This window comes from Stegodyphus dumicola, chromosome 9 (assembly GCF_044657685.1).
Source record: "Stegodyphus dumicola isolate Sdum_Otavi_A_Nest chromosome 9, ASM4465768v1".
Lineage (NCBI taxonomy): Eukaryota > Metazoa > Arthropoda > Arachnida > Araneae > Eresidae > Stegodyphus > Stegodyphus dumicola.
Genome location: NC_140776.1, coordinates 67,458,050 through 67,602,228, shown reverse-complemented (window position 1 = coordinate 67,602,228; position 144,179 = coordinate 67,458,050). Strand labels below are relative to the sequence as shown.

At 33.1% G+C, this 144,179-nt stretch overlaps 2 protein-coding genes across 5 annotated transcripts; both read left to right on the top strand.

The window, feature by feature from the left end:
• The first annotated feature begins 3,713 nt into the window (after positions 1 to 3,713).
• On the top strand, positions 3,714 to 17,844 carry LOC118193711 (uncharacterized). The gene is made up of 3 exons (XM_035364839.2): positions 3,714 to 3,950; positions 9,068 to 9,265; positions 17,386 to 17,844. Exons 1-3 carry the CDS (start codon positions 3,948 to 3,950, stop codon positions 17,698 to 17,700), a joined length of 516 nt encoding a protein of 171 aa, XP_035220730.1. The 5' UTR covers positions 3,714 to 3,947; the 3' UTR covers positions 17,701 to 17,844.
• Positions 17,845 to 38,843: 20,999 nt separating this feature from the next.
• On the top strand, positions 38,844 to 135,050 carry LOC118193712 (uncharacterized). 4 transcript variants are annotated; one of them, XM_085823551.1, is made up of 9 exons: positions 38,844 to 38,974; positions 40,349 to 40,527; positions 42,218 to 42,304; positions 52,018 to 52,194; positions 53,676 to 53,858; positions 58,408 to 58,566; positions 69,380 to 69,592; positions 73,929 to 74,073; positions 133,570 to 135,048. In XM_085823551.1, exons 2-9 carry the CDS (start codon positions 40,369 to 40,371, stop codon positions 133,608 to 133,610), a joined length of 1,164 nt encoding a protein of 387 aa, XP_085679677.1. In that variant the 5' UTR covers positions 38,844 to 38,974; positions 40,349 to 40,368; the 3' UTR covers positions 133,611 to 135,048. The 4 variants fall into 4 exon arrangements, with proteins under 4 accessions (XP_085679677.1, XP_085679679.1, XP_085679680.1 ...); XM_085823553.1 differs by lacking the exon at positions 133,570 to 135,048 and adding an exon at positions 74,383 to 74,630; XM_085823554.1 differs by lacking the exon at positions 73,929 to 74,073 and having other exon boundaries at positions 133,570 to 135,050.
• Positions 135,051 to 144,179: the final 9,129 nt, after the last annotated feature.

Below are 144,179 nucleotides of genomic sequence, written 5' to 3'. Positions count from 1 at the left end.
TCTAGTTCCAATCTTTTTTTATACATTAAAGAAAGTGGACATCTGAAATAAAGTCCTTCAAAAAGCGTTAACATTATATTTAGGAGTCGTCAAAAAATGCAGTAATTTTTTATACACTACGGAATATTTTTTTATTTTCACATTTTAATTTCTGAATAATAAATAAAATTTTCCTTACCAGAACTTGCATGTGTGAACACTTTATGTGCATTGATCACAGAAATGGACATAATCCGATTCAATTCCAGTGTTTCAGTTATTTTTAAAGAAAACTGAAAAAATAGCCAATTATTTTGGTTATTAAATTTCTAACACAGAATGTATCCAGCAGCTTGATCCACCTTCTCGGCATAAATGCAATAAATCCTTAAATTTATCGCAACTGTTGCATCGTACTAAAAACTGGTTAAATTTTATGCATTACCATTTAAAACTTTGTGTGAGAAATGGTATTGTCAACCTGTGAAAATGGAAAGCAGATCAATAAATATTTAAAACTAATGATTCAGATGATCAACAGCAAACAAAGTCAATAAGTGCAATAAGAAACTCCCCATAAGAATTCCTTTCTAGAATGGTGGACTCCCTCTACTGTGCTTTTCTGTTCTTCAAATTATAAAAAGGTGACGAGTCTGAAAAAGCGCAGGTGAGTTTATTCATAAACATTATTTGACTCAACTGCTGTCTACCCCATAATATGTACTTTTCCAACATTGTCGTGATATTATGTAAATGAGTTAATGAAACACACCGATTCGCATGGTAAACTGTCTTGTACGTGAAGCCCTCTCGTCTCCACCGGATGGAGAGTAATTTGTACCGTGGCTGATGTTCCAACTGAAAAGAGAAGAAAGCGGTAACCAGAAGATATTGTAACTGATAGTCGAAGTGGAATTTTGTTCATGTCTGGAGAGGCTTATTTCAACTGCCTAGTACCAGTATTGGATTAACCTACAGTATTGGATTAGATAGGATTCTTGTTATTAAATGCTTCTGACGTTAGATAGTTGTTTCTAGTTATGTGATTCGGTCTCTACTATTGGATTCATTGTCAGTTTACGGTAGCATTTTTTGTACGTTATAAAGTACGGAATTTTATTCTTTTTCGTTCCGACTTTTCTCGATTTAGATATATTCATATATGTATACGGTAAAATTCCTCAAAACAAAAAGCTGTTTTGAAAAAAAGTTATTATATGCGTAAAATTTGCGTTTAATCCTATAACATTGTCTAATGTTCCTACCATTTTTGCATCAAGCAACAAGATAGGTTAGGTTATTCAAATTACGGCAAAGCCTCGAGGGCTATCTGCCTAAGGGGAGGGATGCCTTCGTGGAGGACTTTCTAAGGGAAACTGGCTCATATATACGTTACACATGAGGAAAACCACGAAAACACCCATGCAGCCAGCCCGTTCGCGGGATTCGAACCTCGGACCGAACTACCAGTGTTCAGCGACTTTACCGCTCGGCCACTGGTGGGCCGCAACAAGAAGATAAACAGTTCCTGCAGTAAAAATAAAAATAGCAACACTTACAATTATTTATTTATGATAAATGTTGCCAAATTTAGTTCAACAACTTGACTTTGTCTAAAAATAAGTAAATGCATGCATTGAAGAAGTTGAATAAAATCTACGATTGAATTTTTACAAAATTCTAGAATTTAAATTTTTGTGCTGAAAATACCAAGTTGTTTTTAAATATCCGTACCTCGATATAACGGTTCTTATATTAATTTGAACAAATATTATGCTTCTTTTTAGATGCATTTAGCAGCTACGCAGCCAGCGTTCGTCTGGCTTTTAAATGTACCGAGAAAATGCCTGAAGGGTATACCAAACGTTAAATTTGAAAACTGCGCAGAATTTTGCTCTGCAGAACAACTTTATAAAAAAATCTGATGTGTACACGACATGACTTCCTTGTGCGGAATATTAAATTATACGCGTTTTTTCTTGCATTTCATTTAAACTTTTTAGATTGAATTAAACCTACTTCGCCGAACACCGCATAAACCACAATATAATAAATGCATTCTTTAAAATTCACTTTGTTTACCATAGCGACACTCTGGCGCTAGGTTCACTTAACAGTATTATATTTCGTTCATATTATAACTCGGAATGCACAAAATTGATATCATTTAAAGAATTATCTAATCGTTGCCACATGTACTATTCAAATACTATAATAAAGCTAGAACGATGTATAAAAAAAAATTAAGCAAACAAAACAAAAAAGAAACAGTTTTCACAGACGATTTAGCATTTCTCATTCAATTAATTCAGTTTTCACTTCGCGACAAGGCAAAAATACATAAAAACTCAAAATATCTGTATTAAAAATTACGAAGTAAATCTTAAACGCTTATTTCCTCGAAAAAATTCCAGAAAGGATTAAGCATGATTTAAATAATAAATGAAGGCATTATCTTTGTTGTTGCGAAGCTAAGTTTCTCTAGATTGGCAACAAATCCGCTATCCTGCTGTTTCAAATGTAAACAAGAGCAATGGCCGCCATCAAAAACATTATTACGCTTAGCGGCACTAAACAATTTTAAAATTGTTGATAATTCTAAAAATATCGCATGCAGATTTACTAAAGGCATAAAAACCTTAACCGGAAGATAAGGACAACATAATTCAATCATTTTTGAAGCAAAAAAAAAAAAAAAATGTACAATTTACAAACATATAAGAGTAAAGAAACTGAGATCACTGAGCCGGGTAACAGAATGGATAAATATATAAATATATTTATATACGTTTGGTGCGGCCGATTGCAACCAAAATACGAGGTGCACATCTATATGTTATAGCAGTCCTATATACAAAATTTCAACGTTCTGAGGCTACTCGTTTTTGAGTTATGCGAGATACGTACGTACGTTCGTACAGACGACACGAAACATTCTCTTCAGAATTAATTTTAAAGCAGTTTTATAATTTTTTTTCAGGAAAAAAGTGTTTTAATCTGCCCTTACGTACAGATGTAACAGAAATACATCGTTAAATTGCATTTGAAAGAGGTCAAAATGGAATATTTTCGTTGAAATATGCTGCCTGAATCTTTTCGCGATTACAATACGTCCTTTTTACTTCGTACAAGGAAGTAAAAAGGGATAAATTTTTAAAAAAGGTATTACATGTAATAAAATTACAATGAAATAAGCAATATCTCTTAATACAAATATTAATCATCCTAATAAATAAATTAACCAACTTCCTGTTTCCTTCTCTCAACAAGCGTCCAGTATCCAAGAGAAACGTTAAATTTAAAAACAGTACAGAATTATCGCCCTCATTTTTCCAATTGGCAACAGTACTGATTTTCAACAGTCAGCAGTCCAGTATACAACTGAATGAAAAACTGTTGCCAAAACCACATTTTTAAAAGAATAAAACTATTCAAAATGATGCGATAAAATTGAAGAGATAAAACTTTAAAAAATCTGATTCGAATTTTGAAAAAATCGCTTCAAGGTGCATTGGCTCTTGTATAGATGCACCTATATAACAAATTTCGTAGCCCTGGGTCAATTAGCTTAGGCGCAGCACGAACGAAAGACACAAAGACTCTTTCTTTTATTATATGTAGAGATTATTTGATCCCTAAATAATTTTTAGAAAACTAATTTTACTGTTGGCAATAATCTTGTTAATGTTTTTATAAAATGTTAAAACTGGAAGTTAAGTTTGTCTTTTCTGTATAGATAAAGCATGATAAAGTAGTGCATCAGCCCGAAAAATAAGTTTATATCGGCATCCGTCTTGTAAATTTTAACTCCTTAAAATATTTTGTTGGTGAGCCCAAAATAAAATTAAGAAAAGTGCTTGATAATTATATTCGTTTCATATTTTAAGTCTGTATTTTCAATATTCGACAGAACACGGAAGATTAGCCATTTTTGACTTGATTGTCCAAGTACAAGACATTTTAAAGAAATGGTATGATTAATTTGATTTTTAAATACGAATTCACGTAAAAGTAGTTAGACACTTTAATATTTCGAAAATAATGTTGAAAATTCTATTGCTTTAAATTAAAAATATGAAATTTTTTTAAACAGTTAATTTTTTCATTCTAAGTATTTTCTCCATACAGTATTTAGTTTCAAAACTAGTATTTTTGCTACTAAAGGGAAAATTATATTGCAAAAGGTCTTTGAAATTAGCTCACTACAAATCATCCGTTTTTTAACATTTACAGTGACTCACATTCGTTTTCAGACGCTTGTATGTTTCAAAATGTATTTATATATGTACTGAATATTGAAACGCAGATTCCGAATATCTTTTGATATATTTCTTGATTTTAAGCCTCGTTACAAAATAAATATTACCAATATATTTCTTGCAGTATTATATATAAAAAGCGTTAATGAATAACTCGCATAATTCGGAGGCTTGAATGCTTTGTTAATTTTTGGCAGATTTATTTTTTGTTGTCAATAGAAATGCTTCATAAGAATTATCGTCTGTAATTGAAAATTTTTACTTGTTTAACAAAATGTAAAATTAATTCCATATTTGAAGTCAACATGGCAAGACTCTACAAATTAAAGACATGTTCTGTAGAAATTTAATTATGCATCATTTTTGAAAATGGCAAAAATATCCGAAATATCGTTTAATGATAAAGGTAACGCTTGAATATGTTATAAAATGAGTGGCACTGAAGTCTGGACCGCATTTTAAGCTAACATCAAGGATTCGGAAATTGGTCCTACGAAAACTTAGACACGGTCCTAAAATTAGTAGTATGAAACTTGCAGTCTTTCTTGTACGAAGTAAAGGAATTTATTGTAATCACGAAAATCTTCGCGTATCATGTTTCAACGAAAATCGATTTTGACCAAACGAAAATCGATTAAATGCAATTTAATGATGTTTTCGTCGGACATCTCTACGTAATGACAGAATAAGTGACTGTTTTCCCAAATTGGATTAAAAAATTGATTTAAAATAGATTCAGAAGAGGGTTTTTTGTGACGTTTGTGCCTACGTACATATCTTGGCATAACTCAAAAACGAGTATCCGTAGAACACTGAAATTCTGTATATAGGACTGCTGTAACATGTAGTTGTGCACCTCGCTTTTTCGTTGCAATTGGCTGCACCAAAAGTGTGTATATATATATATATATATATATATATATATATACCATTTTGTTACTGGTCTCGGTGAGATCAGTTTTTTATTATGTTAGTAAATTGAGCATTTTTTTTTGGCTTTAAAAATAGTTGAATTATGTTGTTCTTATCCTCTGGTTAAGGTTTTTATGCCTTTAGTTTATCCGCATGCAATAGTTGTAGTATTATCAACAATTTTAAAGCTGTTTAATTGCGTCTAGGCCTATTTTTTGTTTACCATATTAGGCACATTTCTTACATTGAAACTTGGCAGAATAGTGAATTCATTCAGTTTCTGCACCTTCAATATTTTTTTTTTTTTTTTCGGCGTGGGACCAAAAGTAAACTTTTAGTTTTGCGCACCGAAAAATCTGCCTTCATGCCTACTGGCCCAGTTTCTTGTTTTTGCATAGAAACTCTACATTTAATTGTAAAAATTGTTCTTTAATTGTTTTAACAGTAATTGGTGTTTTTTTCTATATTTTTCAATTTTTAATGAAGATATTTTGAGTTTTTATGTATTTTTGCCTTGCCGTGAAGTGAGAAACGAATTAATTTAATGAGAAATTTAATGAAATTTGAGGAACTAAGTCTAAATGAAATACAGCAAAAATGCATATAATTTAATATTTCATACAAGGAAGTCATGTGGTGTCCGCATCAGACTTTTTTAAAGAAGGGTTGCAATAAAACTTAACCCTGAAATTGTTAAAAGTCATTAGGTTACCTGGAAACATTTGGCGATAAGACTAATTAAAATTTAATGTATTTGGAGACTTAAATCTGAAAAACCTAATCCCTATGTTAAACACGGGGGGGGGGGCAGGCGTAAGGATTTGAGGATATTTCGTCGCCTCTGGGTTGAGAAATTTAATTTTTATGGAAAAGAATTTAGATCAGTTTAATTGACGAAAATCTGAAAATAGCTGCAATAAAGAATTTGAATGTATTTTGCATCCAGTTATTCTAATGATTCTAAGCATACAGCTCTGAATATTCGCTTGTGATTACTATTTGTCTGAAGTTGTAAACGTACCTCCATATTTTTCGGACTTAAATCCTGTCGAACATATATGGATTGAATTGGAGAAAAGAATTAGATAACATATTTCTTCGGAACCTCTACTGAAAGAAGGTCTTACGGAGAAATAGAACATTCTTAGATGAAAATATTATTTGAATTTATGCCAAAGTACATGAAAATTGTACGTTTAGCTAAACGATGTCCAATGAAATAATAAATGTTCCGTTATTTTCATGTTTTTATTAAATATAAATTCCTCTTTCAAAGTTATGCAATTTCCTTTTTGGAACGTTTTGAATAAATTATTTTTAGCAAGTGTTTTGAATAACTTATCAAAACATGAAAGTTTTTAAAAAGTATATAAAAAAGTATATATTAAAAAGTATATATAAAAGGAAAATAATCATTTCGCTTAAATATTTATAAATTATATTTGCAAATAAAAGTTAAAAGCATAGTCGTCCAAAAACAAATGAGAGCCACTGTCAGTTTTTATCAGCATTTAAGATTGAAATAATTGATTGATCTAAATAAGTTTCCTTGAGTTTTCTTATAATTTCTTTCATTATCATTGCATCTTTAAGATCCCTCTCTATCATAATTCCGTAAACAATACTTAATTTGAGAACTAAAAAAAATGTTATGAAAGCTACTGAGTTGATTAAAAAAAAAGCATTTAGTAGATTTTTGGTGTACGTATTGGTCCAACCATCACAAAATTCAAAATGAAAGCATATTTGAGAAATTACTAGTTATCTGGTGAAATAAAATATGATTTAGTCATAAATAAGGAAAAAATCTTAGTATCTCAGACTTTCAGTCGAACATTACTAATCATACAGAAATCGTGTTCATGATGAAGTTATCAACATGGTAAATAATGTCTGATGACTATAACGCGTGTTAAAAAGAAATCCTTTATATTCACTATGACTTCAAGCTGACCATAAAGAAAAGTTCGAAAATAAAAAGTTTAATTCTTACATTGTGGCATACCGTTAACGAAATTTTTTTAACCTCTGTGAAAGATGTCGTCAATGTTTAATTACAAAGAATACTGCCATTGCGGATGAAAAACAATATTTGCCAATTAATTTCTAAAGTATAATAATTTTAGGTTAAGGCAAATATTTCTATAAATTTCATGAAATTTCATAGCAAAAAGAGGATATTCTTTTTCAGCCCTGTAAGAATTTTACTGAAGTATTTTCAATTATAAAAAATCCGTAATTTCGTAGAAATGAGTCAGTTCATAATAAATCACTTGTTTATAAGCTCACTTAAACAAAAACGAAATAAAACTTTTATCATTATAATGATTACACAAGACATTTTAAAATCACGAAATCAAAATTCATGGGAATCCTTAGCTATTTTTAGAGTTTAGAAGTAGATTAAAGAAATTGAAAATAGCTTCATTGTAAGAATTTCAAGCAATTTATTAAAATTTCACGTACCTCTTCATCTTCGAGAAAACAGATATATTTCTCTAATCGCTTATATAAAAAACATTTCAACTATTTTTTTAACCAATTTCAGGTTATCCGAAAGCACTTCAAATTTAAATAACTGAATAGTTGATCTAAATTTCTTTTCATTCAATTTCAAGTTAGCCATGGAATTTCGCTCCATTTCTCTTCATATTTTATATAAATATCGAAATTACTTTTTACTTCGTTACTTTTTAGGAAACATATTATACGTACTAGCCAACAATGTCAATAGGAAGTATGAAATTTTGAGTAATTCAAGAACCAAAATCAGAAGTTTTAAACACTTACACATATATAAGTATTTAAAACTTCTGATTTTGGTTGATAAATGATATATAATAAGATAAGTATGGTTCCAGATTGTTTAAAAGAAAATCAGTAATCAGGAAAATTAAGGTATTCAGAAAGTGAGAAGAAATTATGAACAGTATTCAGGAAAACTGAACTGTAAAATGAGCTACCTGAAATTTAACATTCTGCAGATGAATCAAATGAGAAAGTTTCATGAAAATCAGTAATCAGGAAAATTAAGGTATTCAGAAAGTGAGAAGAAATTATGAACAGTATTCAGGAAAACTGAACTGTAAAATGAGCTACCTGAAATTTAACATTCTGCAGATGAATCAAATGAGAAAGTTTCATGAATGAGACTCTAATGTTAGAGAAACTATTTTTTTAAAAATTTAACAGAATATCTGCCTGCCGAAGAAGATGAATTCCCTCATATAGGACAGAAACGGACTCATATTTGTGTTACCATACGAGAAAACATCCATGCAGCCAGTTCATTAGCTGGAATTCTTACCGTGCCAAACTACCTGCATCCCTGGTCTTGAACACTCGGACAATATTTGGTCCTAAGCAAAAATCTCTCCATAATTTAATTGTCCTGAAATTTCATAACATCACATCAATATCAAGATACAAGTCCTATCAAATATATTTGTACACAATTAGAGTATAAAGTCTAACAAAAAAACACTTCTTTAAACAATAGTTGAAAATTGTAATTCAAAATGAGTGCGTTAAAAAATAAATGTAAATTTTAAAAAGTTAAATACAAGCTTAACAGATTAAAGTGCGTTTTAAAAATAATAATTCCGAAACCTGTAGAACAATTTTAAAAAATAATTCTTAAATTTATATTTGATTGGGTATTAAGTACGTTATTACTTCTGACAGTGTTATTTTACATATTTATAACTATTTATTTTAAATTTATAGTTCATCGGTGGTTATATTATCAGTGGTACCTAAAATTTAAGTATTCAGACACAAAAACGATTATTTTTTTCTGATATAGCAGTTTAATATGTTTATTTTCATGAAAGGCAATAGCATGGGATTAGTTTTATTAGATACATGCATATTGCATATTGCACACATGCATATTGTAGGTTACATTACTTTTACAGCGACGTCTAAATCCAGACTCCAAATCTCAAAGCAGATGCGAGATGGTGATCATTATCCTAACTTTCATTCTCTGCTTTGTGTTCTTTTTCATTTCAATTCTCGCCAGCTCAGCGAAAATGATTTCTCAGATATGGTGGCCTATTGCAGTTTTCTGTGGCATCTCGTCCTTAGCAATTTGTTCTGTCTGTGTAACTTTTGTAAGTAGACTTTTAATCAAGTTATGTGTTTAATAATTTCATTATTAGAATTTTAACATATGATAATCATTACAATAATAATGCCACAGGTTATACAAAAAATATGAATATTTTATGTATATTTTTTGTATAGCCTATGACAACAACAATTTTTGAACGACGATTTTTGAAATATAGACATGCTATTCGAGGTATTGAGGTTCTGTTCAGTTCAGCTAATAAAATTAATTCTACAATAAAAAGAGGCCAACCAGTAGCCGATCGGATAAGACCACTAACACTGGTAGCTCAGCCTGGGTCAAAACCCCAAATAAAAAGTTGCTGCATAGCATTTTCGTGTTTCTTCATGTCTGTTAAAGTGAATAAGAACCAGTTTCCCTTAGAAAACATCTTCTCTCCCTTTAGGCAAATATCCCTAATGTACTTTGCCGTAATGTAATAAAATAAAATCCTTAATAAAATGATAAAGAAGATACAGATGCCATTCCAAAACCTCAAATCCGCCAAATAGTAAAATGCTTCTCGATTTGATACGGATTTGGTTGTAAGTAAGCTCTAGTTTTATCTTTTACATAATGTTAATAAGAGACAGAGTTTGCTCTGCTGTCTGTGTGTTTCATTAGGCAGAAACAGAAAGGCTCAAAGCTACGGAATTTGGCCTGCAGCTAAGTAGTGTTAGATCTGATTGAATTATTAAGTTTTAGTCACAACAAACAAGGGCCTTTAAACTAAGGATAAAGACACCTCCATAGAAGAATTTTTAAGAGAAATTTACCCCTATTCATGTTACTCCTGGGGGAAAAAAACACAGAAACTGCTATGCAGTCTCCCATTCTCTGAGAACTGAATCCAGGTTGAGCTGCCAATGTTGAAGAGTCTTACTGCTTGTGGTCGTAAATTAAAAGTAAAAAGCATAGCATAAGAGTAATATTAGATAGCTCCAAGAAGCCTTACCATAGTATTTTAAAGAGATTTCCACCATTTCCTACCTTTCTCATAAATTAAATAAATTATTCCTCAGACCTTAGTCTTGCCAGTAGTATGAAACAACTGACTCATGGCCATTTCAGCCAATGCTGCTGATATGGTGACTTTTCATTCGGTGAACGATTAGCCGAAAGAGAAAATTGTATACTTTTAACCGAAACTTCTCCTCCCCCACATATATAGAGAGGGTGCAAGTAAATACATACATAGGGTGCATACATAGGGTGCAAGTAAATAAATTCTTACCATTTAAGTCAAGGCCTCGCAACTTTGTCCCTTTATTCTGACGTTAACTTTTTCTTCAGACCGATGTCTTCAACTGGCTTACATTTGCCAACCATTCTCCAAAATTAACATATTATTTAATTTTACTAACTGCTACAGAACAGAATACTTACGTTTTCTTCGTCTGAACGTATTTTAAATGAAATTACTCAGCATACAATACAATTTATATAGATTTCGTCATGCTTAAAAACCAAATAAAGTTGAATTGGAAAGTCTAAAAATGTTATTCTTTGTAACACTGATTTAAAAAAAAAAACAGACACATTAACTTAAAATAAAATTTAGGGACATATAAATAACTCCCTTCCTTAATAAGTATTAATAGTAATTAGTTCTTTCAATTAGCCTGATATTTTTATCTTTGACATAATATTTGCAAAAAACAGTAAGACAACGTTAAAGCTTTAAATTTTTTCCTAGGAAGATGGTGCTTTCATTAAATTAAATTTTATATCAGAAATTATTAAAATCATTTCACTGCTATGTGTTATGACTTCTAATTATTATTTAAAAGTAAAGCGAAGCAACAAACCTAACATGTATGGCAAATGGCTGCATTCTGATTTTTTAGTTCAAATTACATGTTTGATATTTCAGCGTTAGATACAGAAAATACAATCAGCATTAATAAATAGTTAAAGCTTTCTAATAACATTGAAAACAGTTTTTAAGAAAATATTTCTCAAATTGACCTACAGCATAAGAGAGAATTTGGAAGATAGATTCAAACTCATTTTTCACGTAAAAAGATGTATAAAATGTTAATTTAAAAAAAAAAAAATATTATTTATGCAAAGCATTCCAATGAAATGACAAAATCACTTAAAAGACTGAGTATTTAATAAAAATATATTTCTAAAGTATAAGATTTACATATCTTTCTACACATTTTTGCAAGAACAATGATTCCAAAATTGTATTTCAGCTTATTAAAATTTTCATCATTTCAGAAAATGCGAAGCTCCTGAATCAGTTGACTGTATAGCCGTTGTCTTACTTTTCTCCAGATTTAACGTAAATGAATAATGATTTAAAGCCAGTTCTCCTTAAAGGTCTTCCACTAAGGCATGCTCCCTTTCGGCAGATAGTGCTTTGCCAAAAGCTATTAAACAAACTGAAAATGCGAGGCACTGGTAAGTCTCGATCATAATTTGTTGCGATATGGTCGAAGATTTTATAATTCATCAAAATTTGATAAAGCGAACTCGCTTTGAAATAAGCAGTTGTTTTAGTTATGAAACATACAATTAAAATTTAGTGAAAATATCTTCGCGCTAACAAGCTGCGGAATTTGGCCTGCAGCTAAGTAGTGTTAGATCTGATTGAGTTATTTAGTTTTAGTCACAACAAACAAGGACTTTCAAACTAAGGATAAAGACACCTCCATAGAAGAATTTTTAAGAGAAATTTACTCCTATTCATGTTACTCCTGGGGGAAAAAACACAGAAATTGCTATGCTTGTTTATATAGATCACTAACGTTATCTTTTTAATAATATTACTAGGTGTACAATAATTTCAAAATGATTAAAAAATTTTATTTTAATCATTTGAAATTTCAAAATAATTTAATAATAATGAAATTTCAAAATGATTTCGTACAGCTCGTAAAATTGTCGATAGATTTGAAAAAATGTGAAAAATTAAACGATATTTTTATGCAAAACCGAGCTAAGCTGATAGCATTTCGAACATATTTTCAGTCATAAACGATACGGTTTTTTGCAAACCGTGCTACCATTTCAAGCATATTTTCAGCAATTTCTCTTCATCTTGCGCTTTCCATCTTCCCTTGCCTTTATTCTTTCCCTAAAATTGCGTGTGGATTGAGAGCAGAGAAAAATCTGCGGTTCTACTTTTCAAAACGAACAACATTCTTTACTTGAGTTTAAAAACTATTTTTGTTATTCTAAAGATTCTAACATCGTTTTCCGGATTTTCTTTATTCTTTTTAAAATCAGTTGTCAATTATAAAATCATAAACAGATAAAAACGGAAATTCATTATAAATACTCTATTTTCCAGCCGAATAAAATATGTTAAGTGCCGAGTAGAAAAGTTTAAAATTTTTTGGAGTGTAACTCTCCGGCAGAATAGCAGCAATATGAATGATTTATTTTTGTTTATAACCAGTAACATAAGTTCAGAATCTATGAAATTTTTGTCAGTTTATTTGAAATGTTTCTGTTTAACCACAAACACTATTCTGCTTTTAATATGATACAATTTTCAAGTTGCGGGTCTGCTGAGGTGAAAGAACTATCCAAAATAGGTATCTTGAGCTACATTAAGAACATTGATAAACATAGGATAGATATGCGCTCCTTCCCTCCTTGGAAAATTACTTCTCTACTGGGCAAATTATTGGCAAAAGCAGCGCAAATCTGCTAGTGGGCTCCAGATTACAGACAAAAAATTGCAAAATTATGAATTTCTCATACTGTTCATCGAATGGACTGACAAGATACCATAGTTAAATTTTCAACAAAAATTTCAGTGTGAAATACCTTGTCTTTTAATCTCCTTTTCTTGTCCAATCCCCCTTTTTTCACCTTTAATAATACATATTGTGGTGCAATAATTTTTAAACGATTAATTCTTGAAGCAAAGGAATTATGCTTTTTTTCGTGTACATATGCGCGTTCGATTTTAGGAGTCCGCTTTTGATCTTCTTGCTCAATATTTTAGACACTAAGTTGTATACAGTTTCAATAAAAGAATTTGGAATTCAGCAAACTACTCAAAACCTTCCATAATGTAGATGGGTATGTATATACTATATTGAACAAATTCTTAGGGAAGAATGATAATAAAGATTTGCGTAATGTTGTGAATTTACATTGGTCAAACTAAGAGAGCCTTAAAATTTCGCGTTTAAGAATATGGGGCATATGTTAGGAAAAAAGAAGCACAGAAATCCTCCTTTGTCCAACGCTGTTGGTCAGAAAATTACATTTTCCATTTTTCTGCAGCCAAAGTTATTTTTAAAAAAATCTTCCATTAGTGAATTAGATTTTCTAGAAGCGTTTCACTTTCAAAATAAATATAGCTAAATAACCTAATTCCAATCCATGTTATCCACAGGCTTTAAGGAAATTACATTTTAGTTTTCTTGTTTCATCAATAGACGGGGTCAGTAGCTTGACTTCTTTCCAGGAATTCTTATCTTATCACCATATTCTATCTTGCTCATTTGCATTTGGGCAGTTAAATAAGTTCGTTCTGTATTTAAACCATCGAAACTAGTCTGCAAAATTTACATTCGGCGTGTTATTTTAACCTCAATTTTATTCATTTATTAAAGTAATTCGAACTAATTTGTATCAAAGGAAAAGGTCTACAAATCAGACGTTTCCTATCGAAAATATATCTACAACATTTAAGTTGAAAAATTCCATTAATAACCCATGTAATTGAATCTGGTCTAAAATCTTAAAAATATATGAGATAATTTAAATAACTTAAAAATACATGGGATATGATTTTACGTTAATATGTGCTGTGTTTTTCTATCTGAAAGCATAGAGTTAGATAGCCTATAGTTATATGCAATAAACGTCTATTGCATAGTTTACTGGCATCTTTAAAAGAAAAGACGTGTTATAATAGTTGGCTATCAGGATGGCCGAAAATGTTTTACTCAAATGTTTCAAAGAGATAAAATCTAATTCAAAAAGAAAAGTTTCTGAAAATACTCAATATTTTTTCAAATAATATAAATTAAAATAGTAAAACCTAGAAATCTTTTACAATATGTGACTATAAAAACCATTGAAATATTTGTGACAGACGCATTAAAATTCAACTTAGAGATGAAAATCTATATATATATGTCAGCAAAAACATTTCAATGTTTGCCGTAAAATCTAGACTATACTTACGAATACAAAATAATAAATATGCGTGCCTGGTCGTGAATGTTTCAAGAAAGCTTAACTGAATTAAATTCGAATGAAAAGTTAAGGTTATATTTTAGATCTAAATGTAAAAGCAATTAAAAAGGATGAAATAGTCATACGTTAGAGCTAAAAATAAATTTCAGTTTTAGAAGTCAAACAACACAATTCAGCGTTATATTTGCAGATTTTCACTAGTTTAGCACTAGTTTTGATACTTTTACCTAACCATCATCCTCAGCTGGCAAAGTACAAATTTGTACTTTGCCAGCTGAGGATGATGGTTAGGTAAAAGTATCAAAACTAGTGCTAAACTAGTGAAAATCTGCAAATATAACGCTGAATTGTGTTGTTTGACTTCTAAAACTGAAATTTATTTTTAGCTCTAACGTATGACTATTTCATCCTTTTTAATTGCTTTTACATTTAGATCTAAAATATAACCTTAACTTTTCATTCGAATTTAATTCAGTTAAAGTGCAAATTTGTATTTTGCCAGCCTGAGGTCCTCGTTCATTTGCACTCTATTTTTTTGTTCATGAAAGCTGATTGTTAATTGACTTCTAAACTGATACTTTTTCCGCGTGTTACTTTAACCTAAATTAAAAATAAATTGTTAAAATAAAATTGTGAAGAGACAAATTGCTGAACAATCGATAGTAATACCATTAACAAGTCGTAATACCATTAACGACTAGTAATTCACCCGTGTTTGTTGCTGAAAAATCTGATCTCCGGAATTTTTTTTTTTTTATTGCAGAGGGTGATTTATATAAGTAACTCTTTAAAGTTCTCCACAAAAATAGACGTAGCCATAATTATTTAGTACAAGAAAACGTAGTAAGCGAAAAAAGCACAGTGAATGTCCTGGAAGTATAAAAATAATGGTATAAGTGATAAAAATTGAACTAAAATAACGAATTAAGATGTACTATCTATTAGAAGTAATAAGATAATTGTGGCATGAGTAGAAGAAGCAGTGCATATGGCTGGGATGAAAGGTGAGAATTCATACTAAAGTACAAAACGCGAAAATATGCCAAATCTATTTTACGGCTAATCGGCGCTCAAAACTAAACATGAACATGATGCTAGAAAACACCGAAGCCTTTGTAAAATATAGGAGTAATAAATGCCAGCATTGAAACCCAAACGATATTAAACTGTATCTTTAAAGCTGTGGAAGAAAACATTTGTGTAAAATTAATTCAAATAATATATACCATCCAACCAACCAATCTACCTACCTTAAATATTTACCCTATTTTTTTCCCTTTCCATGATTACATATGGAATATATAACAGGTAAAATAACAATTATAAGAAAATATCTGAATATACGCAAGAAATTATAAACTTTGAAAATGTAAAGTGAAATTCGTAGCAGTCTCTAAAAAAGAAGTAAAATGCTATAATTAATAAAGGTGGACTACGTGGACTAATATAAATAAAAAATTGTACAATAAGTAAATTAAAACAGAACTATAAAATATAGTCTACACCTAAAATTAAGTAAAATAAAGATTTGAGTGTAAAATTGTAATGTTTAACTAATAAGGTAAATTCAGAGCATGCTGAAGATTACAAAGATTAAAAATGCATGGAGAAGATAAAAAATTTATAACTAATTATTAAATAAAGACCATGCGAATGAACAATGAAAGTTGGAAATAAGAACGCAAAGGGAATTATTAAATAAGGAGTAGAAGTAAATGAGAATTAACAATTGTAGAATAAGCAATTCGGAATACGATGAAAAAAATACTGACGTTCAAATTCCCAAAAATTATTTAAAATAATTAGAGAAATTCCATATTACACCTCCAGCCAATGACCAGGCTGTTTCACACTACTCTTATATTAAGTTGTTACTATTTAAATCTTTGAGGAAGCATGCAAACGAAACAGAAGAGCAAATGCACTATATATATATTTATAGAGTATTATTTTTCGTCATGAAATCTTGAATGTGTGCTACATTTTGCGATTTATGACAGCAGAATGCATACGGAACTTCTTTTAATACTTTGAATGGCTTAGCGTTAGTTTTCTCCAAAACATTGTGGACTTGTCGCGTCATCTAAATACTGACTAGTTACGAAAGATCTTAGTTGATAATTTGGGTAGATGTTCAAAAGTATACAATACAGTTAACAAATTATTCTAAAACTTAACAGCTTTATTATAATCATGTTGAATCTTCTTCCAAATACCTTTAGGATCTTTAGTAATTAGTCAACAATTAGTCGCGTTTACACTCGTGACGTGGTCTGTCAAGAATTTTTTATTCGGGTGACATAAAAACCAAAGTGTTAAACGTGTACACTATTTTTTCCCCAAGCTTGTTCTGTATGTACCCCTGCCAGCAGCCGAATGATTAAATAAAATTTTCAGACACTAGTAGTTTTTCTAGATTCTATTCCTAGTGGAAAGAATGGCTGCTTAAACTTTATACGTTCAATAAAAAAGTAGGAAACTCTGTATAATAGCAGCTTAGTAATGTGTTTTATTTTCTTGTGAACTTACTCATAATTGATATATTAGTCACAGTTAAATATGCAGGAAAACAAAAATTAGTGCTTCTGATTTAACTTAAACGTTTCTTAGAATCTCGCATATAAATTTTTTAACTTTTAAAGAGCAAATATTACTTTAAAATATTATATACCTGAAGTAAGCGCTGGAAGTAATGAATCGAAACACGACTTAATGTTGGAAGTAATAAAACAAACGCATGAAACCTAAAAGCTATTTAGACACAAATGAAAATTTGTCACAGGCAGAGAATTTACTTATCAATGATAACTAATCTTAACTCGATCTTCTGTATTTATAACCGTGTATAATTTTTCTTTCTTTAATTTTTAATTTTCTAAAAATCATGAATTATTATTCTGATGTATGTTAAAGTATTCTGCCCAAACTTTGATTTTTAATATGTCTTTATAGTCAATGATTTATCGTCAAGATGATCTCCTACATGACGACTTTACAGAGGTTTCAGTGCAAAGAATTGTATCAAAATTTTCTCGAGGCAAGGAAAGAAATGTGCAGAACAATGAAGGATTAGATTTCGGAGACAACAGTTGCACTGAAGTCTCCGGACGAACTATGACTGTCAGTGACAGAGGTGATACGGCCATGTTGGAAGATCTTCGAAACAAAATCAAGAATGAAATATTTCCATCTTCGTCTTCACAAGGGGCTGGAATATTTTATGTGAAAGGCAGCGAAATTCAATCTATAGAGCTCCAAGAGTTGTAAAGATAATATTTTGATATTCCTAGTTTGAAAGCTAAAACTCTTAAAAACGTAGTAAAGATAAAAGTGTTTTATACAGTTTCAGACTTTCGGCCACTGTTATGCAACACATGAATTCTTTTTTTGTTAAACGCCAATAAAACTAATCTTTCAAAATTTTGAGTCAATATTTGTGACTGCTTTTTCTGGATTCGAGCAGGTGAAGATTCGAAATTTTGAATCGAGTCTTTCGAGGGATTCAAAAATTTGAATGCTGCATCCCTAAAACAATTAATATGAATTTGATTAACTTATTTTCAAAAGTGATAAATTTCTTTTTTCACATGGATTAAGGATTAAAGATTCTGTAAGAAAAAAAAATTGAAGACGATGTTATTTAGAATATATATAACGCCAAAATAAATTTTGGACTCAAATGGAAAAATTAAAACGTGTTTCTTAAATAGCACAATATTAAATATTAAATTCTTCAATAAAATCCCCTCCAGGCATTTCTTCTCTCTTCCCTTCTAAAAGTTTCTCCAAACTTTAAAACGAATCGAAAGAAAAGAATCCATAAGGAAGGAAAGAATTCATTAAAATTCGCATGTAAAATGTCAATATTTCTAGTTCGATGACTCAATGCACAGAACTTGTAGATTCTTAATCAAAAAGGAGCGGCCGACCTCCAAAGAAAAATACGCCACTCAGAGAAAGCCTAGAATTCTTAATAAGCACATGTGCCCAATGGATAACATTATACTAGGCGAAAATAATTCCGGTTCAACAAGAAACATAATGAAAGAAACGCCACAGCAAATGGATGTTTCCTTTGGTTCAAGAGTATTATCACTCACTTTCCTTATTTTCATGCACATGCACCTGATACACATGATTTCTTTACTAAGTGATGGCCAAACTACGAGTCTAAATCCTTTCAGAGACTGCGAATATTTACGAAAGTGTCTCTGAATTTTTCTTTTAATAATGTTTGTATTTAATATCAAAATATCCTTCTCAATACTTAACAACTACATGAAATTTTTGACATATTTGACTTTTCAAAAAAGACATTATCAATGCACATAACTCCAAAGTACAAAAGTTGTCCTGTATGGTAATGAAGGTAATAAGTACGGTTCATAGGAAAATGTTTATTGTACATATGATTTTTTTACACTTTATAAGTCAGAATTGCATACTGTGATGTAGAATGATGAACTCGTCATAACATTTCGTACTAATGTTAGTAAGTAATTCCCGATTTCAGAGCTTCCAGCTTGATTTCAGGCCTTCGTAATCGAAAATATTAAATTACATAAATAAAAAAAGCCTGAAAGCGATTTTACTTTCTGTGTGCCAATTAAAAGATGGAATTTTTATTAACAGCCTCTCGAATCTCCGTCAAACAGTTTTGATATTCGTGTTACATCATAAAAAATTTTAAAACTTTACAATTTTGGAAATCCAAAAGAAGAGATTTATTTAATTTCATTAGATAAAAAATTAAAATAATAATTATTAAAATAAAATAAAATTGAACTTTTTTAAAAGTGCATGCATTTATGACTATTGCACTAACCCCTAATTTTTTATTTCTTCAGGATCCCTTTTTTGCTCTTTTAAATTATATATTTATAAACACAAATTAATTTTACAAAAAATATATCTTAAATATAATTTTTAGATAAATTATTAAATTAAGCTGTTACCAAAGTTTCTTAATTGAAAAAAAAAAGGCCTATATTCGAAATCGCCCTTATCATTTTGAAGGAAATATATATCTTTTGTGAATTTTTATAGCTGTGTATATCAAGAAAATAAATAAATGTTAGCAGCCCGACAGACGTCTTGTACTATGACAGACGTCATGTCCGAGACTACAGACGTCTTGTACGATGATAGACGTCATGTCCGAGACTACAGACGTCTTGTACGATGATAGACGTCATGTCCGAGACTACAGACGTCTTGTACGCATCACTGACCTGTAGACTACGCAGTCGCATCATGTTTCTTGGGTTAAGAAAATGGGTGTATTGGAAAGCCCAATTATCCACATGTAAACCGCTCAGACGGTATAGTGGTATAGTATCCACATGTAAACCGCCAGACGGTATAGGACCCACATGAGTGAGGGTCTTTGCGAAGCAGGCATGTGGCTTAGAATGTCTCTAATGCTGCTGACGATAGGGCTGCGAGAACGAATTCCAGCTATCGCAGCGAGGTTTGAGGCTGAGTCTGTGTAGATGATATTGGGCACTGTGGAATTATTCTTCAGGTGGAGAAGAGCTGCTATGATTGCTATGAGCTCCGCCTGAAAGACAGAGTTTTCAGAAGCGAGCTTTCTTTTCCACTCATACGTTAAAGCTCCTCCAGAAGGTATACAGAATCCGCTTCCCTACCCCCTGGAGTTTTACAGCCATCAGTAAAAACACCATTTGCAAATCCCGAGTTCTGTGTTCTATTAAAGTGGATAGTGTCCACAAGGTTAATTTTAGCAGGGTGGCAGGGAGCTTGCGGTATGTAATGCTCATAATCAGTATAGATATAGATTTGTCCCCAGAGACTCATGGTATGTCGTAGCCTGCTTACGTTAACCACTGCAGCCTCTCGTTCAATTAACAGGTCCAGAGGCGGCGTGCATGCGATAATTTGTAAGGCTGCCGTGGACGTGGTACGATAAGAAGCTTGCAAATGAGAAGCTGGTGTCGCTGTATAGAGTAGTGAACGTCTCATTTGGGAAGAGATGTTAGTTCCCCAAATAGCAGCAGCATACAGAATAATTCTTTCCACCACTGTCTCGTACCATATTCTAAGCAAGTGACATGGCATACTGGCATACCCCATCTTAACGAGGTTGTTGATCGCATGGAAGTAGTCGGTCTATTGAGTCTTAACTTTAAAGAAGAGATGTGTGGTTGCTAGGAAAGTCTATTATCTATTACTACTACTAGGTACTTAAGTTGTTTAACACATTTAATAGAGGACCCCAAGAGTTTAAGACAGGGGTTTCTACGTAATGGAGAGCCTCGACTAATTATGAGGGCTTGTGTTTTAGGCACCGAGAGTTTCAGTTTATGCTCTCTCACCCAGTCAGCAAATAAATTAAGGCTATCCTGAGTTCGCGTTTCAAGGTCGCTTGGGCCTGCTACAATGAGTAAAAAGTCGTCTGCGTATGCTAAAAGCCTTACTCCTTCTTTGTTTTCAAAGACTGAAAAAACTGAGTTAGCAACAATGTTCCAAAGAACGGGTCCAAGACAGGAACCTTGCGGACATCCCCTCTTAAGACAGTGGTTAGGGGAGCCTGACTGCGATACCGAAGGGCCCAGGTTCGAATCCAGTGAAGGCATGGATGTAAAATTGTCTGTCTCTTCATAGGAGGTAACAGTGGCCGCCTATTAGGTGCCTCCACAATAAAATGGCCACCACTTCTGGCCTTAGGAGTGGCCAATGCCGTTATAGGCAAGTGCCCGCCATTTGAAAAAAAATAATCCACGCGTAGACTTCGACGAAGTGAGCCATTTTACAAATTATCAACAAAGCGCCCATTGTTTCAATTTCACTTTGATACCAGAGAACATTATTCAGCGCTTACATGGTGCATTTAACGACGCACCACGGATACATCAATGGCAAGTCGTTATCTTTTCTGATGAACCCCACTTTTGCTTGTATTGTTATTACACCCTATCCGTTTGGGGAAACACAGAAGGGAATAGGAAGCTTGCATTTTTCACCGGAATACTCTTCCCAATACCTAGATTAATAATATGGGATGCCATTTGTATACATCCGTTGAACTCTATCTCGCATATCCGCTAGTACATTAGTAAGATTTCAAGATTAGTAAGGTGCCCGTAGCTGTACCTTACCTTCAGATTCTTCCTTGTCCTACCTTCCAACAAGGCAATGAGAGACTTTATGCTTCAGACGATGTCTTAGATTTCCTCAATAGATAGAGTATTTGTCTCCTACTTAAGCCAGCACATTCTCCAGATCTCTCAGAAACTGAAAATTTCTGGTTGATCGCTACAGGAAGCCTGGAACGGCAATGTCCGTCAGCTATAATGACAAAGAAATTCTCGCATAGAGCTAAATCTGCATGGATTGCAATATCCCAAAATGTCACTTTATTCTACTTCATACTTCTTTCTCAACAGCTGCTGTTGTTGCCAGAAACGCATGCTCGTCCTACAGATTTTTGCATGTTCTATTCCACAAAATTACAGGAAAATGTATTCGTTTCATCCGTCCTTTGCAATGTAGCTGTGAAATAAATATGATTTTGTTGCTTTCCTTCATGATGTGGTTTTAATTGGCAACAGTGTTTGTTAGCATCATATATAACCACCTCATGTCAGTCCATGAAGAAATTCGTTTAAAACAAACTCATTTATACAAGCAAAATTTAAAACACTCACAACTCATGCAAATTAAAAATACTATCCTTCAGAATTTTCTGGGAAATGTTCTAAGACTTTTTTTTTGCACGGGATCAAGCACGCTATAGCATAAGTGTAATCGGTTCCTAAGATAATAACTTCTGTTAGAGAAAATTGCGAAAGATAAGCGGTCCGAAAACATTTGTGATACTATATACGCAATCATTGCGATAGTTTCTAAACTACACAGGGATGTTTGCATTGTATCTCTAGATCATTAAAATTCCACATGTGGCCAGATATCTCATATTGCAGCTTGACTTTAAACGCCAGGAGTGATGGCTCTTCGCCATTACACAGTGATATCCGTTAATAATGCCTAAGAAGGCTGAAAAGTTTTGGCCAGATATTCTCCGTGCATAAATTTTCCCATGATCTGAACTGAGTGAAAACTGAGTCATAACTGAATACAATACAGCCCTATTTTGATGTTCCCACGTTTCACGATGTGATATCGTTTTACGTTGTGCTCTTTATAATGAGCAATGCGAGATTTCTCAACAAGCGCCTAATTTGGATACCGGGCTTAGGGTTTTTTTTTTTTTTTTTTTTTTTTTCGGGAGGGAGGTGTAATTGTATGAAACGAAATGTCTAGAAAGTAAGGATCGTCCATTTTGAAAGCAACAACAACCAACCACTCGGTTTGGCGATGGGCGTTCTGTGATTCTTAAATGAAATGCCATATAAAGGTATGAATTGTTTGGATTTAAATTAGCAATGTCTTGAAGCAAATCAAATTTTAATTTTTATGTGCTCTATCTGCGTCGAATGCATGCTGTTAACAATACACAAAGCTACACTTTCAACAGAATGTTTATGCTTTTCTTTATAGCATGTGAGGAAAACTATTTTCCATAAATGTTAAAATATTGCCTTAATGAATTTTAACTTCCCTGTCAATAAATCGAATCTCATTTATGCCGATGATGTTGATAATTTTAAGAATGATCTTTTTCTCTATGTTCATCATAGAAGTGCACATTCAAATCAGTTAACACAATGATTTCTATTTCGCTTTATTTGCCATCTTTGATGGTATCTCTGTCGTCAGTTAGGTAAGTAAAACCTTATCCTGGTGGTTTTAAGACATTACTTTTAACTTAATTGATTAAATAATTGATTAATTTCTAACTTAAAATTGTTTAAACAGTTTCAAAATAGTTTCCTGGTAGTATTTCTGATTACTGTTTTATTTTTAAGTTTTAACAAATTAATATTGTTTAAATGTTATTACTTCTCCAAAATTACATGCTCTTTTTTGAAAGTAAAATACAAGTTACCACTTCTCCTAGAAATAAGTTCATTTATGTTTGATATAGTTAACTTTCATTTTCTACAACTGTCATTGGGGCTGCTTACTTCGTAAAACCTGAATGGTATTTCAGCAAAGAAGCAAATTTTGACAGCCGCCAAACACTCAGCTGGATGAAGGCAGTCTTTGTAGAGAGTTCTGAAGTTTCATATGCTTGTTTTCAGCTTCTTTTTCACTGTATAACTCTTGTACATGATATAATTTTATTGCCCGTTATAACACAGTCTACACAAATAAATGGTTTTATAGCGTTCGGGAAGGAAAAATGGATGTAGAATCATGATTCAGCCTATGCGTTTCCCTTAAAAAAATGCGGAACCAGTATATAGAGCTTGGAAATTAATTCAAGTTCTTATAAATGGCGAAATTCAAGTTAATTGCCTGTTTGAAGTTTTTATACAATTCTTTCAATTGCAATTTTCTTGGTTATTTATTAATAAGCGCATTTTCTTCAATGGCAATTTTACAAAATAGAAATTCGTCTTACCTGAACTTTAGAAGTTCAGTGCTATACTATCAGGACTGGTGTTCCTCCTTACTTGCTTTGGAAACATTAACTGTCCTGATTCGGAACAGGGAGCTTACTGAAGCTATGTTCAATAAATTATGAAGTAGACAATACACACAGGAAGGGTATACGAAACCCTTTATTTTTCTCTCTTTACAATGATTTCCGGAACTTCGGAATACAAAGACCAACCACTTGTGGTCTGAACGTAAGAATATAAAAAAATATTAACTAAAATTCTAACTAAACTAACTTTGGATTAATAAAGTGCCTAACTCCAAGATTGGCCGTATATTAACAAAAAGCCGTATGTAGTACAGAGAACTGCTAACACTACGATACGTTTAAAATTATCACGAGGATTAAACCTCTGGCCTTGAAGGCAACCAGCAACCGAGTAAACTACTATGGCAAGCGGCCTGCTTCTAATAACTCCTTCCTCTCTCTTGCTTGGCAAAAAGCCACAACTTAAGTACTTGGCGTTAGCAAGACAAATTTGCATAAATAAGTTAAAAGCTTTTAATTCTGGCCTGAAGTAGAAAATAAGAAGTGATAGTAAAGATTTAAATAAAATAAACGTTAGTAAAACTTAGGATCCTTACAATACATCTTATTCTTTTAATTAAAGAAAAGAGAACAAACTATAAAAGACCTATGTGGTCAAAAACTTTGCGCATTGAGCTGCAAAATTTATAAAAGAGTTAATTCTTAGTTCGTACGCTAAAAAGTTGTTTGATACGGTGGTTCCGTGAAAATATTAACATAAGTAAAATAAAGTGCAATGAAATGTGTAAAAAAGATTAAATAAACAATATAAACACTTTTACCAATAAAATTCAATACTAATTGTAAGCAATATGCTGATCAAAGTAAGGCATATTTTAAACATTAGAATTAAAGTGCTACAATAAACTTAAAGCAAAAATACAAAAACAAAGAAGCGGTAAATGGTAGATTAGCCCATTTCGAATCTCATTAAGGCTCTTCAGGGGAAATAATTTTAATGATTTTCGAATCCAGCTAACTCCATATCGCGTTTCGCCGAAACAGACAATTGAAACTGTATACGAAACACTTTTTATAAATTAATTGAAAAAACTTTGCCATAAACTTTAGTCTCAATTCTCTGTTTCAATTTCCCTATTGGGAAATTAAAACAGAGATTGCAAATGATTTAGGATTGGAACATAGATTTATTCATTGCAAAAGAATTTTCCATGATATTCGTATGCCATCTGATCTGCTCTTTGGGCGACCATCAAAACACACACATTCTTGTAGTATCTTGCAGAGACCTATAGGAACATTTAGATGACTCACTGGTTCGCCTAAGAAAGGGCTGATCCAGACTCATTGCTGGATTAATCCTCTCTTATGCGAGGGAGATGAGATAGAGATCTTAGATGATGGAGATGAGATACGACATGAAATCCCAAGATTCGTTGAAGGATCTTTGCAGACTTTTTGGGAGAGTCCCTTCAGTATCATTAAGAAAGTGAGCGATATGGTGTTCGTATACGAAGAACTGCTTCTTTTAAACCTAAAGTAGTGCACTATGGTAGACAAGCACCTTACTATGATAATGATATTTGTTTCTAATCTAAAAAATGAGAATGGCTGCGCCGTGCAGTACGTAAGTAGGAAAGTTATGTTCTGAATTTCGGAAAATATTTGAATCCATCTTTGTGCGTTATAAAATTATGTACTGGTTTTATTCAATCATTCCATTTTGTAACACGTTACGCAGCATTTTTTGTATTTGGCTTCACGCATTGTATGTCTTAGAATTATAAATCCTATGATCCTGAATTAATGAATGTTTAAATTGTGAAAATAGCCCAAATATAAGGTAAACTAATGCAAAAAACGTTCCTGGTGCCGTTGGTGATAATTATATTCACTAGCTAGGGATATGTGGTGATTTCTTTAGCCGAAAGTGGTAATTTGCGCAGAAGGGCAATTAATTTCGTTTCGGCATTTTGCGTTGATTCACTACAAACGGCGAATCACTTTTTAAATTGCTGCCACCAAATATTAGAGCCATGCATTATATTTAAAGAAATTAAATAATGAAGAATATGCATAAATGCATGTACGTTTCTCGCACTGTGATTAAAGAACGGTAGCCAGAGCCATCAAATTTTGAATAAAATATGCCTTCCAGATTTGGGCATCTTGAAGCCCAAATTTGGAATTTGTTTTATTATCTGTTTCATATTTTGTAAAGCATTTATGAGTTTTTATTAAGAAACTCAAAGATTTTAAAGCGAGTAATGGTAACAATGTACGAAAAAGAAATTGTCTCCAACGCACGAGACTGTATATCGGAATTTCTAAAGATATGCTTTTTTAAATATTTTGTGATACTGCTGTTGAATTGAATTTTATGGTTTAAGTGCGAAGAGCATGATATTAAATAAATAAAGGTAACACAAAAAAAGTTAAAAAAAATACCCCGTGGGGGCATAATATAAAATCTGAAAGCTTTCAGATTTTTTTTTTTTTTATGTTAAAATGGATAAAATGAAAATGCTTATTAAAAATCACGGAGCTTACAGATCATCAATAACTAATATAGTAAACAAAGTAGATGGACGATATAAAAAATAATAGTGAAACTGAAAATTTACTAGATTTTTAGCATTATTGATTGAAAAAGAAAAAGAACTGAATATTATATAGATGAAGAAATTGTATCTTTGATAGATGATGAAAAGAAACTTGAAACGGAAATTGAAAGTTCTATTAATTATAAGGATAAAATAATTATATATACTGGCCTTTTATATCTTCATGTACATTCCCTTTTCTTATTATATATATTTTAAATTTAAATTTTTATTTTTTGATTTGCTTTTACAAAGATTGCATTATATTTCTTACATTTCGTAATTTTCTAATGTTTATTTCAATTACTTTGAGTTCTATTTCATAATGCCAATTTCCAATGTTTAATTTTTTACAAATAGTTTTGAATTAAAATACATAAATACGAGGGTGTCGGGGGACAATTACTCAAGTAATTTATCAACTTTACTGCATAAATCGCTTTTCACTCAAAATTGAATTAGCGAAAATGCTTAATCAGAATGAGTTCTTTGGTGCTCTGCATTGGTTCTTGATCCCTTCAATTCACGGAAATATTTGGCTTAACTTAAATTGCCAGTTTGGCATCGCCTTATTACTTGAGTAAAGGACGAAACACCTTCGTATTTATTTCTTAATTATTGTACATTGAACGGGAGTTGGCTTGTTCCCCTTGAAAAGTCAACTAATTTCCGATCAATGGCAATGATTACTTGCTCTTAATTTAATTTCTTGCTTTTAATTTAATTTATTTTTACAATTGAAATTTTGTTATTCATGATTTAATTCAAGTCCCCGTTAAACATTTTTAACAATTTACATCCAATTTACTTTAAAACAATTTTCGGAATTAAACTTACTAACTATGGATTCACTCTTTTTAGATAATTCTACTAAAATTAATCTTAGGAGATAATATAAATAATTTATTATTAACTTACTTTGCAGCTATTGCGCAAGTAGTAGAATAACTTGATTTCGCACTAAGTGAATTTAAGATCATACAATCTATAAGAATAAATATATATTTAATATCTAGTCTGGAACAACACAAGAGAAACTCGAATATCAGGTCAGCTGAGTATAAGAGTGAAAAATCATCATGTTCGTCATCCAAAATTAGAGATTTCTAAATTTCATGGTGATGTCAGTCAACAGATAAGTTTTTGGAATTCATTCAAAATTGCGATGCATGATAATATTGCCCTTGGAAAAGAAGAAAAATTTAATTACTTGAAATCCTACTTAAGTAGAACTGTCGCCATTGCAGTAGAAGGTTTTAAATATCTGAGGGAAATTACAATGCAACAATACAAATTTTAAATACTAGATTTTGAAAACGCGATGTTATCATAAATGGACATATGCAAAATACTCCTAAATCTCCCTCCCGTTTACCGATTAAGCGACGTTCTAAACTTATGAAAGTTATATGACGCTATAGAAATACAGGTTCAAATTATTTCTTCTTTAAATGTTAATCCTGAAACTTATAATAATATATTAATCCCAGTTTTATTTTTTTCGTACATTTTTGGAAATTTTTGGAAAATACATTTTTAATGCATTAGGAGCGATTTTTGCATTGAGGCGCCTTGCGGAGAATGCACGAACTCCAGCGTTGCTTGAATTTATTGCTGCAAATAATTTGGTAATAATTAATGAAAGAAATATCAAACCTACCTTAGGAAATATAGAAGCGTGAGGTTGGCCATATGTCCCTTTCACAGCAGCTTGCATTTTTCCTTTCATTAACTATTGGCAATAATTAGGCATTGAGACATTAAGCGATCATCGGGCTACAAAATTCTCCATTTCAACTCCATTTTCTCGTTACTGCCAAAAGGCGCTCATAGGAGACAGCTTGTAGTGGTTATGTGAAATTTACTAATAACTAACTAAACTGTAAGTAGATTCTGTCATGAGTACTCTACAAAACTGCAGCATTGAAACAGAGCTAGACTTAAAATACTAGCATTTTGTGCAAGAACTCTCAATGGGAGTAACACCGTTTTCCAAATCAAGAGTCGCAAGGCAGTTGGTAGTACAATTGGATGAATTCCAACTTGCAGCTTGTAGCAAATTGCAGGCCTTGCGAAAACGCGCGCAAGCAGTTGCAAATGTGGTAAATCGTACCAGATTTTTGGCACATTATCGATAACAAAGAGCTCACTATAACAAATTAGTTATCTACACCAAATATGAAGTTACAAAAATTTCTGCTACAAAACAGTGGACAGCCCTGCTTTCCAAATAGTTTGTAATAAAACTTTCAGACTGACGATATTATCAGCAGATAATCTGTCCCTTGTCAACTCCAGCAGGGATATTATAAATAAAAATATAGTAACCTTCTTTATTCCAGGTGATAGTCATATTTTTCTGAAGCACGAGAATATCTAATGTCAAGTGAATAACATCAACACCTCATTAGCCGAAAGCACTGCAGCATTTCCTACACAAGAACAGCAGACATGAATTATGACTACGCTCAGTACAAGAAAAGTGTGAAACCCTGAGGGGTTCGATACCAGGAAATTATATACCTTATTTAAAGCGTATCAAGAAATTCTGTATGCTTTCATTACTACCTGCTGGAGAATTCAACATTTCTCTACTTACACGAAAAATGGAAGAACTGGCCCTATTCCTTAAGCTAGGAAAAAATCCTGCGGATCCATCTTCCTACATAACAATTTGCTTATCGCAAGCTTTGGGCAAGATTCTATAACGGTCATTGTGCAAAGATTGACATTCTGTCTTAAAAATTTAAACCTGCTTCATAATAAGCAGTATGGGTTCAGAGCAGGAAATTTAATTGATGCATTAGATGATTTAAAACCATTTATCGCTTCCTCCAAGAATAACTGTTGTTGAAGTAATTATTAAAAGCAGCGTTCTGGAAACCAAGAGGTGCCTGGTTATATCTTCAGCAGGCAGCATCGACCAGGCCTACACGCACTTCATAGGAGCCCTGTATTGACAAACATCATCACTTAAATATCAAACTAAACCAGACTAAGGGAGCAATTAGTTAATGATACCAATTATAGAGCCACGAGATCAGTTCAAAATCAACCAGTGATCGAAACCCTAAACAACAACCCCGCAAAATTTGGTATAGTGCGTACAGTTTGACAGCTATTGTGCTTAAAACTCGATTAGAGCATATTACTACTTTGTGGCAACACCTATACTATATAGCGATTACGAACAACTTCATAATGAACCTCCGTGTAACCCCGGGATATTAAATGTAGTTTCAGCTTCGAGCTTCTTATTCGAACCCCCTTAGCTCTTTCTAAAAGTGACAAAGGATAAGCTGTGATTTTTGTGCTTTATGCTTGTATGAATGACAGACAAGTGCTCAACTGGAAAACTAAAGTCAGAGATCAGAATACGAATGAAATATCAGGTGAAATTAGACGATGTTAAACCAAGCTATAATTCCTGCCAAGAGCTTGCCAATGCGCAGCACATTATTCTTTGACTCTCTCTCTCATCTCACTGCACTTATGAATCCGACAAAAATAATCCAGCAATCAAAAATATCCAGAGACTCTTTACTATGCTTAGAAGGACTAGACTACTGTTTTGTTGGGTGACATCGCATACTGGGATCATCGGCAATGATGCAGTAGAACTTGGAAAGCAAGCTTCGGTAATGACTTCTGTGTCTTATGGCATACCATTATCATCATCCTCTATGAAGAAATATGCATATCACAGACTTCTGGGTGGTAGGGAAATAGAATTCGAGCACGACCGGGCGGAGACCTTACAGGTTTATTCCAAAAGTTTCGATGTAAAAGGAGCATAGATTCCAATATCTTGTGATCAGAGGCCACAACACGTTCCTATCTTATATGAATCGTTTCAGCATTAAAGGGAATGGCTTAAACGGATGAGGTGCACACTGAAACTCAGAGAATTCGTTCGTTTTAGCTCTCCATACACGTTATCTACTCATCTGCGTAGATCTGTTTAATCCCCACAGCTGCTAAGCATTGGGGAGCATGGATAGAGAATAGTAACTGAAATAATGGCAGCTGTTATTTATTTCGTATACTCATTGATACAGAACGGCTGCACGTAGCTTCAAACAACTTTTACATGCAGCTAGCTCTGCATGATTCTGTACTTATTATGTTTATTTTTAATATGAACTTATTGTGGATTACCTGCACATATATTCATTATTGGCATTGCACATTTACATAAATTGCGTAACATTGTTTCTTGTTGGTACTATATATAGTTTTCCCACTAATACTCACTTTTAGTGCATAGTTGATTGCAGTCTGTAGCAACTATTACTCAGTGTTATAGTTCCTTGGTTATATATCTAAGTCTATGAATATTTGCATTATTTTTTCTTTCCCATTACATTGTTCAATTTTTCGATGTTTCTGTTCCTTATGTTGTGTCTCTGATCACCGGCTTAAGGTTTAGACTGTTCTAACTTTTCTTCGCTAGTTGGGTAATTAAGCTTCTTGCTTACTTAGTATGCAGGCAAGCCGCTCTTCCTAGCATGCACCAAAGCTTCCGATTTTTTCCGTATAACATTATATACAAATATGACTTCAAAAGACAGCTACCTCAGAAACTAGTGATGTCCAAAGATTTAACTAAGTAAACCTTGTGAATTGTGTTTTAGTGTTTATACTGTGAATATTATATATAAACTGTGATATTTTTCGTATGTGGAGAAGAATTTGCCTTCGTTTTGCATTCTGCTATGCTGTTTACTTTTTTGCTATTGCTTTTGAAGTAAATTTTTAGTTTCTTAATGTTCATTTCAAGTAATTACTGAAGAAATCTCCACGAACTCTTAACTTGCAACATTATGTTTACTATCTAAATAATCTAAAAAAAGTCAAACTTCTGGAAATTTTGAAGTTGTGAAAAATGATCTCCCGTGATTTGCAAGATTTTTTTTTTAATATGGCATTGGCTACCTTTGATAGGAAAGCAATGTTCGCATCTTGATTTCATAATGTAACAAAATGTTGATCAAAATTTGTAGAATTTCCCATATCTTTTTTGAAAATACATTCGTGTGATTTTAGATAGTCTTGGGAAACACTTGCGACGCTGATATTCATCAATCTATAGCATTATATACATGCTAAATCGTGTTCAGACCTGGGGAATTCATTAGCACCCCTAAATAGCCTTTGTGTGGGGTTCCAAGACCTCTTCCACTTATGTCTCCGATTATAGAACATCTATCAAAGATAAGCAGGAGAGTATAGCCATTTTTTGATGATTCCACCCGAAACCATGAAATCGCTTCTGTGATAATGGTATTTTTCATGAACAAGGGAAGGGAAAATGGTATTTTTTGAGTCCGGCCAAATCAAAATATGTCTAAAATCGTATTTTAGGCTATATCTGCACTAGTCAGTAAACAGTACATGGTCCCATTCATCTAGAAATTCTTCTAGACAGGATGTCTACTAATTTTTCACTGCTTAAAAAGCGGTTCTAGGTTACTGATACAAGTTCCAGGTCCACTGTTTGAGGGATATTCAGATGTTGGAGGACCTCCATGTGTATTTGCTCTCCCTTCCAGTTTAGCAATAAACCGCCACTTTTGCTCTTCCCATAAATGATGTTTCTTAACATTAAGTAATGAATATTGGCCACTGATATAAACCACATTAACGTTAGACAACACTAAATAACTAACAGTTAAAAAATAATTAAACAACACTCGAATTCTAGTAAGTGTTCATTATACAGCGCGTTTTCAATCGCCTAACTTACACATTTCTTGTATTAACGTCTACGCAAAGGTCCTTTTTGCTTACAGTTGCGAATAATTGCAAGAAGGCCTGGACGAGTGCTATTCCATCCGTTTCATTATAAGTTGAATTCTGCTGAAAGTGGGAATTATTAATTCTTGATCTCTATGATAATATTTTTATAAGCCAGGATTTTATTTAACATAAATTGGTTTAAGAATATATAGTCTGATTTAACACATATGAACAATTTATTAGTGTACATGCATATGCACTAAGATTATATAAAATTAACATATACACTTCCTTTAAATTTATTAACATGAACCAAAACGCATAAACCTGTCTTTAAATAAAAATAATAGATGTCTAATTGTTCTTAATTTGGCTGATTATGGCAAAACGCTTGAGAGCCATAAGAGGAGGCATGCCTTAATGGAGCGCTTTTTAAAGGAAACTAGCTCATATACGCGTCACACATGAGAAAAACCACGAAACCGCCCATGCAGCCCACGGATTTGAACCACGGACCGAACTACCAGTTTTCAGCGACTTTACCACTCGGCCACTGGTAGGCTGTTATTAATTGGGATGATTCATTGTAACAGGGACTAGTTCTCAAATCAGAAAGTTTGTTGATATACGAATTTCGATAAAACATATGACTGGTTCTCAAATTTGCTTTACAATTTGGCGAAACGAGCTGTGTTTTGATCCCTATATTCCAGTAGATGAAGCCCTTGATTTAATTTAGAAAATTCTTCAAATAACTTTTTGGAGTAAACAGTTCTGTTTCTCTTCATCTTTGCCGTTATTTCTTTCTCTTCCTACAATTATTTCATTTTGGAAATTAATCAAATCATCCTCAGTCATATTCTTTGAAATCTCTTAAGTCTTCTACATCTTGCTTATTGGCATATAGATCAAGCTTATGTACTATTTCTAACCATTTATATATCCAGCTTGTGTACTATCTCCACCACTCCGCCAAATGATACCAAGATACTATGCTAATTGTACTCTTTCTGTATTTTCTGCGTGAGCAAAGTTTTCCGAATTCCTCGCATGTATTGTTCTGAGGTTTTCCGCGAAGTTTAAATAGTTTGGGCACATGGATCAATATAATATTTTTCCAATTTGCCGCTCTTGTTGCTTGAGAAAATGTAGCTCTCAAATAATGATTTGAATATAAGAAACAAACCCTTGCCACAGACATACAGTACAAACACAATAGTTTTACTGGGTGTAGATATGACATTGCTATTTTCTTTTAAATCACTGACATAAATAGGATGCCTTAGAGCATTGTCGAGACACATAAGAAATTTTAAGGAGTGTTTATTCGAAGACAATGGGCTTTAATTCTGCAGTAAAAAGGTTAAAAATCAACTTCTGGATAAAATTATCTTCCTTAAAATTTTAGGTTGGAGTCTCGGTGAGAGCTTGCATTATTCAGGTCTCCTACTTCAAAATAAACTAATGACTCGATAACTATTTCCCTTTTCCCTTCACATAAACTTTGGCGATCTTTACTTTGTTTACTAAGAAAGTAATATGACTAAACTCATGGCCCAACAGTCCTAGCGGGCCAAGGCCTGCAGTGGCCCGAAATCTGCTTTAATGACTGTGGGCCCCGGGTGCATGAGCAAATGCCCTGAGCAAGTGGTCAGCTTGTCGGCATTTTTTTTTTTTTTTAATTTACAGGCACATACCCGTTTCGAGAGCATTTGGGCTAACCTCCCATTGTGCTAAAAATATTTTAAAACAGCATATCTTTAGAAATTTTATTGGATGAACTTTTCTTCTAACTTTTTGTGATAATATATAGAAATTAATCAAATTATGGAATGCTTTATTTATTACAAAGATTTCTTTACACGTACTCCCATACCACACATAAGCAAGCAAACCAAAGGAAGGTGAGATTTAAAAATGTGAAGTTGATTTTATTATATGAACGGTGTTTCAAGTAATTTAATTCTCATTATATACTGTATTCCAAACCAATTATATAAATTTTAATTTTCATATAATATACAATCTGCAAGTTTGTCAAACTAGTCGATACTCATGAAGTAATTAAAAGATAATTCAGGATATCCATTTCGCAAACGAGGCAATAAAGGAAAACAAATCTCTTTGAACAGGTCGCTCTCAATAAATCTTTCGGACACATTCTTGCCGCTTTTTGCGTTTTTGTCTCTGCTTAAGTATTGTACATAATAGCAATATTTCAGCTATCAAAAAATCATCCGATTCTGACATCTTGCCGCAAACATATAGAAACACAAGGAAGTAACAAGATAACAGCTCCGTTGATACTATATTTCAACGTCACGTGATTTTTGCGCAAAATAATTCTATTGGTTAAACGCACTTTTCGCGAGTGTACTTGTTTTGGACACTTTTTGCCTGGTATGGTATCTTAAATGCGCTTTCGTCAGCTACGTTTCGAGCGTAGTCGTGTGGATGAGCCTTTATACGTCGTTTGAACACGCTATAGATTTGAATTTTGGTTTGCATTGAGCGAAGCGTTAAATGGGCCCCACCGAGCGACAAAATGTCTTTCAAAGTTATTGCCTTCCCCCTGCCCCCAAGAGGTGCGATTTGTTATTGGTTTTGGCAATTAGCATACCAGACAACAATAGAAAGCCAGGAAATGGGGAGAATTCGCGGATAAACTTTGTAAAGTTTGTAAGTTTTAAAGAGAACCCAGAAAGAAATCGAGTGTTTTATATTAACATGTTAAAGCACGTTAAAGTTAACGTTAACATGTTAACATGTTAAACTTACGCACGTTAACATGTTAAAGTTCCAAGTGGCCAGACTTAATGAAAAAAATATCAAGGGAGACGGACAGAGATAGAAAATAATTTTCCGAAAGTCGAATTTTGACAGATCAAACATACTTTGCAGTTAAATCTGAGTTGTCCAACACTCTTTTAACTATCTCTTTTATCTTTATATCAGCTCCTGAGATAGTGAGATGAGCAGAATGAGCAAAAACCAAGAAAAAAGTGTAAGTATGAAAAAAAAAATCATATAATTTCAAAGTAGCTCATATTACATAATAAAATCTAATAATTCTGCTGTATCGTTTCTGTGCCCCCCCTCCCCATGTTTAACGCGAATATGATCCAATTTTCTTTAAAGTGCTCTCCACGAAAGCATCGCTTCCCTTAGGTGACCCTCTCATTAGGTTTTCTCATATACCTCCCCTTAGGTTTTTCTCACATTCAAATAACCTAACTTAACCATTTTGCCATCGTAACATTATTTTAAAGAATGGGATGTTATATTATCAAACAATTTACACAAAGAAAACGTTCTTTAAAAATCAATTTGCAAGTTTAATAATAATGAGGTATCTCCTTTTTTCACCTAAAAAATTTAGCAGCATTTTGTAAAACTTCCTGTATACGAACTATTATTACGCTATATTGAATTAGAAATGTTACTTAATGATACGCTAGAAAATGTTAAGTTGTGGCCTGGAAACGCGAAGGCAAATAAAAGCGAGATAAAGTACACTTAAACCACGGCTAACCAACGAGTGACGTCACGGAAGGCGTCCGAGTCTTCCGCGACTTTGCTTCGGGTTTGAATATGCGCGTTTAATTAAATGTTTAGATTCTTTTGTTTTAAATAATGCATAGTAATTAAACTTTCAGAGATTTACGAATAAACGTATATAAATGTTTAGATTCTTTTGTTTTAAATAATGCATAGTAATTAAACTTTCAGAGATTTACGAATAAACGTATATAAAAGGTCGTTTATACGTTTATAGTTAAGAGTGATAGCTTCAGAGGTATTATTTTAAGAAATATCCATGAAATTTTCTAGCCAATATTTTACGATATTTTGTACAATTATTTTTATACTGCATAGTAATAAAATTTTAAGATTTGCTGAACAACAATGTTTTAAAATAAATAAAGATTGCTATTTATTAACATAAATAAATCTTCACAGTTTGATTGTTCTTACTTCCACTAAATACTAAAATAAAATTCTTTAATAAATACTCCGAAAAACATATTTACAAAATTTACTGTTGATTTCACTGATCCCAAATTTGCAATTTTATTTTCGCAGATGTGAAGGAAAATGGAAGAAAAGGAATGAAAGGATTCCAAAGTATAAATAATTAACCGACAAAATATAAACCCTATTTAACCAATTAAAAGACATAAAAACGATTTTTTATTACCTTATTACAATATAATTATTTATTAAAAATTACTGCTGTTTTTAATTTTAAGAATAAGTTGAATGAATGATCAATAATATATCCAATGGTTTAAAACTATAAATACTTCAAATTTTAAAAAGTATGAAAATGCCCTTTTTTTCCCTTTCAGTAATTATCTAACAAAAAGAAACGGAGATCAAAAGTAGCAAAAAAATTAAAATTGCCTTAAATCCTTTTGGTATTTGCCAACATAAATTAAATAAAGCGTAATTTTGTGCTGCATTACAGCAAGCGAATTATTGCTAACGTAATGATATCTTTATAATCTGATAATAAAGAGGAAATCATAAAAGACTGAACAGATGATGCTTCAATACTTTCAAGATTCTTAGGAAAGTCATTTTTTTTAAACCTTTCTATGTCACCTTTTTTTCACTCGAACCTCATCGATATATAAATTCAAGAAATGCTAATGCCCCAGTAAATTTTTAACTTTACCATTTACATACTTATAATTAGCTTCAATGTTCGTTGATATATCAAGCTTTAACAGGCGTAGGATTTTTCAGAAAGTGTCAATAGATGGAAGGCAGATTAACTGACTGTCATAGAGGCAACTAAAACAAGCAGCTTACTTAATGTATAACGATTTGATTTGACTTGATTTAGTTTATGATAGCAAAACACGCTAGGGTATTTGCCTGAGGTATGCCTTTACGGAGGACTTTCTAAGGCAAACTGGCTCGTATGCATGCTATACATAAGGAAAATCACGAAAATGCTCTTGCAGCCAGCCCCTTCGCCCGGATTCGAACCCAGGTCTGAACTACCAGTGCTCAGCGATTTTACCGCTCTGTGGCTGGTGGGATAATGCATAACGAATAAGCAAAGACTAGTACCTTCTAGCCATTTTACTTTTATTACAAATCTTAATTTGTTCCAAAGTAAAATGTTCTATTCCCCAATTAAGATTCTCAAATGATTTTTATTCGACGTATGCTTCCTAGTTATATAGTGGTAAGTCATAGTTCGATTTTAATTTTTTAATTACCATGCTTTTGACATAGCTATAAATGTTTTCAAATTCAGTCCATAAAGTGAGTTTAGTAGTTCCATTTAATATATTTTTACATATTCCCATTTGAACAGCTTCTTGTCCAAGAGACACTGCTGTATTCATCTGAAGTGATATTTAGATATATTTCCCAATTTTAGGCTATAGATTAGAACTGAGCAATAAAATATAATTTCTATCAGCAGATTTTTATGTCAAATTAAATCTGAATCATCTGAAATGTTTAGCTTATTCCATAATGAAGAAGAAAACTCCTCAAAAGATGCAATTTTGTCCTTTTTCAAAAATTTATTAAAAATATGTTTATCCGTATTGGCTCTTTTTTCCTCTGTGCTCATCCTTGAAGATGTTGGATTATCAGACAAGTATTTTGGAGAATAAAAAAATGCATGGATAAGCATCGTTTATAATTTAGGGTGTCCTTTACAAACTTAAACAACAATGCCTTAATTTTTGATAAATAATCGTACCGAATAATGTCATTTTATCAAAAATATTTCTTACATACAACGCTCACTCGGAATTCTTTTTATCTAGAAATACCGTTTTAATATATCTTTTGGAAACTTGAATATCTGTATACTCGTATATCCACTGGTTTTAACGTAATTCAGACTGAAATGCAACATCGTGCAGGAATGGAAGTAGACTTCACTCATTTTAGCTCTACAAAGAAGTCGATAGCTATATTTATTAACAAATTCTAAAGAAATAAATAAACTTAACTACCAATGTGAACTTAAAAAGCCAAAACAGCATAACTGCTTTACTTACATTACTTAACTCAAATTTACTAATAAAAAATACATGAATAATGAAAAAACACAGTGCAACGTTAATGAACAGCACACAAACTAACATGGGAATTCTTCGCTTACAGTGTCCACAGAGAAGCGCGAAGGGTGAAAGTTCAGACACCTTTTGTGACGTCAAATCACATGACTTTGAATCTGACCAGGCCATCTAATCACGAAAGTCATTCTTAAACCCCCCGTAACAGTCCATGGAGGTACTCCATGTAACAGTCCTTTATCTAAGTAGCCATGTGACTTAAATTGTGGCTATTTCATAATGAAAGCTATTTGAGTTTTTTCTTTTTCTAGCATAAGTATGCTTACAGGAAAATTCGGACTTAATGTTTCTACTAATATATTACGTATAACAAAAACTTCTCATAAGCAATATGTTTATTTAATTGCTAACAATTCAATGTTAAAGAACGTTTCCTTCGAAAAAATGAACCCTGCCGCGCTGCTCCCTGCGACGATGGAGAACTGAAGTGAAGGGACTTAGAAATGGGGGGAGGTGAGCTGAGCCGGGGAGAAAGAAGCGTCGGTTATTCCGCCATGTTTTGTTCCGAGCTTGTTCGTAATTGCACAATAAAACGGTGTAGTTTGAACGTATAAAGTGTGAGACTTTCCAGTGTAAAGGTATGGAACCTTTTGAATTTAACTTATTAAAGCATAATGAACTTTTTTTCAAGATGACATTTTGTCCTACGAACAGCATTTAATTCTAAATTAGAAGTACCGAAACCCAATGAAAGGGTAAATAAAATAATAAATAACAAAATGATATTAAAATGTAAAATATAAACCAATATTATTAACTTAATGACATATAGTAAAATAATAAATTAACATACCGGAGCTCAGCTCATTGGAGTTCCAGCAGTGATCACTATTTTTTTAATAATTCCGAAACCAGAAAGATAATATATAATATAAATATGAATTTTCGTATTGGCTGAATCTTCAATTCCTACTATTAAATCTGTTTTCATAATATTTTCTACCCTAATTAAGAAACTACGTAACTGGAATTATGTTCTGGGTTAAATATTTAAAGGAATAAATTTGTACCCATGTTTCCAGAACGTCTTGTATGAGGTTTAACAAAAAATATTTTTTGAAACTTTGTTTACGAAGTTTCAAAAAATATTTTAAATAAATTTTTTTTAAATCAAAAAATATTTTAAAAATAAAAAAAGGGCCATTATTAATCGACCTGAAAGCAGCTGCATAAAATATGTCTAAATTAAATTGCTACACTGAATTATATTCAATATTTTTGTAAGGCTGGATTTGAAGTGTTCTAGGCTTTAATTGTGGATTGAATTGAGCGATATAAAAGAACAAGCCGTATGCACAGATGTACTGAAAACGGTAAGCATTCTGACTTTCCTTGACTAGCATAACTTCCAGAATCAGCACGATTTCTATAACGTTGCTAGGTTATCTTACTTAAATTGTTAGGAAATTTTATAGCATGAACTGAAGGTACAAAGAATTGCTGATAAGTTTATGGCGTGTCATAGCCTAAATGGCATGTTTCTCAGTCGGCAGTTTCCGAGTTCTTCGTAATAGCTATCCATCATCCTTCTTACTTCCCGGATTTAACTCCCTTGAAATTATTCCCCTTCCTTCAAAAGAAAATTATTCTAAAAAGGAAAATAGCTAGTTTCGTAAACAAAGTTCATTAAGAGTCGTGGTCAGTATTGAACGCTCGAACGAAATATAATCGATTTCGTAAATGATTTAAAGTGGTAAGTTCGTAAATAATTTTTAGTGGTTTCAGTCGTAATACTATTGAGATCGATATCTAGAACACAGTGGAAAATTTTTCCATAAGTTAGACAATAAAAGAAGCCGCGATACATTTAATAAGTATTTTAAGAGGCGTTTAAGAAAATCTAGGTAACACCTAAAAAAAACAACTTTATAAGCTTTCATAAAGTATTTAATTTAATGCAGCTACTTGTATTTTTCACAATTTACTAAATGTCTGTAATTTAATGCTTATAGATAATCACAAAATTCAGTGTATGTTTGAGAGCTGTATTCATTACCCAATCATGTACGGTTCTCTAATCGACTTCTCTGCCTTTGTCGTCTATGCAGTCTGGAATGTCGTATACTATACCGTTGAGAACATCTTTTTCTATGCAAGAGAGACCACCAAGATTTTTAGAATTGTTTTACAAGTAAGTAATTTTCATTTCCATAAACCCGCGATTTCAAAATTTCATAAATAGGTTTTAACTAATTATGTTTTAATAAAAATACAAATACTAAACCTATAAAAAAAACCTGTTTATAAGCGTTTGTAAACTTACATGCTGATGTGTAATATGTAGTCTAAAACAAGTAATGTTGTAACAAGTGTAAACATGTACAGTTAACATATAGAGTTAAAAACATGTAGGATTATATTTTTCATTTACGGTATTTTCTTTCCTTTCTCCCTCATCTCTAAATCTCTAAAAACGTTCCGTACGAATGATGAAGAACAGACTTTCGTACATGCATGAAAGCACAGTAAACGCCATCATTTGTATCTGTATCAATCTTGCTTTTTAAGCAAGAAAGAAAGAAGATGAGGACTTTGGCAAACGCCGTTTCCTCCAGTCCGTGAGAGTTAATATTGAAACGAAGACATTTAACAACAAACGTTTTTACAACTTTTTATTAAACATTTACAAACATCCATGCCTTCTCCGGGATTCGAGCCCTACGGCACGGAAGTCAGCTACGCTAACCACTATACCGGTTGAGCGGCAAACGCCATCATAAGGTTTCGAAATTATTTGCTGGTAAATAATTTTCATCTTCCTGAAAATTGTTATTCTAGTTTTAAAAATTTCATAAAGAACAACGTTACACAAATAATAAAGTACAAGCACTAAACATATTATAAAAAACCTGCTTGCTTTAACTTTTTTTTTTTTTTTAGTCCAAAGGGTTTTTTTAAGTCTCTGAAGGACTATTGTTTTCGTTTTGCGATTTTGCGTTGGTTCACTACAAATGTTCGTTTCACTTTTCAAACTGTCGCCACCAAATGTTTAAGTCCTGCATTATATTTGAAGGAATTAAATAATGAAGAATCTGCATAAATGTATCTGTATATCTCGCATTGTGATAAAACAACGATACATATAGACATCGAATTTTGAATGACGTAATCCTACTGCGAATATGGGCATGTGAAAGCTCAAATTTGAAATTTGTTTTATTATTGATTTCATATTTTGTAAAACATTAATGAATTTTCGAATAACAAACTCAAGGATTTCAAAGCGAGCAATGGCAACGTTGTACAGAAAAACATTTTTATCTCCAGCGCGCGAGACTCTGTATCGAAAATACTAAAGATATGCTCAATTTAAAACTATTTTGCGATATTGCTCTTGAACTGAATTTTATGGTTTAAGTACAAATAACGTGATATTTAATAAATAAAGGTGACAGATAAAATGTTTAAAAAAACGCCCCTGTGGAAGTAATTTAAAATCTGAAACCTTTCATATATATATATATATATATATATATTAATATATAAATGAATACATTTTGCGTTTTTCATCTGCGACTTTTTCTGGTATTCCCCAATTCCAACTCCCAACTATAAATGTATTTTACACATCTAATGGTTAAGAGGATTTTGCTCACGTGAAACCGAATTCATTGTGGTCGAAAGCCTGTATGTATTTTATAAAAATGACATATAATCAGTGCATAAATAAAAGCGATTGTTAAAAATAATATTAGAGTAATATTTTAACAAAAAATTAAGTGTTTTTGTGCAAAGAAATGTAGAAAACTTGTAGAGTTGTACTTTTCATTTACGACATTTTCTTTTCTTTTCATTCTGCCTCATCTCTAAATCTCTAAAAGCGTTTCGCATACCTGACGAAGAATGGGCTTTCGTACTTGCATGAAAAGGCAGTAAAGGCCATCATAAAGTTCCGAACTTATATGCTGGTAAGTAATTTTCATCTTCGTAAAACTTCTTATTCCAGTTTTAAAAATTTCATAAAGAACAACGTCGTACAAATAATAAAGTAGTAAACAAATTAAAAAACTTTCTTGCTTTTAACTATACGTTATAGTTTTTAAATACCTAAATTTTGCCATTTTCATCTGCCACTTTCTTGGTATTCCCTAATTCCAGCTAATAACTATAAAAGCATTTTGCACAAGTGGTGGTAAAAGAGATTTCGCTCATGTGAAATCAAACTGATAGTGGTCGAAAACCTGTCAATATTTTAAAGAAATGATTAATTAATGTATTAGGGCAAGCAATTATTAAAAATAACACTTTAATAATATTTTAATAAAAAAATCTGATGCGAGTACCACATGACTTCCTTGTACAGAATATTAAATTATTATTTATTTCCTCAAATTTCGTGGATATATAGATTTCTCATTCAATTAATTCAGTTCTCACTGCGCGGTAAAGCAAAATTGCACACAACCTCAAAATATCTATTTTAAAAATTGGAAAATATAGAAAAAAAATAAAACACCAAATACAGTTAAAACAATTTTAAAAAATTTATTTACAATTGAAATTATAGTTTCTACGCAAAAACAAGCAATTCGGCCAACAGGCAAGAAGGCAGATTTTTCGGTGCACAAAACTGAAAGTTTACTTTTGGTCCCACTCGGCAAAAAAACATTCCAAGTGCAAAACGTGACTGAATTTACTATTCTGTCAAGTTTCAAATGTGGCCAACATGGTGAACTAAAATTAGGCTTAGACGCAACTAAACAACTTTTAAGTTGATGATAATTCTACAACTATTGAATGCAGATTAACTAAAGGCATAAAAACCTTAACCGGAAGATAAGAACAACATAATTCAATCATTTTTAAAGGAAAAAATGCACAATTTACCAACATATAAGAATAAAATTCGACCTCACCGAGCCGAGTAACAGAATCAGTCTTATATGCAAAATTTCAACGTTCTGAGGCTACTCGTTTATGAGTTTTGCGAGATACGTACATGTATACATACGTATGTACGTATGGACCCACGAAAGAATCCCTTTTTAATCTATTTAAATCAATTTTATGATCCGTTTGGTGAAAAAGAGTCCTTTACTTTGTCTTTGCAAACAGATGTCACGCAAAAACATCGTTGAACTGCATTCAAGTACCATTAAAATGAATATTTTTGTTGAAATATGTTACCCGGAATTTTTCGTGATTACAATACTTCCTTTACTTTACAACGAAGTAAAAATGAAGTGGTTTTGTGCAAAGAAATATACAACTGATATTCTTGTTTTAAAATAAAATCGAACCACATTATATATATAAAATTATTTTTCCCTGAATTATGTTTAAATATAAGTAATATTTAGGGCTCTAAAATTTAAAAAAAAATCTGATGCGTACACCACATGACTTCCTTGCACGGAATATTAAATTATACGCATTTTTTCTTGCATTTCATTTAAACTTATTGAATTGAATTAAATCTACTTCGTCGATAGCGCATAAACCACAATAGAATAAATGCATTCTTTAGAATTCACTATATTTGTTTATCACAGCGACACTCTGGCACTAGCTTCACTTAATAGTGTTAACCGGAAGATAGGAATAACATAATTCAATCGTTTTTAAAGCAAAAAATGCACAACTTACAAACATATAAGAGTAAAGAAATTGAGATCACTGAGCCGGTTAACAGAATAATTGATACATCTAATTAAAAACATTCATCCTTTTCATAGAATTACGTTATTTATTTTTTGACATTTCAAATAAACACACAAAAAAAGTATATAACAGATATACACACAAGATAAATAAACTAATCTACTTGAGAAGAAGGCTTGCGACGGTGAACCCTAAAATGTACTCTGGAGTGAACTGTGCTGAAAACTTATAAATTTGGACTGTAATTTTACAAAAACGTGCTTTTGGATTTCAGGTCACTTGAAAAGTAAAGTGAAATCCTTTTTCAGATCCAAGTGGAACCGATGGCCCTGTTGCTCTTGAAGGACTGCAGATAGAAGTATTTGAGATAAGAAAAGATACTATAAGAGAAAAGAGCATGTTTCGGGCATGAATTATTAACATTTTTAAAAACTGCCGCCTAAAATTTTTACACATATATCTTGAAAGACACTTTTTCATTTATTCTTCTGTGCTCACCAGCGGCCGAGTGGTAAAATGGCTGAACACTGGTACTTCGGTCCGAGTTTCGAATCCCGCGAACAGGCTGGCTGCATGGGCGTTTTTTTTTCCCCATGTGTAACATGTATACGAGCCAGTTTCCCTTAGAAAGTCCTCCCCTCCCCTTAGGCAGATAGCCCTAGAGTGCTTTGCCGTAATTAAACCAACCAACCAACCAACATTTATTCTTATACAAAGTTTCCGCTATCAAACTATTAGCAAACTGCTAATGAAAGTAATTTTATATTATATTAGTAACACACTACGCATATTTGTAATGTTTATCTTTATAATCCATTTCTAATGTCTCCATTTTTATTATATTTATAGTGGGAAATCAGCTAATAAATTATGTGTAAACATCTAATTTCCTGATTCATGAAGACAGAAAAATTTGCGACTCGTGAATTGCATACCTAATAACGCATTACTTCGTTCAGAAATGTTTGGCAGCTCTGGGTTGCAAGAATATGCAATTTTAATTAGCAGTAGCTATAAATATTTGCTCAAATGTTTCAAATTGTTGTTTTTTGTTTCATTTGTTGTCATGCTTCTTAATTTTTCTTTTCTAATTTCGTTAATTATTTACTTCCGTATATATGAGTAATTAACAAGTAAGTCAGAATAATAGTAAAACTCGACTCGTACATACTTACTGTTGTACCTCTCACATACAGCGAGGATAAGTCTGGCAACAGCTGCAGGAAGAAAAACTTGGCAGTGCTGGAATGGCAACAGCGAATGATATTCTATAGAATAATATTTTGATTATTGAGTCAATGTTTTTTGCGTCTTTTGCGATACTATTGCGTCACCACATTTGAGTTTTGGGTGGATGAAATGAATCCGCTGTGCCGCTGCAGATATTAGTAAAATATGTTTAGAAAATTAGCTGCGTTGGAAAGGATGAAACCTTGTGTTTGAATTTGCGGTAATTTTCCTCCTAAAGTTGTGTCGAGTTCAGAATATTATGCCAGGCTTATTTATGCTGGTGCAGATAAGTTCAAATTTTGTTATTGTGTTTATAGTGTATAATTTGCAAATATATGAATAGAATTCTATTAAATAAACAATTTAAATTCTGGAATGGTGTTTAAAATTTAGATGCAGAATATTCACATTGCTATGTCGGAGCTAGTGGCAGTCAGGTGTAAAGTAAAATTGTTTTTGCTCCACGACATAACAAAATGGCGAGCCAGCCAGGATTGCGATCCTGATTCGAATGTGTTGGGGTTATTATATTAATATAGTTGAGAAAGTATTGTGTTTGCTATATTATATTATTGTAGAAGTAAATATTAATTTAAGTATTATTTGGAAACGTAATGCGTTTTATCGTCTGTAATGTTGAATTTAGTATTTGTATTCGAATTAGTTTCAATTTTCAATTGAAATGCTATGCGCTAAATCGTCTGCAGTGTAAACGTAGAAAAGGTTATGCGTTAAATCTTCTGCTGTGATATTCAAAAATAATTTTTTTTTGCTGTATTATGAATGTTATGACATATTGTTATTCATTTTTATTATATTGAGTTATATTTTTGGAATTGCTGAGTAAAGACGTTTTTGAGGATTTATCGGATTGATGATACCATTACAGATTTTGAGTTTTAAGTGGGTCTGCATTTAAAGATAAAATGGATGTTGATATGTTGAAGAAAAAGCGTGCAACGGCACGCAGTGCCTTTACTAGGACGCCTAAGATTCTAAAAACCGAACTTTGTAAAGATGTTCAAGCAGATAGAGATGTATTGAAAGACAAAATTTTGAAGTTGCAGATGATAATTGCTGAGTTGAGATCTTGCGATTCAAAAATACTAGATTCAATGATTAAGGGAAAAGCCGCTGAAGATGATATGGAAACAGAGGTCATAGGCTGCGAAGAATATTCAGATGAGTTTATCACGCTTAATCGTCGGGTGAAAGAGAATGTAGATAATGCGGTTGACCGTAGAGTCAATACGAGTTCTAAGACGGATAGTAGCATAAGTGCTTCTAATGAAAAACGGTACAAGTTGCCGAAAATTCAAATTAAAAAATTCGATGGACAATTATTAAGTTACCTTACATTTTGGGGTCAATTTAAAAAGATCCATGAGGATAAGGAGCTTAATGACGTTGACAAATTCTATTATTTAGCTCAATCAATGTTACCCGGAACTCGGGCTAGTGAGTTGGTAGATAGTTATCCTTTAACGGCTGAAAATTATCCGAAAGCCATTTCTGCGTTTGAGGAGCGTTTTGGAAACAAGGAAATTTTAATTGAGATATACGTGAGGGAATTGTTAAAATTAATTATCCAAAATGTACGCTTACAAGTGAAGGATCGGTTGCCGCTAGTGTCACTGTTTGACAAAATCGAATCCCATCTCAGATCTCTAGAGTCTTTAGGCTTAGCCCTGGATACTAATGTTTTCTGGTTATATCCCATGGTCGAGTCTTGTCTGTCTGCTGAGATGCTTCGAGTATGGCAGAGAAGCGTTTTGTTCAGTAAAGAAGGATCACGTCTCACAAATCTCCTGGAATTTTTGCGTAAAGAGGTCGAAGGAGAGCAGAGAGTTAAACTAGCCAGGTCTGGATTTGAAATTCCTTCTACTTCGCGCAATGAACATTCTAAAGATGTAAAAGTTAAGACCAAAAACCCAATCGCTATCGCAGCAAGTCTAGTTGCTGTCAAAGAACAAAAATGTGTTTTTTGCGTAAAATCTCATGAAAGCAAAGAATGTTTTACAGCTCGATCGATGAACTTAAAGGAAAGATTAGACAAATTAAGAGAATTAAAATGCTGCTTCCGCTGTCTTAAACCAGGACATTTTGCGAAGAAATGTCCACAGTTTATTCAATGCTATTTGTGTAGGCGATCTCACCCTATAATTTTATGCCCTGAGGTATCAGAAAACAATGCTGACAATAAGGAAAAACGAAACGAGTCAGTAATGGTACAAAGTACAATTTCTTCTCCTTTATGTATGAATGAAGTCACTCTTATGACTTTAATGGTTGAAATAGTTGTAGGCACTGTAAAGAAGGTGGTCAGGTGCCTCTTGGATTGTGGATCCCAACGATCTTACGTTTTACGATCAACAGTTGAAGCTTTAAATCTGAAAAGCACTTCCTCTGAGACTTTAACTCATGCGTTATTTGGCGGAACAAGGGCTGAGTCAAAAATTCACAAGAGATATTTTATAGGTCTAAGCCCGGTTGGGAAAGACAAAGTGTACCAATTTAGTTTTCTGGATCAAAATACCATTTGTGGAGGCATACCATGCATACCTAAAGGACCGTTATTAAAGGAATTAAAAAGACACAGAATTTGGATTTCAGATGTCGGTGAGGGTCACCCGAAAATAGAAATCCTCATAGGAAGTGATATTTACGGGCAAATACTTACTGGTGAAGTAATTCAGCTTGAGGGTGGTTTGACAGCCATAAATACTAAACTGGGATGGACGCTGTGCGGGGAATCGAAAGGAACGATTATCCAAAGTTTTAAGGGTACCCCATCTATGTTAGTAACTAATCTTATTCAAGACAGGGAACCTTCCTTTATGTGGAAGTTAGAAACTATCGGCATTGCAGATGCTGCGCAAAGCATTTCCAGGGTCGCAGAAGATCAAGCAGCGAAAGAGCAATTTCTTAGGGGCCTTCGCAGAACCGGAGATGGTAGATATTGCGTGAGTTTGCCTTGGGCTCTAAAATTCCCTCCTGATATTCCCTCTAACTGGCATATTGCAGAAAATAGGCTCTTTGCTACTACGAGAAAATTGAGAAAATTAAATAAATTTTATGAGTATAGTACAGTATTTAACGAATGGCTAGCGGAAGATGTCATAGAAATAGTCCCAAAGTCAGTAATGAATGACGGAGGACATTATTTACCACACCATCCAGTAATAAAATTAGGTAGCCTCACTCCCAACATTAGGCCTATATTCGATGCGTCGAGCAAAGTCGTTGGTTCGCTTTCGCTAAATGATTGCTTGATAAAAGGTCCAAACCTTGTAGAAGAAATATCAGCCATTCTAATGCGGTTAAGGGAAAAGGCAATTGGTGTAACATCCCATATTAGGCAAGCCTTTTTACAGATTGAGGTAGAGCGTGAGGATCAAAATTACTTAAAGTTTTTGCGGTGGGTAAATAATAGAATTGAAGTGTTTCGTCACAAGAGGGTTGTTTTTGGGTTAACTAGTAGCCCCTATTTATTGGCAGCTGTGATTTCATTTCATTTGTCCCACGTTTCACCTGAATTCAAAGCTGTTGCGAATAAACTTGCCAAATCATTTTATGTTGACAATTGTGTCACGTCAGTCGATGATAACGAAGAGCTAAAGGTTTTTATGAGCCAGTCGATTACTATTATAGCAGAAGCCAAAATGCATCTTCAAATGTGGACTTTTAATCAATATGGTGATCAAGAGCTAGCAGCTGAAGATAGTGATCCAGTCTCCGCAGTTCTTGGCTTGCAGGGGGACCGACGAGATGACAGCCTTACAATATCCGTCCAAAGAGAAATCGTTAAAAGAGACTTATCAAAAAGGAGACTATTGCCTCTAATCCATGCTGTTTTTGACCCGCTAGGTTTCTTTGTGCCCGTCATATTACCTGCGAAATTATTTCTTCAAGAGGCTTGGGCAACAAAATCGACCTGGGATAAGCCATTACCGGATGAACTTCAAACAAGATTTGAGAGATGGTACGAAAGGTTGCCTAGTCTTTCTAGCCTTAAATTACCTCGTCGCATGGGTCATGGAATTAAGGATTCATGGCCCATGGGCAAAATTGTAAAAATATTCAGTAGTAGAGATGGGGCTACCAGAGTGGTACAGGTGAAACAAGCAGTGGATATTTGGTAAGACCAATCAAAGTCTTTTGCGATGCCATTAAAGCTGCTTATGCAACTGTCATTTGCTTGCGAAGTAAGGAAGAAGACAAAGTTTCGTGAAATTCGTCATAGCAAAATCACGGGTATCGCCCTTAAAGAAAATAACTATTCCGCGTTTGGCGTTGCTAGCCTGTGTTCTAGGTGCACGCTTGGCAAGGTATACTGTTGAAACCCTGTGCTTAGTCGATGCCCCGATATATTACTGGACAGACGCTACTGTGGCTCTTAGCTGGATACAACGAGAGGAAAACTGGGGAGTATTGGTGGAGTTTAGAGCAAAGGAAGCACTTTCAAGAGAAAGGAGAGTCCATCCATGGATTATTGGTAGTGAGAGACAACAACGGAGTCCTCAGAGTTAAAACTAAAATCATTGAACGTGATGATGAATTCTGCTTCCTTTATCCCCTGTTGCTTCCGTCCAAGAATTACTTAACTCAATGCCTCATAAGAGAGTATCATGGAAAGAACTGTCATGCGGGAGTGCAGATATTAGCTGCTAAGTTAAGAGAGCGATACTGGATCATTTCGTCGAAACGTAATATAACATCTTGCGTAAGTCGATGTGTAGTATGTAGGAGATTTACCGCTAAGGCTTTATCTACCCCTCCGATCCAGTTACCCCTTGACAGAATAAGAGATTCGACAGTCTTTGAAACAACTGGAGTCGATCTTTGTGGACCTTTACTTCTGAGACCAAAGAGTAAAGCTTGGATCGTCTTGTTCACCTGCGCCGTATACCGGGCAATTCACCTGGAGCCTGTCACCTTTCTGAGTACCGAAACGTTTCTACAGTCTCTGAGACGGTTCATTGCCAGACGAGGCCGTCCTGCGACAATGTATTCAGATAACGGAACCAATTTTACCGGAGCAGACAATGCTCTGAGATGCCTGGATTGGAGAAAAATTACAGAAAACGAGTGTTTTCCAATAAAATGGAAATTCACCCCCCGTACGGCTGCGTGGTGGGGGATGGTGGGAGCGCTTAGTTCGTTCCACCAAGACTCTTCTCGTGCGAATTCTAGGGAGATCGTCGGTGAATTTCGAGGAGTTACTGACCGTCCTGTGTGATGTTGAATCCACATTAAACAACCGTCCTTTAACATACATCTGTGATGATTCGGAAGAGCTCGTACCTCTGACACCTTCCCTGTTTTTGCAAGACATAAAACAAGTGGGGGTACCAGATCTGGATTACATCGATTCCCAGAAACTGAATGTGCGTGTAAATTACTGCAATACGTTGAGACAAGAACTGAGAAGTCGCTTCCGCAAGGAATATCTGGCTCAACTAGTGCAGAAGGCAAGCGCTTCATGTCAAAACCTAAAGGTGGGGATGTAGTCCTCATAGAACTAGACAATAAAAAACGTGTAATGTGGCCAATGGGCAAAATTGTAAAAATATTCAGTAGTAGAGATGGGGCTACCAGAGTGGTACAGGTAAAAACAAGCAGTGGATATTTGGTAAGACCAATCAAAAACTGTATCCACTAGAAGTTTCAACTACCAGTGAGCCTGTGCTAACTCTGGCAACTGAAAACAAATCTAGATACGGTAGACTATTAAAACCAAGGACATGCTCATAGAAATAATGTACAATATAGACGTTTTGGACTTATATCCTCTTTTCTTTATCAATGACTTTAATTAGAAGTTTATTCTTTATTGATCTCATTTTAGTATGATCTTTCATATGTATTGTATGTTAACCGAGTTTCTTTTATGTGTTTTCTAAACTAATACATAGCACTGTTTTGTTTTATTCGTAATGTTAGAAAATTTTGTGCAATGTCTGATTTTGAGAAAATCAGGGTGGGAGGATGTTGTACCTCTCACATACAGCGAGGATAAGTCTGGCAACAGCTGCAGGAAGAAAAACTTGGCAGTGCTGGAATGACAACAGAGGATGATATTCTATAGATTAATATTTTGATTATTGAGTCGATGTTTTTTTGCGTCTTTTGCGATACTATTGCGTCACCACATTTGAGTTTTGGGTGAATGAAATGAATCCGCTGTCCCGCTGCAGATATTAGTAAAATATATTTAGAAAATTAGCTGCGTTGGAAAGGATGAAACCTTGTGTTTGAATTTGCGGTAATTTTCCTCCTAAAGTTGCGTCGAGTTCAGAATATTATGCCAGGCTTATTTACGCTGGTGCAGATAAGTTCAAATTTTGTTATTGTGTTTATAGTGTATGACTTGCAAATATATGAATAGAATTCTATTAAATAAACAATTTAAATTTTGGAATGGTGTTTAAAATTTTAAATGTAGAATATTCACATTGCTATGTCGGAGCTAGTGGCAGTCAGGTGTAAAGTAAAATGGTTTTTGCTCCACGACATAACACTTACTACTAAATCGATAAGCTACATATCTTGGACAAACGACTTAATTTTCTTCCAAATTAAAACTCTCTGCAAAAAATTATTTAGTTATAATCACAGTTATTATTTGAGGATACGGCATTTACTAATTTAGAATTTTAATTTTAAACCTCACATTTATAGAATAGATTTATGGTCCAAAATCTTGCTTAAGATCTGTGGTATTTTAATGCATTTTCTTTTATAATCCATTTGTTAATTACTTATCTAATTATAATTGGTAATTTTATAGACAGATGCTTGTATGTTTTACATTGGATCAATTCTTGGAATGTCTGCAGCCTGGATCGCAGGGAAAGTCTTCGAATCAGTTCTCATCCTGGCTGTCGCTAATGTATTCGTCGGTCTCTTCGGCAGCGCTATTATCATTCTTATTTTCATAGTAAAACTGAAAAATAATTCACTGAGGGTAAGTAACATTATCTGTAAAATAATTCTTTACCACCCTAATTTTATTTGTTCTCTGGACATTATCCATCATGCCTAGACATTTATTTGTTTACTTAGAAAATTTTCAGAAGAATACCAATTTTTTTAGGCCCATAGACCAGAAGGGCTAACCATTTCGTTTTGGGATTTTGAGTCGAATCACTCTAAACGGCGTATCACTTTACAGATTGTTGCCACCAAATATTATGGCCTGTATTATATTTAAAGAAATTAAATAATGAAGAATCTGCATAAGTGTATGTATTTTTCTCGCACTGTGATAAAACAACGGTACCTAGAGCCATCAAATTTTGAATAACGTACGTCTACACGTTAAAATTATTTTGTGATATTGCTGTTAAATTGAATTTTATGATTTAAGTGCGAAGAACATGATATTTAATGAATAAAGGTAACGCACAAAACGTTAAAAAAATACCCCTTTGGGCGTATTATAAAATCTGAAAACTTTCAGAAATTTTTTTAAAGATGCCAGAGGGCTATTAATCTGGAAACCTTACATTTTATTCGCATCACTTTTGTGCCCGAGTCAATTTTCAAATTGTTACAAACAAATGTTATGGTGATGCATTTTCTTTTTTAAAAAAAATTAAATAATGAAGAATTCGTATGTATATATGTAGGTATATTCCTTGCATTAGAAAAGAATTCCTAGAGCTACCAAAATTTTAATACTCATTGTCCTCTACCCGTACATGGGCACCTAGAAGCTCGAATTTGTATTTGATTTACTTCATATTATAGCTGTATTTGATTTATTCCATAGTCAGACTTACGCTTACTAACAAACATGCAAACATAGAGCAGGTGTGCTAGAATCAGCAAGTTCATCTGTCTCAATTACGCGAGTAATAGAATTAATTTTATTTTTAGATACTAAGATAATTTTGAATTATTAAAAACGAATATAAATTTTCTTATTTTAACTTAATTATTTAATACGAATGCCTTACAATTAAATGAATTATTTGTATATTTTAAAGATACAGTAACATAGACTAAAAAAGTTGCTTTCAGTGGAATAAGATTAAGGCAGTCTGCAGAACATTTTAATTGATAAAAGTGGTCCTGATTTGAAAATAAGCTGTGTTAAGCAATTATATAATATTTACGTCTGAAAGATTAAGAGACTTTGCCGAATGGCAACAATCTGCGAGCTGATCTTGATGCTTATTGGAAAATAAAGACATTATGTTTATGCCGCACTAGCCAAAACGTAAGGAGGATTATGTAAAGTAACATAAGGTGATATGACAACAAAAAAGTCATGGAAAAATGCTTTTAAGAAGGTTTTTAAGATCAAAACGAGTGTATATAAGGATATACGATATTAATAAATAAACAAATAAATAAAAACAATTCACAAATTTTTAAGAGTAATTTTGTACGTTTTATTTCCTAATGTGCTTAAATTTATTTTTAATACATTCTATTATTTAGATGGGGCACAAGATAGACATTTATAAAGTTATGGAAAAGCACTTCTATTGTCTAGCTGTTGCTGGTATTGGAATCCATGTCGCGAGCTTCATCAGTGATTCAAGCTTTACTCTGAATCTCTTCTGCGTTTACATGAGCGTATGTTTACTGCTAGCAGCATGCGCAAAGTATCCCTCACGCTTGGTAAGAAACTCTTAATAATCTGAAAAATCATTTTCTCATTTTAATTTGATAGACAGTGTCAAAGTCAATAAAATACGTAAAATAAACATTCAGGAGAAGATAAATTTGTTTTATTTTAATTCATAAAACATGTCAGCTCAGAGATTGTATATCTTTTCTTAGCTGGAACATGTGTTTGAAAAAGCTCTGCATTTTTAAGATACTCTCCGTGACGGAAGTGGAAAGTTAAAAATGGTTTTATTGTAATGAAAGATACATGAGGCGGTTGACTAAGAGGCAAAGCCATCAAAATACAGCATTCATTCGAATCAATCTGTTCATTTAGCAAACATAGTTTCAAGAGTGTTATGCATTAGTATTATGTTTGGCTATCACTGACATTCATGTATATATAGTACTCGAATTTAGGCGATCGGATCGACAAAAAGCTCATAGTAAGTAGCAGTTTAACTTTGCTCTTTGTCCTCTTTTCATTATGTAGGACCAAGGGCTGTTAAAAATTGTTTAAAATAAAAGCACAAATAATGAATAATATAGTTTTATGCACATCAATGCAAAATGGTTTTCAAATAAATGTGCTGTATAAAGCTGAGTTATTTTGCTGTTCGATGGTTTTGTGAAATTTAATAAATTCTTCTGAAGACTTAGTTCATAAAGTAGGAAAAAAATGAAATAAAGAAAGTCAAACCCTGTTCTTCGCTTTTTCTTTACCAAAGTGTAAAACAGACGTTAAATTTAAATATTTGTTCACAAACAATACAGTTCTTCTGTATTTATACATGGTGTACCGTAAATGTTGCGACAAACTTCTACGGGAGGTAGGGCACATCATAAGGATTAAGAATTGTATAGGAACCCGTGCTTGGAAATGTCAAGGGTAAGTGGTAGCAGAGGTAGAAGATGGGAAAAAAAACAAGAGTGATTAATTTGAAATATTTTTTGGACATGAATACAAACGGGGTACGACAGCTTGAATGTTACCGAGATTCTGAAAATTATTCATTATATTTCAGACACAACAGGATCGTGATACACGACACTTTTGATGGCTTCCCACAAAAAAAAATCAAGGCTCGATAAATCCGATCAGCGTGGGGGAACAGGGAACTAGTCCACCCATGGAGGTAGGAAAGTACTTACTTCCTACCTCCATGAGTCCACCATGCGCAATCCATCGATCCGAGAATGATCTGTTCAAATGGCTACGAACATCGACTCCAAAACGAGCAGAGGCCCCATCATGTTGGAATTACTTGTTGCGCCTCACATTTGGAGGAATATAGTCAAGCAAATCGGGAAGAACCTACTCCAGAAAAATCAAATAATTCGCGGCATTCAAATCGTATCTATTTTTAAATGAAATGGCATGAGGCATGTTTGGAGTCTGATAGTGCAGACTTCTAGCATCTGTTGTAACATTTAAGCTGTCGTACACCATTTGTATTCATGTCCAATAAATGTTTCAAATTAATCACTCTTGTGTCTTTTCACATCTTATACCTCTGCTACTACTTACCCCTGACATTTCCGGATAGGTTTATGCTATTCTTAATCCTTACGATGTGCCCTGCCTCCCCTAGAAGTTTGTCGCAACATTTACGGTACACCCTGTATATAAAATCAGCACTTTATATATAAATACAAAGTAACTGTATTGTTTATGAACAAATATTTAAATTTAAATGCTGTCTTCAAAAAGAAGTACGAAGTTTTAGAGCAGTGATTGTCAGCCGGTTTTGCCTCATGTTCCCCTGTCATCATTTTTAGACCACGATATCCTCCTTCCTTTCCAAAATGCTACAGAATTTCTGGCTAGATGTTCTATGATTATGCCACAAAATCACGTATGTTACGAGATAACGGCAATTGCATTAGACATATTCCATGTACTTTCCACTGGAGAATTTCTTGAAAAACTATCAGTTCGAATACACTGCACAAAATCAGTGCAGACCTTTGTTATGTGCAGAATGGCACTGCCTTTTGAAACACGGCATACTTGGAAAACGTAGCAACAATCGTAGCAAAGTATCGCGGGATGTTTGTGATGTATCGTCAGATAATTAAAATACCTCTGTAGATCTGACCTGATCATAGGTAACCATGTATCACATCAAATCGGTCACCATAAGAAAACCTGTGGAGTGATTGATGCTTCCCATTGCTTAGTGACATTTATTCATTACGAATGAATGATGAAAAGCTTTGGTCAAGCTTTCCGTAATATGCGAGTTCTTGCTGATGCAAATCAAATGAAACTTTGGATTCGTAGTTGTATAAAATATAGTTCTATTTTGATATACTTCAAATTTCGTGACTTAATATTATTTTAGATTATCCTCTAGATGATGAATTTTTGTTTTCAAGACATCTCAGTGGGCGCTGACACGGGACACAGAAGCTAGCTTCCTAACAGTAATAGTCGTGAATACAAAATGTCTGCAAAATACGGATTGTGTTTTCTAAAACAACAATCAAGAGTTCAACAGATACACGATGGGCTTAAAAAGTAACAATAATCACGAATTATATCTAAAGATAAACAGAAATGTATCTATTTTTAAATGAAATGGCATGAGAATACGAATTGCTATGGGTTTAATTTAATAGTAATTAAAAATATTTTAATTTTATGTATACTGCTATAACTTAATATTGCAAGAAATATTAAATAAAATAAAGATTTGAAATTAAAAACCATCAGCTATGTATAAAATTACACGCTGAATAAAAAGATTATTCCTTTCGATAGAGAAGTTTTTTTTTTTTTTTTTTTTTTTTTTTTTTTTTTTTTTTTTTTTTTTTAATGGCGGGCTCTAACCGTTTACAGCGTTGGCCACTAAGACCGGAAGCTGTGGTGTCTTTATTACGAAGGCACCTAACAGGTGGGACACCGTTGCTTCCTATAAAGAGACGGATTAATTGCATCCATACCTCCTCCGGGATTCAAACCCGGGCCCTTCGGTACAGCAGCCAAAGCCACTATTTTTCTCGTCTGGGCAGCTCTTTACAGAAGATAAGAATATATACTTTTAATAACTGTTAAAATATTGCTTTAAAGACGAATTTTTCAAGATTATGTGAAGAAATATAAAAACGAAGGTTAATAAAAGAGATTGCTAAGAATCAATTGATAAGATAAAACTGATTTTCTGAATGTCCCAACTTAGCTATGAAAATTTTAATTTATTTTTTAAGCTTTCTAACTATTGAAAAATGAGTGTCAATGGTTTTAAACTATTTGAAAGAAGCAGCCTTCTAACTTACCTTAAATTTCCGAATAGTAAAAAACTGGTGAAATTTCGTTCGGAAGATGTAAAATCCATGTCATTTTTATATCAGGCACTACAGCATCTACGATAGCCTGAAAGATAATAGCCTTTCAGTCGGTTTATTGGAGTCAAGTACTAACCATGGTGTTCTGCCCCGAGAGTTATTTTGTAACTTCAATTTTTAATTATAATGTCCTTATAAGCTTTATGTTCTTAAGTGTAATGTTTTTATTTGTGTTTCAAAATTAAAACTAATTAAAATTTAAGATGAGTCTCTTGTTTTGCCAGTATTCCTTCAATTCTATGTAGCTGTTAACCCTAATAGATTTAGAATCATGGCGTCTTGCCAACAGTACGATTTCTCTTCCTTAAAAGCAAGAGAAATTAAATTGCATAAAAATAAAGCTTTAAAATTTATGCGATATAATTTCATACTGATCGATTATTACTAGCTTTATTTCAGTGTTAACTATTATCTTAACTAAATAGTGAAACGTGTATTTTTTAACACTTTACATTTAAAAACTATAAATTGCTACAAACACACACACACACTACATATACTAAAACCTCCTATTAAACGCTGCTGTAAGAATTGTGGAAATATTATAAAAATATTCAAATACAGTTAAGTTACATTCTATTGAATTCATCCTTTTATATCATATAAAGTATGTGGTAGAAAACATCTTTCTTATATTATGAGGTGAAGAATTATGCTGGTACATCTCCTGATCCATTGCTATAATTGAATTAATTTTGCTCAGAATATTCTTGTATAATTTAAAGAAATTAAATAATGACTAATCTGTATAAATGTATATATGTTTCTCGCATTGTGATAAAACAACGGTACCTAGAGCCATCCAATTTTGAATGATGTAATCCTACCGCGAATATGGGCATCTGAAAGCCCAAATCTGAAATTTGGAATCTGTTTTATTATCGATTTCATATTTTGTAAAACTTTTGAATTTTTGATTAACAGACTCAACGATTTAAAAGCGAGCAATGGCAACACTCTATGGGGGGAACCTTTTTATCTCCAGCGGTGCGGAACTGTGTATCGGATATTCTAAAGATGAGCTCAGTTTAAAATTATTTTGCGACATTGCTGTTGAACTAAATTTTATGGTTTAAGTGCAAAGAACATGATTAACACACAAAACGTTAAAAAACGCCCCTTTGAGCGTAATTTAAATCTGAAACCTTTCAAAAAAAATTTTTTCCTGTTATTCTGATTAATCTAATAATTAAAATAAATTTGAACTTCGCAGGCAATTTATCGATTCTCACTCATCCCAATGATGCTGATCATCATAAGTATGATATTCGGCTGCGTATTCATCGCAGGAGTGTACATCAATTCAGTTGCTGCAATGTGTGGAGGCTGTATTTTATTTGCTATTTTTGGTGCAGCTTGTGTACTGTATTCGGTAAGTAATATAATATTCTTTACAAAACTCACAATAATGACATTCTCAGACATCAGTTTTGGTGGCCATACTTATTTCTACCGCAAAGCTTATAAAGTACAGTTAAACAGTAGTTATAGTATTATCGACTTAATAATTTCTGATAATTGTAATAAGTTTTGAGAAATTGTTCCGGAATATTTGAGCTGCATTCCAATTACTCTCATACTTGTGAACAAAGTACAGTACAAAATCCGATCTTCATTTAATACTACTTTTCCACATTTCTTCACAATTCCCTAATTAGAAAATTTTGCTTTCTTTGCGATATCCGAAAACCTTCAAATTCGCGGCTACTATTATAAAGCTTAGCTAACGTCCGCTATACACCATTGGCAATGTATCATGAAATTGGCGACTAAAGCCATGTTGATCAGCTAATTCTGTCGCGCTCTGACGAAGTTAAGGCTGAAATATATATATATATATATATATATATATATATATATATATTATTTCCATTGGCGAACTGTAGCCGTTACAGGCGTTAGCCAATGCTAAAGTCGGAAGCGGTGGTCGTTTTATTATGGAGGCACTTAATAGCTGGACCATCCTTGCCTCCTGTGAAGGGATAGACAATTTACATCCATGCCTTCTCCTCCGAGACTCGGCCCTTTTTAATTTTTACTCGGCCTCCGGCGGCCCGGGTCCTTCGGTATGGCAGTCAGAGTCAGGCTGAATTAACTTAATTTAGTTATTTATTATACTTACGACTATTGCCGCATATGCTTAAGGTTTAGCTGAGCCTCGAATAAATAAATTCCCACATATTCTTAAGGTTTGCCTAAGGCCGACACTAGACATTTTGCGGCTCTGTGCAATCTCTGCGGGTCCGAAATTCTGCTGCCAGGCATCTCCCTAAATTCCAAAAATTTTGCCTCCCCTAAATCTTTCATCTGTTCCTTCCCTACGTTCTCAAGATTTTGCCATACCTTAGTTTTGTTGTTCGGTGCTTCTCTAAAATTATAAAAATTTTGCCGCTTGGTGTAGCCGCACTAGCGCCGGTCCAGGACTTAACTAAATAAATAAATCAGTTATTCTCATTTCTAATAGCACTAAATGCAATCCTTTAGCCTATGAGTATTATTTGAAAAATCTATATTTGACATATGGAAAGAAATTTCTATTAAATTTCTTTTCGTCAATAAACACCTCGCAACGTAGTTAGGTGAAGTCTGTAATCCTCGCTAAACGTAATGTTAATGTAAAAGGTTACCATGCTCTTTGTTATATAATTACCAATATTAAAATTTAAAAATAATAATAAATTCTTTAGTCATCGTTGCGTTAGTAATTTCTGAATTGTTGATAGATATAGTGATAGATAAGCAGTGATGAAAGCAAAATGTAAAATATAATGATTTACCAGGTTGGATTTCCAGTGACTAAGTAAAGCCAAGCATTAGGACTATCCACGTGTTTCGCTATCAAAAAAAAAAAAAAAAAAAAAAAAAAAAATGTGCGCAAGCGTAAAAGCATACAAGAAAAATCTTTAAAAAAAAATGTTGCTGGTGATTCGGAGGTCTGCATTTAAGTCTTTCCGGATATTAGACGTCCGGATTTCGATTTTTTATTGTATTCAACATTTTTCGAAAATTTACCATATTTATAGCATTGTATTTATAATATCGTAAAATATTAAATTTTCCCAATTAAAAAAATATCCGTTTTCAACAGTTTTGAAAGCAACGAAAGACAAACTCTATCAGATTTGATCTACGGTTTAAGTTTGTTCTGAAGTAATCCGAATTTACTCTTTACTTTATAAGGAAATAGGTTAAACGTCAAAATATTTAAACAATATCATTATTCAGTTTTTAATAATTTTTACAAAGCATTAGAAATGTCAGAAATAAGTCAAATACTTTATAAGTTTGTAAGATTCCTGCCTTTACGTTACAGCTGAAAATGAGGAAACTTGAGAACTGGTATTCAGAATAAATTTAACCGACGACTCCTTCTTGGAGTTTATAGAAAAGCCTCCACTTGGGCTTGAACTCATGAATACTAAGAAATAAAACTTAACTAAAAAGATACGTATAGCCGAAGCTATCAAGATTCTAACAGAGTTAGCCTCTTAACGCTAACTAAACGGCGAAGCTATCAAGGGCCTAAAGTACGGCAGACCGTAATACACTCTTTTGCAAAAAAATCGAAGCACCAAAAAGGACTTTTGCGATCGTGACGAAATTTGGTATGGAAAAAAATCTTGATCGAACATGCAAATGATCAAAGTTTCAAAGCAAATGAACAGGAATTGCGATAATAGCGCGTATTTATAGTGCGCAATTCGAAAAGTATAAAACCAGTAACAAAGGCGGAAATTTTATCTTTTTTTGTTGCTGACATTGTAATTCCGTAAAGAAACAACTAAAGATGCAATTACGATGATATCGAAGACCTTACAGACAACTTAACAACTTCGAACGTGGTCGCATTGTAGGGCTGCGTGAAACTAGGTAGTCATACCGAGCAATAGGCCGCCACCTGCAACGTACAGACACTGCTGTGCAAATATGTTGGCCGCAATGGTTGCTGCAAGGAATTGCCGACGAAATGAAGGCTCTGGAAGGCCAAGGCGCACAAATGCGAGGCAAGATAGGATGATTGTTCGCCAGGCCCGAACCGCAGGTATCATTGTCGGCTATTCAACGCACTACAGCCATGTCTATAACTCCCGTCCATCACCTCACGGTGCTTGACTCTGAGGCGGGGTTACGCTCACAGAGGAAGTTAAGACGTTTGCCTTTGACCCCACAACATCGGCGGAGTCGTCTGGAGTGGGGACGCAGACGATCATCATGGCTTCCATCAGACTGGCATCGTATAGTGTTCAGCAATGAATCCCGCTTCCCTCTTGAAGCAAATGATCACCGTGTTTGTGTCTAAAGAGGGCGGGGCAAGCGGTTCCAATCAGCTATTTTTTTTACAAAGCCATACAGCCATAACCCCTGGTGTGATGATGTGGGCCTCTATTTCTTATAAACTGACTATCAATAAGTATTTGGACACCTATGATAGAAAAGAAAAACTAACTTTATTCAAAATCAATAGTTGGCAGAGCCTCCACGAGAGGTAATTGCAGAGTGGACTCTGCGGGGTATACTTTCTACAAGTCTTTGTATGACAGCTAGTGGTATTTTTTTCCACTCGGCTTGGGAAGACATAGAAGTTCCTTCACCTATTTTGCACGGGTAGTGCACCCCTGAATTCGGCGATGCAACTCGTTCCAGAGGTTCTCGATAGGGTTCAGGTCTGGACTCTGGGCAGGCCAGTCCATTCGATGAACTCCATTGGCACCATACCAAGCCTTGGTTAACGTCGAAACATGACAACTGGCATTGTCGTCCTGAAAGTAACAGAGGTCCAACCCGTAAAACTGCCACAACATAGGAAGCACATTGTCATCCAAAATAGTGCAGTAGGCATCGGAGTTGAACTCACCATGAATGGGGACCAAGGGTCTTAGCCCATACCAGGAAAAACACCCCCAGACCATAATTCCACCTCCGCCGAGCTTGACGGTTGGCACAATGCATTCTGGCAGGAGACGTTCTCCAGGTAGACGCCAGACCCAGACCCTGCCATCCGAAAGGTAAAGGGTGAACCCTGATTCGTCACTCCAAAGAACCCGTTTCCACTGATCTATGGTCCAATTTCGATGTTCTTTGCACCACATTAACCGAGCAGCACGGTTGGACTTTGTGATAAAAGGCTTATGGGCACGACCATGAAAACCAAGCAGATGTGCTTCCTTACGGATGGTATTCATTGAAACAATACTCCCGGATGCCTGTTGAAACTCCTCGCGGATGAGGGCTATCGGTTGGGTGCGGTTCTTCCGAATTTCTCTGAACAGCACTCGTCGGTCTCTATCCCCCAGTTTCGTTGGTCTGCCGACTCGGGGCACATTCCGACAATCACCGCTCACCTTCCACTTTTTAATCACATAGGCCACTGTCGATATTGGGTACTTCAGATCGCTAGATATGTCCCTTAAGGATCGGCCACATTTGTGATACCCGATAATTATACCTTTCTCGAAATCAGAGAGCTCCGAACTGCGAGGCATCTTGCATGCGACTAAAGCCGATTCTGTTTCCTACACGATATATACCGGCGGAGTCCGTGGCGTACCTTGGGACCACAGATATCGTCATTTGCATAGGTGTCCAAATACTTATTGGTAGTCAGTGTAACAGCAGATCATCTTTAGCCATCCAAGTTTAACAGCTCAACGATATGTTGATACCATCCTGCGGCCGGTACCCTTCATGGCACATCATCCTGCGGCCATTTTCCAAAAAGATAATGCCAGGCCAAATACCGCTCGCATATCTCTAGACTGTCTCAGTGCGGTTGATACTCTTCCTTGGCTATCAAAGTCACTAGTCCTTTCACCAATCGAGCATGTCTGGGACATGGTAGGCGGCCAGATTCGGGCACCACAAAATATGGCAGATGTGGAGCGACAACTGATGAATGCCTGGCAAAATGTGTCGCAGGATGACATTAGGAACCTCTACCACTCCTTGCCTCGACGAATTCAAGCATGCATTGCCGCCAGACGCGGTTCAACCAACTACTAATTTGAACACTGAATGGGTGATTGTGAGCCGTGAACAGGTACTATTGACCTTGATTTTTTAAATCATTTTATTATCTATGTATGAGCTTTACAGATATTCATCAAAACAACCACTTCGTTCATGGTGCTTCGATTTTTTTGCAAAAAAAATGTAATAGCTTAAGAGAAAAAGAGTAGCCTAAAAGGCGAACGCGCGGGCTTGTCAGGATCTCTGGCTCTCTAACGAAATCAGTGGAACTTCAACTTTAAATACTTGTTCTTCCTTCATTTGCATTTAACCGCGATTCTGAAAACACGTTCTGGCAGGAAATTGTAAGCTGAAATTAAGAATGGACAGGGAAGTAGCTTAGACTAAACATTAACAGTTAAAAACTTAGGATAAACCTTACAAGTTTCAGTAAAATTTGCCTATAAATATGTCACGAAAGTTCTGAGGATTTTACACTGCATTCTATAACTTCAAACATACAGAAATGTTTTCCTTTCAGGTTTTCCTCACTCCTTTCAGGAAATCATAGGTATTTTTCCTATTGCTTCCGAAATTACTACATTTCATACGAACTGAAAAATGTTATCTATTCAGATTTATTTCGTCATTAAATAATTTTCATACATTTTTTTTTTTTTTTTTCAGCAGTCGAAGTTTTCGTATATTATTAACTTGGATTATACTTACTTTCTTTATTTGATGTTTTGTTACATGTTGTTATAACTGTCTCTTTTCAAATCTTGCTTAATAAAAGAAAATCTTATTCAGTAGCTAAATTTTGGGAAAATATTTTCAGTTATTCAGAAAATAATTGCACTTCATATCAACCAAATACGTTATATACACTCTGCATAATTTTAAACGAAAATTTTTAGAGAATTTAATAATTTTTCTTGAAAAAAAATAGTGAAAAGCAACTGCTATTCAAAATATATGCAATATTATATAAAATTGATTAATTAGCATGTCAGAAGGTTTAGATAAATTCTTGCATAACGACGTACTTGCAATTTATAAGATTCACCAAAGCGCATAAAGTTTTGCTTATATGAGATAAATTCAATCGTCAAGTGTATGTGAATCTGAATTTTAATACGTAAGGTAATGCGATATTAAATTAGAGGCAATAATCCCTCCTAATTTTTAGCCAAAATTTTTCAATAAAAATCTCTGAAATTTTTAAAGAATTTAAAAATTATTTAAAAATTTCAGAGATCTTATTGTCACCCATTGTGTCTAAAATACTATCTTTTTTTTAAGATGATATGCATTATCTTGTAGATTATACTAAAAATTCCTTCCAAAAAATAGACATAACTTATTTAAATTTTAAATGTTTAAAATAAATTAGAACATAGATGAAATTTTCTTAGATTAAACGTAAATTTTATTTAAATAAAAAGAAAGCAGAAACATTTATGTAGAGATATTTCCAAATTCAGTTAACATTACGGAAGAAAAATTATAAAAAAAATTTTAAAGTGCTTATGCAACTTTTATAAAACTTGGTATTCAATCATAAATTTTTATGTGAGGGAAAGGTATGTCATTTAAAAAAAATTGTGTAAAATATCTATATTAGCGCAATGCAGTGGGAATTCCATTATCCGTCAATCTAGGACCGGTTAAGAAAATTGACTGATAATAGAAATTTCTATGAGATACGCTCCAGTCACCACATGCGCTTAGTCAAAAACAAGGATCCATTTTTACTATAACATGGTACCGAGAAAAGGGAAAAGTCAAGATGAGAACTGAAAACTGAACATTTCTATTATTCTTAGCTTACTCATTATTATGCTTAGTAAAAATACACTGCTGGCCATTAAAATTTCAACACCAGGAAAGAAATGATCTGAAGTCAAAATCACATGAAAGGAAGAAGTTGGGATATGCAAATGATTAGTATTTCAGCGCATTTAGATGACCCAGGAGGAAGAAACGACATCTGAAGCACTGCATAAAAGAAAAGTTATGTAGTGGATTTCTAATTCGAAAAGTGCTTTGTAAGGTCGGAGTTTGCTCAGAATATCGTGTTAAGCTTCGAATAAGAAGAGGAAATGCTTACCAGCACGTTTCGAAATTCGATAGAGGCAAGATCGTTGCTTTTCGAAAGCGTAGATTATCGTTCCGTGATATCGTGGTGGCACTGGTCGACATCCAACCACTGTCATATGGAATCAATGGATTGCTGAGGGTCATACTGGACGGCACGCAGGATCTCAACGCCCTCCCATGACTAACGCCAGAGAGGACAGACATCTTGGGGGGGAGTCAGCCCTGCAAAACCGTCTGACCACATCACGGACCATTAGTCAGGAAATGGGCATGTTCGCAGCACTCCCAGTACCAGCGCGTAAGGTGCGTCGACGTTTGCAGCAGCGTGGACTATCAGCAGGGTGACCATTACTTCGGCTTGCCTTGACAATGCAGCATAGAGAGAGACGGCGACTCTGGTGCGCCGAACGACAAAGCTAATATCTTTTTTTTTTTTTTTTCAGACGAGTACCCGTTCTGCGTGCAGTATGCTGATGGTCGTATGCGTATCTGGAGGCTCCAAGAAGACCACATGTCGCCTGCTTGAGTTCGATATCGGCATAGGGGCTCTGCACCTGGTGTGATGGTTTGGGAAGCCACTGGGTACACGACATTAACATCTCTAGATCGGATCGACGGTAATTTGGACGCAAATCGGTACATTTCTGACATCTTACGTCCAGTGGTTATGCTCTATCTCCGAGCCTGCCAAACGCCCTGCAAGACCACATGTTGTAAGTCGTGTTCTGACCTTGCTCGATACTCAGAGTATTTGGTTGCTGCCCTGGCCTGCGCGGTCTCCAGGTCTATCACCCATTGACAACATCTGGTCATGGGTTGCTAAGAGACTGATTTGCCACCCCTCTCCAGCTAATACGGTTGACATAGACTTGAAGCAGCATGAATGATTTACCCATTTCTGTCATCCAAGTCCAGTTTGACTCCATGCCGAATGGGGTAAAGTCTGTTTTAGCTGCCAGAGGTGGCAGCTGTTTCTGCTAATTTCACAGACTGTAAATCTCCAAAATGCTTACAAATTTAAGCATTTTGTCTTCAAGCTATAATACTGTTTACGTAAATTTTTTTTTTTTTTTTTTTTTTTTTTTTGTATTTGCTTTCCTTCATCGTATTGCAATTTTAATGGGCAGCAGTGTATAATATTAAAAATAAAAATAAATCTATGATACTCTCTGTAGACACAAAATATAATACAGTTACATAAAAAAAATCCTTGTTTTTCTAGACTACTTTACTTAAGGCAAACAAACTCAACTTAAGGCAAACAAAATAGTAGTATTACATTTTTAAAATATAGGAACAATGAAAAGATTTTAATAAAAGGCTCAGTATATGAAGCCATAAACTTTATTTTTGTAGAATATATTTAAAATATATACAGTATCTGAATGTATCACTAAACACATGAATGTGTCGGCATACGTTAATTTTCCTACTATTAAGGCTCGAACCTTTAGATCTCCTTGAAATTTCAGCTTCCCAATAGTGGAATATCATTTATAATACCTCCATGGCAACTTCCTTTCCATATTCACTATCGCGATCAAAATAGCATCACATTTTGCGAGTGTCCGTTGTCATTTAATATTTCAAAACTTTCTTCAGCTCTATTGCAATATTCATTCTTGGGAAAAAAATCCAAATATCTAGACACTTGCTTTAAAGTCTTCTTCATAAATGGCCAAATCCGTCTGACATTTAGCCATCTCATCACTAAAAACGTTGCCCAAGGTACACCGCAAGGGTTAAACGGATGTTCATCTTCGAGAAGAGGAAAAAATACCAGAATCCACAGTCTAGTTTCGGACTAACAATAAGTCTTTGTTAATCACTGTAGCATCATTCACAGGCGGTATACTGTATTCCCATAATGTTATAGCTTAGTGTCGCAACTGTTGAGGAATATCTCTATTACTTTAATATATTGTATATTTAACTACTTTCACGTGAAATACTACCTAAAAGAAAATTTCCATTGTGAATGACATGCATATTTTAATGTGCTGAACTGTAACTTGTGCGACTTTTGATATCAATGAACGCTCATTTGACCTGCAGAACTGAACTTTCGCTGAGGCCCGCAGCAGTTGACCTTTCTGTCAACTAGGAATCAATAACTGAGAAGTCTAGAAGTAGCATGATAACTACCCAGTTGACAGTAAAAAGTGTAAAATGTTTTAGACTTTTATTCTAAATACGGTGACAAAACAATCATATTGGTTTTATAATATAGCTTATTTTAAAATATTAATTTTTAGAAGGTCATATTTTTTGTTTGCGGAGAAATAGAATGGAATTATTAATTGAAGTGTCTTAGTGGCTGATGGATGGTAGAAATTTCCGATTAAAAGAGTGATGGATGTTTACCGAATCTCTTAACTCAACCGTCTGAGACATGAAGACTGCATTAAATTTTGCGTGTCAGCTCACTAGAACGGGAGATGTAGCCCTCACATTTCCTGCGGGGTACCTGATGTATCTGCGCCGTGCCGTTTGATGGATTTTAGTGTCTTGTAAGGTTTTCCCTTCCAAGTCAGCTTTTTAACTCAGTTCCGCCTGTTTTAGGTCAAATAAACATAATTTGGTCGAAATTCAAGTATTTCCGTCCATTTTATAATAAATATGTATAAATGCGCCTTTAGTTAATGTATAAGTATTTGCGTAACGTAATATCTTCTTTATATATATAAGCGGCTAAAGTGTGTATCGCCGATAGTTTATTGTTGCCACTCTAAAAAATGAGCACGGAAATTAACGTTTCCGCAGTTTTTAATTAATATCTCGGCCGATTAAAGTTGTACGAAGATAAGAACGGTATCGATGGATTCAGATAATTTTTTGGAATCGGAGGATACGCGTCTCGAATTTCAACTCGGCGCCGTTCCGTAGATGTTCGAGAAAAAAGAATTTGGCACGTAGCCAAATCCCTGTAATAGGAAAACCCAAGAAAGAAAGGGGAAAACGTCGGGGAAAATTAGTTTTTAATTAATACATCGGCTAATTAAATTCCCAAGAAGACGCGAATGGTGAAAATGGCGTGCCATGAACCTGCGGAATCCAACGGGGGCTTCGCTAAGCCCGTGAGCCAGCCCTTTCGGAGGAGATAATGTTACTTTACCCCATATATATTTCCGTTTAAGTGTGTGTTTGTCGACGATAGTTTATGGTTGCTTGCATAACTGTACTAGCCAATGGGGTGAAGTTGCCACAGCACAGGGTTGCGTTTCAATTCAGACGTAGACAATTTCCTGTACAACTTGCCTTTGCTATGACCATCCATAAGTCTCAGGGCCAAACGCTTAAGCGTGTTGGCATCTTTTTACCTGAGCCTGCATCTGGGCACGTTCAACTTTATGTTGCCTGTTCAAGAGTTCGTGAAAGAACGGACGTAAAATTAAAAATAATGGATGATCCTCTGCAAGGCGAGCTTAAAAATGATGAAAAGATCTACACAAGAAAGGGGGAATAAGCAAAGGGGCGTCCTCGCCGCCTGCCCTGGGTAATTCAGTTTAAATTAGCAGACACATTTGCACAAATCATTTTAATTACAATTTATAATATCTAGAACAGCGGTCATTTCGTATGACCGCCGGGCTTTCTAGTTTTTTATAAGCGTGTAACTTTGTAAAATGCAGGAGATATTTAAAAAATAAATAAATAAATAAAAAAAGGAGATAAAAAGAAAAAAAAAGGCGTTTCCAATTTTCGACATTACTTTAGAATTTAACCATCTGAACGCGGAATTTGTGAATAGCGATTTGAGTTTAATCTTGAAATATACGGAGGAACGTTCTAATAGCGTCTGCAGTAACTGGGATTTCAACTTTGGTCAGTTTTGCTAAAAGAAAAAAATGGATTTTTTTAACCCCGATTTTATGAATTTTATACTGATAGGGTTAACATTTCCGAAGGGGGTGCCCCGATTGAAACGAAATTTGTCTAAAGATTTCTGTTCTTAACGAAATATTAAATGCATGAATTATTCAGTGTTGTTTGTTTCATTACTTTTTTATTCATTATAATTTAATTTATGCAATTCCTTTCACAATGCATTTTAATTCATGTTTGTTTTTCAGTCTACTCTAATTTAAGTTATGCATTTTGTTTGTAATGTATTGTAATTTTTAAATATTGTAATTTAGCTATACAAATCCAAAGAAGCCAAAAACCAACTATATTTGTACCAAAACAAAAGACTTTGCTGCTTTTGGATAGCTCCGTTTGGAATTATTAACATCTTTGCTCTCATTGCTGGTATAGAAGGAGCTTTCAAAGATACTTCTACGGAAAATAAGTATTTGATGCGATTTTTCACTTATAGTATGGCATCCATTTATTTCAGTCCCTGCTTCGACGTAAGTAACTCTTTCTAATGTTCTGTTAAGTAAAGTTGTTTCATTTTACTAGTTTGTAACTTTTATAGCAATTGCTGTAAGATCTAAAATCATAGAAATCATGTGAGAGAAAGTTAATCTAGAGTACTCTTCCATTAGCTGTGCCACTTCAAAAAGTGCTAAATGCCTTCTATCCATTGTTTAACAATCTTAATCCAAAAATTATCTTAATTTTAAATTCAAAATTTAGCAAATTTTCTCTTTTACCAAACACATATGGTAATATTTTGGTGTTTGATTCTACCCGACTTAAATATAGATAGTTCACAATTTTTTACGCCTACCTAACTAAAACTAATCAAGATAAGAATGTTACATTTTGTGCCACTTGAATGGGTTTAATATGGCAATTAAAGGTATGCTTACTTTTTAATTAATGTAGCTTGAGAAATCTTTGAAATTGCGTGTATTTGAAAATCCCTTGCTGACCGCGTTAGATCAAATACTTATAAACAGAATATTGTTTCCTCAATGGCGGGTCCTCACCCGACTTCGTCTTGGCCACAACTAAGGCCAGAAGTGATGGTCATTTATTATTATCGAGCCACGTCTGGGCGGCATAAACAGAATATCCTAAGAAACATAATTTAATGGCACATTGGACGTGGATGAACGTATAGCACTGGGGAATTCAGCAGAAGAAATGTTGTTAAATATAAATACAAAAGCCCATCTATTGAAAATCTGTTTTCTGTTGAAACAGATCTGTGAAACTTGAAGTGGAAAATGCAGTTTATATATTTCCATTTTCACAAGCACAGTGTTATACACCTTACAAGAATTTATATTAGCCTTGTTAAGGACAGATTAAAAAATTTGACAGATGATACCTTTCAGGTGTTTCCTGTTGTTGTAAATTGTTGTTAATGTTTGTGGTTACTTGAATGTATTCTTATTTTCATATATAACTATATTGTTACGCGTTTGTTTTATTTATTTATTTAGCGTATTTTAGTAATTTAGAATGCATTTCTCTTTAATCAAATGTGTTGTCATTCATTGTTTTCGTGCATTAATTGTAAATCTTGCGACTCTTGAACCGATGAAAGTTTCCGACATTTCAGAAGTTTTCAGTAAAAATATTTTCGAAATCCTGAGAACGATACAACTCCGTAGAAACCGAAAGCTAGATTAGTTAAGTTAGCTGAATAGTTTAGTTCAAAATCATGGGACTGTGAGCTTCTCCATATTTTTTATAACTGCTTGAAACTTAAATGCACTGTAAATGACTTTTTAGTTACGGGATGCCCTTCGCTTGTAAAAAGAGTTCGGTTATTAAGAGTAGCTTGAGTTAATTATAGCTGTTATTACTAGTGTGTGGTTTATTTTCATAAAGTGTCAATTTATTCCCGCTCATCTGTGAATGTAATTATTAAAGAAAACTCTATCAGCGTGTAGTGCGCAACAGTACGTTTCTGAAGATTTACATGAGCAAATATTTTTGTTGATGAAATTGAATAGTACTAAACAAGTATACGGTATGCTTCCCTTCTTTACCTCCGGCCTTCATGGTGTGGAAGGAAGCACGTCCGGTTGACACTCGAGAGGTCCGCAGTTCGAATCCTGTTGAGGGCAATGCATATTTTGCATAGTTCCTGCTTCGAAAATATAAATGATTCTACAGAAGGCGCCCGAATTAAAATATGGTGGAAAATGTGGTGCATTCATGACCATATTTTCCATTGCCAGGATTTTGCAATTGGGTTCCGTCCTTCTGAGTCGGCCCTTTAAGTGAAGAATGTAGAGTATTTTCTCCCTTCTTACCGTATGTCTTCTTGGAGTCATTGGAAGAACATCCAGATGGTAGTTGGAAAGTCTAAAGCTCGAATCCCGCTCAGGACATTGCACATTTTTCATGTTTCCTGCTACTACGATTCTAATGATTCTAAAACTTTATAAGGTTTTATCCTAAGTTTCTGACAGTTAATTGTAGTTAAAGCTACTTTTCTGTCCTTCCTAATTTCAGTCCTACCAGAATATGTGTTTAGAATCGCGTTTAATGCAAATGAGTAAGAGCAGTATTTAAGTCAAAAATCCACTGACTTCGGAAGAGAATCTCAGGGTTTCTGACTAGCGTGCGTTTGCCTTTTGGCTAAGTCTCTCTAAGCTGTTACTACGCTCGGCTGTATTACAGGCACTTGATAGCTTCGCTGGCTTATTCGATATTTAGGGCAACTACTTAGAATTTTGATAGCCTTGGCTATAGCTTTTTAGTTAAGAATTAGTTAAGTCTTATTTCTGATTACCTTGAGGTCAAGCCCAAGTAGAGGCTTTGCTGTACGCCCTGAGACAGGGACCATCTGTTAAACTGTTATTTTGAGCAATAAACGGTAATTAACCCTTCTCGAGTTTACGTCTCTGTTCCTGAACTAAAGCGATTATTCGCTTAACTGTTCATTAGGCTCCTCCATATTTAGTTGTTAGAGAAAAGGGTGGAACTCCACAACTTACATGAAAGTTGATCGGTTTATACAAAACAAATTAAGACCTGCAACTTACATATGAGATCAAATGTTGATAGAATACGCTGTCTGACGGAGGAAATCATATCACACCTCGCTTTTAAATGTAAATTTATGTGTGAGTGTACATGTACAAATTAACAATGGATCGACTGATTCGGCGATAAAACTAATTGAAAAAAGAAACTAAAAAGAGGAAGAGGTGGTGACAAGAATGTGTTCGTTAACAAACTTTGGAATTAAGAGAAGTCTGCAAAAATGGGAATTAAGAATTTGTATTAGAAATGATATTTTAGGTCTTTTAATCAGCAGCTTTGCGAATTCAGCATAATTTAAAATATCTCTGAAGTTCTTTTTCTAGAGAAAGGTATTGAGAGATGAAATCAAAATGTATATAGAAGCAACTTCTGCGATTATCGAGTCTTTGTATGTGAGCAGTACCCAAGCAGATTAAGCACAGTAAAAAGGATGGGATTAAAATTCTATATAGTAGTAATTCATAATGTAGTCGCCGAATGCCAGAATAGACTCTGTTTGCCAAATGGTTCGTAAAAGGTGCATTTTCAGTTCATTATCAATATGCACTTGAAATCCTAGATTGTTGTCAATGGTGATCGTTAAATTTTACAAGTAGAATTTTTAATATTATCCCCAAGGTAATTAATTAAGTGAGTATCCATTAGGAATCCTATTTTGGAGTAACACCAAACAGCGTTTCTCAGGATTGAACTCGCTTACGAACTTTCATTTATTCACTGCATATCATACAATTTAAGTCTCCTTTTATTAACGACGAAACGCAATTTGGATTCAGATAACGTGTAAATAAATCAGTATTTTCCAACTTTTTGGGGGAAGGGGCAACTTGTCAAAGGTTTCTCTTTTATGAAAGTACACATCCTATAGGAACACTTGTAGACTACAGAATCCAGTTTAAACTTTCGGAACTTTAAATAAATTTCCGGTTTAAATCATTCGGAACTTCTTATCCGAAAGACTTAAACCGACGGTAATTAAGGTCTTCTTGATAAAATACTTCGCAATAATATGCATGTGGGAGATCATAAGGTTGTTTTCAGATGAGACCTGCACTCATATCTTAAGTAGGCTTTCACGCCTTTTCTGTAGTGCATTTATAATTTCAGTCATTCTCAGGATTATAAGAGATTTAGAAGGACTAGGATCGAAGCTGAATTGTACTGACATTCCGCTCGTAAATGAAACAATTCGTTTGGAATTTTAATGGTATTTTAAAGAATTTTTCTTACTGGGGAGTAGGCATTTTAAAATAACTTACAATATTTTTAATAAAATAAATGGTATTTTTCATTAAAATCTTAATTAATATTTAAGCTCAAGTAAATTTATTCCATTGCTTTAGTTAAAACAAAAATGCACATATGTTAAGACGAAAGAATAATGTATCATCGTTCGATCCTACCGAAAAGTACTTTTATTATATATAATATATATAAATAATTTTTCGATAAAATTATAAAAGAAAATATTATTATTTTTTATATAATTTTTTCATTATTATACATATAAATAATTTTTCGAAAATAATTTTTATTTAAATTTCAGCTTTAGAGTTTGTGCTAAAATAATGTATCCAAAACGGGAAAAGGAAATCATTGTTTCGCTATTACAGTAACTATTTGGTTTATGGAATAATATTACTATCCGGAATTTTCGATCCTGTTGAGATTTTATTTAATCCAAATATTTGGAGTTCTAGTGTGAGCCTACACCAGGGTGGTAATTATGCCAAAAGTATTTTCAATAATTCTTCTTTTTGAAAATCTGTAATTAAATACTTCTCGTTTCTTTGACAGAGATATTGGATTGAAATCTTCAAATTATGCGCAAAGATAACCGGAGAAAAACGTCAAAAGAAAGTCTTAAAAAGTACAGAAAAAAGGGGAAGGCTACAAGTGGAAAGAAATAAAAACTTTAGAATGGAAATTTATCATGTTCATGGTAATAAGTTTTAAAGCTATGATTACTATTTTGCCATGATTATTACCTGTTCTAAAATTATTTCATTGGACATAGGCAATTGCATCACTGCACTATATCATACAAGACAATATTAATTTTATTATTATTACAAAGTTTTCTTGGTATAGTAGGTATATAATTATGTCATGTAATCAAAGGTCGAGTGCTAAGATTTTATTATTATATTTTAAATCTTGTTAAAATTATGTTGGCATATAAATTCCATTTTTTGTTCAAAGAAGCAACTTATTTCTTTTTTTAATATAAATTTACTTGCATTCTGAATAGGTAAGGACGCATTCTGAATAGGTATAAGTATGAACAATAGCTCTTCAATTATTCAAGTACAGATGAGCCTGTACTGCAGCTGACAGTCCAGAAAAAGTAAACGAATATATGAGAACTTAACCAGTACGAAGTTGTGTAACTATACAGTGTCAGACCGCCAGTCTTCAAAGATGATGAAACCATAACTCTGAAGTAATTTATATGACACAATATGTAATAATAAAATCAGTTTGTACTATTTAATTATTTTTTCCTTTCATAAACATACGAATTCTCTCAGCCGAAATTCTGTTGTCTACATTTGAATTAAAAAAATCATCCTTTCAATTTCAAGTAAGCGATGATCATAAACAATATAATATTAAATTAGCCAAAAAAGCACATTTTTCTACTGTAGCCAGATAGAAAGACTGGAATTCATCTGTATATAGCTCTGCACAAAAACCCGGCTAACACTTGCTCCATATACGCGACAATCAATTACACTCTTTTGCAAAAAAATCAAAACACCATGAAGGAAATGGTTATTTTTGATGAAATTGATATAGTTCATACACAGATAATAAAATGATTAAAAAATCAAGGTCATAATACCTGTTCACGGCTCACAATCACCCATTGAGTGTTCAAATTAGTAGTTGGTCGAACCGCCTCTGGCGGCAATGCGTGCTTAAATTCGTCGAGGCAAGGAGTGGTAGAGGTTTCTAATGTAATCCTGCGACAAATTCTGCCAGGCATTCGTCAGTTGTCGCTCCAGATCTGCGATACTTTGTGGTACCCGAATATGGAGGCCTACAATATCCCAGACAGTCTCGATTGGTGAAAGGACTAGTGACTTTGATAGCCAAGGAAGAGTATCAACCGCACGGAGACAGTTCAGAGATATGCGAGCGGTATGTGCCTGGCATTATCTTGTTTGAAAATGGCCGAAGGATGACGTGCAATGAAGGAGAATGCAATCGGCCGCAGGATTTTTTATTCAGAACTGAATACATTTTCGCAAAAGCTACATTTTTCACTCTTCATATATCGTAAACGCTGCTGATATGCAACTCCATTCTTATTTTCTAACCGCGCCTACTAAATGATTTGGATCGTGTTAAGGTCGCGCGGAAGCCTTTTGAATATGATTTATCGGAATTGGATAGTGCATGTTTTAGTACACTGCAAAAATATACATTGATTTCTTTTTTCCTAACTAATTTGTATATGATATTATGTTCTCACAATCATAATATTACACACACAATCATCTTTCTTCTCTCATCAGGCGACAGAACCCCAGGATAAACACCGTATATCGCAGTTCTTCTCTCTCTTTATATATACTATATATATAGTATACATAATCATTTTTCTTCCCTAAATAAAAATTATGCAATAATTCAGCTCTCTCAGTATTAACTTTTGAAGTTTTATCATAATGGCCATAGTTAGTAGGTAAAAATGAGTTTGCCCGATCCCGACATTTTAATAGAGTTGCTAATTTTTATCTTAAGAATGGTAAATAACTGCCGGTTGACAATGAGATAACAATGATTTTTAAACATCTCTTTTCGGTCACATAAAGTTCTCTTTAGTATTTTTTAATAGCAAAATAAAATAGAGATGCTAATCTAACACTAAACCGCCACCTTTAAAAGCATAATTCAAAAATAATACTTGCTTCGGTATTCAGGTTTGGGACATTTTCAAGCAACGCATTTATAAAGGTTTAGCCTAAAAATGCAGTTCTCAACGGAAGAGACTGATTCTATATTAAGTAAAACGGTCACTCTATTTCTGATAGGCCCAGTAGCGTCTGAGCGGTAAAGTCGCAGAGCACTGGTAGTTCGGTCCGAATTTCGAATCCTGCGAACGGACTGTCCTTAGTTTGTATGTTTCCTTAGTTTTCCCCATACGTAACGTGTATACGAGCCAGTTTCCTTAGAACGTCCTCGAATGAATCTCTCCCCTTAGGCAGATAGCCTTCTGACTTTGTGGTAATTACATAAACCAAACCTACTTCTGTTAGGTGGCCGCAGTACCATGTAGCTAACCCAAAAACGAGAAAGAGAAGGAATGAAAGAGAGAAAAAAATAAAATTAATGAAAAATGAAATGAAAATGTATACATTTTTAACAGATATTGAGAAAAGTTATATTTTATAAGAAAAACATTAATATAACATATTGCATTTAAAATTACACATCGCGACTTTCAAAACATAGTACATAATATTATCTATTTACATGACTAATCTAGTTAACTAGAATAGATAGATGGCACCACATTACGGTGGCTTTTCACGATCTGACGCCTTGCTCCGCTCTACTTGGTTTGTGGCCGCCTCTTTCTGCAGCTTCAGTTATGAATAAAGCAAAACCTTAAAGAATATTTTACTTCTAAATTAAACATTATGCATTAGTTTAGGGCTATAAACATTAACCTAAGTAAGTATTTTAAGCGAGAGGCGTGGTCAATAAAATGTTACAGAATTTTTATCTCAAGGATGGTGGCATGAACTGCAAATTATAAAGGTCACAAACAATTTATACCTTTGCTGGTCTTAAAAATTCACTTTTTTTAATTAGTTTTTATAACAAAATAAAGTATATTTGCTGAACTAACCCTCACCCCCATATGTTTCTATAAAAAAGTATAATTCAAGAATAACAAAATTTTTTATTGCATTATTCAGAATTTTCATGACAGGGAAAGGAAATTTCATTAGTGGGAGGAGCCAAACGATTCTTTAAGGGAAGGAATGTAACATGATGTGATGAGCAATATAGTAATGAAACGTAAAGATATTAGAAATTTGAAAGCATTTGGAAGAGCGAGATTGGAAAATTAATATCATTACGTAAACAAGAAAAATTATTAATGATGTGAAAGTTGATTAAATAAAGCTTTAATATTAATAAGTAAGATTAAAAAAAAGAAGTCAAGCTTTACGGATAATTTTTGAAGATCCCATATTAAAATGTAGTTAAGTGACCGCCATACTTAGCTAAAAAATTCTTTTTCCTTTCGAAATTTGATTCATATTCCCTGACGAGAAATTTCAGCGCTTTTTCAATTTGGCCGATATACACCAAACAGCACGATACATATCAAACAATGCTAAATTAACACAATAATTAAAAGCACATATGAGATCTTCAAGAAACGAAAACTGAATTTTACTGATAAGCGAAAAAAATAACTTAAATATTGAACTTATGGAGAAGTCGAGAAATTTTGTAATTGATAGTAAATTTGAATGGTTATTGTGTACGTGTGAACTAAACGTCACTGTCAGCTTAGTGTCCCGTTGACTAAATGTCTTGACAGTTAAAACTGTGCCGTAGCTAAATGCCCTGACGGCCAATTCCGTGTGTCGGCTAACTGTCCGTGTCGACTAACTGTCCTGTCGGCTAAGTGTCCTTGTCGGCTAAATGTCTTGTCGGCTAAGTGTCCGTTTCGGCTAAATGACCTTCGGCTAAATGTTCTGTCAGCTAAGTGTCCGTGTCGGCTAAGTGGTTGTCGGCTAAGTGTCACGGACCCGTGTCTGTACGTTGCAGGTGGCGGCCTATTGCTCGGTATGACCACCCAGCTTCATGCGACCCTACGATGCGTTCGAAATCGTCTAGTTATCTGTAAGGTCTTCGATATCGTCGTAATGGCATCTTTAAATGGCCGCCAAAAAAAACTGTCTGTATTTTAATCTTCTGTTAATATTGTTTACAAAAATGTCGTCTACTAATATGGTAATTATGACTTTTGAAGGAAATATAGGAGTGGCCTAAATAGTGTCTCTCCTATAGACTCAAACTCTGCTTTAATGAAACCGGCTTATAGCGAATCCTCCGGATATTAAGATAATTGGCTACGGCGAACTTCCGAATGTATAAAAATTGGATATGACAAATTTTGGGAATATCTTGGACTGAATTTTTTTTTTTTTTTTTTTTTTTTTTTTTTTTTTTTAATTTTAAAAATTTTTTGTCAGAATTTCTGCATTTTTCAACTGAAAAATTACTAACCCTTAAATTTATCCTGTGTAGGCTATTAGAATAAAGAAAAACAGCTATAAGTTATTGTTCCTTTATCTTCACTACGCCTTCCTTTGTGTTCTTAAAAAAAAAAAAGACTATGCAGACACTCAATTCTTGAAAAATTAGGACACACAATAAACATACTTTAGGACATTAGTCTAAAACTAGCGGCCTGCAGGCCTAGTGCGGACCCCGAACGAATTTTATGCGATCCGCCAATACATTTCAGCTATGTATTTAAATTTATATAATAGTGCTTTTAACTATAAACAACATTAGAGACGTACAGATTATGTTTATATGCGCGATTGCAGCTGACTGAAATAGAAATAGAATAAATAGATTTAAATGAAAAAAATGTAGACTTTATATACTTGCATGCAGCTTCAGTTTTAAAGTTTCTGTGTGAAAAATCTTGTGCTACTTTTAAAATGAGAGCAAGGCAAAAAACATTCTTTTAGATTGCGTTTTTTCTAAGACGAAACGAAAAATCTCTACTTTTACTTCGTCTATGGGTAAACCCATGTTAATTTCAAAATGTAAAGAGAAAAAAACTACATTTTAAAAAGTCCAAAAAATATTCATTTATATTTTTTTAGACTGAAAAATTGTCACTTTTATTTTTTTTTCGGGAGAAAAATCTCCTCTTTTATTTTGTCTATGGGAAAAATCCATGTTAATTTCAAAATGTAAGGAGTAAGTTACCCTTTGATTTTACAATGTCGACAAAAAAAATTCATTTAAATTTTCTTAGGTCGAAAAAGTTTTTTCTTCTGCCTTTTCGAAGTTGTAAAATTAAGCTTACTTTTTTTTTTTTTTTTTTTCTTAAATGGAATTACTTCATTTTACTTTTTTTTAAGGCGAAAAAGATTCATTTCAACTTCTTAAGACTAAAAACGATTTTTAATTCGAAGATGTTTCACTTTATATGTCTTCTAAAATGGAAAATCTCATTAAGTAATATATTTTCTTTACGAAACATAAATACTAAAAAGTACATTTGAAATATTTTATTGTTTAAATATAATTCTTAAACTAAAATCCTCTTTTAGAAATGAATGCGAAGCACCCATTTTACTTAAATGGAATTACATGCAGTTTGTAGATAAATAAATACAGTAAGCTGCATATATACTAGAAAATTAAACTTTGCAATGGAACATTTTCCCATTAAGTAATTTTTTAAAAAAAATGACTTGAATATTATCCATATTCATCAGATCTTAATCTTAGTAAACAATTATCCAGTGCATGTTGGTACGGACTCACAGAAAACCTTTTTCACTCTCTTAATATAGATACTCAGAAGATAGGTATAAACTTTAGGATACATTTCATTTAAAATCGAATTTAAAAAAAATCATGCACTTGCATGTTGTTTGCTGTAAACGGTGGCCGAACTCTATATAAGAGGGAAATGTTGAAAAAAATTCATTATCTCTACCAAAAAGATGCAGGAATAATATGAATTTAAAACATTTTCTTGGAAGCTCGCTTTCTGAGTTTGGCAGAATTTAGTGCATCTCATTGAAAAGAAATGAGTTCGAATATTATAATTTACTAGTCTCTATGATAAACAGGATACAGGTGTTGAACTCCTGATTAGCTATTTTCATGTAAAGGTTTAGGTCACATACTTTTATTAAAATTAGAATTTGTAAAAGTAAAATCTGACATTTCTTGTTTATTCTAAGATTCGTAAAGTAACAACTCATTTCAAATCTTGACAAAATCTCTGTTAATAATATACTATATTAAATAAATAAGTACATTCAGTTAAATGCTAGTAGCATAAAAATAAATGCAATAGTCTTTGTGTTTGTTCCAGCTAAACTTGGGTAAAATAGATTCTGTATTGCTTAAGATGAATAGAAATATATGAGCCTCTCTGAATTATACATTTAATTCAAGTACAACGAACTGGTATTCATAGTCATGTATGTATGTGACACATCAAACGGACATCATATATGTGTTAACATAAATTTTTCAAGCATGTAGGGGGATCAATATCAAATAAAACAGAACATGCAAAAAATAATCTCACGAAATGCATATTTAAAATTGCAAGGGTTGCTGTTTCAATATACTTTTCCATTCGAACAACGTCAAGACGTGTAGACGTCAGTGTGTAAGATGTATGTATCATTTAACTTTTGCTGCCTAAAACCCGGCTCACTTGCATTCAACAGTAGCTTCTTACCCAAATGTAATAAGAAATGAGTGGCGAAAATTAGAAGCCAAAATTTAAAAACTGGAATAAAAGCAAACTGTATACTAAGAGGGAAGTAAGTATTCGGGAACTAAGATGTAAATTAAAGCGCTAAAATTTTTCTGAGATAAAATAAGAAAATAAATTTAAAAAAAACAAAAATTCTGGAAGCTTTCAAATTTTATATTAAGGCAAGAGGGGCGTCTTTGTGTGTGTGTGTTGCCTTTATTTATTAAATATCCTATTCTTTGCACTTAAAGCACATGAAATTCAATTCAACAGCAATATCACAAAATATTTAAAAACAGCATAATTTAGAATTTCCGATAGACCGTCTCGTGAGCTGGAAATAATCTTTTCCCCCTTTACAGTGTTGCCATTTCTCGCTTTGAAATCGTTGAGTATGTTAATCAAAAGTTCGTTAAAGTTTTACATAATGAGAAATAGATAATGAAACAAATTCGAAATTTAAAATTCGGTCTTCCAGGTGCCCATGTTCGGGTGGAGGATTACGTTATTCAAAATTTGATGGCTCTAGGTACTGTCGTTTCTTCACAGTGCGAGAAACATACCTATATTCATGCACATTCTCCTTTATTTAATTTCTTTTAAAATAATACAGGGCGATAATACTTAATGGAAACAATTTGAAAAATTATTCATCCTTTTACAGTGATTCAACGCAAAATCCCTTTTCGAGACTGATAACCCTTCTGAGCTAGTGCTCCTTTGGGCTAAAGATAAAACTTTGAAAGGGTTCAGGTAAAGGTAAACTGATTAAATCAAACAACTCGAGGGCTATATCTCTATAGAGAGGGATACATTCGTGAAGGATTCTTAAGGGAAACTGACTCGTATCCACGTTGCACATAGTGAAAACTACAAAAACCAACCAAGCGCTCAAGTCCATTCCAAGTCGAACTGAGAGTGTTCAGCGACTTTACCGGTCGGCTGGCTGCTGGTGGGCCTTGAAACTGTTCAGATTTTAACCAGAACCTAAAAGAGCGCGCTTTCAAAGTTTAATATGGGTTATCAATAGAGATGCCCAGGTGGAATAGCAAAACATTTCATAGGATATTAGATGAATATGCATATAGAAACTCATATGAGAACTTCATATATCATCTGCATATTTAAAAAGTGAAAAATATGCAATGTAGTTCTATAAAAATATTTAAAGTTTTTAATTAAATATGTCATGAGTTAAATGTATGTTTATTAAAATCAATCAGATTAAAATGTAAAAGAAAAATTCTTAAGAACTACGTATGTTGCTTTTAAATGTTTTAGTTTGTTAATTAATAACAGACATTAAATATAAAAGACTAATATCTTACGTTTTCCTGAAGGAAACAAACTCGAATGAAAAATGAAACAATGGAAAATCGTGTTTTCGGACTAATAGCCCTTTTGGACTAATAAGAAGGATATCAAAGCGAAGTATCTGATCATTTAAAATTAGCTCCGAAGACATTATTTGTCTTTTATGAAAAATACCACCTCAATTGAATAAAATGAATGATGAGAAAAATAAGAACAATTCAGAAAACTAATGTAGTTTGTAATTCAAAAGCACAGCAGACTAGTTGGAACTGAAAACACATGCCGGTGATTTCATTAATGGTAGATATGAAGTAAGTTATTAAAAAAATAATTAAGTTGTCAAAATTTTTAATTTTTAAACAATAAAAGGATCAGAGTATTTGAATATCAAAACAATAAGAGGAAGATAAAAAATTAAAATACTGCGAAATTCAATCACAGATGAGTAAACAATATGAGAAGAAATAATCTAAAATAAACTAGCGTCTCTAAGGCCTTGTTACGACTTGATAGCTCCAGCAGTTAGTTTCTCCGAACGTCCTGCCTCTCTTGTTATTCGATAATTCAGTTTCATCGAAAAACGAAGGTGTTAAGCCTAATACTAACGAAGGCGTGTGCCTAATAATAATGTTTGTAACCATCGTATTACATGTAAATAATTTAAATGTGCTTATAACGTAGCGGAATCATCACTTACCTTTCGGTTTAATGGTCGAAGAATGGTAATGTAGTGATCCAGTGAATGGTAATGAAAATAGTTACTACAGGCCTTGTTGGTATCTACAATAACCAATCACAACATGCGCAGGCTGTTGCTCTCTAGAGGCAGATGTTAAACCAGAATATTCTCGACGAGAACAACATGTTAAAAATCCGATATCACGTCACAATAACATGCGCATACTGACATCGTCATGACATAAAACCCTTTCTAAACACGTCGATGAATGATGTGGGGGACGCTACTAGGTGCAATCCAGAATGACGTTACAATAACAAGTGTTCTGAAACACACTGCCCTACTAAAAATGCCCCATAGAAACCAGAAAAACTTTTTATGGGTACCCATAAGATTTTATGGGTTTTTATTGACTTTTACTGGTTTCTGTTGGTCTCTGTGGGTTTTTTTTACTGGTTTCAAAATGACCCGTAGAAACCAGTAAAACTTTCTACTGGTACCTATAGAATTTTTGATGGTCTCTATTGACTTTTACTGGTTTCTATTGATCTCTGTGGGTTTTTCTTACTGGTATCAATTGACACCCATACAACCAACATTCAATGGCAGAACTTTGTACTGGTTTGTATAGGTTTATATTGACTTTTGCTGGTTTTCTTACTGGTATCAATATAATAATAAATCTTCTGTTGGTTTATATGGATTTGTGCTATTTTTTTATCTGACGTTAATATACTTCTTGTAAACAATAAAATTAACAGAATGAAAATATGATCTCTTTAAGACCACCAGAGTAACCTGTAAACGCATGTGGTCGTTTTAGAGAGGGTTTTTACTAAATATGCTATTTTTTTTTTTATTTAATTTTTTTTTCGGAAACAATAACAGTAATCATATACACCACACACAACGAGGTCTCTCCAAGGCGACCAGCCGCAAATAAAAATTCATCTTTGCAAGTGGTCGCCTTAGAGAGGTGATGCTCAATACCAATAGATACTCACGTTCTCAGAGATACGTTTATCTTTTAGAGGTGATCATCTTAGGGAGATTGCATCTACGGAATGAATCTCTCTAAGGCGACCAGACACACTTGCAGAATTTTCTTTGTGAATGGTCGCCTTACAGAGGGAATATTCAATACCAAAGTATACTTATGTTTTCAGAAATACTGGTCTCTTTCAGAGGCGGTCGTCTTAGGGAGGTGGTTTTTGCTACGAGTTGGTTCTCTGTATACACACACATAAGCACTTACATTTCTGATATTACAAATAAACACCGGTATCAACCAACATCTCTTTAACGCGAACAACTTCATTCACAATCGCAAAACTTTTCTCCCTGTTAACGCTGACGTGAAGAAAAAATTCCCCCTCCCTCCCCCACTCTCAGAAGTTTCCCAAACAAGCAATATGGCGCCGCTCTAGTTATTGTTGTGTGATGGTGGTGTTATTTTCTTCGTGGTTGTAGTAATGCAATATATTATTTACTAGGATTTCCTGTATTACAAATTTTACTATGTTTTACTGTTTAGAAATTAGTAATAAATAATAAAATACCAGCACTGACCATGAATATACCACTAAAGCCATGCACGTGTAATCGTGTCTAATGTTTGAGAGAACGTTGCTGATAACTGACTAGTTGTGAAATGGAGTTTCTGAGCGTGAAATTGATTTTCCATCTTTACTTTTATCCTGAAAAACAATGTGCTTAAAGACTGAAAAGTGATAATTTCAGGCTTGATAATTTGTTTCAGTGTGCAGATGCAGAAATGTAGTTTTTGCATTCTACTGAAACTGTATTTTGGAAAATTTATGTTTTTGATTACAGTTTAGAAATACTTTTTTAAAGCTTGTTCATGTAGATGCTTTATTATTTGAATATTATGTACTAATAAAATTTTGAGCATACCTTACTTAAAAATGATCTTGCATGATTCAGTTTTGAATTTTTCGACTAATGTGATGTGGCCGAGCAAAAAGAATGTTTTTTTATGTTTTAAAAAATGTACTAATTATATTTCGCGAGCAAAAAAGGTAAGTTTTATTAATGAAATAAACATTGAAGTATTTAATGTGTTTATTACTTATTGAATGGGGTAGACAAGACATACAAGCTTAAGGAATCTTTTTTCCACTACTAAAATTATGTGAAAATTTAGATGATCATAGTAGCTTACATTGTTTTTTCTTTTTGGTCTATTTTTCTTTACAAGTATGAGACTAGAACCACATTTTTACATTAAATATTTTGTGCTATTTTGTTAAAACACATATTATCATTTTTATGCATACTTTAATTTTCATTATTATTAGTTTGATGAAGAAAATTTCAAATGTGTTTTTCATAAATTGCTTTTGAAATAGAAATAGATTTGTGAATAAGATTTATGTAATATTAAATGTACTAGTCTTGGGAGTATAAAACGTGAATTATTTGAAAAAAATTACATTTAATTGAAACCTCATATAGTGGTTATTTTCTTAAATGACCACCTCTGATAATGGCCCATTTGTCAGGACAATAATTAAATAACAGGACTTAAAAATCATTCATAGTTTTGTCAGGCTACAGGAAACTGGCATTATCTTGAATTGGGGAGTTGATTGTTTTTGGAACGTTTTGCTGTATAATCAATTGACTTCGGTGTAGTAATTTTTACGTGGGTATGAATTTTGCAGAAGTAATTGAAAGTTTTTACGAGACATTTAAAACCAAAGCTTTTCGGATCATGAGTCTTATAAGGGCACTGTTATAGCATTGCTTTCAAATATAGTTAGAGTAATATTTAAACATTATTTTCGGAATCACTTCCACAGGGAATCCGGTTGTTCTCTGCGGATGAAAACTCATATAAATAAATCTTCTGTACAGCCTTATACAAATGCAGTTAAAATTACTGTTATTACAACTAAGCGAATATAGCCACATTTGTTTACAAAAAGTTATTATTGCTAAATACTAACTATATCAATTTCATTTAGCATTGTAATTTCAGAAAATGCTCAGCATGAGGTATTTTTATATTATATAATCTACTGTCAAAAACAATAGCTACCTTTTCAGTACTTTAAATTTTACTATTGAGAATTTTTATGGTTCAAAATAATATTTCTATACATTATTTCAAGTATTCTTTCTACAATAGAAATCTAAATAACTTGCACCTAAAACACTGACTCAAATTTATTCCAATAATGCATCGCTTTAATTAAATTTATGTTCCCTTGAGATGATATATGAAAAACCTTGTGTAATAATAAATTATTAATATATATAGGTAAATAGTATTTTTATATATTTTTTCGGGTAAAGTGCAGAATCGTCCACTTATTTATTTGGCACTTTGTACAAAAGTAAAAGGAATTGGATTTTTGTCAATTTTCTTTCGACTTTTAAAGTGAAAATAGGTTAATGTGTACATGAATAAAGTCAAAGGAGTGCACAATGGCATTTTTGTGCAATTCTGAGATGTTTTTTTAAGTGAAAATAGGTCGATGTGTACATGGATACCGAGTATGTGCAATTCTTAAAAACACGGCAAGCAGTGGGCGATTCTACACTTTCCCCATTTTCTATAGGAATTTAGTTTCATTAAATTAGTAATTTAGTATAATTATGTGTATATGAGTATATTCATACTTATTCACATAGATGGAATTTTTACAGTACGAAAGTTTATCTTTTTTACATCAAGAACTACATATACTATAAATACCCATTATGTTATAGATTTTATTTATATAAAATCTGTGGAAGATTATATAGCACTAAAAGTGAGATACGGAATAAAACATTATACGCTATGAGATATTTTCTTAATTCCTGAACTGTGCGTTGAGAATTGGTATTTGTTGAAACTTGTAAATTTTTTAAAATTCATTTTGTTACAATATAATTTATTGTATTTTGGGTACTATTAAGTTTATTATATGTTATCTTCATGTTTCATTTATCTTTTGAGAGATACAGGTAACATTCAAAGTATTGTAATAAGGGGTCGGCACAGTGTTTGTATATTATTATTTCTTCACTACATTATATTCTTGGATTCATCCTTTCTTCCACGCAAAACATCTATGTGTATGCATGTCATAATAAGCTGCAAAGTGTTAGTATCATTGGTAAGCGAGCTTTAAGGGGATAGCAAGTATGCTAAATTTGAACTCTATGTTAAGTTTCTAATTTGCAACATAACAGGACTTAAAAATCATCCTTTTTGCTTGCTTGTTAATAATGTTTCTCTTCCTGAAAATTTGGGTTTCTTCTAGTTTTGTTTTTTAATTTGGTTTAGTGCATTGTAGGTAACTTAAAATTTAAGCAGATGCTAGAAAGTACCATCCTTTGGCAATACATTTCTCATTAGGTATCAAATTGTTAAACAAGCTGATGTGATTAAATACAATTGTTTAATTTCCCAATTAAAGAACTGAAATACAAATATATGCAGTGAGGTACAGTACTATATGTATATATTTATAATGAAATCAATAATATATATACAGTCAAAGTAATGATCCGCAACCATCAAATGAAATCATATTACAGTCAAAAGTCCCGACGAGTCCGGATTATCGATTTTTCCGGATTATAGATCATCAGTTTAAATCTCGTAAGACGGCATGCAGAAATTCTAAAATTAAAATTATGAAACCGTAATTTATGAAATAAAGAACAATTATGATCTAAAGGGTATCAAAATTTACAAAAGTTGGAAAATAGCTTTTTTCATCTTCGTAACAAAAAATGGTATAATTTCTTTCAGCACAAGTTGCCCTCGCTTTGAATGAATTCAAATTTCATCTATATAACATATTTCCTCGAGTATTTAGTTAGAAATCCCCACAGTGACGCATTTGATTTTAACATACAGTCAAAAGCCGTTAATCCGGACTCGTCGGGTCTTCGGCGATTCCGGATTATAGATCATCAGTTTAAATCTCGTAAGACGGCATGCAGAAATTCTAAAATTAAAAATATGAAACCGTAATTTATGAAATAAAGAACAATTATGATCTAAAGGGTATCAAAATTTACAAAAAAAAAATTAATATTTATTTGTTTACTTCATTAAACATTTCTTTCAATGTAAGTTGTTTAAGTTGCTTCGTTTTATGTGATAATACTTTCTCTTTAATTCTATAAACAGACATAATTTCTTGTTCAGTTACAAAGTTCCGCTGTTCAAGTCCCATAATTGCTGTGCCGAGAATACCGACTAACATGTCAATCGAAATTTTTTCGTTTTCACTAACCTCTCTGTCACATTCTTCATGTCTTTATCCATTTTTTGCAGCAATTCCACTTTTTGTTTGATGGACATCGAAACATACTTTCGTTTTGTACAATCCTTTGGGAGCTCCAGAATCGGAAATTCTATTTGACATAATCGAAAGTTCAAGTTTACTTTTATAAAATTGCTCTTACAGTCTGCAAAAAATAATAAGCCGGATCCAATTCGAAGTTTAAGGAACAACGCAATCATCAACATTAACTGAAATAGATAATTAGATAATTTTAGCTTATACCGTCCGTTATACGTAAACGCGCTTGCGCACACGCATATGCGCAGACGTAAAAGGTCTTACGCGCACGCGTAAACGCCTATGCGCATGTGACAACGCGGCACATGCGCAGAAAGTTTTTAGCTTTGAGGTCCGGATTATGGGTGTCCGAATTAACGACTTTTGACTGTATATATATATGTAATAGATTCTGTGGTCGAATACAAGCAGCTGAATCCGTAATGAACAGCAAGAATTTTGATGGCTTAGAGATGTTGAAACTCCAATCCGCAATGAATAAGAAATTTGGCAGTCGAGGTAGATTTAATTCAACTTTTCTTTCAGCAAATATGTTGCAGCCACAAACAAGTTGGCACATTATTTATGCCTATTCCAAAAATTAACATTTTTGATAAATGTGTAGTAAGAAACAAGGAGCAGACAGACTGGAATCCAGCTAATACAAAGCGTAAAAAGCAAATGCGTTACATTAAGGGTGAAATCTTAATTCAGACCGAGTTAATTTTTGTTCTCGATGCATTTTTACTCGTCTTTGATAGTTAATACTGCTGTAAAATTACTATTGGCTGTTTGAGTTTTAGTTTCTTTTACAACATCAAATTATGTAAGAGTCATATGACATGAATTAATCTCCAAATGATGCAGTGCAGAAAGATTACTGTTTTTAGAATAGAGAAGGAAAATTAATTTTACGCTGCTAATTTAATGTTTTGCATATTCCTTATTTTTCTTACATATATATATGTACATATATCATTCGATGGTTGTGAATCATGACTTTGGTTATTATCTTTCTATTCATTTTATTTTCAGAATTATATAAAGGTAGTTTAAAGTTTTGTAAAGAGAATTTATACAAATATTTTGTAATATGTTTATAGATATTGACGTGCATTAAGAAGGATGGGCTCTTAGGCTTCTAGATATTTTAAAATTTTTATTTATTCGCATTGAGTTTTATTTAAAATTACTTTACCTGCTTTCTCCGCAATTTAGTTCTGTACATTTCATCAGTGCTAATTATATACTTCTGCTGGTTTATGTTTTTATGGAAATTTGATTTACAGTTCTATTTTTGTGTATTGTTTTTTATAGGGATTCTGTATATGGATACCCTCTTCTATGAATATTCTATGTATGGATACTCCACTATGGTATAATGCTGTTGGTTCTGTTTATGGGTTTTGTGCAGTGATTTTTCCAAGAGGTACCTTTATTGGTCTGTGGATTTTTGTGTAGTGGTTTTTACAGGATTTGGCGTATGGGTGCCTGTATAGGTGTACATGCTTTTGTTTACTGGTTTTTACAAAGCATAGACCTACGGAATATCCATTTTTTTAATGGAAATTTGGCCAATGGATGGATATGCATATAAAGTTTTGATTTTTGGCTATGGGTTTTTACTGGGATTTTGTTTATAGTGCCTACAGTTCTACAGAGATTTGGCCTACTCGTAACCGTACAGTCGTACGGGTTTCTGTTTACAGGTTTTTTACGGGTATTTCGCCTACAGGTACCTATACAGCCGTGCAGGTTTCTTTCTATGGGTTTTTACGGGTATTCAGCCTATGGGTACCCGTACAAACGTACAGGTTTCTTTTTATGGGTTTTTACGGGGATTTGGCCTACGGGTACCCGTACAACCGTACGGGTTTCTTTCTATGGGTTTTTACGGGGATTTGGCCTACGGGTACCCGTACAGTTGTACGGGTTTCTGTCTGTGGGTTTTTACGGGGATTTGGCCTACGGGTACCCGTACAGTTGTACGGGTTTCTGTCTGTGGGTTTTTACCGGGATTTGGCCTACGGGTACCCACAGAGCTGTACGGGTACCCGTAGGCCAATTCCCTGTAAAAAAATTTTATGGGTTTCTACGGGGCATTTTTAGCAGGGTGCTGCTCCCGATAACGATAATGACATAGAAGCCTTTCCAAACATGTCAGTTCCAAACACGATACACAGTGACCATGTTGGTAATTCCGCTTGTTGCAATCCGGGATGTCGCCACAATAAACTAAAGCCCGTGGTGGTCGTCTGAAAGTACCTCAGTGGGCCTCGTCCCAAGGCGCCATGGTATAGAAGTAGTATATTCTAATAATTTCTATGAGTGTTTCTGTAATTTGTGATACTCGTTTTGTGCTAAGGAGAATTTCAGTGTTACATTCAGGTCGTTTTCAAGTGTTTTTCTCCATCTGTATATACAATATTATCACCTCGAGCTAAATATAGGTTCCTGTTTTCGACATCAACGATTTGCACTATTCTGAAGAAGCAGGAAGAAATTAAGAAACTTGATGCAGCCAAAAGAGTTACCGTTACTTCCCAGCACGGTTAAAAACTCCTAGATGTTGAGAAGCTGTTGCTGGTGTGGATTAACGAGACGCAGTTAAAAGGTCGGTGTCGGAAGCTATCATAAAGCTAAACTACAGTTGTATTATTTACCAATGTTATATATTAAAGAAATTGATTTTTAATATTGATATTTTTGGGATAGCGGAACGGATTATCTGGATTTCCATTATTTTCAATGGGGAAGTTTGTTTCTAGATACGAAAAATTTGCTATACGAGCTCAATGCTGAAATGAATTAAATTCGTATCTTGAGGTTCCATTGTAGTAACATAACTTACTAATGTAGCCATTGTAGTAACGCATTGGCTCTTACTTCTTTATATATATATATATATATATATATATATCAATACCCGATTGCTATCAAAGTCAATTTTAACTCCATCATTAATAATTTTAAGTTACTACAAGAAATCAATGTTATCCTTATCGGAATTTTTACATCTACATACTACAAAAGACAGCTGCTATTTTAACTTTTGGTGCTTGTGTACTCTATTTTAATTTAAATCGAAGACAATATTTTTAGCCAAAGATTCAGTTCATCTGTACATTAATCATCATTTATACAAGAAGGGGCTAAAACATTCGGATTTTCTATTCCGATACATGTAGACACAAGTATTCGGATCAGTATTCGATGTCTTTATAATTTTACTATTTACATGTAAGAAACAGAATACAACAGCAAAATGAAGTGTTAAACTAAGAACAAGAATCAGTGTAACGTGAGTAAATTTTCAACTATTGTTTCGAAAATTGAATAGAATCTTCCTCTTCGGCGCAAGATCGAAAATGATGAAAGAGAAACAATTGCCTAGACCAGCGGTCGTCAACCGGTGGTCCACGGACCACTGGATAACTTTTTGCTGGTCCGCAGAAAAATTGGGACATTATTATTTATATTTTTATGAAGCTTCAGTTTAAAAAATGACGAGTAACGAAACCTATTATGAAATATGGATTATACTTTTTTTTTAAATTTTAGCTGCTATTTTTAGAGAAATTCCTTCTGAATTTAGCGACATTTAAAAGTGAGAGTTGGAATCCATGTATATGCTGCTGTTATCAATGTTAGCGCGAACTGGAATTATCTTTCCTTTTGAATTGCAAACATATGCTATTGTAGTCGTTAATAACGCAGTTTTTCTCCCTGTCAATGGGCAACTTGATGGCTTTTTATGAGAACCATCTGCATTCTTGTTTATAATTGCATTACTGGAAGTTTCCGTTTTTGTTTTGTCTAACTGTTGATCGATGGCGCCATTGCTCAGTAGGGGATTATTATGTTTACAATAATTAAAAATTGGTGGCATAATACTATCAGTTTATTGTTATTGCTTTGCTTTTGCCGATTTGTTCTTGCTTTTCGTGAAGTTCCTGTTCAGTGATATGGAAATGTGAAGCTTTCTGTACAAGATGGCACGATTTTTGTACTTTTCATATAATTTTTCAATGTGAAAGAAATACGTAGTTTGCTGATTATTATTGTATAAATGTGTTTACCTTTTTTAAATTCATATTAGTGGTCCGCCAAATATAAAATTATATATGCAGTGGTCCGTGAAGTTCTAATTAAGTGTTGACGACGCTGGCCTAGACGACAGCAACAAAAATTCGAGAATGGTAAAGTTAGTTAATAAAAAGGCAAATCCCCCTTGGCGCCATCTGTTGACAGTAGGAATTAATTTCTTGAAATGTTGACTTTAAAGAGGAATTAAAATTGACATCAATAATCAGCATCTAAAAATTTTCGTGTATGTGAAACTCTTGCAGGAAATTCAAATAGCCAACCGAAGAGCTTTTTTTAATAATTTTAGCTTAATTATTCTCGTGTAGGCACATGTTTCTCTGTCGGCGGCCGAATTTAAATTCAGATCAGATTTTTAGGATTTAAGAAGACACTGAGGAGAAGAATTTAGAACTAACAGAGATTGTCGGGTGGCAAAATGACTAACGCCGATCCTGTTTACAAATAAGTGAATTAGACCTATGCTATATATACAAAGATAAAAATAAAGAAGAAAATATTTGAAAAAAAATATTAAAAAATGTTTACTACAGCTAATGGCAGAAATAAGAAATCGCAAATACTACTTGCAGCTAAAATAATTCAAGAATTCATTTTTAAGAGCTAGGGATAAGTGAAGGATGCAACTGAAATCATCAATCCAAGTGGAATATTTAAGTATGTGGAAATCATCCGAAAAACACCAATTAAAGATAGACTTTTTCTCATTTTAGCATTTCCCCCCCTAAACTTTGTAAAATTTTATTCATTGAAAGTTTAAGACAAAGTCTTCGCCCCCTCCCCCCTCCAAAAAATAAATGTTGCATTCATAACTTAACACCAAGAAAGTCCAGACTGAAAGTACGAAACGAAATAATTTGTCTTTTGATTTCCGAGCAATAGTGATACAAATGTCATTTTTAAATATTAATATATAAATGGAAAAGAACTTTCAATTTAAGAACTTCAGGTTGCGATCTAATACCTCAAAAAAATAAATTAATAATAACGTAGAAATATTAAAAATTAAAAAAACAATGGTTCTGTACCATTTACGTAACTTGTGTTATATACGTTCCATAAAGTAAAAATTAACAGCTGGCTGTATTGTAAATTAAATAAAATTTAAATTATATAAATCAAACACGTTTTTTAGAAAAAGTAGAATGTAGATTTAAATTATTAAGAATTGCATACGGCGCTTCCGCGTTGTTTAATTCGCAGTCAATAACAGAATAATTAAATTTGAAAGTTAAGTTATTTGGATTACGGAAAAGATTGCGAGAGCTATACGCCTAACAGGAGGGATGACTTCTTGGAGGATTACTTATGAGATATTGATCCGTATTCATCGTACAAAAAACCATTAAAAAAAAAACACACAAAAACTCCCGTGCCGCTAATACATTCGCCGAGATTTGAACCCAATTCAAATTACTAGTAATCAGCGCTTCAAACATTCAACCGCGGTTGGGCAGTTTAAATTTGAAAAATACGTAAATATTTTACGCTTTGCCGCATGACAACATACTAGAAACCGGTGCGTACGAGAGCGCATGCAAGATAAATTAAACGCATCGTGTTCCGCGGATAACATTTGTCAGAGGCTGTTTCTAGATTCTTTATTTACTTTTTTCCTCCTTGTTATCCTTCAGTTTTGCCAGGATGGGATTTTATATGTTTAGAGAAAGTAATAAACTTCATTCAAAGTTATTTTTTTGGTACTCTTCAGTTATCACAGTCGTATTCAAAAATGTATGTATATATGCACATGTGTATGTATGTATGTGCATATATATGTGCGTACATATGCACTCAGTACTCAGATACATATGCACATACATATATACGAGTACATGCATACATACATACATTTCTGGACCCGGTCCCGATAAAAGAACAGTATCTTATTTTTTTAATTTTCTTTATTATCGATATACACCTATTTATTAAATGTTTTAATTTTTTTTTTTTTTTTTTTTTTTTTTTTTTGTCTTAAATTTTCATAAAATGATAGAAGGCTGGTAGACAATTACTAGTAGTAAAGGTAAATCAGTATTAAAATATTAACATCTGCGTATAAAAACGGTGCTCAAAATAAAATTTAAGAAGGTAAACAATGTGTCTAAAACTTTCATTACTTTTTAAAAGTGAGAAAAATGGAACACGCGATAAAGCAGTTATAACCAGTGTCCGGGAAAATTGTGGGATCATTAAACTCTGCTGTTACGGGAATAAGATAAACATTCGAAGAACTTAAAACGTTGAGTATTTTCTTTCCTTTGAATATAAATATGAAAAGTCCCTTCAGTATTTTAAATATTATGCCTTAATTGGAATAATAGAGAAAGGGAATGGACAAAAATTAATTAATTTCTTTATTTAGAGCTGGCGCATAAATGTGAAAATAGGTGAAGATACTATACACATAAAGTTCCAGTCACACACACGCACACACACAAAAAAATTGTTTTTAATCTATTTCTGATTTTTATTAAAAACGCGATTAAAAAATTATATTTAAAGCAATTAAATAACGAAGAATCTGTATGAATGTATGTATGTTTTTCGCACTGTGAAAAATCAACGGCACCTAGCGACATCAAATTTTGAATAAAGTAGGTCTCCACTCGAATATGGACATCTGGAAGCCCAAATTTGGAATTAGGAATTTGTTTTATTATTTATTTTATATTTTGTAAGACTTTAACCAATTTTTGATTGACAAACTCAACGATTTCAAAGAGAGCAATGGCAACACGGTTCGGGGATATATAAGTATATCTACAGCGCGCAAGACTGTGTATAGGAAATTCTGAAGATATGCTCATTTTAAAATTATTTTGCGATATTTCTGTTGAATTTAATTTTATGGTTTTAGTGAAAAGAACATCATATTTAATAAAGGTAACACACAAAACGTTAAAAAAACGGCCCTTTGGATGTAATATAAAATCTGAAAGCTTTCGGATATTTTTTTTATTATTATTATTCGTTTTCTGTGCCCTTTTAAAAGGGCTGGGCATGGAAACATTTAATGAGTTGCTAATTGATATGATAATCACATCTGAAAACAAGGGAAGTCATATAAAGCGTTTAGGTATGAGTTCGGAATGACCAAGGTCTGCTGACTTACAACATGCGTTAATTCTTCTGTTATGTTTTCAGATACATGTTTATTTGCACTAAAAATATGCTTCAAGGGTAAATACTCTATTGGCTTCCAAGCAAGGAATCCATAAAATACGCAGTCTAGGCAATTGTTAAAATCTGATACCTTTACATCACACATCACTATTATTACAATTGCCCCATTAGCAAACAATGGGAATTCATTCCATACTATTACTTAAAAGGTCTCCTTCCTCCAATTTTTTTAAAAAAAAAATTGCTCCAGATATATATCCTCATATTCTGACAGGTTTTTGGCATCAGCTTTCTGAAACTATTATCAGTTGAACACTTCAAGTGCGCGTGCGGGCATATTTTTCCCCACCCCATAAACATTCCAATTGTACTGACTATTCTTAAACGGACGGAAGTCTGCTATAATAAAGGTAGTTTATGGGCTTTTAACGCGCTTGATGTTCCGAAGGCTTTCCCTCCTGTAGGGTGAAAAGTCAAGAAAGGCCGAGCAGGTGGTCAACTAACCTCAAAAGAAGGCGTTTACCTCCTTTTGTTATGTTCGCTCCAAGAAACTATTCACTTTCCTCCGATTGAGAGAAAGGTTTGACACTTGATAGAAATGCTATGATCGATGAAGATATTTTTGGATGTTATTGGCCTTATTTTCCTGTGTATGGAGCTTTAATGTTGCTGTCAGCAGAACTTAGCCTTTCAGTTCACCAAACTCTATCTCTTTTTTCCTCAATTAATAACAGTCGTAAAAACGGAAATAATATGCACAGTTTTTTTCTAACGCATTAAATTGGCTTGGAGTCACATGTGAAGAAGAAACTCAGATTTGGAAAACTTCTTACATAATTCCTTCTTCTTTAATACCCGTAGCAAAAACTGGAGATTTTAAAGTACAGTTGAATCCCGAATTAACGAATCACCTGGATTGTCGATAAAAATTCGTTAAACCAAAAGTGTTCTTTACAAGGAAACACTAAATCACAGAATAATAGAACTTAAATTAAAAAAATCATTTAGTGGCGTTTGGCGTCACTTCATGCCACGAATTTTTGTCAAATTTAGGATATCGAGAGAAACTGTGTTTAAATGTCTATCATTATTCGCCCGATCAAAAGATTATTTCCATGTTTCTTCTTGAATGATTAAGGGGGAGAGAAGAAGAAGAACAAGATATACATAAGTATAAAAGGGTATAAAAAATGAGCAAATGATGTGTATTAAATAGTAGCAGCTTATGTGCATGAAATATCAGTTTTAACTAATATGCGCCTTAAACATTTTTTTCTCATTTTATTTCTCAACGGCTTCTTCTTCTTTTTATTTTTTTTTCTTCTTTTCATATGATTTAATTAGTACATGAACCAAAAAAGCGAAAGTTTGATTTGGTTTATTTGATTACGATAAAACACTCGAGGGCTACTGCCTAAAGAGAGGGGATACCTTCGTAGACGACTTTCTAAGAAAAAACTGGCTCAAACTGGCTCAACTGGGAAAAACCACGAAGGACTGGGTTTATTTGATAATGGTTAAGCACTCGGGGGCTATCTGCCTAACGAAAGATATGCCTTCCGTTACGCCTTCTTGGACTTCCTTTGTTCTTAAAATCTTTTATCCACTACCCTGAGCAGCATAACTGACCTATCTCTTTCGGAATCTGCTCTAATCTGCTAATTCTACCTGGTTAAGGTTCAAACTTAGGCGTACGGTTTGGCTGCCTGGTTGGTTTTCGTGGCTTCCGTGTGTAATGTATATATGAGCCAGTTTCACTTAGAAAATTCTACACAAAGGCATCTCTTCTCTTACGCAGGTAGTCTTCATGACTTTGCCCTATGTAATAACGTAACTTAACATAGTCTGAAGAAATCGAACGCCTTTGCTAATTACCTTAACTATGCTTAACATCTTTTGTTTTTAATAATAAATAGAAGGTAAAGCAAAAACTTATACACAGAGGCCCGGAAACCCTACCAGAGGGATTATTGATGAAAACTCCGATATATAGCTCCGATACATGATGGATACAGTCAGCGACAGAACAAAAATTTGTGAAAAGCTAAGTGTGTCTGTTCTATTAAGATATTATTTTCCGTACTTAGTTTCCAAATCTCTATAACAGATTTTATGTAACTTATTTATTTTAGCTGTATTATTTTTATATATTTTATAACAGATTAAGTTATATAAGCTGTTAAAAATGAATTGTATGTATCTTTAACAAAAAAAAAACGTTTCCTGTTTAATGGAGTAAACATGAATTCGTTCTGTAAGAACACATTTCTATGAGTTTCCGATACAATCAAGTGTGCAGTTCAATCATAGGAACCATAACTTTTATTAAGTTCATAATAGAATTGCCTGAAGTTTCTTTAGGTTTTATATTAATCATATTTTATGCGGCTATGAATTAATCTTGTTTTATGCAGTGAAATATTGCATATTTTCTTAGAATATTCTTACATTTGACACTAAAGCAGAAAAGATTTCGAAGCTATTATCCTATTTTAAAATAGATGAAACAAAATTAAAGGGAATTTTAAAAATCAAATCATATTCAGAAACTTTTAACTAGTTTCTTTATCAAAGTAATGCATGAAAAGTACGTGAGGATAAAGCAGCTTTATAATTCATTACTAAGGAAAGGTAAATTGGTAGCAGTTATTTTAAAATACGCTTAGGTATTAAAGAAAAAGCCTCTGTATCTTCACCTGTCGTTATCTTTTCTTTTCTAAATTTCTAAAAGACATTTAAATCACCTACTGTGCTATTCAGTTTGTAAAAACTGTATAAATATCTCGTCTGAAAGCAAGCTTTTAAGCAAACTTTGAGCCGAAATTTCATAAACGGAAGCTTCTTCAGGTAATTTTATCCCGCTGGTTCACTTAAAGAAGCGCTTCCTACAAGGTTCTAGTCTTTTCATTTCTTAGCTACTTGTCGTCTCATATATACAAATGCATTTAATCTCTTTCTTTGAACGCAAACCAAACAGTTTAGCTACCGCCGTCTCAAAGACCCCCTGGTAAACATTGGTTGGGAAGGAATGACACTGAAAAAACATGAGTTTCCCATAGGCTTACTGAAGCCAGTTTCCCTCTTCTAATCTCTTATGAAATACAGAGGCATTCCGCCTAGCGCAGTGTTTACAGAGGGTTGAAAAGAAGTTTGGAATAATACTGGAGGTTTATGGGTACCTAAGTAAAGGCAGGTGAGGTTATCGTTTGGAGGGCCTGGGCCAACCTCTGGGCTGCCTATTGCGGCTTCTATGAACACGAGGTGGCACAGGGTTGCTGCAAGTGTTTGGCGAAGTTTTGACTGTCTAGTGTAGGAGTGGCTAGTTTGAACAGCTGTTCGAAAACATTCGATTTTGAGATCAGAAGCTTTACATGTGCAGGAACCCGGATTCGTAGTATTTATTACTTTAGAACGATAAACAAATGATAAGCTGTATTTTTTAAAGAATTATTAAAATCGGCATTTTAAGCACGTGCATTAAGAGCAGTGAATTTTAAATAACATTTTAAAGAGTATAATAAATATTCTTTCACTTCTAGTTCAATGGTTTCTAGATAAGCAGAATAAAATTTAAATAATGTGAGAATAATTAGAGATAAAACTATAATAAAATATCCTTTCTGAAACTTCAGAATTCTCAAATATTTAGCTGTGTTGAACACCTGAATTTTAAAGTTGTTGCAATGAGAAAACAGATTTCGAAATAATATATTAAAAGACCTGCAATATTACAAGTTAGGTTATTTGAATACAGCAAAGCACACGAAAGCTACCTATCTAGGGGAAGGAATACCTTCGCGGAAAGCTTTCTAGGAAAGCTAGTTCTAGTGGTATTCACGTTACACATAAGGAAAAACACGAAAATTAACCATGCAGTTAACCCATTCGTCTGGATTCGAACGCCGGTCAAACTACCATTATTCAGCGGCTTTAACCACCATGCCGCTGGTAAACTTATTTTCATCGGAAAAAAACTGAAAGGACTTCGGAAAGAGTAATGAAAGCTTGCATTTGGAATAAGTCTAACTTAGTTCAATGCCTTGAAATGAATAAGTATTTCATAATAATAGAGCACTCGACAGCTGTTTGCTTTAGTTGGATAACTTGTGTGTGCTCAAATGTGTATTGGTGTATGAATAAGTATTTCATAATAATAGAGCACTCGACAGCTGTTTTCTTTAGTTGGATAACTTGTGTGTGCTCAAATGTGTATTGGTGTATTTAATTATGGCAAAGCACACTAGGGCTATCTGCCTAAGGGGAGGGATGCCTTCGTGGAGGACTTTCTAAGGGAAACTGGCTCGTATACACGTTACACATGGGAAAAACCGCGAAAACACCCATGCAGCCAGCCCGTTCGCGGGATTCGAACCTCGGACCGAACTACCAGGGTTCAGCGACTTTGTGCTCAAATGTGTGTCAGCTCATATTGCACATGTGAAATACACCTCCCCACCCCCAAATACTCGTAAATAACTCTTTCAGCCACTAGAAATTTACTTTGGGATGACCACTCTTGTGCTAACTGTGCTCTGACAAGACTAAGCTGTTGGCAGCTTGTTAATGCGAAACCTCATAGTTAAAATGAACTCTAAGAAAATCTACTTTTTTTTAAGTTAAATAATGAAGAAGTTGAATTGTCGCTACAGAAACGCGTTTTTTTAACTCTCATAAAAAAGCACATTTTAAATTCATATGAAAATATCAGTGAGTCACAAAGGTATCACCTTTCAAGAATCACAACTTTAAAAGATTTAAAACGTTAAATATAACGGAAAGGAAAAATTATCGAAAACACTGCTCCATTTGCCAAATAGCTTTCCTGCGTTTTCTTGTAATTATTTAAAGTAACACAACAAAACAAGGGACGTAACTCTTTGAAGTTAAATACTCTCTATATTTCAAATCGAACATTTCTGTAGAATGAGTATTCCATACGCGTGTGGATTTCGAAATGTTTGCAGAAATATTAATCAAGATTGCTTATAAGAAAAACAGCAATACGTTGCCAAATATGGTAACCCTTAAAAGAATAAATCAACTAAGCCTAATAATGCACACTACAAAAGCGTGCAGGAAATTCTGGAAATTGAACTTCACTTTGTGGGACAATGCAAGCTGAGTGAGACCCCGAGAGGGGCTCCTTCGGATGCCCCGTGGGGGGTATGAGCCCCTCCAACGTGCTCTATTAAACTTCGCGCGGGACAAAAGAGAGCCGGAATCTCGCAAAATTTTTCGGCTATGGGCGGGCTAAAAATTGAATTATGGTGCTTGAAGGTTTTCTAGAGCCTTCACTGCATTTGTATGATAAGTTCGGGATATATTTCCCTGCCCGACGTGTCATTTTTTCCCTAATGATATCCAGAAGTGTTCTGCGCATGAAAAATTCATATGTAATGCATATGCATGAGACTACGGGGAAATAGACTAGAATTTCTTTGCCAGATTCCATTCGAATAAGTGTCTGTAGTCACAAGGAGGGCATAGAATTTGAAAAATGGCATGTTTTTTACGTAATAACATGCACAGAATCATCCAGAAATTTCAGACAAGATATGACAAAATGTATTGAGTAATCAAAATTTCATTTCGTATCTGATTTCTTTATATCCATTTCTATGTCTACTTCAAATGGAAAAAAATCATGACACTATACATGGAAATTTACACATTCATGAGGATAGCGTTATCATCAAATTCTGTGTGCCCTTAATATCAATTTCAGTGCAAAATATAATAATTTTTTGAGTTACGTTATAAATAAACTTATAATATTATGTACCATATTTCAGTTAATATCGTCTTTTTTTCCTCGCCCCCCATATTGACAAATTATAATAGGTTTTTACGGGTAGCCAAATCAGGTGTTCAAATTCTTGCCAAAGTTCTTCATTACATTCTAAATTAGGAAAACACATAAGTTCGTTAGTCCATTCGTTAGTCCACATAGTCCATAATTTTTTATGCACGAAAATACATTTACGTAACATAAAAAATATGATTAGCATAGTTTCACTAGAGCTATATATTTTTTACAAATGAATTATAATTTTCAATAATTGACGGTTCTAATTTTAAAAAAAGTTGAAACATTTTGGCTCGTTTAACCCTTATAACCCCTTTTAGTTCTTTCAGACTCTATCTGAATTTCAATTAATTCGTATATATTCTTATTCTAATGTGTTCCACTTTTTTAAAAGGCGCAGGACTTTACCATAAATTGAAAAATTAAAATATTGCAGTTATATATTTTTTAATTCAGAGTAATATGATTTACTGTTGTAGACGTTTTGAACTATAAGATGTTTTTCAATAGGAGGTAAATAATAGTAAGTTATTTAAGTGTTCTTCATTGTTTTGTTCTTTTGGACTTGATTGTAGTTTTTAGAATATTTCGATTTTAATTTGATCTTTTTTAATCCAAAGGGGTAGTTTGCCCTAAAGGACTATTATTTTCATTTTGGCATTTTGCATTGGTTCACATGAATGTCCGATTCACTTTTCAAATTGTTGTCACCAAATATTATCGCTCTGTATTATATTTTAAAAAAATAAAAATGAAGAATCTGCATAAATGTATATATGTTTCTCGCATTGTGATAAAACAACGGTACCTAGAGCCATAAAATTTTGAATAACGTGCTTTTCCACCCGAATATGGGCATCTGGAAGCACAAATTTGGAATTTAGAATTTGCTTTATTATCTATTTCATATTTTGTAAAACTTGAACGAATTTTTGATTAACAAACTCAATGATTTAAAAGCGAGCAATGGCAACACTCAACGAGGAAAAAAAAAAAAAAAAAAAAAGCATTTTTGTCCCCAGCGCACGGAATTGTGTATCAGAAATTCTAAAGATATGTTCATTTTAAAATTATTTTGCGATATTGCTGTTGAACTGAATTTTATGGTTTAAGTGCGAAGAACATGATATTTAATAAATAAAGGTGACATACAAAACATTAAAAAAACACACCTTTGGACATAATTTAAAATCTAAAACCTTTCTTTTTTTTTTTTTTTTTTTCTGGCGGGAGAAAGATGAGGGTATACACCTTTTAATACATTATCTAGTCTTACTGTATGCTTGGTGCATCACGACTATATTCAGTTCAATACCCATGTAATCAAATAAACCAGGTTATGCACCATAAAATACCTCCACTTAATTTCATTAAAAGCTTTTCTCGCTGATTCCCCCATCCCCTTTTCTAGTCTTTCTACTATTTTTATATTAACGATTCGAAAAATTCAATAAAATATCGGTATTTTTATTCGCGAAAATTTAGCATTAATCGTATTTCTCCTAGTTGATATTCCCTTAGTTGCAGAAATGTACACCCTCGCAAAAAAAGGGGGTGGGAGTTTTGTATCTCCTGTTCCACTGGGCCGATTGACGAAATTCAACTTGCATTTTTCATATCATGAAAGCGCAACTTAGGATATATATTATATCTATATATAGCATTGTCCCTTTTTTTACATTTTCTCTAGTCAATGAGTGCCTCGTCCTTCCATTCCTAAACTCGAAAAATATGCATATATTTCTTTTATATAATTTTTTAATTCATTTTAGGACTTAAGCAGGAAAAAAAAACAGAAAATATTGGTAAATACCAACACTTCAATAAAAGCAGTTTTTATATTCATAAAATAAGACTAACTACTTAACAGGCAAATAAAAGGCTGGCTACTTTCCCTCCCTGAAACTATGAAATTCCTCTAGCGTTGAGAACCCCTTGTATACATGAATTAATAATATCCAAATCTGCAGTTATTTTATAAATAAAAGCTTTGATCTTTATTCAAAAATTTGACATGTTTTGATTTTAAACTAAAATTCTTCAGAGTTTATGATTCTGTCTTCTCTTTCGAAATCTCATCGCAACCTTACTTTACGTTAGATTATTTGAATATGGCAAAGCATACTAGAGCTATCTGCCTAAGAGGCTGGATGCTTTCACAGATGAATTTCTAAGGGAAACTGAATCGCATTCACATTGCACATGCGAAGCTACGAATATGCAGCCACTCCGTTCGCATGTGTTCACAAGTGTAAGTATGCACTGGCCTTTATGGAACAATGCTCATCCAATAGCGCGGCCTGCTTAAATGATTAGGAGCCAGGTTATTAGTCTCTAATTTACTATTCAATTTGTAAATATTTGAAATATTGTTATATTCATAGGCGCAGAAAGCAGATTTAAAGTTTCGTAATGCCGTTGCTTTGTAAACTACCTAGCTTTAGTACAAATAAATGTTCAGTTACATTTTCTATTATTCTTCTCTTTTAATTCCTGGAATCTAAGCTAGTCCTTTTTATTCTATAAATGTAAAATAATTAAAGGTTTTTTTTTATAATTAATTGCTAAAAAAAGAAAAAAGAAATAAATCGTAAGTATTTAACAGAAGAAATGAAATATGAAAGCATCAAAATTCAATTTATCTCAAATATCGATTTGTGCGTTTTTAATTGTAATCTGGCACTGCAAGAAACATAAAATTGAAAACCTAATGTAGTGCTCTTTATTATTATCATTATTCTTATTTCTTTTCATTGTTCTTTTTTCCATCAAAAATATTTTCCCTTTTTCCATCCTAAATTATTTCCCTTTTACTTTTCCCCATTAGAGGGGAGGAACATTCTCCCCTTCCATTTCTTCCTCTAACCCATCAAGTCTTCAAATTGAATCAGGAACTTGGTAGAGGGGTCTGATTTCATTAACGACAAATCGGTCTTAAATTGTAGGCTGATTACCCATAATGCTTCCCAATTGTCGCAACTGTCGCAAAGGTATCGCTCACTTTGTTCTCTGAGAAAAAAATGAGGAGGTAACCGTTCTCATTTGAGACAATTTGATTAAGAGTTCACTTCAGCGCCACCTGGCGTTCGACCGCAGTATTGAGCACGAGAATGAACAATGACGATAACTGCCATCTTCTTTCATGGTTTATCCCGTCCCTTTCTACTATCCACTCCTTTCACAGAAACGCCAATGTGTAAAGCCCGTTAGGTAAATGACAGTCAGCTTGAGCACTTCATTTGAATATATCTTTATTAGATCCCATTCTGAGCAACGGAAATGAATGTGCAAACTGTAAACTAAACTAATGTAGCGATGGGTGAAATCTCTGGGCTTTGAGACTGAATATAAATGTAAGAAGGGTGATAACTTCAGCATTTATTGGACAAAGACAAGTAACATAATTTCTGATTTCATTAGATAGTTTTCTTATCGTTGTACAGTTTGATTACATAGTTTTGTTATAGATAAATCACCATTCTGATAGCATGCATGTAGTAGGAAAATTATCGCTATATACATCACTATCTTTACATCACTATCAGGCTACAAGTCATAAAATCCCAGTTATTCGATCAAACTAGAGTAGACTAACTAGGTCGTAAATTGACATCGAAGCTAAGGAAGAAACTTTGGACAAGAAAGAAGGAGAGGTATGTCACTTGACATATTACTGAATGTAAATATTTAATACGGAGATATAAGCACTTTGTTACATAAGAAGTTGATTTCGACGTAAAAATAACATATAAAATAGCCTTCTTTATTGTTTGAAAGAAAAGCTGTCTAGTTATGAACAAAGCTACTATGTGCTGCACCATACAATAATTTTCGGGCAGTTTAGGTAATTATTGTTTTTATTTCAGTTTCTCAAGATCCATACTCAAAAACTGTGCGTATTCAAAGCTGATCTTCAGATGAAAATCAGCCTCATCTCTCCACAAAATAATTCATGGCCACACAACATATGATTTAATTCATTAAAAAATATTTAAAGTCAATCACATTGTGCAAATTCTTGACATGGGATAGCAGTTGCTTTCTCCTAAATCGGTTTAAAATGCGGAATGTTTCGTAATCAACTGGACTCAATATTTTTGTATTTTGATATAGCATATGCTTTGCATTAACCCAAGCTGTTTTCCATAAACTGCTTTACTGTAGCAAAAGTAGCTCCATTAGTTTAAAATTGATTGGTTTATAATCTCTGCCAAATACAGATAAAAAATAAACTGCTTCTTTTCAAGAATTCAATGTTCACTGAAGAACTAGTGGAATAATTTCACATAGTTTACACATGTTTCTATATAAGCAAGCATATTAGCTTCTACAAGAGCATATGCAGAATCAGTTTAATAATCTACGCAGCGCGAGCACTATCATTATTGAAATAGCATAGCTTCAGAAGCAAAATATTTTGGAAATTAATACAGTCCCTGCTAACTATAAAAATTCCTTTCAGATTTTCAGAAATACCGTGGTACTTGACTATAATACTTTTTTTTTTTTTTTCCGAAAACATTGTTTTCTGCATAATACAACGCATTTCTGTGGAATCTGACAGTGTTCGGATCACTGAATGACGCTTTACAAGATCTTTAAGAAGTGTACATTGACTACATTGACAAAGGTCACCTGCTTTAAAAACTATTGAAAATCTACAAAAGTCTTGGTGCCCTTATAAATGTGTGCAAAACTGTCAGGACAATCATTTTTAATTTTGCAAAGAAAGCACTTTCTTCATTTGGATTCACGAGCGAATTATTTGTGTTTTGTATATAAGATAAAACTACCCAGCTACCACTTTTATTGATCAATGTCGAAATGGAGGGCAAAAATGTTCAGAGCATCATCTTTTCTGAGAATAAATGAAAATCGCCTTCTTCACCACACTCGGAAATTTCCCTCTCGGAGAAGCGTGAAGAGAACTCAGATTTTTTTCTGATTATTAATAAAAATATTTACCTGCCATTTTTTAATTTCATTAAAGATCAAATTTATCCTCAATATAATAAAGGCAATTCACTTACTTGGACGTCAAGAATATTAAATGAATGCAAAACTAAAGTATACTAATATTCTGTAAAAAGCATCTATAAAAATCAATTTTATTAATTTTTTAAATGAAAGCCAAAATTAGTATTACGAACTTTAGTTTTTCCTTTGTAATATTTTTTTTTAACTATCTCCTTCAAATTTTGTAAAACTTTAACGAATTTTTGATTAAAAAACTCAACAATATCAAAATGAACAATGGCAACGCTGTACGGAAATGGGACATTTTTTTTTTATCTCCAACGCGCAAGACTGTCTATAGGAAATTCTAAAGATATGCTTTTTTTAAATATTTTGTGTTATTGCTGTTGAATTGAATTTTATGTAGTTTAAGTACGAAGAACATGATACTTAATAAATAAACACATGAAACGTTAAAAACCCTTTGGTCATAATATAAAGTCTAAAAGCTTTTGGGCATTTTTTGGTTCTTTAACACTGTGCTCGAAAAGTTGTACATTGCATGTACATACGCATGGTTCTGTTTATAGCAGTCACATGCTGCGTGCTGGTCTAGTTTAGCCTCATATATTTCGCCAGCAAATAAAACCGCTAAACATTATTAGTTTAACTCAGAGTCTGTTTTATTGATGCTCACCAGCGGTCCTGTGGTATATCGTTAAACTCTGGTAGTTAAACCAGGGTTCAAATCCCGGTGAACGGCTGATTGCGTTTAGTTTTTATTCCCATGTGTAACGTGAATATGAGACTTTTTTCCTTACAAGGGTACTCCATGAAAGTATCTTTCCCTTTAGGCAGGTAGTTCTTGCGGGCTTTAGCATAATCTAACAAACCACTGCATATTCCAGCGGACGAATTTGTTGCGTAGTTTTTTGTTATTTTACCTGTGTGAAACGTAAATGCCAATCAATTTCCTTTAGAAAGGTCCTCACGAAAGTATACTTACCTTAGGCAAACTTTCTATGTTTGCCTAATGAATCAATCTACTGACCTCATATATTATGAACAACTGTTCCTCAGAAGGCTTCCATCGTGATTCGAACACCATGTTATCCGATTTATTACCATCCATTTTGCATAAGTTCCCATCCTGTAGCAAATGTAAAAATAATAAAATCAAAAATAAAATTTATTTCTCTCCACAAACTAAAAAGAGGCGGTTAAGAGAAATCCATATTTCTTCCAAATGCCGTTCTGAGAAGTGTTGAAATATATCAGTAGAAGTTTATATAAGTAGCAGTCTAATTGGTAGATTTATTTACCGGCGTACTGATATTTTGATACAGGTATTTTTGCTTTGCATATGTTAAAAATAACCTTGATGAAATGGCTACTGCCTCAAAAACTACATCAGTTTGATATATTGGTTATTATTTACCACTTGCTTTACTGAAATCATGAATCACAAAATTCAGTAGCTGCGCTGGTGTAGGAATGGAATAAGTTTTAGTTTAGTCATTGTCAGATAATGTTTTAGTTATTATCGAACATGGCGCCTTTCTCTTCCATACAGGACATTCAAAAACCGAAATATATTCTGGGAAAATCGAGAATTTATTAAAAAGGACTCTATATAATACTTGTTATCACTAGTTTCAATCTTTGAGGTGCATCCATCATTTATTAAATAAATACATTTACATCTCAAGTGGATCCGAATTGAAATTAGTAATACTTCACATGAACCTACAATCAGAATTATTTCCATAATTTAGGCAGGCATATTCATTCGGTCTTAATTGTGTAATGTTAATTAAATGTCCTTCTTACCCTATTAGACTGTCAAGCGAATTATCACTCCATCTGAGATAATACAACAAAGTCTTAAGAAGGTTTTAAATAACTTTTTTGTTTTGTAAGAATTATGTTAATTTTATTAACAGTTAAATTTTAAGTTAAAGTTCCTTTCCTGTCAAATTCTTAATTTCAACTTACTACTTCCGGCAGAACGTACTTTTGGGATCTTGCTGAATATTTAATGAGAAGGAGCGGTATTTAAACCACGAAGTTACTTACTGAGTCAGAGTTTCTGATTTACGCGCGTCTGCCTTTTTGGCCACTCTCTCTCTCAAAGCTGTTATTAGGTCCTTGCTAAGCTTCGTAGTAAAATAAGTTAAGGGGCCAACTCAAATTGAACCTTGATAGCTTCGGCTATACTTATTTAGTTAATCTTAGTTTTAGTTTAATTCTTACTCTTTTTAGTTCAAGTCCAAGTACGGGCTTTACTTGTACACTCCCAGGCGGAGTTTTGTTAAATCTTTTTGCAATAATAAAGGATTAGTTACCCTTATATCTTCTTGTTTCTTGTCACCGAACGCAAGCGATTATTCGCTTATCAATTCTTAGATTCCTCGCTTCCAACATTAACTTAGAATTCCAAAGTGAAGTACTCTACAGTTTAAATCTTGAAATGGACGGTAAGCACAATTTGTGCGTACAAGCAAAGACTCCCTTATTTGCGTGCATTTAAAATAATAAAGTTGAAATGTCAGTTGCCGCCCAGACGGAAAAGTGGTTAGTGAGTCTGACTGCCAGGTTCTGAGTTCGAATCGCGGAGGAGGCATGGATGTAATTTGTCCAACCATCATAAGCTACAAAGATGGGTTCATAAGAGACAACAGCTATTAATTAGGTACGTCCATAATAACAGACCGTCGTTTCTGGGTTTATTAATAGACAATGCCTATAAACGGGTAGAGCCCAGCACTGGGAAAAAAATTCAGTTTAAAAATATCATGGGAGAGGACAACATAAATTGGCCTACTGAAGCTGACTCAAAACTTTCATGGCAAGTTAGCTGAAAAAATGGCTAAGGCTTAACTATTAACAGGCAAAGCTAGACGATAGAACGCAAACTAGAGGCGTTGAAGCTCTATATGTAAAACGTTCAAAACTCTCGACTTTAATATTCTTGAATCTAATTTGAATCTTGGTGAAGGTTACCTAAAAGAGAAGTTATAGTAAAGATTAAAGGCATAATGATCGGTTAATCAACATAAAATGCGTTACACATTACCCATATCCCATCTAAATGTTTAATTTGCTGTCTTCGAATATCCATCATGATCTTTTTAAGATACCATTTGATGATTGTAATTGATCGATAAATGTACCATTTCAACTAAGCAACCAATGTAAATAGTACGAATGTCAACATATAATAAGAAGTTAAGATAAAATAACACGCCGAACAAGTATTAATTTAGAAGTCACCCAATAAAAATCAGCGTTATACTTGCAAATTTTCACAGGACTAGTTTCAATGGTTTTACCGCACCATCATCCTCAGCTGCCAAAGCGCAAATGCACGCTGATTTAAGTTGTTTGACTTCTAAATTAATATATATTAAGCCTAAACGGAAAGAGCTGTCATAATCATTTATAGTTTTCTAGATGATCTAGGCAAAGTTTGCTAGATACACTTAAAGCCTGAATTTGTATCAGGCATAATGCGGCTATTGTTAATGTACAGAAATACGGTATGCTTTAACTGATAATTCTATACAGTGACGTATCTCCAGTTATGAACAAAATAATAATAAAATTTACTATATGCTCTGTTGCATAGATAGTATTTTAGTTCCCTCTTTCGTGAATGCAAAAGATTCTGATAATTTACCTGATTATTCTGATTAATAGCGTCATGAAGAATTTCAAGAAATAATCTAACTAAAAACATCATGCTTTCCAGCAAAATTGCTGCCGTAAGCAAGGAAATATGGAGCGAATCGTGTAAGGGTACATGGACAAGTAGTCTTTGGAAAGTGCTTTGGGTGTTGTATTTCACTGTATCGCATGCTATGGTAAAACGACGTCATCTGGTGGGAAGGATCGCCCAGATTATAGACAAGCATGCAAAACTCGGAGCCAGGCTATGCTTTGTTGCATATTTTTTTAATTAGAACTGTGCCTAGATTCAGAATTTAATATTTACTCCGTTTGTTTCTAAAAGTTTAACCTTCCTACTTCTACTGTAGTTAGATGTCCTCAATGTACGTTTGTAAAATTCTAGAAAATCAGTAAAGTGTATTTGTAATGTGTACTGCTGTTAACAGTATGTTCTGCTGTAAAGTATTTCGAGTAATTGAAATTAAGTAATAATTATGTAATTATGTCCTGAGCCACAAAGGCAAAAATATCTCACAATGTTATTTGATATGCCTATTACTAGATATGCAGCGATGCGATACAATACCACTTAATTTCTTGGCAGAATAATGGCGTTATTCGCCTTCCGAGAACTGTCAACCGCCAACTGTTGTAATTCGCTTCTTGCACCTATTCTCACATAATAAGTTTTTTATGATTTATGAGCTGCTTTTTGCAGTTGCAAAGTTTTTGGCGACAATAAACGGTAGTCAACTGAAATCCTGAATGCCGAAACAGCGGATGCAGAGCTCAACTGCAATATAAAACGCGAACAACGAGTACATGACCTTTTTGCCATTATTATAAGATATTGATCATAAATCTATGCATTACTGCCTTTGATATATAATTATTTTACTTTATGGTGAAGGGCAGTGTACTAACGTCTAAGTATTTAACACCCCTGTGTTTCTAGTGGTAAAGCAAAATTTTGGGAATAGCAAACTGCCAAACAACGGCCGAGGCGCCGAGTTGACAGTTCTGATTGGCAGTTATGGATGACTAAGAGCAAGTTACAGGAATTAATAACTGCACAGCATGTAACAAGTATTGTGATTTGTAAGACATCTCAGTATATGTTACAAGTATATCAATTAAGTATCGTGTGTGCCAATAATGTTCATATGCTGTACGACGTATGCATATTGTTGGCACAGACGTATTAACATAAAATGGGCCATAAATTTTGCAAATGGCAGACTTTCCTATTGGCGGGCACTATCCATTATAGGCATTGGTAAGTATTAGGGTCGGAACCGGTAGTCATTTTATTATGAAGGCACCTAATAGGTTTACCGCCGTTGCCTCCTATGAAGTGACAGAAAATTTACATCCATACCTTTTCCCGGATTCGAGCCCGTCACCCTTCGGTAGGGCAGTCAGAATCACTAACTACTTAACCGTCTGGGCGCCAATGACAACCTTGTTTATTTTTTCAAGAAAGGTTTAGCAGGAATGTAAGCGAGAAGTGGCTATCTGCACATCCACCATACATCCACCATGCAACGCTACGCAGGTGAACAGTACTTTTTATTTAGCATACTTTTACAAAAATTGCAATTCTTTTGTAGTTTTTTGGAGTCTGTCATGATCACACAATGATATACGACAATAGTTAGTATCCTAAGGTTAATTTAATCAATAATAAATTCGAACAAACTGGAACCATCAAAATTGTGAAATAAGTGGGATAGCCAAATTGTCCGCTAAACAAAGAAAATGTGCAAGCCTAATTAGATATTAGACATATTTGTAAGAATTGAAGGTTATCGCAAGAAAAAATGAATCGACATCAATGGTTCAAAGGTGGAGAAATTAAAGTAGCATCAATGTGTGCGTAACTGAATACTAACTTACGTAAATAATATTAAGAAAAATTTTTCACAGTTAATAACTAATTTCTAAATGCCATTAATCATTTTTCTCCCACCCCACGTCAGTATAAAAATATCAGTACAGCTTGCATTTTGAGAACAGCCCCATTGGTAAAAACCTAAAATAAACTTCCTTACCGAGCATAAGAGAAAAAAAAGCCCCCCCCCACAGCTTTTGCGATAGTATAACAATCAGGCACCGAGCATCACCCATACTATCCTAACCTACACAGCGGCGCTGAATAACGTGCAAATGATTAATGCGCATGGCAGATAAGGCGAGAGCACGGGCGCTTTTTATTACTTTCGGCCCATATCAATTGACAATAAATAATAAAAAAAATCAGTGTTATATCAGGAGGATATATATATATATATTTTTTTACCAAGCCTCATATGTTTATGTATATGCAAGGATAAGGTTGGGGGAAATTTCTTGGGCCACCGCTCATGCACAATTGATGACCGAATACACAGGATGGGGCCCCCATCTTCGAGTGGGGTAACTTCGATTGTGGGGCCCGACAGATGAATGGGTTAATACTGCGCAGGCGGAAAGGATGGTCATTGATCAGGACTCTTTCTCACGCATGCAAGAGAAACTTTACATTCATCATTTGGTAAATTTTGCTTCACTAAACTTTCTGGGTGATAAGATCTGTGGCATTGTTGGCCTTGAAATTATATAAATTGTGATGTATTTGTTATGAGCTTCTTTTCCTTTGAAGTCTCAAGAAATAAAATCAGAGAAGTAGAAACTCGATCCACCCTTCTTTTGTATCTTTTGCTCTAAATATTTTTAAAAAAATGTGCAAGTATGTAATAATGTATGTAATAATATATTGTTACGAATTTGGTATTTAAAAAGCTAATGTTAGTTCAATTATAAATTAAATGGTTTTATTTCTCGCGCAGTGCAGCGCGTGACGAATATTAAAAGAAAGCTAAGCCGGAAAATTGAAAATACAAGAGCGCGTGCATTAAATAAATAAATATCTCTTTTTGATTTCGAGAAAGTACTGGAAAATTCTAGCGCGTGATTTTAAAATCTTATAAAAGGAGGAAAACATCTCAGTTTGTAGTAGTTGCTTAGTTTGTTGTTGTTTAGAAAACTACTGTTGTTGATTGTAGCGAATTCGCGGATTAGCGTTCTTTAGCTGTTTTGAATGACGTTCTATTGGACATTTGAGTAGTTAAAAGATAACTACTGTGAGATATTGTAATACTGCATGATAATTTGAGAAAATTTAAGCATTTTTGTTGTGATAATAATAAATTTTTTGTTCATTTTTCATCGGACTTGTGCATTCATTTCATAACGAACCCGTACGCACGCGACAATATTATATATTATTGTATGTAAATAATATATTAACTGATAAATGATAATGTCCATATTCGCAGGCTAATATTTTAAGAAAACTTAAGCTATTTTCATTACAGTAATTGCAGCTTTTGTATTTGATTTATAGATTGTTATTTATTTAATTGCTTTACATTTTTTTTCGATCATTTAGAACCCCAAAACATCTTAAACGGCAATGAATTGTTTTACTTTGGTAACTGATTTTTTTGCAATTGAAAAGGCATCGTAGAGCTTTAATAATTAAATTAAATAAAACATTGATTAACTCCTCGTAAAATTATAAGCCGTTGAGTATAGATTTTGCAGTAATTTTCAAAATTCTAAGACACTATAATACTGATACATAAGTCATTATACATAAAGTCAGATGAATTTTTAAGACTGCGTTTTAAACTGAATAATTAACTACTACTTATGTTTGGAGCTGTAAAACTAGGCAAGTTACAGATGGAAACTTCTGCTTGAACTAAAAAAGAAATTTTTATTTCTTATTTATTTACTTATTTATTTTTGTCTTCCTTTCCTAAGGTTTTCGAAAGTGAAGCTAACGTGAAGCGTTAGAGCGGAACAGAAGGTGTTGAAATGTAATTTAAACCTAAGGTAATCAATGTTCAAGGGTTTCGTTACTGAACTGAGACACTTTTTTTCCCCTTCTCGAAAAGAAGAAATTTCAAATTACTATTTTCATTCGATCCTTCATTGACTTTTATAATAATACAGAAAAACATTCTCTAAAATAGATTATTGTTATTTTTTTCTATTTAGTAGTTATTTTCTTCTATTTAGTAAAGTTCTGACAGAACATTTGACTACAAATAAAACAACATTTATAAATAATTTGTATTTAATTAAGGTTGAAGAGGTATTTTTAATTTTTTTTTTTTTTTTTTTTTTTTTTTTTTTATAAGAAACGCGTAAATTCTTTTATTTCTGTGGAAACAATAAGTTTGAAAATTTCCTTTTTCCACAACATTGATAACCCCTTCCAATTTTATTTTTATTTCTTTCTTTTATAAAGAGAATATTTGTAAAATTTGTCACGCTTTAGAGAATGCTGCAACCAAAGATTTGAGGAATATGTAAATAACTTTAGTAGGAGTAAGGTAAAAAGTCATAGCACTCCACCAGTGACCGTTAGGTTAAAACCAATGAGTACTGGAAGTTCGACCTGGATTAGTCCCAAGGAATAAGGCTGCTGGCTGCATAGTTAGTTTACATGACTTTCCCTATGTGTAACGAAGTTACGGGCCAATTTCCCTTAGGTCGTCCACCACGAAAGCATTCCTTCTCTTAGGCAAATAGCCCTCGGGTATTTTATTACATTCAAATAAGTGATGGCAAAGCATTAGACATGAGAAGCAATATTCGTACGTCATTTAACAAATGAATCTGCAAAGTGCTAGGTTCTGGCTGGGGGCGGAATCCAAGTCATTCTCCTCTAGTTTCAGAAAACTCTAGCCAATTTTCTGACTATTTGAGCTATCCAAAGTCTATAAATAGTAGCTTCGCGTATTTACTACTATTGCGATTTACGTTTTTCAAAGACAGTATAAATCAATAAGGTCAAAATGTGGGAAACATCTGTAAACTGAAAATTTTAAATTGCAGTTTAACACCTTGGAAAGTTTTTTTATTAAAGTTTCAAATAACTTAAAAAAAAGTTTTAAATTATATAAATCATTAAGCTTAAAGATAAATTAAAGGCTAATCTTGGTATGCATAATTGAGTTTTACATTTGTAATCATTTTAAGGTAAGTAGTTACGACAAGCCCGGAAATTAAAGCTACAGAATATAAAATCTTAAACGTGAAACGAGTTGTGCAAACCAGGAGGGAAAAAAAAAAAAAAAAAATTGATATTATTTCATCGTAACTTAATGACCTTGGAGACTTATTCAGAAAGCAAAGACTCTGTTATTTAAGACTTAATTATGCACTTATTTAACTGGATTACTTCTGCATGAGGCTTGTAGCAAATACAAGTGACAATACTTTTCTTTCTACCATGAGACGTAAAATCCGGTACCTAAAAACAATAAACCTCTCTTCCGAGAGGAGCGGGGAACCAGCGTTCATAATTCAATGGATGTTTGCGTTTTTTACTAAAGATAAAAATCATATGATTTAAATATTTTATCAACTGTCATCCTCGAAAAGTTTTCAATCTTTTTTCATTAAATGTAAACAAACTGCTCTATTCGTTTCACTGCATTATTGCTACTATTTTGCAAACTGCACTATTTCGTTAATATTAAGATTAAACTCTTTTCAAAATAAACGAAAGGATATTTAATGTATTTGTATTTCAATCAGCTTTCTGTTTCTGTTATTAAACCTACATAAAATTTAATTGAAGAACCGAAAAATGGGAATGAAATTAGACAGCTTTATTTTAGCTGAATGAAAAAAAAAAAAAAAAGAGTATATATATATATATATATATTTTGAAAAATGATAATAATGAGATTCAAAATTTCACTTTCTTTAAACTTATGAATATAAGTGAATATGTTCCGCTAGTTTCTATATTCTCACAGCTGTTTTACGGAGAGAGTCTTTGTCCAGTAACAATGCAAAAAATGCTAAATTTAAAAAAAAATAATAATAAGGAAGAAAAATTTAGGGAAAGAAACGAAGTAAGAGAAAAACTTTTTACTCTTTTCTTTTCATTCCACAGTTTTATTTCATCCAAAACCTTAAAACAGCGTGAAAATTTCAGTTTCTTTGCAAGCACGTGCTATGAATTTTCTCTGACGGTATCTCCTGTTTCTTACAGAACAAAATTTACATAATTCATTCCACTTTATTATTATTATTATTATTATTACTATTACTTTTTTTAGCCTCCTCAGGGTGGGACGCTGCATTCTAAAAACCTTCTCCTCGAGAACAAAATATGAATTATGAACGCGCTAGAAAGCACAAAAAAGAATTAAATATGAAACATAACGGCGGAACTCTCGTTATGATTGTGCAATATTTCATCCCCTTAGAAAAATTCTACTTTTACGTTTGGCGTAAGCATTCTGATGAAATTGAATTCCCTTCTAAAGTAACAGTACTTCTGCTAGCATATTAACCCTGTCGCTTTTGTAAAGTTTAGATTAAATTTATGATTTCGAGAGTGAGAGTATTATTCTGAAATATACCTCTGCAATGATTTACTGAAGTACACTACGATGAATTTGCTGAATTTCATCACATCTTCTGTATCTTTCAATACTTTAATGAGAGAAAAAGACTTTTTCTTCCATTAATCTTTGACTGTCAAATAGGGTTACCCTTTCTCGCAACCAGAAAAATATAACTTTAACTATCAGGACAAAATAAATAAATAAATAAATAAAAATAAAAATTCAGACCTGTTCAAACATAGACATATATATATGTATATATGTATGTATGTCTTTGTTTATATATAGATATATATATGCATGTTGGAAAATTTATCCTTTACTAATGCTCCTAATATTTTAATTTTTAGGTTCCGCCTTTTTCACAAATTTTCTTTCTCTCGTCTGTTTGGATTTTCTTGACACAGCTTTATAAATTTCATAGTATGGAACTTAGCATTTCTTTACAACATCTTTTGAATATTGTGCTTCTTTCATTTGAAATATTTGTGGTCGAAAAGTGGAGCCGCAACGCTAACGTTCTGCTAACTTTGCAGACACGCTCCTGACCGTTTATTTCTTGGGACAAAACAGCACCGGTCCTCTCATTGCTCGCATCTATGTCAAGAATAAATAGTTTGTCGAGCTGAGGATAAGTCATGATCATCGCAGATGTTAAAGCTTCCTTCAGTTTTTTGAATGCATTCAAGAACTTTTTCCTGCTGTCTTCAGCTTGTGAAGAGGTCTTTCAATGGAAGAAATGTCCTTCGCGAATTTTCTATTGTAGGTGCAAAGCCCAAGTAAATTTCTCAGCCGATGGAAATTTTCGGGGCGTCTCCCAGCTTTAACTTCTGACACTTTTCCTGGATCCGTACACACACCTTCAGCAGAGATGACATGTCCGAGATGATAAGTAACTCCATGCTTGAACAATTTACATTTGTCGCGACTTAATTTTAGATTGTTTTCTTTTTCTTTCTGATGCACCTTCCTAATATTTTCTAAATGCACTTAAAAACTCTTCCCGTCGATAATGATGTCATCCAGATATATCAGACAGGTTTCGTAGATGAGGCCTCTCAAGACGATCATAGTTCTTTGTGACATAATAAAAATCTTCTTTTCGTTTGTTTATTAAAAGCCTTGACAAAGAAAAAAAAATTAAGAACAAATTGCGTTGTTGGTTTTACTTACGATGCTTAAATGATTTCAGTTATTACTTTAATGTGAATAAGTGATAACTGAGTATTTTCATTTAACTTCAAATTTTATAGCATCTTTTATATTTTAAATAAAAAAATTGGTCTGAATTATTTACAAACATCAATCTAAGATTCGAATGTTGCATGCCTTGTATAATTATTTTCTCATTTTCAGTGCTTGGCAGATTTTTAAACGGACTAAAAATCATTTGGAATCCATGGCTAAACATAGCTTAATTTAATTCGGGAAGAAAGGTGTACACGCAGAATTTCCATGTTATCTTTAACGCAATTCAGTAGAACGGTCATGCGTATGCAAAGGTCAGGAACAAACACAAAACACGTGCAGTCGGCGCACTCAACTCGAGACTACAATGAAAGGAAGGACGGAGACGCAATTAAAGACACTCGATGCAAGTACAAATGAGTTCTTTCGTGAAATATGGCTAGAAGAAACCACCTGGATGACTTCGCACGTGGAAGAATGATCGGAAAGCTGGAGGAGGAGCATAGTGTCACCAGTGTAGCTCAAGAGTTCGGAATCAACAAAAGTGTCGTTTTGCGCACTTGGAAAGCCTTACAAACAATAGGTACAGCTTTTAGAAAGGTTGGTAATTGCCGCCGCAGGAAAGCAACAGCTGTGGATGACCGATATATCGTCCTGAAGGCAAAAAGAGCCCGAAACCAGTCAGCAAGCGCCATAGCTCAACAAGTGCGTACAGCAACGGGGCGACAAGTGTCGCGGTTAACTGTGTCCAGACGTCTCCGTATCCAGACGCAGAAGGTAGCCTTTTGCAGAAGGTCCGCCGTTTTGAATGCTGCATCCGTTTGAAAGTTGGCCATCGGCGCCACCGTTTAGAGTGATGCAAGGAGCACAAACTTGGACATCTCATCAATGGAGTTTTGTCCTCTTTACGGATGAGAGTCGTTTTAGTGCTACAAGAGATTCTCAACGCCAGTTGATTTGGAGAGAGGTCGGGACATGGTTTCAACCCAGCAACATCACGGAAAGAGACCTTTACGATGGTCCTGGAGTTCTCGTCTGGAGAAGCATTATGCTGCACGGGCGGACAGAGCTCCTCGTTTTCGACAGAAGTTCTGTAACCGGAGATCGCTATTGTCAGGAGGTAATCCTTCCCCATGTGCGTCTGTTCCGAGGTGCCATTGGAGCAGATTTCGTTTTTATGAATGACAATACACCACACCGGACTCCTGTTTTTCAGAAGCTACTGGAAAGTGAAGATATCACTAGAATGGATTGGCTACCGTACTCCCCTGATTTAAATCCCATAGAGAATGTGTGGGATGCTTTAGGGAGACGCCTTGCGGCACGATTACATCCTCCGGGGAACACCCAACAACTGAACAGACGTTGATTGAGGGATGGACACTATTACCTTATGGTTTGCTGGACAATATGGTGCTGGGAATGAAGCGACGTTGCGAAGCAACCATTGCAGGAACAGGAGGGCATATTCCATACTAAGAAACATCTGTTTGCTGTTCTTCCTCTTGTGCAGACAATCATGTGTAACGATACTATGAGTTCAATAAAGCCTTTTTTTTTTTTTTTTTTTTTTTGATTCCATACTGTATGCATTGTATTCATTTTTGCGCTACTATTCTTTTGTCATCGTTGAAATACAAAATGCTGTCTCTCATTTCTGAATTTCAAGTCTCTCAGATGATTATTTTTGGAGTTATGGCCAAAAGAACACCAGCTGCTTAAGTTTTGCACACCAATGTATTTACATTCTGTAGATAATACATACTGTGTACTATTTATTTGTCTCATTTTAGTTATACAAATTTTAACTGAATTGTATAAATAAACATACGTGCATAATTTTTTCTTATTATTTAAAAATTTTAATGTTTCTAATCATTAATGTATGTTCTGTATTATAACCTATAACTGAATCAACTTCGTTGAACCCATAAATACATTACAGAATAAAAGTAATCACTCATCACTTTTTACTTCATTTTTATTTCCACCATTGCGACACTCAAACGCTATTCTCGGAGCGTATTCAACTTCTTAATTACATAATTGTATAAACTGCGCAAGAAAATATATCGCATGATAAATTATAAAATCATTGCCATATGCTCGCTGCAAATACCATAATCAAGTTCACCGATATGTAACAGAAATTAAAGAAATTAAAAAAAAAGTTTTCACATATTATACAGTGGCGCTTGCAATTAACGCTTACGTCTTTCTGAAAAGTTCTCCTCTGTTTCACACAAAATGGTGACTCTTCTATACTATATTTCTTAACATAACCGTTAAACTATGAAATTCAACTTATCTATATTGCAAACTTATTTTCAGGATAATGTAAGCTTCCTTCACATAAACATAACTCTATTTCTCTTTCCGACCCCGCTTTGAAAAAGGTAACTTTTGTATATGCATATTCCTCTAAGAACCCAAATCACCAGTTCCTTTGAGGCAAGTATTATTGTACCGCAGAAAGATCTTGATAACATTCGTCTACGAACAATTACTCAGTCCGAATCAAAGAGTAAGGCGTTAGAATTCTATTGTTAGGACAGGTTAACGCAAGGATTTCCGATCTCGTTTCGGAATGGTGTGCCTCGACACTAACTGTGCTCGTTTGTGACACTTCGCTGACATGCGTTTCAGTCGTAGACGGGTCATTAGGCCATCACAACCAGTTGACCATACTTTCATTTCGGAAAACGGACAAGTCGTTGATGTTATCCAGCAGTTCTACGTTCTGTCGCCACGCTGTCGCGTGACGACCCCCACTTTTTTTTTTTCAGGTTCCCTTTCGCAACAGGATGTTGCCAAAATTTTCGATTGTGATTGGGAATTTCATTTGGTTGGCTTGTGCGCTCTTTGCTTTACGCTTTGTTACTGTTTTAGTTACTAAAACATTGTTACTTTGTTGTTTGTATGGATTTTGCATGTTGACTTGAAATGAAGAGAAATTAAACAGTTAAATTAATACCTTTTAGCAAGTTTTACGTGAAAAACAATAAATGTACTAAATGTTAAAAAATGTACTAAAATTACATGTGGCTACCGTAAAAACTGCTAAAAGCTTTTGTCTAAAAACGACCTAATATGAAATAAGGAAAATTCGTAAGATAAAAAATCTGAAATCAGACTTTTGATTTTAATTGGTAGTAACCTTTTTTACTTTTTAATTTTTCATTTTAATTTGTATATTTCTCCTTTTCTGTCCTAAAAATAGTTACCGCTTATAATACATCAATCTGAACTATGCCATTTCAAATTAATCCATATCATACGATCTTACATACCGGTGCAATGCAGGTAAGTTTTAGCCAATCAGCGAATAAGATTTCGATTGAAATCAAAACTTTTTTGAGAAGAAAAATCTTCTGACACTCTCCCAGGCTTTTCATTTGAATTTGTTGAACTTCTGCCGCTTGCTCCTAATTAACACGTAGGGGCTCACCTTTTGCATCATCCATTGTCATAAAATGTAGCAAACTTCCAAAAATGTGATATTCAGTGCAGATTGATTACGCCCATGATGAATGATTCAGAATATGTGTTTAAGACATTTTTTTTTTTTTTTTTTTTTTTTTTTTAGTCCAAAGGGGCTCTGTCCCTGAAGGACTATTGTTTTCGTTTTGCGATTTTGCGTTGGTTCACTATAAATGTCCATTTCACTTTTCAAACTGTTGCCACCAAGTGTTGGAGTCCTGCATTATATTTGAAGAAATTAAATAATGAAAAATCTGCATAAATGTATGTATATTTCTCGCATTGTGATAAAACAACGGTACATAGAGCCATCGAAATTATTTTGAATGACGTAATCCTACTGCAAATATGGACATGTAGAAGTCCAAATTTGAAATTTGGAATTTGTTTTATTATCGATTTCATATTTTGTAAAACTTTAACGAATTTTTGATTAACAAAGTTAAGGATTTCTCCCGCCTTCCTAGCGTGCCTTCGTGGTGTAGTGGTTCTGCACGCTGGTCAGTATTCCAGAGGTTCATGGTTCGATTCCCGGTGAAGGCGATTGCTCATTTTTTCATTTTGCCTGCTTCCAAATACCTAATGTCTCTACAACTCAAGGATTTCAAAGCGAACAATGGAAACGTTGTACAGAAAAAACATTTTTATCTCAAAGCCTGAGACTGCGTATCGCAAAATCTAAAGATATGCTCTATTTAAAAATATATTGCGCTTGAACTGAATTTTAACGTGATATTTAATAAATAAAGATAACAGACAAAATGTTTAAAAAATGCCCCATTGGACGTAATTTAAAATCTGAAACCATTCAGATTTTTTTTCTTTTGTTCAGAAATAAATTGTGCGAAATAATTAAATCTACAATTTGCATCACTGTGCCATGCAATTACATATTCTGTACAACAGCACCATCTAACGCCATTGGTAATGATGAATGTTTCTTTTGTGTCTTCTCTTCCTCATCCTAAATTATATACATATATAATTTAGCAAGCATATATATATATATTGTATTTTGTTCTGTAAGTATCGCTTTTGGGGCCTGTAAGCATGGCTTTGGGGAAATAAAAAAAAAATAAAAAATAAAAAAAAAACCAGCCCATTTGGACTTAATGTAAAATGTTAAAACTTTCAGATCTTTAAATACATTTTTTAATTTTATTTATTTATTTATGTCTGTTAAATATATATATTGCTGGATAAATGAATAAATAATTAGGTAGTGTACAGATTACACTGTACACTACCTAGTGTGTAAGTAGACACTAGGTTGAGTACAGTGTAATCTGTACACTACCTAGTTATTTTTTCATTTATCTAACTAGATATCTGTAATACGAAAAGATATTACGCTAATGTAATGTCATAATTTACTCAGCTTAAGGAAAAATAAATTATTAAATAACTTAAATGAAATAAATATGAGTTATTATAAATAAAATAATAAAATTATATAAATATGATTTACCTCACTTAAAAATGTAAGCTAAAGTAGTTGATATATAATCTTTTTATAAGAATATTAAATGTTAAAGCTTCCTTCCCTCCTTTTAAGTCTTAGTTCATACTTTTCTTCTTTATGACGTAATATCTAAAATTAAATTGCAGATATTAGTGTTGTTTATAAAACAGATGATTAAAAGACATTCAAAAATATTTAATTATTAAAATGTGCTTATTTTCCCATTCATTTCGGTAACGTTATTTACTAGTTGCTGAACACCCATTTTATCCATTTTCTCAGCAATTTCCTCTTCCGTTATCAATAGCCATAACGGTGACAGTTGATCTTGCTTCAAACTGTTACTGATATTATTTTAATGCACATAACCCGGCGTGATAGCTTCAATTTTGTTTCCATATGTAATAATTTAGAAGTTGACGTCACAAGCGAGCGGAGAACATTATTTCTGGACTGGTGCAGTTTAGTGCATTAAAGATGATAGTTGAAGTAGATGATTTAAATTTTCCTTATTCTTGAAAAGCACATTCTTTGTAGAGACATTAGGCTACTTTGAAGCAGGAGAGATAAAAAATGAGCAATGGCCACTCCGGGAATCGAATCACGGACCCTCGAATAAGCGTCGAGCGTGCTGGCCACTACACCACGAAGGCATGCTAAGAAGGCGGGAGAAATGCCTTATGTCTTAATCTAATATGAATTACCTATTTTAATGGCCGTATCATGTGCCCGTTCTTGATCACATTTGTGTCTTTTCGGCATCTTCATAAGAACTAATTTCAATGTATTTAAAAAAAAAAAAAAAAATGTGCAACAGCGAAGAGCAAGCAAGTTGGCAGAAGCAAGTGAGAGAGAGAGAATGTTATGTCTTCAAGTTGAAATTTTGTGTTCGGAGTGATTTAATTTCATTGACCAAACTGGAATTATTATTGGCTGAAGACTTTATGTAAATACATGCGTCGTTAGCGTTATGTAAGAATCATATGACATGGCTTTTCAAATGATGCAGTTTAGAGACTTTATGTAAATACATGCGTCGTTAGCGTTATGTAAGAATCATATGACATGGCTTTTCAAATGATGCAGTTTAGAGACTTTATGTAAATACATGCGTCGTTAGCGTTATGTAAGAATCATATGACATGGCTTTTCAAATGATGCAGTTTAGAGACTTTATGTAAATACATGCGTCGTTAGCGTTATGTAAGAATCATATGACATGGCTTTTCAAATGATGCAGTTTAGAGACTTTATGTAAATACATGCGTCGTTAGCGTTATGTAAGAATCATATGACATGGCTTTTCAAATGATGCAGTTTAGAGACTTTATGTAAATACATGCGTCGTTAGCGTTATGTAAGAATCATATGACATGGCTTTTCAAATGATGCAGTTTAGAGACTTTATGTAAATACATGCGTCGTTAGCGTTATGTAAGAATCATATGACATGGCTTTTCAAATGATGCAGTTTAGAGACTTTATGTAAATACATGCGTCGTTAGCGTTATGTAAGAATCATATGACATGGCTTTTCAAATGATGCAGTTTAGAGAGATTTATTAACATTTAACACAGAAAAGGGCGAAATGACCAAATTAAAATGGAGATCCAAGAGTCTATAGCAAACTTCGAATTTTACTTTACATACTTTTTATCATGTATAGATATATATATGTATAATTTGAATTACATAAAATTAGGACTTTCAAAGCAAAAATCAAGCGCTAAAACAGCTTAGATTAAGTAAACAATGTAAATTAAAAAATAAATCACTATTTACCAGTTTGTAAATATTTTTATAAAATGAATTTAGATCTTGCTTAAAAATTTAAGATTATGCAGCTGTTGTGAACATAATAATGTAAATAATACTAAAAATATGTGAAAATCAAGTTTAGGCTAAAATAAAGGAATTGAGTTGAGAAAAATGCTGATAAGTCAAAAGTAAAGTAATGTAAAAATTTGAAACATTTTAAATTCACATCGTCAGAAGGTAAACATTTTAAATCTTTCCTTATGTGTATATATTCTCAGAGACAGACTTTGGCATTTCTAATTCTTTCTTTAATTTAAATTTTAAATAGGCAAGTCTAAATAAACAGTTTAAGAACGCTTCTGATCTAAAACGTGTGGTAAAGAGTATATTTGACGTCTGGTATTATTTGCATTAAATGTGCATCATGCAGCAGTGTATCATCATGTACACACTAAATTGACTTTTATAAATCTGTATATTAAAATTTATAAGTATGCATATTTTTATAGAGCTACTCTATTTAAAAATAAAAGTGCATGTTAAATAAGTTTTTTTAATAAGAAAGCTTGAGCATACTTTATTTCTTACCATTTCAAATAACAAACTGTAAATTCCATAAATATTGCTTTATGCTTCCCTGGATGTTTTTTTTTTCTTATGTTATTTTACTTAACTATATACCGCAAGCGAAAAATCTTGCGTGATAGCCACTTTATTTTCCATAACCCATTTGTTGAAAGAAAAAAGGGGAATAAAAGGGAAAAAATGAAAATATCTCTAAAACGCAATCTTGAAATTTAGGAAATAGTAGATATTTTTTTCTTTCTCCTTTTCTATTTTTTTCTTTCTTTTTTAAACTAAGTTTTACCTATAGCCTATAAATGCATCAAAAAATTCCGGGGAAAAGTTATTTCACGGTGTAGCTACAGCTCCGTAATTCACATATGTAAATGGCTTACATTACTCTTGCTCTTCTGTACACGCAAGAAACATCAGCTTGTTACGAACACACTTTGCGTGTTGCTCTTTATGTAGGAAGATATATTTTGAGCCCAAGGGAATGCTCTGAAGAGCAATATTTTGTCCGTAAAATTCGCTCTGTACTTTCTTTAATAGTCTTAAAAAATAAACAAAGAGTTACTTACCTAATTCAAATATAAATTGCCCCAGAGTATGGTTAAAAACTTACATTTTTCCTGTTTATGGTGTAAAGAGTTTGGGTAGTCATAAAAATTTTCGCTTCAATTTTCAATGATAATACATTTTTTTATCTCTTGAACTCAAAACTAATGTATTCTATTCCATGCAAAAACACTAATAGCAAAAATCTGTTTTCAATTTCGGAGCATAATTGTTTATGTTGTGCAAATTTTTCTTGTAGCCTCATTGTAAGGAATTATTGCGTAGTGTAAGTTGATAAATCGTCCAGTCAGAAATGGCAAATACATGGTTCATATCCTGGGAACAGCACGCATAATTTTTTCATATCTCATATGCCCGAAAACATAATGGTATCTATAACGGCACCCTACCTAAAATTGTAGTCAGCAAGTGGAAAATCATGGTTCAAATAATAGTGAGAGGATACGGTTGATTTTTTTTATGTCTCCTGGTCCAAAAATCTTAACAATCTCTTTAACATGATGCACAATAATAAAACCCAGTTTCGCTGTCCTAATTCTGCTATACCTATATTCTGCTATACCTATTTGGTAAAGCAGTAGGCTCTCCTAACCACTATACCGTCTGGGCGGCAAACACGAGATATAAATTAATCATGTATCTTTTTATAGAATTAAAAGAAAATGGATTACCATTGCACTGGTATAGAATGAGAGAGAAAAACAGAGCTGCAGAATTAGAACAGTCAGTACAAAATTATTCGGATGGTACAGAAGGGTGGACTTAGTAAAAAGTTGAAACTGTTCAAATATCACTATACCTAGAAATTATTTGCATTGCTCCAAGCTCTGGGACATATTCTTTTATACCTTATTAGTGGAGTTATTTATTAGCATTTATTACTAATGGGAAACAAGTTTCGCGACGTACAAAAGCAAGCATAGTAACAGATTGATCTCTACAATCGAGTGCCCTTGTCTGTCTACTGGAGTGATATTGGCATTGTTGATAAGAAAATGACAAGTGAAGTCTTCACACTCAGCGCTACCGACACGCTTCGATTCTCGCAGGGCAATAATTTGCGAAATTTTTCTGTCTTCCCGGAAGCTGGTATGCCTTACAGGATAGTGAGAAAGGACCATCAGCCTAATTATAGGCCTTACGAAATATCACTCTGAAGAATAATTATAAAGCATGCATTTTTATGCAAAATAATCAAACGCTTTAATAAATTACGTAGTCACACGTTCATTGCTATTTTATGGTAACCTATACTTTTCGTTGCTTGAACTGCAACAGTAGAGTAAATAAAAATATAAAAAGTTGGATATATTTTATCATTCATTTTATGTTATAAATTCATAGCTGCAAGGTACTTATATATACTTCATCATATATTCTCTAATTGTCGTGAAACTATTATAATAGCTATGTTTACATCTGCTTTTCTAAAATGAAGTTTCGAAACTTAATTAAAAATTCGAAGTTCGTAAAACTGGAAATTTCCTATGTGATCCCTATAGTGAAGTATTTTTTTTTCCGGGGGGGGGGGGTTATTGCATGCTTTGCCATTAGCCACTAGACGGAAAGCGGCGAATGCTCCTGAGAGGACTTTTGTAAGGAGAACTGGCTCATACCCACGTTGCACATGGGGAAAAACACGAAAAGCTCATGCAACCAGCCTCCTTCGCCGAAACTCCGAACCGAACTACCAGAGTTTAGCGGCTTTTACCGCTTGGCAGTTAGTGGGCTAGTGAAGCTGAGTTACTTTGCTTATTTATTAATTATTGTTTTATAATCATTAATTTTTAATCCTTTTAATCTGTTACTGAAAAATATTCATTTCATTATTTCCTTACATATTTCTGTCACACCTTATAAACATCTAATATAATGTATTAAGTTCTCCTTTATATAAATGCAATTAGTTTAAGAACTTTCTACTCTCTAATCCCGCGAACGGGCTGGCTGCATGGGTGTTTTCGTGGTTTTCCCCATGTGTAACGTGTATACGAGCCAGTTTCCCTTAGAAAGTCCTCCACGAAGGCATCCCTCCCCTTAGGCAGATAGCCCTAGTGTGCTTTGCCATAATTAAATACACACACACTTTCTACTCTCTAAGAATTTTAAATAGCTGTTCGCTGGTAATCATATGCCGATTTTGAAACTGTAGCCAAAAATTTGGTTGCGTATGAAATTAATAGAAGGTTTTCTTCATTTGCAAGCACCATTTTAATTACTTTATATATTTTTTAGTAAGTAAAACGTCTTTTCTCACTTGCGTTTCAAATGCCCCTGTATTTAAACGTTTACATGTTTTATAATTAAATTACATCACGAAATAATTTCTCTCTTTCGCGTAAATTTGCTTTATTTAATTAACTCTGCCTGATGCAAAGCAAAAGGGAAATAAAATAATTAATAGCCTGTAATAAAGTGTTGTATAAAGTGAGTATTTTTCCAGTGTCGTGATTTTCAACTTAACATGATTAAGGAGCATATTTGTGACCTAAATTTTGTCTCTATTGAGGTAAAGGAAGATTATTAGATAGTGAAAATACTATGCATGTGTAGTGCATTACATATAATTTTCGTCTCTGAAATCACTTCATATGTATGGCTCAAAAACTAATGTCAATTCATCGACACATTATTTAAAAAAAGAAAGTTTACATATGCATGTATTTATTTTAAAAATTTACTTTATGTTGATTATAAGGTTTTTAATTCAAACTTCCCCTCATAATTCGATTCCTATCAAGGAAAAATAAATAAATCTGCAAAACTTAATTTTGCGATTGCCATGTTCACACAAGATCGATTAGTTAGAATTACTGATTGCTAATTTATATTAAACGTCTTTTAATATTGCATATTTATAACAAAACAAAACTTGATTCAGGTATTACAGTAACCTAGTTACCAACAATAATAAAAAAGAAAAAAAAAAAGAATTCTATTATAACATTTGGAAACATTTTATTATAATTTAAAGGTAGGCCTGCAGATATACGAACGAACTAATTAAGAATAGTAATTATCTGAAAGCTTGCATCTTTTGTCTCTTCAGCCTGATAATTATTTACCTCAAGTTAAGGAAAAGTTAACATAAAATTGTAATAAAGAACAACGTCAGAATCACGCGTTTCAAACCAGTTACGAAAACAAAATCTTGATTTCCACGATAAACTGACAGTTAATCAGTTCCAAAATGTAGAAACATAATTCCTGCCTTTTCCAGCTGGTTATTATTTGCTTAGCTTCAAAAAAAGTGGTCAAACAATTCATTTTAACCTTACTGCATTTCCAAATTCTCTGCGGGTATGATTTTTCTTTTACAGCTGCCAGTCTTTTGGAATTTGATGGCCGCAGACAGTACAATAACTGACGTATTCGCATTTACGTAATACTAATGGCGGAAAAAATTCTTTAATTCTTTAGACTGGACTTGTCAATAGGAAAAATTCTTCACAAATTTCCTTTTCATCGGAAGTTTCAATTCAATAAACCGCAGCAATTATGCTTGTCAGAACTTGGCCTGCTTAATTCGGCAGGATTTTTTTTTAACTACAACTTTCATCAGTCGGCTTTTGTACAATGGATGACAAGTCCTTTCTTTAACTTTTGGCCTAATAGTGAAATGGAGGTCACTGGATGGAAAATGCTATTTAAGAAGGATTATCAATTTCGACATAATTGTGGTGCAAATCCTAATCGACTGATTGCAGAATCTGTAGACTTAAATATTTCTTTGTAAAAATATTATACCCTTTCGGCTAAACAGTAAACAATTGGTTATATATGTCTCTGCCTTTGCGCAAGTTCAACTCATAAAACAAAGGAGCAACAAAAGCAGGATGTTTCATTTCCTGTTTAGTAGACCTCCAATTTTATTTTAAAATTTTATCTGTAATTAAGTCTTTGATCATATTAATTACAGTATCTTTCTTTTAAAGTTTTATGTCAAGGATTTTTTCCAACAACTTAATAAAAATTTCAGTTAATCTGAGAGTCAGGATAAGAGAAGTGTTACAACTAATGTTAAAGTAAATCTTCGAAGAAAATATTTCGAAGTTAAGCGAAATTACAAATAAGATAACACCAAGCTGAAGTTAAGTTCCAAACCGCTAAAAATAGATAGACAATTCATTCATAATTAAGAGAAAAATCAAATGCAATGCAATTTAGCAAAGGTCAAGTGGCGGCTTTCCAGCAAATTTAGCAAAGGTCTTTGAAGTGATGTGATACTTTCCCCATGTGTTATTTTCTCACAAGTGACATTTTCGCATCTATAAGGTGGAATTACATAAAATTTTCTAACGGTACTAACTAATCAGGAACAACAAGTGACACTTTCGTACAATCAAGCTGAAACAATGATAATTAGTGCTTTTTTTAATGATCCGCTTTTTTTTCTCTGACGACTTTTTCAAGTGATACTCATGTGTTTTTAGTTTCTCCGACGTTCATTTTAAGAAATTTGCTGCAAAATCGATTTTACCCGTACTTCAATAGAATTTTAAGTAATCTTTTCATAGAATACGGAGGAAAGTTCAAGAAAATAGCATTCTGGAAACAGACAGCACCTATGCACTCATAGCAATTGTTCCTACCTATTTTATTAGCTATTTTTTATAAAATAAAGATATACGCATATTTTTCGTCTTTAGTAAAAATGTAAGCCAGAATCTGAAATATAGCACACATTATTTTATTCAATGGAACATTCAAATATAACTGAGCTTTTTTCTCAGTTGTATTCCTTACAGAAAGATATGCAGATTTCAGTAGACAAGCACAAAGAGATGACTGCAACATATACTCTGATGCCCGGAAGAAAGAAGGAATTTAGCAAAATCTTTTGAGTTTTAATAGAAAAAGTTGGTTGTAATGGGGAGCACCATAGAATGGACTTTGAACAAGAAACAAATAACGCATTTAAAATGCTTCTATCCCATACAACCATGCTAGGAGGTAACTACCATTTCACTGAAATACTTTGGCGACTGAAGACATTGGAATAATAAAACTGTACCGGGAGTATGAAAAGCAATTCCGCTAAATATCACAATATGCATAGCTTAACCTCTAAGAGCATCTACCTCTAAGAGAAGTAAAAAGCAGATAATATTGTGAAAGGATGGAATCACAAATTCCACAACTGTATAAAAAAATTTATTCTAATATCCAAGAAGTTCATTAAAATATCAAAAAAAAAAAATTCAGAATAATAAGCTACCAAATCAAGTGTGATTTGAATAGTTCAGAAAGAATCGACAATAAATGCATATTCACGGGGACAAGAAACTCAGAAGTATCTAATTTTATAAAGAATTTTCGCCTCTTTCAGTGCATGCTTTTGTGGTATAATTGGTAGCATGTCGGGTAACAATCGGAAGATCCGGCGTCTGTATTTCGACTACGAATAGGTGATTTTTCATGTTACCGTATAAGATATTTCTCCCGCCTTCTTAGCGAGCCTTCGTGGTGTAGTGGTCTGCACGCTCAGAGCGTAATTGAGAGGTCGGCGGTCCGATTCCCAGCGGAGATGTTGCTAATTTTTCATCTCATCTGCTTCCAAAAATACCTAATGTCTCTACAACCTGCTTCAAAAATCTTACTAAACACCACAGTGGCGCCGAAACTAAAATGCGATGGACGAAAATTCTTCGCCACCTGAATTTGGTGACTAGATCTTCTTCCTTCTCAGTCGATGTTTAAGTGGGGAAGAAAATAAGGAATTTTCACCTTCGTTACTGTTGGACTCCTCGATGTAATTGTAGCAAGTCTTGCAACCAACTGAAAATCCCGACGACAGAATACCTGCTTTTTTCTATTTTCTACCTGATTTCTCCCATTTTCTAATATAAAAAATTTCAACAAACTCTTAAGTTAATTTAGAGGCAATGAATGATGTAAAAAAGTGCCGAAAAAGTCTATTATTCATTGCAAATCTGGAATATAACTAAATAATATGCAAATAAGGATTGAAGATTATAAACATTGGTTTATGTTTTTTTTAAAAAAAGGCTAATCTTCATTGATATGGTTTAAATACGTAAAAATTGATATGGTAAAACTAGTTTGGAGTTTGAAGAGGAATTATAAATGCAAGACAAATTTAAAGTACTTATCATTCATTACACAAACATAAGTTAATATCTATGTACTAAAATTATCTTGTTAACATTTATATTTATACATTCCAATAGTCTAGGATTTTGCTTTGTAAATTGATAATCAAGCTCACCATTCTAAGTCCACTGAAAGATATTTATGTGCAAATCCCATTAAATTACTAACTACAATTACCCGTCCATCAATAAATATTTCTTGGTGAGATATGTCTCTGATTTCGATCTGTTCAAAAAGGCACCAAGTTCCCTTGAAATATTTTTCTGCGCCCTATAGATAGAAAGATGTTCGACTTTGTGTGCATATTTGCACTTCTAAACGTGTTACGTAAAGATTATTCACAATTAACTCAATATAGCCGATGTCTATTATTCCAGGACCGATTCTTACATACTAGTTGTTAAATGTTTACTATTATTCGAATTCCCTCCACAAGTTACAATTCAAATTAGCTCTCAAGACCACAGAATTCGGGATGTGCACAATCATAATACTGAAATATTTTCTATCAGTAAAACATGTTAAGGGAATTATATAAAATTACTTAAATAAATAAATTTGCAAGCAATAATAATAAAGTGAGCAAAAGAGATAATTCATAGATATAAAAGAATTTACAGGGAATTTATTACACAAATTATTATTGCACTATCATCATTGTTGGAAATATAAAATATTTTATTTGAATAATTACATTACAGTACTACATATCATATTCTCCTGCGCAGAAGAGTGTTCTGTTCCAGTCCCAAGAATTACACGACTAAACTCAGCTTAACTGTAGAACATCAGGCCTTATGGGATTATTAGAGTTGCATGTTAATAGACTTGCAGTCTTATTTAAAATTATCATCTGTAATGAAATCTCAGATTATCTGACCTATGGTAGCTTTCTTTTAACTTTTATATTAAGATTTTTTCCGATTACTTAATGAAATCTCAAACCATCCGACAGTCAGTATAAGTACAAACGTAACATAAATTCTTAGCCTCCCCTCTTTCTTTTGATAAGATTGGTTTATATGCAGAATTAATATGTACAGCACTTACACAAATCTGCTGATATTTTAAACTAAAAATGATAAGTTTGAGATTATAACATAATCTATGCGGATAACTAATGATTTGATTATGACATGTCGACAGAAATTTGGAAGGTTTATTGGTTAGATAAATTAAATTTCGAATGATTATTGCATTTATTTGACTTCAGCAAGATGAAGTTGTAGACGTATCCTAAATGGCAAACTGTTACTCAGAGTTGCTGAGGCCTAAGTGAGGTAACCTGGTATCAAATGTAACCCCTAGTGCGTGTCAAATAGAGCTTAATTGCTTTCTTGGATTGTTTGCTGTAAAAGCACATACCATACCATTGTATCTCTACTGACAATGTAATTATGTTTACAAAGCTGATAATGTTCCCTGCTTGGGGAACACCTTGCACAGAAAGTGATATAAGCATCTTCAACGATTCCAAATTCATGCGATTTTAATCCACTTTAACAATTAGAGGTACTATAACGCATCAAGAGAGGGATGGGAAATCCTTCGCGACCGTGCAAGGCATTTAAAGCAAGCAGCCTGGTTGAATAGCTCACTACAGTACTGACGGAATTGATGAAGGCAGCATCGTGCAGAACAAAAATATAGTGTACTCTTGATTATCCGAATTAATGCCAGGGAAGCAGGTCACGGATAACTGATAAAAGAGGGGTGATCTCAAACTGTAAAATTTATGCATATTATATATGTTTATTTCTTAAAAGATCAGTCATTTTATTTTATTTTTGAGAATATTTAAATATTTGCCTCATTTTACTGCGTTATTTCACGACGTACTAATTTTATCGCTGTATTCGAATCTTCTTGGGTCGACAAAGTCCAATAGAGTTTCAACAGAAGTCCTTATCTCGAGACTAATGTAATTGCCAGTATTTTCTTAGCTTGTACACAGAGTGGTGCTGAAAACAGTATCATTCATAGCTTTTTCTGTTCTTGTGATATTTGAAACCAAATCGCCATTATTTAAGCTTTGAAAGCCCGGCAATTTTTCGGCATACCACTTTACATATTGCCTCGACTTCTTCATAATTAGATAAATCTGCTCATGAAAATCGATTTGTGCGAAAGGGATTGTCTTTGAAACTTAACCTAGAGGCGCAATTCAGCGGTTTTTAAAGCATACTCGGACTTGTGAGTTTGTTTTCTATACATTCTTCGCGCTTAGCTTTGAGTGTGCTTGCGTGGGTACCACCGCGCACGGATAATTCGCAAATAAGATAATCCCCTTTCGGATAATCGAAACTTTCGAAGTCAAAGAATTGCCACATTAATTGATTTCGACTGTTTGAAAGATTTATTCAGTGACTTATTTTTGTTGATGCTTGTAAAGAAGTATTTTAATAATAGATTTTCTATTTCTATATAGCCCCGTTCACATGCAACGCTCCTTCGCACAGCTGCCTTTAGCAAGAGGAGAAAAGGAGACATGAAAGAGTTTCGTCTTTAGGAGCCGTTCAGAAGACCACCGTCTTCCTTCCCCTTTAGACCTAAGCCTCTGTGAACAATCACGTCTCCGAATTGGCAGATTTCTAATACTGTTTACACATTTTTAACGTTGTTTATTGTTGTTAATTTTGTAATCTGTACTTTCGCAACTGGTACCTGAACTTCCGTAATGGTTCCTGAAAATTATATGCTTTTTAATTATTATTATTATTATTTTATAAGCTGTTATTTTGTTCACTCTTGGTGCTTGTCACTGTGGTTAAAAGATGGTCATGGATTTTTAAACTGCTTCCCGATAAGAAATAGAACTCAAACTTTGTACATACCTTGCTTGTGGATGATTTTTGATTTTTGATTTTTAGAGGATTAGATTTTTTTTTCAAATTTAAAGTTGAAACGATTTTTTGCAAATATTAACAAATAAACTGAGAATCCCAGAATTTTGCACCATAACACATTGTGGAGGGGAAAAAAAAAAAAAAAAAATGTCATTTTTAGCGTAATATTTTTTAAAAATATTTTGGGAGAATTTTTGAAAATCGTTCATGTTTTTAGATTTTTTGACGCCCATTAATTTTAAAATTTCATATCTAAAAATATATCGGTTAAAAACTTCCGACATTTTCACAGCTTATAAAGCAAACTTTTCGCATTTAAAAAAATGATGAAGGAAATTAATTGGATGATTTTTTTTTACTTTTTTGAAAGATATGCAATGAAGCAGAATGGGAAATATTGGTTCTTCTTGGGCAACAATTCGAAACATCGGTTTCAAAATAATAACCTCATTATACCACACTATTTTTATGGCATTATTTATGCTATATAGTAAGTTGTTATTGTTGCCAGCTGTTAGTTCAGCGTGAGATTGGAGATATTTCTGAGTTAACTTTCTCTTAAGATGCGTTTTGCATTCCGTTGTGTTTAACGTTCTTATCAGATTGAAGCATAACTACTGATTATACTTAGTGATATTCTAAACACTTGTACGAGTATTTATGTGGAAAATTCCAGAACTTTGAAGTGTTTCTGTTGATAAAATAAATTTAATTAAGCTATCATCGGATTTGAGTGCAATGACAATCATTTACGAACTATTATCAATCTATTACAAACCGGTACGCACGCAACAATATTGTTTTGAACGTGTTTATAATTAATTAATGTATTAAAATTGTTTTGAACGTGTTTTACAAAACAAAAACAATTCTTCTTCAAATTTTTCAAAATTGCAAAAACAGGTAACGAAAAATTCTGCTTGCGTTTTATTAGTTTTTGTAATTTTTCTGGCCACATAAGGTTTTAAAAAAAGGTTTGTAATTTATGTTTATATTTACCAATTGAATAAATAGCACTAGGTTTGATTTATATATATATGTGTGTGTGTATTGAAATTCAGTAATAAAATTTTAAAGATTTGAAATGATTAAATGTCTATTTAGACAGTTTGTATTCTTTAAACTGCAAATGCAAACTGAGAAACCTTTTGCATTTTTTCAATAAATCATTTTACCTAAAGTCCTAAAACATATACAGGTATGGACTAATTTTTTTATTATTTTTACTGCTTATTTAAAATTATGTACTTTATAGAAACAAGGATGGGTTTTACAAAATACTGAAAGGAAAAATTATTTGAAATGAAAATGTGACTGAGATCATATTTTTTTTTTAAAGATTTTAGATAAAAGTGTATTTTTATTTTTTTCTCAGAAACTAATTCATTAATTGCAAAATCATTCCTTGAAGTTATTAAGAACACTCTAATAAATATAATAAAAAAACTGGGGGGGAGACATAGAAAATTGTAGGAGAAGAAAGACTTAATTGTAGAATTTTTCCTCAAAAATTTAAATTAAAAAAATTACTAGCAAAAACTTTTTTCAGCTTAAAATTATTTTGTCTCACAAAACCATTTAATAATATTCATAATTTTTTTTTAATAATCGTTCAAAAGATACCGAGTCCCTTGTCGCGTTGAAGCCGATATGCACTTGTCTTAACTTTAGTTTTAATTTGAACGATATTTCTGGAATACCTAGCATCAGATAACCTTGTCTGTATTTGTCTATAATTTCCGTATCTTGTACAGCTCTATCTAATTTTTGAGGGCATGCTACCACATCCCCAGACATCTATCAGCGCGATTGTTTCGCTGACAGTCCAGCGAGCAGTAACTAGAATTAAGTGAACCGCGCAGTATAGTACGGGAAATCTCTCCATTTGCTCTGCTCCCGAGAGGTAAGGAACATTCAACCAAGTTCTACCTCCAATTCAGCGAGGCAGTTAATGCTTGTCCCATGTGAACGGGACATGTTGGAAGAACCGGTTTTCGCTACCGGTCGAATCTGCTCTTGTGAACGGGGCTTATGATTGGTTTTTTTGGTTAAAAAAAAAAAAAAAAAAAAAAAAAAAAACATTGTTCTTCCACCTTAACATGAATTTTACTTTTGTATTCTATATTATTATCGGATGACAAATTTTTCGGTGGATTAAAAGCTGTCATTGCTATCCCAAAATGTATTGCAAATTTATAAGAACTGCGCATATTATATCGAAATACTTTAAACTCTCTCTTTAGTCAGCATGAAGCATTTCAGATGAAGATTTGTATGTGGACCCTAGTTTTATTAAAATAGATTTATTTTAAAATGAATGGGCTTTATTAACTCTAATAACTGTATAGATATAAGAACTTTGAACACTAACTAGTAATGAACACTCCTTGCTCCGTTTTGAAAACTGAAGGGACCCGTGGATTTCCTGCTTTTCCTTACAGATGGCTAAAACACGAATCAAATTCCATTAGTTACTCCACTGCAAAGGCATCTAAGCACTAACGTTGTAATGCTTTGCCATCAGTAACTTAAATCTAAAGTTTGTTGAATCAGGGTAAATTTTGATGGTGGTAATAACTAAATCTCAAAATTACGGTTGGTTGACTGAAAATTCAAAACACGAATTATGAGTAGCTCAGAATTAAATTTTTGGTATTTAAAACAAATTAAACATAACTTCAGCCAAGTATTACTCCAGCTCAAACATATCGTTATATTCAATCTTTTTATCGAGATTTTTGGTATGCCAAAAATTAAAAGTATGTGAAAAACATTCTACTCTTCCCGTTTTTATGACATAAACAAATTTCACTTTTTTACTGCAAAGCCTCTTTATTATTTCTTCTTTAAAATATAATGTTTGCACTGTAGAGACATTAGGTTAATTGTAAAAGCCGGATAGATGAAAAATTAGCAACCGCCTTCGCCGGGAATCGAACCACGGACCTCTGGAATACCGGCCCAGCGTACAGAATCACTACACCACGAAGACACGCTAGGAAGGCGGGACCAATACCTTAACCTTAGCCTTCTAGATCTATATTGTAGCATAAATATAGATCTAGAAGCTCACCAATTTAAATTTCAGCTCTAAAAGCATTCACTCATGAATTAGAAAATTCACTCAAAAAATTTGATTTGAAAAATAAAATTCTTTATACACATCAATCAATGTATACAACTTTATATCTGAAATTAGAAAATTTTATCAACCACATTTACACCGTTTAAATGTTTGGAGTAAGTGTAGACGCAATACTCTATATGCTCTAAAATTTAACCTCTAAAGGAGTTATAAGTGTTCTATTTATTGCTGTTATTCTCAATAAAAATAAAAAGTATCGGAAACAAAAATCTGAGGTAATATTAATGAAATTGTAACTCGGGAACTGGACTATATAAAATAATAGATTGAAAATGATAATAAATTTCAACCAAAAATTGAAGGATTAAAAAAAAAAGCGAAAAATACAAATAAAAAAAAAATCACATCTCAGTAAAATTTTTATTCTAAATGAAAAAGAAACATACGAATGTAAAATTTTAAGTTAAGTCAAAAAGCAGCCTTAGATTGATGTATATTTTCATAATGAACAAAACGATGAGCAAATCTCCATCGAATTCGTGATAGACACAGGACTCCCTTCTCCAAACAACTTTTTTTTTTTTTTTTTTTTCTGATGAAGAAGAGTGGCGAATCACCGATAGCACAGAGTTTTGTTTAAAATCTGCATTAATTTAAGTCGGCTTTTTTGCCTAAGTGTAAAGTACCGTTATTTCTTTAAAAGAAAGAAGGAGAATATTTTTATTTTACTATTTCAGCAAACAGACATAATTTAATATCTAAATCATTCAAATTTTCAAGTCCCATCATTACTGTATACCAATAAGACTGGTCTTACCATTAGGCTAACGTCCTATCGCCTATGTGCGCTCAGACATTTAATTGTCCTTCTCAAAAGATTAAATAATTACCCTTTAATAATTGCTGCACTTGAGCTTAATTATAATTTATTTGAATATTGAATTACTTCTTATAACTTTGTTCTTTATTTAACTTACTTTTTCGTTCCTTGCTATACCAGTATCACAAGTTCTTAGTTTAAAACGAAATTATTCCAATATTATATTCAATAAGACGCCAAAAAATTAATCAATCATGGATAAAAAGTAAGAAATTTAGAACCAAATTCACAAAACAGGAAAGAAATGAAATTCGAAACCATTAAAATCCAAAATTCCTTGTAAATATGTAAAAATTATCAACCAGGTGTCAACAAACCAGAAGAATTTCTGAAAACTACAGATATGTGAAATACAAAAAAATTTTAAAAAATAATAATTTCTTTCATGTCTGTGAATTTGGTTCTAAATTTCTTACTTTTTGTCTATAAACGCATATACACATACCGTATATTCCTGCGTATAATGCGTACCGGCGTATCATGTGCACCGGTGTAAAATGCACACCTGTAATTTCAGAATACATTTGTTAATTTTTAGGCATATTCCCTGTGCAACGCGTACTCTAGATACATGGGATCAATGTGAAAGATACATGTGCGATGCTCTTATGTTTTAAAGTTATTCTCTGGAAGACTTTTTCCCGACTTTCGAACAATGGTATACTGGATTGACTAGCGATAAGGGAAACTGTATGTATGTGGGATAAATGCTTGTGAGAATAAGAAATCTGCAAAGAGGTGGCTTCTATGCAGTGCAGGTGTGCACAAGAATGTTATTCTAGGGCTTTGAGAAAAGAGGGACAAAAGTTGGGGTAATAATGCACTTCCGACCCGAAAGAATTCGCGGAATTAGGAATCAGATGTTTTCTTTGAATGAATGAAAGCGTAATAATTAATATGCTTTACGTAAAGAAAATTACCCGATATGAAAAATTATCCAATAATGAAAATTTATAAGTTCATAAGAAGCATCATTTCTTTTAAATAAATAGCATTTAGGTTATATGTTAGAAGCCTAATTTCTGTGTGCTCTTCTTTTCCTTATCTTTAAATATATCATTTTTTACCGGCATATAGCTCATTCGTAGATTTCGATTGTATTTTTTGTAAACTTCGCGTTATATACCAGAACATACGGTATATCAAAAAACTTGAATTAATAATTTAGTAGAAGTAAAACAATCCCAAGAAGAGGCTAAAATTGTATAAAGAAATCTATTGCATTTTAAAATTACGACTATGAAGACGATCCCTTACTATTTTTGAACATTTTTTATAATTTATCTAAAGTGGATATACTAATCAAATTAGAGTTTATAATCTAATTCTGTTTCTTCATTTTAGATTAATCATATTTTTATGTTCCAGACCGACTTCTTAAAGGATAATAATCTGAAACATCAAAACCTGGAGATATATATATATATATGTTACGTCATTAGCTACACCTACGCGCCTCAGCCCTCTAGCGGCATTTTTCTGTATATGCTTAGGAGAATAAATTTATTCATTAGCGGAATACAGTCCAATATATATATATATAGAGAGAGAGAGAGAGAAGATACCAAAGGAGAAAATATACTCAATAATCCATTAGTAAATACATATACATAATAGGATAGCGACACAGAGAGAGATGCAGTATGTAACTCTGTCTATACTTTCATAGCCTAGGTCCGCCAGATGTTTTGTATTTAACTTGGAATATTAAATATTGCTTTGAAAATACGTTTCTCTGTTTTACGATGGTTTTAAAAATCATACTGAACTACAATCACATGAAGGCAATCTTACTTGGGATTTAAAAAAAGAAGTATGTTAAATTTTGTTTTCTAAAACCAGTGTAAAACTGCCTTTTCTGGATAGGAAAGGTCTAAAATATATCCTTCTGACTGCTGCTAAACTACTTTTGCTAAAAACCAAAGTAACCTTCGTCTCGCCGACAGTGGGAACCAAGAGGAAAAAAGAATCAATATATGCAAACATAAAAGTAACTTTGACATTTATATTTGAAAAAAATCTGAGCTATATGAGTTCCCAGTGAAGCTTAGTACCCCACGAAAAGTAAAAAACGCTATTTAAACTTTTTTTTGAATTTTGTAATAATAAAAAGAAGTCCTGGGAAATATACCTAAGCTATGACAGAAATCAGAATATGCTACTAACAAAAACTGCAAACTTTAAGAAAGAAAATCTTACAAACCTCAAGAAACAGGCTCATGAATAAATATTTCTCATCGCATGTTTTTGCTACTACGAAATAAAACAGGAAAAAGATAGGAGCAAAAAGGGATAGGAGCATATCGTGGGTGAATATATTTTATAGCTGCATGTGAAGTAGGATAAAGATTTTTCAAACTTTTTTAAGTGTACATGCTTTGAATGTAGTATGAATGGGTATTTTTCGGCTCTTTTAAGTCTTGCCTAGAATAAAAATTGTATTTTTTTACATGACTACAGATTTTGTTTTGCTAGTTTATCTCTTTGCAAGGTAATAGTATATGTTTAAAAAATCTAGACTATACGTTTATATGCATTAAAAATGCATTGTTATCCAGAAACTGTTTCTTAAATCAAAAGTGCGTTCTTTACGTTTCGTGAATGATATTACCTCATACTGAAATTAAAGATCAAATGAACTGAAAGTAAATCACCTAAAAGATGATAAAAGGAATCTTACCAATTACGTCTTATAGATCTTTGTTTTGAGAAGTTTTTGGTTTTTTATCGCAATTTTCCGTACTCTCTAAAATTGTAAAAGCTAAGAGATGTATTATTTTGGAAAAAATGTTCTCATTTCGAATTTACTAATCTTCAAAAATAGTTTTATTTTAAAGAAATTCTCTTCTGGCCACAAAGTTTTCAATCAATTTACAAACAAATTATAAGAAGAAGCAAATTTTAGTATGCCTTACAGTGTGCAAAAGTGCCATTTCGTTGATATTTAAGACAGCTCATAAGAGACATATATTATTAATATGTGTGTGCGTGCAATTAAACAAGTAAATCAACGCTTTCTAGGTTGGTGTTGGTGTATTTAATTATGGCAAAGCACACTAGGGCTATCTGCCTAAACATTAATTTTTTTCAGTTGGCATTTGCAGCCACAATATACTTGGCACTCTATTCCTTCCCGTTCAAGAACATTTACATTTTTGATACTGTTGCATTAGAAGTAAGCAGAGCGATGCATCGCCTCAGTAGGAAGAGAGGTAAAAGCTAAAGTGCGCAATTATCCAATAGGACAGTCTACTAAGAGAAGGTTTTGGTTTGAGTCGCTTATTAAGAAAAAATTTCAGTTCTGGAAAATTTTGATATCAAGTTTCGAATTAACTATTAGCTTTATGCAAGCCATGTGATATAGACTGATCTAGAAACGACGCCGTACAGAAAAGGTATTACTATTCTTAGCAAAGAAGGGGAGGAATTAAGAGCTATTGCTAGTTTAAATTAAAATTTTGATATTTACATATGTTTATTGAGATTTACATAGTTTTTATCTTAAATACAATATATATATATTCACTTGAATATTATTTTATGACTTTCATTCAAGAAATTCAGACAAGATTCGTCAGAGGGCGTTTATCTGAAGTTTTCCATCAGTTTATAACAGGGCGACCTTAAATAGTGTTTCTGTCCATCTTGTTATCTAAAAGCCACTCCTTTAATTACTTAAATTAAATGTCGCTTTAAAATCAAAAATAATATCACTACGCTATACAAAAATACAAAAAAAAAAAAAAAAAAAAAAAAACATAAGTCTGAAAAACAAAGTGTAACTATTTCCAAACTAGTAGTATGTAGTTTCACAAAAATTATAAAATTAACAATAACTAAACAACGATGACTAAACTAACAATGACTAAAATTGTAAAACAACAATGACTTTTTACGGCTTTTGCAAAAGGTGAAAACCATAAAAATTATTAATAACTTTAAAAGAAAAACAATAATTAAGGCACAAGATTTATAGTTTATAAATCAGATCAATAATGCAGGGATAAAAATATAATTTAATTAAGAACTCTTAATAAATTCTACATACCATATTTCTTTTTTGAGGAAAGATGGCCGTTGGCAGCTTTCTAAGAATGAAAATAGAGATGATAGTGTAATGTGCTGTGAGGTTTACCAATTGGCGAAAAAAATTTAGCTGCTAAACCTTTGGCGACTAATTATACTAATGCTTGCTAAAAAGTGTTGCAAATCGCGAAACTTAAAAATGTTAGTATAAGTCTAATTTGAAAGTTTGGGAAAATGAAGGACGATAGACATTCTTTGCACTACATGGCTGCTGTAGTGTTTAACAAAGAAGAAATTGGTCTAGTTATAGTCAAAGCAAAGAAGCGAGATGAATATGTATATAAATAGGTAAATATAAATGGGAAGTTACTAATCCGTCTCTATCCTCTCTTCGGTTTAGAAACAAGGCATGTTTTTATAATTAAAGATTTATAGAGCATGGTTTATGCCAGCTTTTTTGAAGCAGAAATTAATAAAATTGTGAAGAATCTTATTTTCAGTTCATGTTCTTATAAAGAGAACAATTTCATCTTGGAGGTAAGACATTTCAGAACAAATATATTTAATTCTATTAACTAATTAAAAACTGTATTTCCGATAACTTTTTTAAACTGTTTATTTTCAGTTAATTGATTTATCGACGTTAAATTTAAAAAGCTTCATTTATCAAAAAGTTTAACTTCATTAAAATTGATAATAGTGCTAGTTTCAATTAATCCAGAGTTGTTGAATGTATTCAACAACTCATCTGTTTTGTTTGTAAGTAAAAGCAAATTGCTTTAAAGTGTAAAAAAAATCTACCTAAAAATTAGCATTTTTCTTTGTAATTGTAAAAAAAAATAACTATGAATTTATTAATCTTAACTTTTAGAAGTTGATTAAAGTGCTGTCATAAAAATCAGAACTTTTATTCTTATCGTCTTTTCCTTCTTTCCTAAGCATTAAGTCGGATCTTAAGTATAAGAATATGACACAGTAGTTACTTATCATAGTTGTATTCCATTATCCGCTATATCTCCTTTTCATATCGGATATATCCAGATGAAACTCCTAACCATACTCATCTAGAAAACCTCATAAATTTTACAAAAATTAAAATTAAAGAAAATGCAATTTAAAGCTGTGGAGGATAAACGCAGTTCCTCCGCATATTCATTTTTATATTTCTAAGCTTCGCATTTCCCCAAAAATTGTTGCTAACATTTTGAAGTACTTCCTAAGCTCTTTTCTCTGTTTAATTTAAGCTAAATCCGAAATTATTCTTCTAAAAGATGCTTAATTTACTACCCCTACAAATCTTGTTCGGAAAGTTCAAAGTTTATCTTGGTCGGATTTATACCGGAAAATCTCTTTTGCACAGCAGAATCCTTCTTCTTTCATGCATTGCTTTAATATATAGTTTCAGGAGATCCATTTCTACTCGGATTTCAGAAATATATTTTCCTCTCCTCTACTCAAGATTCACGTGCTAGGTTTTCTAACCAGGTACAGTATTTCTAGAAGAAGACAGTTTTTTATGATATAGAGTTTGTTCCTCGTGTATTAATCCATTCATGTAAAAAACTGTAATGCTTTATAAAATCTACACAGAGACAACACTATTAACAAAGGTTAAATGGCTTTTTTCTTATTTTGAACTTATACTCAAGTGTTATATATAACATGTAAGTTCCTTTCGTGTATATTTATTCAACTGCAGAATAAAACGAAAAGCTCTAGAGGACCTTTTCAACTTATTGTGAAGAATTTAAGGAAATATTTCTAGTTTTCCCAGTACACAGCGTAATTTCAGTAATTCTTTTGAAAATTAATTTGTGATCATTTACAATCCTTACCATATTTTTGTTTATAGTTGTTAAAACTTAGTTCTGTTTCGCATTGATACTGTAATGTATAATGTTTTTATCGCTAACTACAATAGATTTTCAAGCAGTTTGTGATAAAAAATTTTACTTTAATAAAGTAGCTTTCCTATTACTTTGGTTATAAAATGAAACAATTTTTTTTCTAAAATATGATGAGCAAAAAAATATTTTTAAGTTAGTTAAAGTAAATTTTAAGTTAGAGCAAAAAGTTAGTTTTGACATAAAAAATTTCTAAAATCTTACAAAATACCAACCAGTTCTATCGTGAGGATTTTGCTGCAGAACGCTAAAATTAATTTTCTGTTTAAGCATACAAGCAAACATTTATCAACAATT

Coding starts and splice junctions, on each gene's coding strand:
- LOC118193712 (XM_085823551.1), top strand. CDS start 40,369: ATGTTTGAGAGCTGTATTCATTACCCAATCATGTACGGTTCTCTAATC. Junction 53,859..58,407: donor CAAAGTATCCCTCACGCTTG/GTAAGAAACTCT, acceptor TGAACTTCGCAG/GCAATTTATCGATTCTCACT. Junction 69,593..73,928: donor ATTTCAGTCCCTGCTTCGAC/GTAAGTAACTCT, acceptor TTTCTTTGACAG/AGATATTGGATTGAAATCTT.
- LOC118193711 (XM_035364839.2), top strand. Junction 9,266..17,385: donor GTTCTGTCTGTGTAACTTTT/GTAAGTAGACTT, acceptor ATGTCTTTATAG/TCAATGATTTATCGTCAAGA.